The 144,179-nt window shown below is 39.1% G+C and overlaps 1 protein-coding gene and 1 long non-coding RNA gene across 3 annotated transcripts; both read right to left on the bottom strand.

The window, feature by feature from the left end:
- Positions 1 to 49,997: 49,997 nt before the first annotated feature.
- Positions 49,998 to 73,684, bottom strand: LOC135319365 (uncharacterized). Of its 2 annotated transcripts, none has more exons than XR_010377883.1 (4): positions 73,602 to 73,684; positions 67,903 to 67,985; positions 66,967 to 67,055; positions 49,998 to 50,056 (listed from the first exon to the last, which is right to left on the bottom strand). It is a non-coding gene; the product is annotated as an uncharacterized LOC135319365 (long non-coding RNA). The 2 variants fall into 2 exon arrangements; XR_010377882.1 differs by lacking the exon at positions 73,602 to 73,684 and adding an exon at positions 72,853 to 73,037.
- A 4,651-nt stretch (positions 73,685 to 78,335) lies between these two features.
- LOC135319386 (solute carrier organic anion transporter family member 4C1-like) lies at positions 78,336 to 135,599 on the bottom strand. Its single transcript, XM_064479344.1, is given in 11 exon segments — positions 78,336 to 78,496; positions 80,564 to 80,701; positions 82,193 to 82,257; positions 83,995 to 84,191; positions 87,697 to 87,850; positions 92,212 to 92,407; positions 92,818 to 92,962; positions 95,049 to 95,161; positions 96,360 to 96,481; positions 134,338 to 134,426; positions 135,369 to 135,599. Coding segments are annotated over 11 exon segments (1,611 nt in total).
- Positions 135,600 to 144,179: the final 8,580 nt, after the last annotated feature.

The following is a 144,179-nucleotide window of genomic DNA, read 5'->3' as shown; positions in this document are numbered from 1 at the left end:
TCCTGTGTCTTTGTATGCCTTTTGTTGTTGCTGCTGCTACTAAAAATGACATTTGAGTATTATAAAGGTGATTACCCTGAAAGTCAGGCTCCCTGATTTTCCGAGGGCTTGCTAGGTTTTTGGTTGTCAGATGTTGTCTATTTGTTTTAATCCTTTCCCAAACTGTTATTTCAAAGACTGTATTCCCTGCTAATGTGTATGCTGAAGTCTTTGATCTTCAGCTTTGTTCAGCTAGTGTTTTTACAGAGATTTCCTGGAATTCCAGGAACTAAGAACACGAACAAAAACAGAGGTGGAGGGGGGAGATACAGAAAGAGTGACAGAGACAGAGACAGAGAAACAGAGAGTGAAAGAGATGCAGAGACAGACAGACAGACCTCTAACAATCTTTGAAAATTGGTTCTGTGCCAGGACCCTCGTTCAACTATTAGCCAAGCTTGTAATGAACAAGCCCAAGGTGAAAATTTAGGGTCTTCTCAGGTCTTTTCTGAGCATGCATCTTGCCTGGGCGTTTGCATTGTGTTCTAAATTCCTCAGTATGCATAGCTGCACTTGAATGAGGACATTGAATGAGGAATTGCCCCGAATGTCTGCATGTTGGTAGTCTGACTTGTAGTGTTTTCAAGCAGTATCTGCTGGTTTTTCAGTGTTTCTTTGGGAGGATGCAAACTTGGTTCTGCCTACTCCACCATTTTACTGATGTCACTTTCCTGCTTTATTTTGATTGGCATTTTCATACCATATGTTTTCCATTCTTCTACCCTTAAACTGACGATATCAATATATTGGAAGTTAATTTCTTGTAGGCAGCATATGATTAGGTCATTTTTTCCTATATTCTAAAAATTTCTGTCTTTTAATTGGTGTACTTAGGTGATTTATGTTTAATGTCATTATTGATATGCTTGGATTTAGGTCAAGATTTTATTAGTTGTTTTCTGCTTGTTCCTTCTGGTTTCTGTTCCTGTTTTCCCCTTCCCTGCTTTCTTGTTTGTTATTTGAACATTTTAATATTTATTTTATCCAGTGTGGTTTTATCTCTTTGTATAGTTTTCTCTCCTTAAGGAATGCTCTAGGGACTAGAATACACATATTTAACTTTCACAGTCAAGCTATAACCACCATTTTACCACTTCAAATGGAATGTGGAACCCTCATCACCACGTAGGTTTCTTTACCCCTTCCACACTTTATGTTGCAATTGTTTTATATATTACATTTACACACTGAGAAACCAATCAGAGAATGTTTTAATTTTTGCTTTCAATTACCATACTAACTGCCAAGGACTCAAGAGGAGAACAGTCTGTAATATTTGCCCAGATGTTCCAAGGTTCTTTATGGTTTCATTTTCCTTCTGTCTAAAGAAACTCCCTTTAGAATTTATTTTGTAACAGACCTATTGGCAATGAATTCTCTTAATTTTGCTTCATCTGAGAATATGGTTATTTCATCTTGGTTCTTGAAGGATATTTTTCACTGGATATAGAATTCTGAGTTGACTGTTCTTTTCTTCCAGGATTAAAAAAAAAAAAAAAAAAAAAAAAAGCTTCACTTTCTTCTGGCCTCCATGGTTTCTGATGAGAAATCTGCACTCATTTGAATCTGTGTTCCCCTGTGAGTAATGTGTCATTTTACTTTGGTTGCTTTCAAAGTTTTTTTGTCTTTAGTTTTCAGCTGTGTAATTATGCTGTGGTTGAGTGTGTGTTTCTTTAGACTTCTCTTATTTGGTGTTCACTGAGTCTCTTAAAACTCAAAAGACATGGAAGTTTTTGTCTTTTGTCAAATGTCAGAATTTTGCAGCCACTGTTCTTCAAATGCCTTTTCTGCACCACACTCTTTCATCTCTCCTGGGACTCTGGTGGCATAAATGTTAGACATTTTGATGTTGCCACGTAAGTCCCTGAAAATGTCATTTTCTTTTCAATCTCTTCACTCCATTGTTCAGATTGAATAGTTTCTATTGATCCTTCAGCTGCACTGTCTTCTTCCTCCCATCATTTCCACTCTGCTATTGAGACTATCTTAAATTTTCCATGACTGTACTTTTCAGTTATAAATTTTCCATTTAGTTTTTAACTATGTCTTCTACTTCTTTGCTCTCACTTTCTGTATTTTCTTTCAAGAGCATTAACCCTTACTTCCTGGAGCATTTTTATTGCTTTAAAGTCTTGTCAAGTAATACCAACACCTGTGTCATCTCAGCATCATTGTCTGTTGATTGTCACCCCCTCCATCCAACTTGAGATTTTACTGGTTCTTATGTCCAGTAATTTTGGATTGTATCCTGGATAATTTGAGCATCATGTTATGGGACTCTAGGTCCTATTTAAATCCTATGGAAGTTTTATATATGTTTAAGGTCAGATCTATGCATTCACACTTCAAGGGTGATCCCAGACATTCATAAGCAAATTTATGGATTCACTTTCCTGAGATCCTACTTCTCCACAAGTTCCCTGGTACTTTTCAAGCTCCCTGAAGTGCCCCACTTCAATTCCTCAGCCAGAAACTGGGGCTTCACCTACCTTCCTCTGCTTACACTTCATGCAGCTGATCATGTTTCCAGGCCCAACCGATCAGAGGAGAGAGAAAGTAAGCAGTGATTCATGCTTCCCTCTTTCCACCACAGCTCCTCCAAGTGGAAAGGATGGTTCTGCTCCCTCCAGTTTCAAGCTCCTGTGGGCAGACCTTGATCATTGCTGTTGTACATTCTGCTACTTCAATGTAGCTTAGAGACTTGGATGTGCATGAATGGATGGAAGGAAAAATGGGAGATTTCTGAGTATTAGGAGATCCTTTCCCATTACTCAGCTCAGAATTGGGCAGCCTCTTCTGAAGCCTCTGTCCTGTACTCTGTGCTCAGGATTTTACACTACACTGTGCCCAGGGTAGATCACACTGAAGGAAAAATATGGTAAACTCACTGCTAGTTTGGTGATATTTCAAACTCTGCTCTTCTTCTCCAGTCTGCCTGCTACTGTTTATCTTCAGGGACCTCAGTTATTTGCCCCATGCATTGTATTCAGGTTTTATTTTTTATACGTAAGGCTGCATTTAGTGGAGAGACAAGGAGCAATGTGCTTACTCTATTAAAAGAGAAACCTGTATTTTACATTTGTAACTTTTCACATTCTAATTACAGTTGCTATTTTAATAATTCACATAAAATGTAGAAATCTTGCAATTATAGGTCCATACTTCTCCCACCCCACATTCTTTATGCTATAAATGTAAAATATATTTTATCTATACATATTATGAACTCCACAAGGTATGTTATATTGTTTGCTTTAAATAGTCATATGTAGTATAAATAAATTAAAGGCAAATAAAACATACTTGTATTTGGCCAGATATGTACCATTTCTTATGCTCTTCATTCACTTCTGACAGTCCAAGTTTCCATCTGACATCAACTCCTTTCATTCTGAAGAACTTACTTTCATATTCCTTGTGGTATTAATTTGCTGGTAACAAAGTATTTTCTGTTATATGAGAAGGTATTTTGTTTTGATTCTTTTTTTACACTTTATATTTTAGAGTAGTTTAAGGTTTACATTAAAATTGAGAGGAAGGTACAGAAATTTCCACATACCCCCTGATGCCACACCTGCATGGTCCCTCCCATTACAAACACCACTCACCAGAGTGGGACTTTTAATGTATGTGTGTGTTTACCAAGGATGCACCTCCACAGACACATCACAATCACCCAGAGGTCATAGTTTACGTTGGGGTTCACTCTGGTGTCGTATGTTCTACGTGTTTGGACAGATGTATTGTGACGTGTGTCCACAATTATAGTATCTTACAGAGTAGTGTCACTGCCCTAAAAGTCCCCCGTGTTCCACCTACTCATCCCTATCCAGGCCCAGTCCTTGGAAACCACTGATATTTTTACTTTCTCCATAGTTATACCTTTTCCAGAATGTCATAAATTTGAAACCATACAGTCCGTAATTTTCCAGACTGGCTTCTTTCACTTAGTAATATACATTTACAGTTTCATGAGGTCTTTTCATGGCTGGATAGCACATTTCTTTTTAGCACTCAATAGTATTCAATGTCTGTATGTGCCACAGTTTACTTATCCATTCACCTACTATAGGACATCTTGGTGGTTTCCAAGTTTTGGCTATTATAAATAAAGCTGCTATGAGTCCATGTGCAGGTTTTTGTGTGGACATACATTTTCAACTCCTTGGGGTAAATACCATGGAGTGTAATTGCTGGATCACATGACAAGAGTGTGTTCAGTTTTGTAAGAAACTGCCAAATTGTCTTCCAAAGTGGCTGTACGAGTTTTGGCAATTATGAATAAAGCTGCTATAGATCCATATGCAGGTTTTTGTGAGGACATAAGTTTTCAGCTGATTTGGGTAAACATCAGGGAGCACAATTGCTGGATCGTATGGTAAGAAAGAGTATGTTTAGTTTTGTAAGAAACTGCCAAATTGTCTTCCAAAGTGGCTGCACCATTTTGCATTCCCACCAGCAACGAGTGAGGGTTTGTGTGGCTCCCCATATTTGTCAGCATTTGGTGTTGTCAGTGTTCTGGATTTTGGGACGTTCTAATAGGTACATAGTGTTATGTCATTTTAATTTGCATTTCTCTGATGACATAATGTGGAGCATATTTCCATATGCTTATTTGCTGTTTGAATATCTTCTTTGATGAGATGTCTCCTCAGGTCTTTGACCCATATCTGTTTGTTTTCTTATTGTTGAGTTTTAAGGGTTCTTGTATATTTTGGGCAACAGTCCTTTATTAGATACGTCTTTCACAAATATTTTCTCCCAGTCTGTGGCTTGTCTTCTAATTCTCTTGTTATTGTCTTTCACAGAGCAGAAGTTTTAAATTTCAATGAAGTCCAGCTTATCAATTCTTCCTTTGATATATCGTGTCATTGGTGTTGTATCAAAAAAGGCATCATCATCCCCAAGGCCATCTAGGTTCTCTCCCTTGTTACCTTCTGGGAATTTTAGTTTTGCCTTTACATGTAGGTCTATGATGTCTTTGAGTTATTTTTTAATGAAAGGTGTAAGACTGATGTCTAGATTAAAATTTTTGAGTGTGTACATCCACAGTATTTCAGCACCACTTGTTGAAGACACTGTCTTCACTGCTTGTGTCGCCTTGCTCCTTCATCAAAGGTGGGCTGACTGTATTCATGTGGGTCTACTCCTGGCTCTCCGTTCTGCTCCATCGACATGTCTGTCTACTCTTTCACCAACATTACACTGTTTTGATTATTGTAGCTTTATAATAAATCTTGAAGTCTGGTGATGTCAGTCCTACAACTTTGTTCTTCTCCTTCAGCAATGTGCTGTCCTTTCTGGGTCTCTATAAAATTTAGAATTAGTTTGTTGATATTCACAAAATAACCTGCTGGTATTTTGATGGGATGGATTGAATCTGTAGATCAATCTGGGAAAACTGACCTCCTGACAATATTGCATCTTCCTATCCATGAACATGGAATATTTTCTGCTTAGTTCTTTGATTTGTTCATCAGAGTGTTATAGTTATAAATTTCATTGTATTTGTACCTAAGTATTTCAGTTTTGGTGTTTCTAATATAAATGGTATTATTTTTTAAATTTCAGTTTTCACTTTTCATTGTTGGCATACAGGAAAACAATTGATCTTTTAAAAAATATTTATTTATCATTTAATTATTTTATTTTGGTAGGGGGAGGTAATTAGGTTTGTTTACTTTTAGTGGAGGTACTGGGGATTGAACCCAGGACCTTGTGCATGCTAAGCACGTGCTCTACCACTTGAGCTACACCCTTCCCCCTACAACTGACTTTTGCATATTAGCCTTGTATCTTACAATGTTGCTACAATCACTTATTACTTCCAGGAGATTCTTCATTATTGTTGATTCTTTTGGACTGTCCTTCTGTGTAGACAGTCATGCCATCTGCAAACAAATACAGTTTTATTTTTTCCTTCCCAAACTGTATACCTTTCCCTTCCTTTTCTCGACTTACTACATTTGCAAGGACTTTCAGTATCATGTAGAAGAGTAGTGGGAGGGGACATCCTTGCCTTGTACCTGAGCTTAGTGGGAAAGCTTCAAGTTTCTCACCATTAACTATGACATTAGCCACAGGTTTTTTTGTAGAGAGCCTTTATCAAGTTAAGAAAGTTTCCCTCTATTCTTAATTTACTGAGAGTTTTTATCATGAATGGGTGTTGGATTTTGTCAAATTCTTTTTCTGTATCCATTGATCTGACCAATGATTTTTCTTTTTTAGACTATTCATGTGCTAGATTACATTAATTGATTTATGAGTAGTGGACCAGTCTTGCATACCTGAGATAAATCCCACTGAGTTGTGGTATATAATTTTTTAAGTCATGTTTTTATTCAATTTGCTAACATTTTGTTGAGGACTTTGCATCTATCTCTCACACACACACACACACACACACACACACACACACAAACACACACTAATAAGAACATCAAAGGCATTCTTCAGTCCAGTGTTTGTGATCTCTAGCATTTCTTTTTGGCTCTTTCTTAGGATTTCCATCTCTCTGCTTATGTTGCCCATCAGTTCTTGCATGCTGTCTACTTTATCCAATTTGAACCCCATGGCATGTTAATCATAGTTGTTTTAAATTCCCAGTCTGATAATTCTAACATCCTGCCATGTCTGGTTCTGATGTTTGCTCTGTTTCTTCAAATTGTGTGTTTTTGCCTTTGTCTCATAGTTTTTTCTTGGTGTCTGAACAAATTGTACTGATTAACAGGAGCTGCTGCTGATAGGCCGCTGGTGATGTGGTGGTGAGGTGTGGGGGGAGAGGAAGCGTTCTGTAGTCCTATGCTTGGGTCTAGATCCTTTAGTGAAGCCTGTGCCTCTGGACTGTGAACTTCACAAGTGTTTCTCACTCTTTTTCCTCCCATAGGTAGGACAGGATGGGTAGAGTAGACTGGAGTGCATTTCCCCTTCCCTAGGTCAGTTAGGCTCTGATGATACTCCAGCAGGTTAGTCTCAGGTTAACTAGTTTTCCCTGAGGGCAGGCCTTGTTAAGGGAACATGGTGCTCTGGAGTATTTTAAAGTGGTTCTTCCCCCCTTTCTCTGCTGGAGACCTGAGGGGAGCTCCCTCAGATACTCACCATGGGAGGCTGGTAGAGATCCTGGGGATAAAGCTCACAAAGTGTGGAGTCCCTATGGTTGGGTCCCCACAGAGCCTCCAGGAATTCATCAGTTACATTTAGGTTTTCCTACCCTCATTGTTCCCCATGGTGTTGTCTGCCCCGGGTTCCTGCTCAGTAACTGTGATTCTCTGTGCCGGTACGTTTCTCCAGTCTTGGGGGCAGCGGCTTGCCAGGTGTTATTTCCTCTCTTTCAGATTCAAGAACAGTTGCTGACTTTTTAATTCTGTTTGGTTTTTTACTTTTTGTTAAGACAGAGTGGCGAATTTGAAGAGGAGCTTGAAATCGGAAGTTCCCAGCTGCCTATTTGCAAAAATAAACTTAACTTTGCCTTGATTCTTGAAGGATATTTTCACTAGAGAATTCTGGGTCAACAGCTTCCTTTTTCCTGGCCTCATTCACATTTGAGGAAACAACAGCCAATAACTGAATTATCATCCCCATATTTAATGTGTTATGTTTTTCTGTCCTTTCACAAGTTAGTCTCCAGTTCAGCTTCAGTAGTTTGACTGTGATGAGCCTCAGGATGACCTTCTTAAATTTGTCCAGCTTGGCTGTACTGAACATCTTAAATCTGTAAAGTTATGTCTTTTATAAGATGAAAAAAATTCAGCCATTGTTTCCTCAAATACTTTCCCCGTGCCATTCTTTCTCCTCTCCCTCTTGGTCTTCAGTTGTACATGTGCAAGATTGTTTGATCTCACCTAATAGGTCCCTCAGGATTCCATCTTTTTTAAATCAATCCTAATGCTCTTGGTTCTTCTCACTGTATCATTTCTGTTTATTGATCAGGTTTTGCTTATTCTTTCTCCTGTCAACTCCATTTGGCTATTAAGTCTGTCCAGTGAATTTTTTATTTAAGTTTTTTCAGTTCTAGAAATTTTCTTTTGGTTCCTTTTTTGTCATTTCCATTTCTTAGTGAACATGTTTTTTTCCACTGGTGATAGTTATAACATCTACTTTAAAATCTTTGCCTGTTAGTTACAAATCTGAGTCATCTCAGGCTTGATATCAATTTATTTTCTTTTCTCTGGAGGATGAGTTCCACTTACCTGGGTTTTCTGTTTGTTTGTAAGATAATTTTGGAAATTGTGGACATTCAAAACATTAAGCTGTGAAGACTCAGGCTTCTGCTCCTTTCCTCTGTTGGTTCTCAGTTTTAGAAACAGCTGTCCTGTGGGGCTGCAGAACCTGCCTCGCTCAGATCTTTGTTCCTGAGTGGTTGTTCTCAGAGTCTGCCCCGCATGTGTGTAGCTCAGAGACAGACAGGATTTGGGGATCCCCTCTCTAGATTTCCCTTATAGGATTCTCTCCCTCTCTCCCTCTGGAGGTCATGGTCTCTGGATTCTGCTGTCTGGTTCCCCACGCCTTCACCACCAGCCCCTGTGGGGCCCTGTGCATGAGGCCCATCATGTCTGGTCCTAAGAGCTACAGAGACAGGCACTGACCTGTACAAGGGCCCTTCTCTGGGGTGGACAGCCCTGGAATCCATGAGCTTCTCTGGACCTGCAGGCAGCTGCCTTTGTGTGATGTCTGGATGTTGTAGTTGTTCCTTGCAAGTGTGTGGTCCAGCAGTCATGAATATTAGTATTATTAGTCATTATTAGAAATGGAAGTCCTTCCTTATCGCATAAAAACATTGTGTAGTTGTCACATATGCCATTTACCCTTTTCTTTAAACTTTTCAAAGACTTTTATTTTTTTAGATTCTGTCAAAAATGGTAGCACACACATCTCTCTCTTTCCATGTTTTCTAATTTGTCATTGTTGCTAGTGTATATAGGCCTGTTACTGAAATCTAAAACTTGAATTTACATGCAGCCACTTTTCCAAAAATTTAAATTTAATTTTATTTCTTTTTAATTTCTAGAGGGCTAATTGTAGCTTCTGTAAATAATGATTGTACCTTTATCATTTTTATTTCTCTTCTAATTGGAATAGCCTGTCTTCTTGGTTGAACCCTTGGCTGGCATCCCACTGCCCCCTCCTGGGGTCCTCCCAACCTTCCTGAGGATGGGGCGATGTTTGGAGGAGGCTGAACAGAGCTGACCTGAGAACCCTCTTTTCTTCCACAACTGGACTCATCAGTTCAACCAAAATGACCAAAAAGAGTGTGTGCCCAATAGAAAGCTTTGGAAGATTTTAGGCAAAAAACAGTAAGAAAGGCTTTGACACCTGCTGAGTCTAGAAAGGTGGGGTTGATTTCTAGTATTAGATTTTTTGTTTTGTTAAGGACAAAGTGGAACAGTGTTTCATTTTTTAATTCTTCAAAGTACAATGGAAATAATCTAATTTTTCTTGGCTGAAACTGGGTAAAGCAGAGAATTAAAGAAATTATGAAGATTATTCATAATTTGCCCTAGGAATATCCAGATAATTGAGTGCAAAGTAAAGATTTTACTTGCTTGAATTACCTGTTTTATCTTCCATTTCACCTTTATGAATAAAATAGTGGTCTAGGAAAGGAAAATTGAGACCTTGCTTTTTTGAAGAAAATATTTAAACATTTTCTTAAAATGAAACCAGTGGAGAAATGGAAGAAGTATGTGCAGAGGTGATTCACAGAAGAAATGCAAATAGCCAGTGTACGTATGGAAATGGACACGCCCCACTGCTGGCGTAGGAAGTAAAATGAAAGCCATGATTAATGTAGTATTTTGTCTCCCAGGTTAGCATAGAGTTTTAAAATTGATAACATCCAATGTTAGTAAGCCTGTGGTGAAATAAAGGTTCTCATCTGATGTTGGAAGGACGGTCAGTGAGCTCCCACTCTTTGGAGGGTGTGGCTGGTGGGTAGCTCAGACGTTCTCAGTTCTGCACCCCTCCCTAAATCAGCCCCTTGCCTCACGACCTGGTGGTTCCCTCCCATCCTGAGTCCAGGCTCAGCCCTGTGACTTGCAGCAGCCCCTGGGGTGTTCGCAGAGTGCAAGCAGGGACATGAGAGGCATGGGCCTCTCTCTCTGCCCCCTCCCCAGGAGAACGTACCAGAAGAATGTGCCGGGCTGCTCTGCTGGAGGACAGGACATGTCTGAGCAGAGCAGAGGACCCTACCTCCCAGCCAGGGCCACCCCGCATCCCCTACTCAGCCTGAATGCAGACACACAGGTGGGCCAGCCAAGACCAGCAGCGCAAGGAGGGGTCACGTGATCAAGAGGCACCGTTATTAGATTATTAAATGTAAGGCTTGTGGGGTTTGGTTATGCAGCACTATTGGAGAAGGAGATAACTGAATCAGAAGGCAATAGGCCTAACACATCAAGATTTTTAAAATGCATAACCCTCAACCCAGCAATTATATTTCTGGGAAAAAACAGAAGAACTGATGGCTTTGCAAGACATCCATAAAGGCATTATTTGTTACAGGAAAATTGTTTAAATATTCTAAATTTTTATCAGTAGGAAATGATTAAATAAATTATGTCTTATTAAAAGAATATCATGTAGCTATTCAAAAGAATAAAGTGGATTTATATAAGTTGGTATGGAAAAATGTTTAATATCTTAAGTAAAAAAATGTTGCCAAGCAGTAAGCATAATATAATAACATATAAAAAATACAATTGTAAAATTATAGAGAAATAGACAGAAGAAAACATTTGTAAATTCTGAGAAGTTGTGTTTAGGGGAGTGACTTTTAATAATGCCCATGAATTACTATTACACTTCAAAACAAGTAAGATAAATAACTATTGTTTTTTTCAGTTGATTTGTAAGTTTCTTTCCAATCTTATTGAATATAGTTGACCTCCAGCACTGTGTAAGTTTACGATGTACAACATGACTTGACACAAATATGTTACAAAATGGTTATCACAGTTAATTTAGTCAACATCCATTTCCTCATATAGTTACAAACACCCTTGTGATGAGAACTTTTAGGATCTTCTCTTTTAACATCTTTCATATATAACACACCACACTGTGCACTACATTCCTTGTATTTATTTACCTTTTTACTGGATATTTGTGCATTTTGACCAACTTCCTCCAAACTCCCCTCACCCCCAGCCTCCACCTCTGATAACCACAAATCCGATTTCTGCTTCCGTAAGCTTTTTTACTTCCACATAGAAGTGAGATCATGCAGTATTTGTCTTTCTCTGTCTGACTAACTTCACTGAGCATAATACCCTCAAGGTCCGTCTGTGTTGTCGCAAACAGCAAGATTTGGTTCCTTTCACAACCAAATAATATTCCATTGCATGTGTCTACCACATCTTCTCTGTCCAGTCATCTGTCCGCTCCAGTCCCCATGGACATTGCAGTTTGTGACAATGTCCCAGAAAATTACAGTGAAGGGTCCTGGTCTAGTCAAAACAGCACACTGAGTCCTTCTCTGCACTGCAGGGACGGGATCTTCAGGAAAAGGCCCATCTCAGTGAGCCACTCCCACCTGCACCCCTGTCCTGTGGGACCCCTCCTGCCCACGTCGGGACAAGCCAGTGGGACCCCTGACCTGGGGCAGGGCTCATGCTCCATCTTGGACTTCTGGTGACCAGACACATGGGGAGAAGCCAAGGCTGGTCTTCCAGAAACATGTGGGCCCACGACAGCCAGAGCCAACCTCAGGCCAGGAACAGACTGAAGCTCAGATTACCCGTCATGGAGTCAGGGCCAGTGAGGAGGTGGCCCTGCCAAGTGGCAGACGGGGCTCAGTCCTTCTGTGATTTGCACACGGGTGCCCACTGGGCTACACTTGAGGGCTCTTTGTATTTCCACCTCTTTATTTATTTCCACAAAATGCCACTCTTACTTCTGTGGTACTGAGGATGAGATACTTAAAAGAAGTTTATTTCTGATCACAATAGAAAAGCTTCCCCTGCTTTTTAACATAAAAATGATTGTGACCCTTGAGTGGGAGTTCAGAGAATGAATTCAAGCCTCTGTAAACTTATGGGTGAAGATAATCTCTTTCAGCGACTGCTGATGCTGGTGCCGTGGACGGAAAGGGTCCAGCCCACGTCTTCTCGACCCACCGGCAAGCGTCCTCCATCCATGCTAGCTGATAATTTCTCCACTTAGACCTGCACGTCTGTGAGCCAGTGACAAAAAGGCAGTCCTGAATTTCACTCCTACACCCTGGTCCTTTTGCTGTCTGCTTCCCAGGTACCTAAGGGGAACACCACTGTGACAGGATGTAGGCCAGATCTCTGCAGCCGCTTCCAGACATGTAATTAATGGTGATGGTGATGGTCAAAGCTGTCAAGACGCTCTGGAGTCTCACCTGTCCGCTTCCTGGGAAGTCTGGAGACTGGAATGAGTCATTTTGGCGTCACGGCTGGCTAACGCTTAGGTGTTGGTGCAGTTGGTGGACGGCGTGTCGTCTGGGGTGTAAGCTGCTCACGTAGAGGTTCTCCGCAGATGGGGTTTTGAGTGATACAATCCACTGCATGTACTTTAGAGAATCTCTTTCCTGTCTCTCTATCTCTTTGTTAAAGTAATAATGACTTTGGGCCCAGACTGAAGAAGATCCGTCTTCCCCTGTAGTGGAAAGAATGGTGCTTTACTGCAGCTGATATTTGCAGCGTGCCCTCCACAAAATGCAACAGAGGTGCAGATCATCTTGTCTCACAGAGGTTCAGATCATCTTGTCTCTCTTTATTCAAAGAACATTGAAAATTGCAAATGTTATAGACACTAAACCCTGAAATTGAAAAGAACTAAAATTTGGCAGGCACGTTGATGAAAACCAGGCACAGCCGGCAGTTCTCTCTCCCCTTGCAGCACGTGAGCGTGTGTGCGGTCACAGGCTTTGCTGGTGCTTCTGATTTGTTCAGCAGGGCTCCTCATTCTTGTTCTGTTCCTCTTAGATGTGCATCTCGAAGACATCTGTTGTAAGACTTTCCTTGGGTCAGACAGATGGAAAACTAAGTTTCCATTTCATTCATTTAAAAAGGACACTGAGTCATGTGCTCATTCGAAAAGTGTTTAAATGTGAGTTTGAGTTTGAGTTTGTTTTGTGGCTGGGGCCCATCTGGGTGGAATGTGTGACCGACTGTGAAGCCGCCCCTTCCTCTAGGGTACAGCTGATTTGTTTGGTAGAGAAGGAACCCCACCCATGCCACCCTGCGAGGATTATCCGACATGACGGACAAGGGTAGCTGAGGTTCTGCTGTATGAGGGTGTCCTTGGGCTGAACATCCCTGCTGAAGTGAAATGGAATGAAAAAGACTGCGTTTGGGGGAAGAAAGTGCCACAAAAGCACCAAGGATCTGTAGCAGCAGGACCTCTGGGGTCAGTTACTGGTGGAAAACAGGACGGTTCAGGGGAGGCAGAGCAACACAGCCGACTGTCCCAGAGCTGTGAGGTCAGCCTTGTGGGGGACATGCCTGCGTCAAGACGAGCCCCTCGCGCACAGTCTGCTAGCCAACAGCCACTGGGAGCAGCACAGATGAGGGCACCAACAGAGGGCTTCTGGAAACGGCAAGCTGAATTTGTGAAACAGGACGAAGACACAAAGACCTCTCAATAAAATCATTAAGAGCACAGCATCTCCAGGAGAACTAGATATATTCAAAGTCCTGAATGATGTAGAGATGCAAGGCAACCAAAGAGTCAGAGACCGCAGGACAGGCTGAGAGCCTCCAGGCACCAGGAAGAGGCAGGGGGCAGGGGGGGATTCTTCCCCAGCACACACCCTGGGCTCTGACTCCAGCCTCCAGATGGCGAGACAGCACGCTTCTCCCACTCAAGCCCGTGAGTTTATGCCACATCATGGCAGCAGCCCTGGTGGTCTGACACACATCCGCCTTCCAAGGCAGCATCCCAGCATAGCATTTTGCTTCCCTATTTTAAAAACTTTTATCTGGTTTATTATATCTGGAAAATCATGAGTTTTTTGTCTGCCTGTGTTTGTGTTTTGTTCCACGAACCCTCTTTTCTGTTTTAACACTGTTCTTTTTCCTTGGATGCATGTTCCTTGAAAAATTAACTCGTCTGTATGTTCTCCTTCGTCCCTTCCTGGCCACATCCTCCACCCCTTTTTCTTATCCTCCGTCTTTCATTATCTTCCTTTTCCAGCTCACTTGGTTTTGTGGGCATCGGGGTCAGAGAGGAAGGATGGCAGTACATCTGAGGGAGGGAGCAGTGTCCCCGGGACACACAGCTTCCATGAGGTAGGGATCAAAGCCACACTCGAAGATTTAGTGAAACTTCCTAAATTGTCTTCTTCAGAAACCCATTGCCCACGTGGCACTTATTAAATTCTTCTTTGTTCTGCAGTGATTTGCATGTGTATCCTCTTCTTCCTGAGGTCTGAAACCGCTGAGGGACTTTGTGAATCCTTCAGTGGGGATGCCTGCTTGGGATGGAGAGGGTGCTGGGAGGAACCAGAGGTCTGGGGCAGTCAGGTGGGGACAGAGCCCCCTGGTTCCGCCCAGGAAGTGTGGGTGTTTGGAGGTGACCACTGCCAATGGTGAGTCTAGAACTTTGTGAACTCTGCACACAGTCATGGTTTTCCCACCTCAGGCCAGACCCCCAGGAGGCCCTGGCCTGGACGGGGCTGCTGTGTGAGTGGGCAGTGGTGAGGTTTTCCTATTCTTGCATCTAAAACTGGGGGCTCCGGGTCAGGGTGGGGGCTGAAAGCACAGGAGCGGATCCATCTCCTGGGAGCCTGCGGAGAGAGCAGGATGCTCCAGTCCCGCCCTGGCCCGGGGTCTCCCCACGCCAACACCTGAGGTCTAACGAGGAGGGAAATGCCAGCTGCACAGCCTCTGGGAAGGGAAGACAGGGCACCAGGTCTGCAGCTGCCCCAGAGGGCCAGAGAGAGGCCAGAGAAGGGCCGGAGAGGGGCCTGCTTTGTGCTCTGGAGGCCGAGACACTCGCGGTACAGACGGGCAAGTCTCCCATGAGTCTGTCTTTGGACAACATGGGATACCTTCTAGGCTTCGCAGAGACGGTCTCCATCGGTGCCTCTGACTTGGGCCGCGTGCCACAGGACTCGCCCCTGGAAGGATGAGTCAAATCTACGTGGCCCAGCACCGAGCTTCACACCAACCACATTGTAAAGCTACGTGAATCACTGGCATCATCTGAAACTCTGAGCCCGTGCAAAATCAACGAAGTCATTTTGAATAATTCTTCAGCTTATTAAAAATAAAAATAGAAAACCCCAAGGAATATTAACATACAAAATTATCCAAATATTAACACAAAATAAATCCAAAACACTCAATCACTTAAGCCCAATTTTCCCACCTGAGACTTTGCAGGTTCCTGACTTTCCATGATCTGTCTGCACAGACCAGCTTCATGGTGGGTGACTCAAGTGTCTACCCTATGGACCTGCAGGCAGGGACATGGTGCTGCCCGAGCCCTGTACAGTCTGGGTGTGCCATTCCTTGGCTGCTGGGAGTATTGGTGCTAATGGATCACTGCCTCTCACTTCCCTGGAGGGACAAACTGATGGTGGAGGCGCAGTGGTACCAAGGCGGCCATCGGTGCTGTGCGCCCCTGCCAGAGCGCCAAGCAGCCACCGACCTACAGACCAGGCTGCTGAGGCCCGCCCTTTCCCTCCTGCCTCAATGTGCTCACCCCTGACAGGTTCTACCTTTTATGAGCACATCCTCAGTAAGGCACATGCCGCTGGACCCTCGTCTCAGCTCTGCTACCTGGGAACCCGCCTGATCACCTCATCCATTTACATGCCTGGGATCACGGCCAGGACCTGAAGCACCAGCCCCGACTATGTCAGCCTGGCTCTGGCTGCTCTGTGGTCACCCAGGCTCTCCTGGCCCGCCCAGTCTCACCCTCAAAGCAGCGAGCTTCTCCTCTGATTTGGGGAAAGGTGCTGGCTGGGAATCCAAGGCCTGGGGTCGTCGGGACGCTCAGACCAGCGTGTGGTCTGTGGGGGACAGTGTCAGCCTCTCCATCTTTATTTTTATGTACGTACATTCAGTGTCTGTGAGCTCGCGTGGACTGACAGCACTGCTTCTAATTACCTTCCCAGGAACAAGGTTCTGCGTTTCACACAAATGAATTTTATGGACTTTGCGGTGGGGCGCCTCCTGGCAGCAGAGGCCCTTTAGGAATGTGCCTGACTCTCTCTCTGTGTTTCCATTTTGAAGGCATGAGGTCAATTTTATGACTTTCTTTTATGATGCTGTTCCACTGTGTGGATTTTTGATGGCAAAACTTCAGTCCTCAACCACTCACTCCCTTTTCTTCTACTTCAAATGCTTATGCTTTAAACATCCATTAAAGTCTTATATCTTAGAACTCTTTGAACAATCTTTGGGAAAAAAAATCTATGTGTCATTTGTCTCAGCCATTAATTGATACAAGTTCTGGGAGTGACAATTAACTTTAACATTAGCTTCATTAAGCTAGACAGTAGTCAATCATAATTGCAAAGGAAATGTGCTATAAAAATATGATGCAACTTAAGACGAAACAGTATTAATTTTTGGATAATGCGTTTTGTGCTATCCATATCACTGTTAGCACACATGATTAAAAATTCGCTAGAATGATCAAAAGTAATTACATTATTGACAATTGCAAATTGATCTGTAATAATACGGACAAAGAGACACTCAGGCTATTATTTGTCCAGGATAAATTTCATACACTTACTTTTCCATCAAGATGTCTCTGACTCACTGTTAAGTTCTCAGCACTTCTGTAGGGTTGCTTCCTGCTTCTTCTGTTTTGTGGGTACACTTGCTCTTGGGTGAATAGGTTGGACAGCTCTTATTTCCAGAGGAAGGTAATGACCATGCACATGAATGCGAATGCACATGTGTGGTTCACCAAATTCAGCCACATTTGCAATATTTAATTAACTCTATAATGATGTGGGGGAAAAGTCACGAAAGTGTTAATGACCTCTTGCATGCATAGGCTGGCTTCATTCAAGGGTTTAAGCTGCTTTCTTAATACTAATTAATTAAACCCAAACTTCTCATGTCGGATTGTTCACGTCTGTTGTTTCTCTATTGCTCTGCCCAAGCTGGATTTCCAGTAATGTAGTAAGACCAACATGCAGCATAACCAGAAACATAAGTTGTCAGCCATGGTGCTGCAGGGAAGTGTCAGCTTACAAAGGTCCTGTCATAGCACGGCCGTGGGGTCACGATGTCAGCATGCGGAGGACCCGACAGCTGTATTTTACAACCAGCTCTTCCTAGCCACTTTGGAAAAGGTAGGAATCTCACAGAGTCGGGGTTCATCGGAGAGAGCACAACATGAACAAATTCTACAGAATCTGGTAAGGAGGGAAATGATCAACTCGTATCAGCAAGGAGACTCGGGGCGTGCAGGTGCGACCTGAGAGGGCTTCTGCAGGGCGCGGTCCCCCCCCGCGGCCCCTGCTTCCTTCCCGGGAGCTTCCTCATTAATGAGCCAGCCTGCCTGCTGCGCCGACACCATCAGCACAGCTGATTTGAAACCTTTCTTTACCGCTTTCTTCTACCCCAACCAGGTTTTCTGACGTCTGGAGCCCAGTCACATGTGTGTCATCAGGTTTTCGTTCAGAATTGACTTGGGATTTAGTGAAACAGAGAAAAAATAGAGGTGCGGTGTTGCAGGTAGGCAAATAGTGCTGACAAATTACCCACAGCAGACGGTCAAGCACGAGAGAGACAGAGGTGCTCAGGTGCTGGCTGGTGCAATGATTAATTAATTCATTATTGTCAGGCAGCTGCCCCTCCATGGAACTCAAGACACTGTCCTCAGGACTCATCTGGGTGAAACTGTGGAGGAGGAGAGCCAGCTCTGTGTCCTGTGTGGGCGTCCCTCCAGGCCACCGGCCTCTGGCTGGCCACCTCCGTGCAGGCCGGGGCTGGCTGGGAGCCTTTCTCTCTGGGAGCCAGGACGGGAGCTGGGCTGCACTTTGAGAGACAATACACTGTTTCTGTGTCAGTCAGCACAGCGGGAGAGCCACAGGTAAAGGAGCTGCCCATTGAGAGGCACATGTGAACTACGGCCCCAGGAAGAACAGGAGGGAAAAGAAGGGTATCATTCCAGAGGTTGAGGGGGATCTCTCTAACCAGGAGATTCAGAAGGAAGGCTTCATGGAAGAAGAGGCATTTGAACCCGGACTTGAACAGTTGATCCAACTTGTGACCGCGAGTCGGGAGGGGGACATGTCACCAAAGAGACATAGGAAGGGGGAGGCTCCCCACAGACAAGTGAGCATTCCTCCCCCTTATGACCCGGAGCTGTGGGATAGCAAGTAGGGAAGGAAGCTTTGTGCCTGTGAAGCCTTTGATGTCAAGTCAAGGAGTTCATTGGTTTGTAGGCAGGGAATCACTGCAGGTTGCAGACCAAGGGGGCTGCAACCCAGCCCGAGTGGCTGGCAGCCACGGTGGGAAAGACTAGAAGGAAAGGAACAGGGTGGGGGGGCTCAGAGGCCTGAGTCAGTGGGACTTCAGGGAAGGAGGGAGGTGTGAGGGAGATGCTGGAGGTGGACGTTGCTGAAGCTGGACCACAGGCATGACTCAAAGCAGGGAAGCCAGGAGAAAGGGCGTCTACTCCAGAGCAACAACCACAGTGGGGACCGGCAGGCAAGTGGAGTTTGATTTTGGACATGATGTGTTTCGAGGACTTGGCAGGATTTTCAGATAAAGCTGTCTCTCAGGCCACTGGTAACGCCAGGAGCCCTCTCCCTGTGTGCTTAGTCCTTATACAGGACTGAAATGAAGACACCCCAGCTCAGAATGTGAGTAACGATCGAGGTATCTAATGCAAAATGATGGTCTTCTTTGGAACCAGCCTCAGTTACAGCATCAGACACCACGGTTAATCCCACCTATGAGCTAAAAGGGAATTTGTGCTTTTACTCTTGCACCATCTGGCCCTAGACTGACTTGATACACTTGTTGTGTGGGAAGGGCAGTAATAAAATGAGCCTGGAGCTTTGCTCTGGGGATTGGAATGTGAACCCTGGTTATGCGGCATTTTATTTCTCCAAGGCCTTCACCTGTGGCATGAAGGGGCTGGACCAGATGCCCTCAAGGGCGCTCTACCTCAGTGGTCTGTGTATGGTGGGAAGGGGTCCATGGTGGGGCCACGCAGGTGTGACCCCAGAGTCTACGAGACTTACATCTGAGAACACAAAGCACAGGAGTTTGAGGTTCGCCATTTCAGGTTTGTCATTGAGCCACATGAGATCACGAGGTCTGTATGAGAAATGCCTACAGCTCTGGGGTCACCCGCAAGTACAAAGACAAAGACAGTGTGGTCTTTGACCCCAGGCTAATGAGAAAGATAGCAGCCCAAGTAGGTTAGTGCAGCCAGTAGTGCGAGCACAGACAGGGAGGAGGAGAGGTTTTTCTGGAGTTGATATTAGCGATGATTGTCGGCAGAGAAGCGGGGCGGGCACTGTGGGATGAAGGCACATCAGGTCTTCAGGAACAGGAGCCTGTGGGGCATGGGGTGGGACTGTGGGTTACAGCCAGGTGGTGGAGGGTCTGGAGTATCTGGCTAAGAAGTTGGACTTGTATTCAGTGGACCATGCAGTAAGTATTATATTGCCTATTTTTGAAAAGGGAATAAATGCCACTGTGTTCTGGGGAGCCAACCTTGGCCACTCCCGCCACAGGGTCGAGTAGATGGTGGCAGGGAACCAACCAGGAGGTCATCAGAATGCCCCAGGTCTACAGCAGTCGCTGAACTGGGAAGAGTGGTTCCTGAATGAAAGTAAGTGAGATGACCAAGACTGTGCAGGGCCTTGAGGAGTTAGGGAAGCAGAGGTTGTGTGAGACCCAGGGAGACAGAGAAGTGGCCCAGGGCTCTTTCCAGCCTGGACTATTAAGAAAATGGTGCAAGTCGTTGGAAGCCAGGAGAAGGAGCTGACTTAATTCGGGGTTTGTGGAATTCGGGGCATGGGGTGAGGGCATCTGGGTGAGGTTATTCAGTTGGACAGGTGCAGGTGTGAGATAGCCCCCTCCAAACTGTCAGGACTAGAGGCCCAGGTCTGGCGACCCCTGCAGAGGTGACACTGTTGCAGAAGAGAAGAGGGTGCAGGCGGAGCCACAGGGCCATGCCCGCGAGGGCGAAGGAAGACCTGCAGAGCACACAGGAGCCTGAGGCTGGGTGACTGAGCACGCGTGCTTGGGCTGCCTGGGAATGAGCAGATAGGCGACCCGTGTCTCCTCCACCCTCCTTCAAGGGTGGGGAAAGTGAGCCGAGGCAGAGGCACTGATTACAGCCTCAGGGCACCAGCTAGCAGGCTACAGATTCAGAATTAGGAACTTCCAAACCTAGTCCTCTTCCCATGGCCCATGCTGTCTTTTACACTCCCCACTCCCACATGTATATATTCAAAAAGGACAAAAATCAGCCCTCGAAGACCCAGAACACTTAGACCCAGGCTCCAGGAGGTATTTTTCTGCCTTAGGCCCGGGGAAGGCGAGGGCTGGGCTGGGCTGGGCGAGGAGGGCAACACATCAACTTTCAAACTGAAAAGTTAAAACAATTTTTAATTCCAAATTATTTAAGTGTGTTGCTTTCATATTTTACCTTCAGTCAAGGTTCAGGTGGAGATAATTCTTTAAATTAATCTTCATCATTTTATTAAAATGTCAGAAGGTATTGTGGAAACATGGGTGGACTTTCCAGTGCTCAGTTCCCACAGAGGAGGATGGAAAAACAATTCCATCTTAAGCACATAATGTAGGTTGAAAAAACAGAGTAGTCTTTTCTCTCCACGTTCCTCTGTGGCCTGCCAGTGCTTAATGGTGGTGTATTATCTAGATTTGCAGGCGCTGGAGCAGTTTCGGTTGCACCGTCTGCCGGGGCTGTTGCAGACACTAATGTTTCTCCATTTTATGGGTCTCTCTTTGGTCAGGGTTGCAGATTGACTTCTTGGCTGCAGAGCTCAGGTTTCCACTGTGCTGCCTGGCAGGTGGCTGCCTCTTCTCTCCACTGTCTGTTTATACCTAGTGCTTCCCTGTCCCTGCAGAACCACAATGCCAGCAAAGAGTGGGAGGTGGGGCACTGACAGCCTCCAGGCCGTGTGTCCGGATGACGCCGTTGGTGTGGGGCCAGGGGTTGTCGCTCTGGCGACTCCTTGGGATGGAACGTGAGACGGAGGGGCCTCCACACCAGGGAGCGGGGCTGCTGTGTGCCAGGGGGGAGCGGCTTCTCCACACACTTTCCCCCGTGTCAGTTTCTTCTTCCTTTCCCTACATTCTTGCCGTTTGGAATCCTGCAGTTTTCTATTTGACTTTAGGAGGGCCCCAAAGTAGTTTCATGAATATGTGAATAAACATTACTTGGCTGGAGGAAAAACTTTAAATGGAAATGCCAGCAAAGCAATGAGGAAACAGAAAAGTTCTCAATAGAGACAGACTCATGTCTTACTAAAAAAAACCAGTTGTTAAAAAAAAAGAAGAAAAAAAATGAGTTGTTGATGAAATTCAGCAATAATTTCTCTGTTAACCAATGGTTTGCGTCCCAGGCAGTGCGCACACTGGACTTGCACTCCAGAAGATCGCACCCTGCTCTCTCTGAAGTGGTTACATTCCTATTTTGGTAGAATGTAGAGAAATCACCTTGTGATCTGGCCTGGGAAAACTGGTGTTTGCAGAAGTCCGTTAGCTTTACACTTTGTGGCTTTTTAATTGTCAGTGTGCCTACTGAGTACCGGCGTTTTGCTCACGGCAGTTAGTCTGCAACGCACCGAATGACTGCAGGTATTAGCTCTGTTCCGTAATCGTGTCCAAATTAACATTTTCTAGTGAGTGTGAAGCTGCCCAAGGAAGGAGGTAGATACTAACTTAAATATCAGTTCTTAGTGCTGCTTAAGGAACCGATAATTTCTTAAACTGTGGCTGAGCAATTCACATGCAGCGGGCATAACCATCACCAGAGTAAAACCTGAGAGATGACCAGTTGGAAGGTGTGTAGATTTGGGAGGGGGTGGAATTTTCAGGTAGCAGGTGCACATAGCTCCAGGACTTGAGTTCTGTCCCCACCGCCCCTGTGCTTTTCTTGGAGGTCCCTGCGGCCACAGAACCTAGGACCACCTTCCAGGGTTGGCAAGAGGAGACGTAACCCACATGCTCTTCTCACTGCAGGGAGGAAGTGGACTCTGGAAAACAAATATATGGAAAAGCGTTTTCTTCCAGAGTCGCACTGATAATTTGTTGTAATTGGAAGGGGAAGCAGATTCAGGGAATAATATCTGAGCCTCTCCACCTGGAATCGGACCTCACTGTTGTCAGCAAACCCTCTTTACCCTGTGGCGTCCGCCCCAGCGCTGTCCCACGTCACTGTAGGCATTGTGGTGAGCGGAGTGGAGTACTTGGCTTGATAAATCTGGAAGATTGTTACCTGTATTAAAAAATTTGCAAATGGCAGCATGGATGCATGCAGGATTTGGATGTGTGGACTTGAGTTTTAAGAGTTATTCAGTTATGAAAATAGTAAGACTTGAATGATCTTTTCTCGATGAATAAATATAGATGTCAAATTGAGTCAGGAAACTACGGAGGGAAACACACACACATTAAAGGCTCTGACGTGTAAGACTGTTCCCGGTGCACACGAGGTGTGTGCGGTGCTGAAGTCTCGCTTGGCTCCAGTGTTGCGAGGTCACAGCTGTAACGGCGACTGTTCAGCTTCATGCTGGGCCCACGGGCTTTATACTCTTGTGCTGTTGGATGTTATGAGTCACATCTTGCCTTCCTCCTCCCAGCCTTTTTCAGATGGGTTGTCTCTTTTTTTAGAACTGATTTTTTTTTTAAAGCAGTGATTTATGGGATGAGTTGTAGCATTCTTCTGACTTGCAAAGAGAATATATTGTATAATCTTAGTTTTGATGTCGTGTATATGGACTGACTCACCAGTTCAAAGCCTGGCCATATTAAGATAATTTCCAGTTCTCGTCGTTACTCAAGCACCTTCACAGATGTGGATGCTTGGTTGCAGTTATTGGCTTTATTTCGCACTTTGGTGTTTGCCCTGGGAGCAGGGGGCCGTGTCACCTTGGGTTTCACCATTGTCGTCCTCCAGTCTCTCCTCCTGTACGCAGCCACTTTCAAGGTTGCCAGCATTGGTTTTCCTTCTTTCATGACCTTTCTGTGTGCGCTGCAGAGGTCACCTGCTGTTGTTGCCAGTGCTCTGCTCTTTCTGCTGAGAGGGTCGAAAACTTGTCACTCTCGGAAGAAGCAGTTGCATCCATTTGTTTGTGATGATAACCAGTGCTCTCAAAGGGGAGGCTCTAATTGGGAATCCCAGCTGGCGTGGGGTGAGAACGCAGGAGTCGGCTTGCCAGAGGAGCGAGTGCTCTGCGTCTCGGCACTTCCTTCAGGAACCAACGGGATGTTAATGCTAGTAAGCCCTTGAGGCAGTGAAGTGGAAAAATGCTGAAATACTGAGCTGCAAACGTCAGCACCACAGCGAGCAGCCTGTTTGGTGGGGCTGGGAGGGGTTGCTGTTTGGTTCTGCTGCTGCTGAGTATCTTGGAGACTAAAACGTGCTCTCTGCGCTGTGATGACTGCACACTGAGGTACTTCTTTACTAAAGTGCTTTGGACAACAGGCATGAAAGATCAGGAAAAAAAGCTGTCCGAGATAGGGAGGGACGGAGGGGTTCTATGATTGCTGGTGGGTTAAATAGACTTCTCCTTCTGGGCTGCTGGTTTTAAATAATTTTTTTTTTGCTTATTAGGTTGGAAACTGTGTCATAATGAAAAGATTGAAGGCTGTGGGCCGGATGCAGACTAATTCCGTTGGCCCCGGAGAGTTATTCCTTGCACGCCTCTCCACAGTTATGCACAATCTATTTATTTATTTTATTGAATTATCTGGTTGGTCAAGTCACATATTTTTCTATTTTATTTCCTAGAGAAACTATAACATTTTAAAATTATGAAAAAAAAAAAACGTGTTAATATGTCCCCTCTTCAACACGGGCTGTTTCACACCCACCAGCCTCAGGTCTGAGCGCTGGTTCACTCAGTCCTGGGCAGAGAGGAACCGTCTTCCGGAGCTGCAGGCGTGAGGCTACTCCTTGTGTCAGCAGTTTACAGAACACGTAAGGCCGGGAGAGGCCCTCGCAGCCTGGTTTCCTTGGTCAGATGCCGGGTCCCCCGCACTTGTGTCCTTGTTCTGGCTGTGCCCCTGTGGGGGCAGAGCACGTGTCTGGACCTCTTTGCTCCCAGAAAAACACGCACATGCACGTGGGGTCCCGGTCTTACCTCCTCGCCTTTCTCTCCAAGCTGAAGACGGAGGTGGCATGGGTCTGTGTGACCACCTCGCCGAGGAAGTGCTTCCTGTGCACAGTGGAATTTGTTGGCCAGTTTACCTGGGATGGAAATGGAAATGCAGGCAGTGTTACTAGTTAACCGTATCAGCAGATTCTGGGTCTTTGTGAGTGAAGTAATGCGGGTGGAGAGCGTGTGTTAGATTGCAGACACCACAGGTCCAGGATGTCATGTTACAGCTCCTCGTGTCCGACAACATGAGCTTATAAACCCTTGGGGAAGAGTGGCCGCCAGGCCAGGAGTCGGAGGAGGACAGGAGCAGGTGACATCTGGAGTTGGCCCAACGCTTTAGAAAGGGCTGCCTCACTTAGGAGCCGTCAATCTGAGGGGCTGGATTTTGGTGCTGCAGGAACTTAAAACAATAATCCATTTGTAACTTGTGGGTGACCTTCTTCTGTGCTTCCTGAATCTCCTTGGGTCTTTCTCTAAACCCTGTTTGCAGAGATTTGTGTGAGGATCTTGAGGTTTCTCATGAATGTCCACTGAGACACCTTCCTCCAGGTTGATTTTCGTCCACTGCCGTCCCAGCATCACCCTGGCTGAGCTGGCTGGTCCCTCCCAGCCTCAGCTTCCTCGGTTGTCAGAGGGTTAATAACCCACCTCAGGGTTGTAGCGAGGATCAAGATGGCGGTGTCACAGTGTCTGCTTGGTCAGCATCCAGCTCCGCTGGGACAAGGCTCCTGTCCTCCCTGTCCCTCCCCTCTCCAGTTCATCCGGGTGATCTGAGGTCACAGTGATCCTGGGAGTGGCCTTGGGAGAAGAGCAGTGGAAGGGGGGAGCTTTCACTTCTGCTTGGAGGGCGCACTTCTCAGCAGATGCCACCCGGGCACTGGATTAGCTGCAGCATTGCGATGCCCTTTTTTTTTTTTTTTTAAAGGCAAAACTTCCTTTCTGACAGCATCTTTCAGTCTATATTCTTGGAAGCCCCATTTTCAGCCCCTTTCATTTTTAATAGGAAAGTGGGGGAAGGATGTCCTAGCTCAGATTCAAGTCCAGGTGTAGCTGGGAAGGCCGTCCTATTAGGTTCTGATCCAGGTGTGGCTGGGAAGGCCATCCTATTAGGTTCTAAATGTCAAATCTTGTGATCACGTTTCTTGGGACCACGTGGGCCTTCCTGGCAGCGTCAGTCCCAAAGTTTCCTGGGATTGCTGCCTGAATGTCTCCAGCATTACCCTCTGCCTCTCTGCTGAAGATGAAGCCCAGAATCTGCCAGCTGTGACTCTGGGAATCTTCCTCCTGGAAGCTGGCACCCCTCTTGTGATCCTGTGTCCGATGACATGCACGTGGATGCCGCTGGACCGGCTGCATGGGTGGGGTGGCTCTGCAAGGCCAGGTCAGAGCCAGGCTTGCTGTGGCAGTGGACCCGAGGCTCCGTGCCCACCTGCCCAGCACTCGTGAAAGATCCTGGAATTTTGTCCTCTCTGATCACCCTGGTAGTTACGTGGGCTGAGTTCCAACTGGATTTTGTGTGAGTAGGATCTTTTTCTTACTGACTTTCATAAGCTGCTTCTTTTAAAATGAAAACTAGAGACAGTTTGACCACCCTGGGCCTGGGTCACTGGCGCTGATGGCAACCGTGTGCCTGGATGTGTGGCCTGAAGGTACACCCTGGGCTTGGGTCAATGGCCTTGAAACATGCACTGGGCCTGGGTGACTGGCCCTGAAGACACATAGTATGGGGTCCTGCAGTGAGCTCCTCTCTGGTCACCAGAGCTATATTATTTAGGGGTTTCATCATTCTGTTGTAGTGAGCTGACTACTGTGGGTGCACTGCTAGGCGCGGCTGGACCCCAGGGTGGTTGGTTGCCAAGCCTACCTGGTGTGGAAGCTCTCAGACGGGCCCAAGTTTCTAGTTGTGACCTTATTATTTTCCTCTTAGAGAAGCCCCTTTAACATTTCCTGTGAAGCCGGTTTTATGAAGCTCGACTCCTTTCGTTTATATTTGTTGGTAAAACTTTTGATCTCTTTCACATCTGAATGAAAGTCCTCCTGGGTAGAGTATTCTTGATTGGGGTTTTTCTCCTTTTATTACTTTCAGTGGATTGTGCCACTCCTTTTTGGCCTGCAGAGCTTCTGCTGAAAAGTTAACTGATGGCCTTATGGGAGATCTGTTCTATGTAACTTGTTTTTTCCCTGCTGCTTTTAATAGGATTTCCTTATCTTTAATTTTTGTCATTTTAGTTACAGTGTATCTTGATGTAGTCTTCTTCGGGTTGATCCTGTTTGAGACATTTCCTTGTCCTGGATGTGTTTCCTGGACCTGGATGTCTTTTTCCTTTCCAAGGTTAAGAAAGTTTTCAGCTATTATTTGTTCAAATAAATTCTCTACCACTTTCTCTCTCTCTTCTCTTTCTGGAACCCATGTAATGTGAATATTATGATGCTTTATGTTGTCCCAGAGATCTCTTAAACTGTCGTCATTTTTTTCTTTTTCTTGTTTTCTGTTTAGCTTGAATGATCTTCACTACTCTGTCTTCTAGTTCACTCATTCATTCCTCTGTATCATCTGATCTACAGTCAATTACTTCTAATGTATTTTTTTCCTCGATTGTATTTTTTAGCTTTGTGGTTCTTTATATTTCCTATTTGTTAAAAACCTCTGATTTCTCACTCTGTTCAACCGTTCTTATCCCATGTTCTTTGAGCATATTTATGTCCATTAAAGTCTATATTGAATATGATGCTTATCTCCACGTTTGTTCCTTCATTTGGAACATATTTCTTTGTCACCACATTTTGAGTCATTATCTGTTTTAATTTCTATATATTTATTTGATTGGTTTTGTTTCCTGATCTAGGAAAAGTGACTTTATATAGCAATGTCCTATGGAGTCCTGCAGTGAGCTCCTCTCTGGTCACCAGAGCTATATTATTTAGGGGTTTCATCATTCTGTTGTAGTGAGCTGACTACTGTGGGTGCACTGCTAGGTGCGGCTGGACCCCAGGGTGGTTGGTTGCCAAGTCTACCTGGTGTGGAAGCTCTCAGACGGGCCCAAGTTCAACATGGCTGGCTGAATTGCCTGGGGAGTCTCAGTCCTGGTGCTGGCCTACAGATGAACAAGCTTGTGTTGTGACCTTGTGAGGTGACTGGATATGTATTCTCTGGGAGTCCTGGAGCTAGTGCTAATCCACTAGTGGGCAGAATCAGGCCTCAGGATGACAACAGCCCAGACAGTCCTGGGGCTGGTACAAGCTTGCTTGTAAGTGCATCAGGTCCTGATGCAGCCGTCTTTAGGACCTCTGTGGTCATGGGGATGGTGTTCGCCAATGCTGAGTGGGACTGAGGACCAAGGGGTTCCGGGCTGCTGTCTACTCAGTGGTGGGTGAGACCAAGTCCCAAGGCTAGTGCTGGCTCACTGGTGGGATGAGCCAGGTCCTGGGGTCTCTCACAATAGGGGTCTCAGTTTCTGGAGATGGTGCACCCTCACTATTGGGCAGTGCTGCTCCACTGATGGGTGAACCTGTGTAGAGAGGTCTCTGGCTATATGAACCTGGAGGTCTGATAGTTGGTGCTGACTCATAGTTGGGTGAGACGGGATCAGGAAATTCTGGTGCCCTCTCTTGATGGGTGAGACCAGGTCCTAGGACTTGCACTGTCCCACTGTTGGAAAGGGACTGGTCCTGGGCCCTCTGGGATGTGGGGATAGGTCCTGGGATGGCTGGGGGATCAGGTGATCCAAAGTCAATGGGGTTGTGTGCCTCTCCCACCTGGCCTGGGGCATCCCTGGACTAGTGCTGATTAGCTGGTGGGTAGGGTTGGGTCCTGACACTATGACACTATAAGCAAAAGATAGAATTCCCAAATGGCAGTTTCTAGGACCAGTGTCCCTGTGGTGGGATGAGCTTCCTGAAATGGCTTCCACCAGCATATATGTGCCTAGATGAGGTTCAATTTCCTCCTGCCTCTTCCAGAAGCTCTCCGTGACTAGCAAGTGAGTCTTACCTAGGCTCCTTTTAAATTATTGCATTTTACCTTGGATCTCAGAGCATGCAAGATTTTGTGTGAACCCTTTGACAGTAGGGTTTTATTTCCCGTAGCTCTCTGGCTCCTGTAAATAAGCCCAATTGCTTTTAAAACCAAACACTCAGGACCAGGGTGTGTCTTCTATGTGTGTTTCTTTAGGGTCAGTGACCCAGGACAAAGATGTGACTTCAGGGCCAGTGAACCAGGCCCAGGATGTGTGTTCAGCACCAGAGACCCAGGCATAGTATGTGTCTTAAGGGCCAGTGACAAAGGCCAAGTATGTGCCTTCAGCACCAATGACAGAGGCCCAAGGTGTGTCTTTAATGAAAATGACCGAAGCCCAGGTTGTGCTTTCATGTCCAGTGACACAGGCCTAGGGTGTGGTGTCATGGCCAGTGACCCAGGTCCAGGTTGAGCCTTCAGGGCCAGTGACCAAGGCCCAGGTTGTGCTTTCACGTTCAGTGACACAGGCCCAGGGTGTGTATCAGGGCCAGTGACCCAGACCAACTGTGTGCCTTCAGTGCCAGTGACCCAAGGCCCATGTGTATCAAGGCCAGTGAACCAGAACAATTATGTCTTCAGGGCGAGTGACCAAGGCTAAAAGAGTGTCTTCAGGGCCAGTGTCACAGGCCCAGTGTTGCCCTCAGCCCCAGTGACTGAGACCCAGGGTGTACCTTCAGCGCCAGTCACCCAGGCCCAGGGTGTGCCTTCGGCACCTGTGGTCGAAGACCACATGTGACTTCAGCCCAGACACCCGAGCCCAGGTTGTGTATTCAGAGCCAGAAACCCAGGCTAAGTGTGTTTCTTTAGGGTCAGTAACACAAGTCACGCATGTGATTAAATGCCAGTCACCCAGGCCCAGGGTGTGTCTTCATGGTCATTGACCCAGGCAGAGGGTGTGTCTTCAGGGCCATTGACAAAGGCCAAGTGTGTAACTTTTGGCCAGAGACCAAGGCCAAGAGTTTGTCTTCACGACCAGTGACCCAGGCCCAGGGTGTGTATCAGGGCCAGTGACCCAGGCCGGAGTGCGTCTCCACGGCCAGTGACCGAGGCCCAGACTTGCAATCAGTGCCAGTGACCCAGGCCTGGGTTATGCCCTCAGCCCCAGTGACCCAAGCACAGCGTGTTACTTCTGTGCCAGTGATCCAGGCCAAGAGTGCGTATCAACAACCAGTGACCCAGGTCCAGGGTGCTAATGCAGAGCCAGTGACACAGGTCAAGTGTGTGTTCAGGGCCAGTGACCCAGACTCATGATGTGCCTTCAGGGCCATTGACCCAAGCCCAGGAAGTGCCTTGAGTGCCAGTCACTGAGGCCCAGGGTGTGTATCAGGGCCAGTGAACCAAAACAAGTGTGTGTCTTCAGGGCCAGTGACCAAGGCCATGAGTGCACCTTCAGGGCCAGTGACCCAGACCCAGGGTTACCATCAGCGCCTTGACCCAGGCCCAGGGTGTGCTTCAGCTCCAGGAACCCAGGCCCAGGGTGTGCCTTCTGCACCAGTGACCCTAGCCCAGGGTGTGTCTTGAAGGCCAATGACCAATGCCAAGTGTGTGACTTTATGGCCAGGGACCCAGGCTACGCGTGTGCCTTCAGCACCAGTCATCCAGGCCCAGTATGTGTTTCAAGGCCATTGACCCAAGCCCAGGGTGTACCTTTAGGTGACACACTCAGGTCCAGGGTGTAGCTTCATGACCATTGACCAAGGCCAAGTGTGTGTCTTCAGCATCACTGAACCAAGTCAAGGGTGTACCTTTATAACCAGGAACCTAGGACCAGGGTGTGCCTTCGGTGCCAGAGACTGAGCCCAGATGTACCTTCAGGCCAGACACACAGGTCCAGGGTTTGCCTTCAGGGCCAGTTACCCAGGCTAAGTGTGTTTCTCCAGGGTCAGTGACCCAGGCCAAGTGTGCGTTGAGCACCAGTGACACAGGCTGAAGTTGTGTCTTCTACGAAATGACCGAGGCCCAAGGTGTGCTTGTTTGTAGTGACCACACCAATGGTGTGTCTACAGGGTTACTTCAGACCAATGGTGTGATTTCTGGGCTAGTGACCCAGGTCAATATTGTGACTTCTAGGCAGTGACCCAGGGGAAGGGTGTGCCTTCAGGGCCAGTCACCCAGGCCCAGTGTGTGTTTCAAGGCCACTGACCAAAGCCCAGGGTGTACCTTCGGGCCACACACCATGCCAAGGGTGTGTCTTCAGGACCGGTGACCCAAGTGAAGAGTGTGCGTTCAGCACCAGTGACACAGGCCCAGAGTGTGTCTTCAAGGCCAGACAATGAGGCCAATGGTGTGACTTGAGGGCCAGTGATCTAGGCCAAGAGTGTGTCTTCAGGGCCAAGCACCCAGGCCCAGGGTGCTAATTCAGGGCCAGTGACACAGGCCAAGTGAGTGTTCAGGGCCAGTGACCCAAGCCCAGGGTGTGCCTTCAAGGCCATTAACTTTGGTCCATGGTGTGCCTTAAGTACCAGTGGTCCAACGTCTATGGTGTGTATCAGGGCCGGTGAACCAGAACAAGTGTGTCTTCAGGCCAGTGACCCAAGCCAAGAGTGTGTCTCTTGGGCCAGTGAACAAGGCCAAGCGTATGTCTTCAGGGCCAGTGACACAGGCCCAGGGTGTGCCTTCTACAAAAGTGACCGAGGCCCAGGATGTGTTTTCATCTCCAATGACACAGGCCAAGGGTGTGCCTTCAGGGCCAGTGACCCACGTCCAGGGTGTGCCTTCAGCACGAGTCACCCAGGCCGATGGTGTGTCTTCAAGGGCAGTGAACCAGACCAATGTTGTGACTCGAGAGTTAGTGACCTAAGCCAAGTGTGTGTGTTCAGGGCCAGTGACCCAGACTCATGGTGTGCCTTCAGGACTACTGACCCAGGCCCAGGGAGTGCCTTGAGTGCCAGTCACCGAGGCCCAGGGTGTGTATCAGGGCCAGTGAACCAGAACAAGTGTGTGTCTTCAGGGCCAGTGACCAAGGCCACGAGTGCACCTTCAGGGCCAGTGAAACAGAACCAGGGTTCCCATCAGCGCCAGTGACCCAGGCCCAGGGTGTGTCCTCAGCCCCTGTGACCCAAGCCTAGTGAATTACTTCTGCACCAGTGACACAGGCTCAGGGTGTGCCTTCAGCGCCAGTGACTCAAGCCCAGGGTGTGCTTTCATGGCCAGTCACACAGGGCCAGCGTGTGTTTCAAGCCCATTGACACAAGCCCAGGGTGTACCTTCAGGCCACACACACAGGACAAGGGTGTATCTTCAGGACCAGTGACCGAGGCCCAGGCAGTGCGTTCAACAACAGTGACACGGGCCCAGGGTGTGTCTTCAAGGCCAGACAACCAGGCCTATGGTGTGGCTTGAGGGCCTGTGACCTAGTCCAAGAGTGTGTCTTCAGGGTCAAGCACCCAGGCCCAGGATGCTGTTTCAGAGCCAGTGACACAGGTTGAGTGAGTGTTCAGGGCCAGTGACCAAGACTCATGGTGTGCCTGCAGGACAACTGACTGAGGCCCAGAGTGTTCCTTGAGTGAAAGTCACCAAAGCTCAGGGTGTGTATTAGGCCAGTGAACCAGAACAAGTATGTGTATTTATGGCCACTGACCCAGGCCAAGAGTGCATCTTCACGGCCAGTGACCCAGGCCCAGGGTTGCAATCAGTGCCAGTGACTGAAGCCCGGGGTATGCCCTCAGCCCCAGTGACCCAAGCACAGCGTGTTAGCGTGTTACTTCTGGGCCACTGACCCAAGCCAAGTGTGTGTCTTCAGGGCCAGTGACCCAGTCTAAGTGTCTTTTTAGGTTCACTGACCCAAGCCAAGGGTATGCATGTAGCACCAGTGACAGTCCCTCAGTATTCCTTCTAGGAATGTGACACAGGCCTTGGGACTGCTTTCATTTCAAGTTACACAGTCCCAGCGGGTACCCTCAGGGGCAGTGACCCAAGGCCTTGGGGTCTTCTCAAGGCCAGTGACCCTGGCCAGTGGATGGCTTCTGCTCCAGTGACCCAGGCCCAGGCTGTCTTAGGGGTCCGTGACCCAAGCCAAGAGTGTGTCTTGAGGTCCACTGTCAAAAGCCAAGTGTGTGTTTTGGCCAAAGACCAAGGCAAAGTGTTTGTCTTCATGGCCAGTGACCCAGGCCCAGGGTGTGTATCAGGGCCAGCACCCAGGATGAGAGTGTGTCTCCACGGCCAGTGACCCAGGCCCAGGGTTGCAATCAGCGCCAGTGACCCAGGCCTGGGGTATGCCCTCAGCCCCAGTGACACAAGCACAGTGTGTTACTTCTGTGCCAGTGACCCAGGCCAAGTGTGTCTTCAGGGCCACTGACCCAAGCCAAGTGTGTGTCTTCAGGGCCAGTGACCCAGTCTAAGTGTCTTTCTTCAGGGTCACTGACACAGGCCAAGGGTATGCGTGCAGCACCAGTGACACAGTCCCTTGGTGTTCCTTCTAGGAAAGGGACCCAGGCCCTGGGACTGCTTTCATGTCAAGTTACACAGTCTCAGGGGGTGCCTTCAGGGGTAGTGGCCCAGGCCCCCGGGGTCTTCTCAAGGCCAGTGACCCAGGCCCAGGGGATGGCTTCTGGGCCAGTGACCCAAGCTCAGGGTGTGCCTCGAGGGCAACTGACCAAAGCCAAGTGTGTGTCTTTAGGGCCAGTGATCAAGGCCAAGAGTGTGTCTTCACGGCCAATGACCCAGGACCAGGCTGTGTATCAGGGGCAGTGACTCAGGCCCCAAGGGTCTTCTCAAGGCCAGTGACCCAGGCCCAGGAGATGGCTTCTGCGCCAGTGAAGGCCGTGTCTTCGAGGCCCGTGACCCAAGCCAAGAGTGTGTCCTGAGGGCCACTGACCAAAGCCAAGTGTTTGTCTTTAGGGTCAGTGACCAAGGCCAAGAGTGCGTCTTCACGGCCAGTGACCCAGGCCCAGGGTGTGTATTAGGGCCAGTGACACAGGACAAGAGTGCGTATCCATGGCTAGTGACCCAGGACCAGGGTTGCAATCAGTGCTAGTGACCCAGGCCCAGGATATGCCCTCAGCCCCAGTGACCCAAGCACAGTGTGTCACTTCTGTGCCAGTGACCCAGGCCAAGTGTGTGTCTTCATGGGCTCTTACCCTGACCCATGGTTGCCATCATCGCCAGTGAACCTCGTCGCTCCCTCATCGGCTGGTCCGTTGAACTAAAAGTTGCGGGTGGGGATGTCCCAGCCCAGGAGGACCTTAGGTGGCACCTCGGCGGTACCTGGAAGGACTGCACGGGCGGAGAACGACGCTGGGGTCAGCTGGTAGCGCCAGAAATTAGACACGCCTGTCGTGCAAGCCTGGCCCCCGCGAGCCAGGCCTGGAGAGTGGAGCAGTTTCTCCCCAACTTCCTGACTCTGAGCCGGCGGCGGGAGGTAGGCTAGGTGGGGGAGGCGCGGCCGAGCATCGGGGCCTAGCGCTGCGGGGCCGGCCGCCTCCGCCTGTGGGTTGCGTGGAGGGGGCCTCGAACGGAGGCTAGGCGCGGTCCCTCTCCCTTCTCTACCTCGTAGCCCCGGGCACTCGGCCCCAGAGAGGACTGCACAGCCAGCCGAGCACTAGCTTCTTCACAGGGAGTGAACTTCCGGGCTCTGCTCCTTCCTGGGGCGGGGCGGGGCGCGACTTCCGGTTTGAAGGCACGGGGTAGGGGGGTGTGGGTGGGAGGGTTGGGGGTAGGGGGGTGTGGGTGGGAGGGTTGGGGGTTGGGGGGTGGGATGAGGTGGTGGGGGTTGGGGGTTGGGGGGTGGGGATGGGGGGATGGGGGGATGGGGGGATGGGGGGTGCGCACGCGAGACTTCTGGTTTGCTGGCGGGGCGCGCGCGAGGGTGCTGAAACTGCTGTGTATTGTAATTATGGTGATGGTTACACGACTGTATGCGTTTGTAAAAGAATTGACAATAAGAATGATTTACTGATTGTAAATCCACTGTACTTGAATTTTCTAAAAATCCCTGCATTTTGATTTCTTTAATTAAAAAAAAAGAATGAATTACTGTACAGAAAATAGACCTTAATATTTTAGCAACAGGAAAAATTACATTTCCTTGTCTGTCTCTTTTCCCACTCATGTTTAAACTTAACATAACATAACAAATATGAATATTAACAAATTTCACTCAGTGGATGTTTCTGAAACACCTCTCTTGTGTCAGTTCTTCTGCTCTGCTTGGAGAAGGGCATGGGACCCCTGTCCCTTCTCAGCCTCCCCCAACACCTCCTAACAAGCATGCTCAGGCCAAGTGCACCCCTACTTCCCTTTGAGGTGACTCTGGATCACCTCTGCCTAATGCTGACTGATGTGGGTAGATTGGTAACTATATGCTGAAACACTGGAATTTCTGAGACGTTTCCATGGTTTATGGGACCATAATATTTGAAATGGGAACCTGGGAACCGTCCCCGACACCTCCCTCCTCCTTGTCACCCACCCCTCTCCTCTCCTGCAGTCAGGGAAGGCAGGGGCCAGGTGGCACAAATTACCAGGCAGGGGCTCAGGCCTAACTGTGTGTCTTATCCTGTGTCACAACTTTTGGGGTGGGTGGCTGGCAACTTTTTTTCCACTGACCTGAATGTGCCCTGAACTATTACACAAAAAAATCAATCCATTGGCTCATCCTGTTGCCATTCTTTCCCAAATGTCTTCACAGAGCTCTTCCCCAAGTCCCCTGCTTGCTCCAGGCCATGCACCTCTCACACGGACCCCTGCACAGGCCTCCTAGCGGCCCAGCCCCTATGCCCCTCACACCCCAGCCAGAGGGATGTTTCGGAGACAAATCCTAACAGTCCGCTCTCTCTCAAAACCATTAGTACACAAGGAACCCATGCCAATCCATGAGGAAAGGACAAGAGACTCATTTGAAAAACGGGTAAAATTATATGTATGAAGAAGCAGCTCCCCTATGAAAAAAAAAATACAAATGGCAAAAACACATGAAAAGATTCCTATAAATTTAAACTGTGCTTTCATTTATAGTTAAATAAATGAAAAGTGAAACAACCACGTGATACCATCTCCATCCCCCCAAACAGAAAATGGAACCATTTGATGATATGCATGGTGACGTGTGATGGGGTGGTCTCCTGGTCTCTCCCATGCAGTCTGGGTGTGGTGACAGGTGTGGCAAGCTGGTGCAACTTTTGGAAGATGCTTGTAAAAAATGTCTCCTTCCATCCAGAACTCACTGCTATAAAAGTGCCCGTGGTGCCTCCTCCCAACAGTTCCCTGTGACTGTACCATGTGATACTGTGATGGCTGTCTGTGGGGGTTTCTCCCAGCAACGTTTACAACAGCAGAAGCCTGGAAGAGAGGTGCCCACCCAGTGGGAAGAGTCAGTAACACTCACCTGCTCCATCTGTACAACTAAATTCCCTGCAGACATTAAGAAGAAGAATGGGGTAGGACCAACTACACGTGCTGAAATAAAACCAGGTCAGGAAAGGGAGCTGCAGACCTTGGCACATAGAACCACCTCTTTGGTATCACTCTGCAAGCGTAGACGTATCCTCTCAAGGATATGCATGGAAAAAACTTCTGGAAGCACACACCAAAAACCCGTTACATGAAATTGCCTTTGGCAAGAGAGACAGGTGGGAAGAAAGAGGATTTCACTTTTCATTGTGTGCTTTCCTGTTCTGCTTGGATTTCGAATTATGTGCACAGATTATTTTCGTTTTTAAAATCTCATCAGGAAATATCTGGAGGGGGTGGGATTTGAGGCCAATTTCATTTTCTTCTTTATACTTTTTCTATATCAAAAAGAATCAAAATCAATGTGTTTAAATGTTGCAAACAAACCTTCATTGTGCTGGGGATAAAGTCCGTGATCCTGGACTCGCACAGGGAGGTCCTGCGGCACCAGCGGTTGCCCCATCTCCAGTCTCCTGACTCCTGGGTCTCAACTACAGCTGACCCGATCCACCTTCCTTACCCCAAAACCCCTTGCTCTCTCTCATCTCTGGGCTTCTGGCCATGCTGCTCCGTCTCCCTGGAACACTCTGCCCTCTCTGATCGCCCTGAAACTTTGCTTCCTCATCTGGGGGCCTGACGCCAGGTGCCTGCCCGTCCACCCCACCCACCCCTGGGCAGTCTGGCCCGCTGCCTCCCAGAGCCCTGGCTTGACTTCCATCATGCCGAAGCTCGTACTGTGCCCTAGTGGCCTTCCCACTGGTCCCTCCCTCACTACCTCACAACAGCCTTGACAGTAAGGACAGGGCCTGGCTCACCGATGGTGCCCAGGGCCCAGCGCCATGTGGGGCACATAGTAGGTTTCATAAATGTCTGCCGACTGGACTGACACATGACTGCCTGACCAGAATGAGGAAGGCACGAGCCGCTGGCACCCCAGGTTCATCGCCAAAGCAGGCCTGCTTATGGAGCAGGACTCCCGGGCCTGGCCCCAGATGGCAGGCCTGCCGAGGTGATCTGGAGGGGCAGACACAGCAACCTGGAGCAGGGCCACCCGCTCAACCCCAAGGTGGCTTTCATTTCCTCTTCTGCGGGCACCAAGTCCCTGAACAAATATTTTCCTGGAGTGGAGGAGCAGCTTAGCTCCCAGCCATAAGAGCTGGAAGCACCACTGGGTTGGGTAGGTTCCAGGAGCCGGAGGAAGAGCAGGGTCTGGCTGCAGCTGGTGGAGAAGGGGTCATCAGAGCTGCCCTCTGGGTGGTGCCCACCCTCCCGTCTCCTCCGTTCAGCAGCAGCCCTGGAAGCCTTTTGCTCCAGGTCTCTCTGTTCATAAATTAGAATCCGCTGGGATCCTGAAGAAAACGTGGGCCATATGGGCCTCCCTCCTTTTTACTGAAAAAGCTACAGTAGGTTTTAAAGAAACTAATTAGAATCTCAGAAGCACTTTTATAAGCTTCCCCCCCACCCTTTAACTTTCTTTTTGCAGAATAAAATACATGGAGTACACTCATCTTAAGTGCATAACTTGATGATTTATTTACAGGTACATACGCCCTTGTAATCATCACCTGCATCAAACTGGAGAATATTCCAAAGAACTTTTCAGAGAAGGGTCCTTCATGTCCCCCCACCCCCATCAATTCCACACCCTCAGCAGAGGTACCACCAGCTTCTATCACCCATTAGTTTTGCCTGTTCCTGAACTTTTTATAAATGGAATCATGCAGTCTAAGCTCTCGAGTCTGGCTTAATAGATTGCTTGTAATATCATCTACATTGTATGTATAGCAGCAGTTTGTTCTTTTTTATGGCTGAGTAGTATTCCATTGTAGGAACATAGCACAGTATCTTTATCCAGTCTCCTGTTGATGGACATTTGGATTGTTCCCACGTTTGGGATGTGACAGACATTCTCACATGTGCCTTTCAGCTGCCATGTGCTCGCCTTCCACTTGGATCATAGGGTAGGTGTATGTTTGGCTTTAGTTTCCCAAGTGCTCATATGATTGGCACATTTTATAACAGCTCAGGAGCATTCCAGTAGCTCCATACGCCATGCAACAATTGTCCACGTCTGAAGTCAGCCTTTCTGGCAGGTGTGCTGTGGTGTCTTGCACCATTAATAGGCTTCTAAACACTGCTTGACTTTCAGAGCAGGACAGCAGCGCCAGGCGACCACAATGAGCATCCCAAAGACAGAGACTCCCATATATGCTGTGGGCCCCCACCCCATGCCATGCCTCATGTTGGGCTTATAATAAAGCGTCCACCCTCAGGAAGCACCCAGGGTAGCAGGAAGCCAGTGTGGAAACAGACACCCGCAGTGATGGGGTGAGAGGTCCCAGGAGGAATGACTCAGAAGGTATGGGGGCACAGAGGATGCCGTGCCTTTCCTTAGAGGAGCTTTGACCTGGGCCTTAAATTTGAGCAGGCACTGAGGTAGCACTGCCGAGGGCCTGATGTGGGGGCGCCCTCACACTCATACCCACACACCCCAAGTGGGTGCAAATCTCATGTGGCTCAAGGATCGGTTGGTATTGGGGTTGTAGGGGGTTGCAGCTGTGTTAGGGAGGGGGAGGATGGGAGAAAGCCAGGCGAGGGCTGTGCCCATGGCCAGGAAGAGTTGGCAGGACCCCAAGCCCCTCTAGGCTCCCTGTCTGGGGACCTCCTCCAGCTCCTGCAGCTCCAGGAACCAGGAGCTCCCCTCCTCCTGAGGCAGCCCAGCCCACCTTTCCCCAGAGAAGGGGATGGGGTGGGGCTGATGGGGAGAGAGGTGGGAGCACGGCCTCAGGAGCCCCTCTGTGCAGTAGTTCCCTGCAGCCCTGCTGAGAAGATGCTGTCTCTCCCAGATGCTGCTTTGGGGTCCACCGACCATCAGCGCCTAACCTGGGTGGGTGGGTGAGACCGCCCTCCTCGAGGCTCAGCCCTGGGACTATCCCTTCTGCTCCTGTTAGATCCCGCCCTTGACCGCCAGCTCTGAGAACCTCATCACAGGTGTCTATTCCCGTAGGTTCCACGTGAAAGGGAACCAGAGGGAGAAAAGGGGATGCCCAGTGAGGTGGGGACACACCCCACAGGTCCTGCCAGTTTTACTCCTTAATGAGGTCTCAAATGCAGCCTCTCCTCCCCACCCCAGCCTCCGCTGTCCCTGGGCCTCCGTCCCCTCTCCCTCTGCAATTCCTAATCCTTCCTGCATCTGCTCTGAGGCTCTCCTCCAGCCCTCAGAGAGGTCACGAGGCGGTTTCCGCCGCTTTCTTACCGCATTGCAGCCTCCTCCCTTCTCACACCTGCTCTCACTACACATCCGGCATGAGGCCTCTTGAGTCCTTATTTTTGCTGGAGCTGTGCCTTCGGCCTGGAATGCCCTCTACCCTTGTTGGAGAGGCTGATTTGAATCTGCCCTTCAAGACTCAATTCAAGTACCACCTCTGGGCACCTCCCTCCTGATGCCAAGCGGGGTTAGCTGCCCTGACCCCCCCACCAGCCCCCATCGAGCTCTCTATCATTGAAACCTCTCTCTCAGTGTCCATCTCCCGCTGGACCCCAAACTCCCTGAGAACAGGGCTGTGCATCTTTGTTCTGGAAGTGAAAACACAGTGCTCTCCAGAGAAAACTCAGGAGGCAAGCAAGGCAGAAAATGCAATTTCAAGCAGAAATCAGCTGCAAATTAAGGTGACACAATCAATGTGAGAGAAGATGGCTCATTAGTTTAGAAAATAACTTGAAAGAACTCAGTGGAAACTTCAGTGAGTCCCCATCCCCATATAATGTACAAATGTGCACACACACACCCACCCCCAGGTCACATGGGTGTGACCTAAAGGTGAGGGGAATATGAAATAGTGCTCAGTTGCTCCGTTCTCAGACATGGGGAGGCGGGAGTCTTGGGAAAGCAGAAAAGAGGGGAGGTGAAGGGGGTCAAGGTCGTGGGAAGCAGGGCAGCAAGCTGACATCTGAGGATAGATGGGCAGAGAAATTGCTTGAGGCCAGGATGCCAGAGGAACATGAAGACGATGTTTAAACCCCTTCACCTTAGCTTCTCCACCGCTCTTCCCTGGTTTTCTTCTTTCTTCTTCTCAGTGTCTTGCTCTAGCCATTTCTTACACATCACAGTCTTCAAAATTTCTGTTTGTAGTAGGCTTTTTTTTTTCTTGGACAAATTTATCTTTTTTCCATAGACCTAATAATCGTTTTTACATTGATGATCCCCAATTATGGCTTTAGCTGAGATCTCTCTCTTCAGCTTTGGATCTGTGTTTTCAACTGCCAAAGGCAGTTAGCTGCCTCGTTAGTACTTTGAGCTTAATATATCTAAAACCGAACTCATCTTTTCTTCTAAATCCTCTACTCCACCTATGTTCCACATATTAATAAATGGTAACACTCTGTATCAAAATATATAAGCCAGCACATGAAAAAATGCTCAATATCATTAATTATCAGAGAAATGCAAATCAAAACCACAATGAGGTATCACCTCACACCAATCAAAATGGCTATCATTCAAAAGTCCACAAACGATAAATGCTGGGGAAGGTGTGGAGAAAAGGGAACCTTCCCACACTATTGGTAGGAATGTATTTTGGTGTAGCCAATACCAAAAACAGTATGGAGATTTCTAAAAAAAAAAAAAAAACTAAAAAACTAAAAAACTAAAAATAGAACTTACACATAATCCAGTAAATCCACTTTTTGGTATATATCCAAAGAAAACAAAAATACTACTTTGAAAAGATAACTGCACCCCCATGCTCACAGAAGTATTATTTACAATAGCCAAGGTATGGAAGCAACCTAGGTTTGCAACCATAAATGAGTAAAGAAGATGTATGTGTACACACACACACACACACACACACACACACACACACACACACACCATGAAATATTACTCAGTCCTAAAAAAGAATGAAATTCTGCCATTTGCAACAACATGAAAAGACCTAGAGGGTATTATGCTTAGTGAAATAAGTCAGACACGGAAAGACAAACACTGAATGTTATCACTTATATGTGGGATTTAAAACAAATGAAACAAAAGGAACTCATAGAAAAAAGATCAGATTCGTGTTGATCAGGGGCAGGGGTTGAGGGTGGGGGAATTCAATGAAGGTGGTCAAATATACAAACTTCCAGTTATAAGATAAGTAAGTACTGGGGATGAGATGTACAGTATGACGACTACAGTTAACACTGCTGTAGGGTATATTTGAAAGTTAAGAGAGAAGATCCTAAGGGTTCTCGTCACAAGGAAAAAACACTGATTTTCTTTCTTTTCTTTCTTCCTACCTTCCTTTTTTTGTTCTCTTTCTTTATTTCTCTTTCCTCCTTTCTCATCTATATTAGATGACAAGTATCAACTAAACTTTGTGGTAATCACTTCACAATATACGTAAGTCAAGGCATTATGCTACAAACCTTATACAGTGCTGCATGCCAATTATATCTTAAAAAGGAAAAGGACAGTAACCTCTTAGTGCTGAAAAGGGAAATATGCTATTAATAAATCAAAATGATACTTTTCTAGGTTATATATGTAAGATTAAATGCTCAATGTTAAAGCAGGAAAACTTCAATCCAATATAAGTGAGACTCCAGAAAAGAAAAAGATTGAGGAACTAGGATATTTGTAGTTATTATTTTAAGTCTTTGGAGAAGACGCAATTTGAAGAGCACAAATAAACTCTCACCAATTCTATAGCATAAGCATTTCTGCTTGTAATACTAAGTATGCTTTCTTTTAAAATGTCCCTTTAGGCAAAGTCAAGCACCAGAAATAACTAGGCTTATGGAAAAAATATTGTAGAAGTAAACCATTCAAAAACCTATGCAACTTTGTAACCATTGTCCTAACAAAAACAATCACAATCTTAATAAATCCTAGCACAGCTAAATCTCCACAGCATTTTTACCTAGCATCACATTCAGCCAATCTTCTGCAGGTTTAAATGCTGGGACTCACCTCTCTCCTTCGAGATGTAGCTCCTTGAGAGCATGAATTCTCAAAAGAACATTTCCATCAAAAATTTAAAATCTAATATTTAACAATGTTTTTGCAGCTCCTCCATCTGTACTTGCAGCTTACTGGATACATTAACCCAGTAGAAAGTATAAAGATTCTAGATAGTGTTAAATCACTCAAAGCTAACTCCAAAGGAAGGTACTTTGACAGGAGTTTTAGCTGTTTTTTCCTTCAGATTTCATTTATTGCTAAGTTCTTCTCTTTAATAGTGAGAAAGCTTCCACTGACTGTTTTAAAAGCTACTAACTTGGTGTTAAGCAATGTGACTTCTGGGTTATAATTGTATTGTTTCTCTATTAACCTTCTATGAACTAGTTAGTGACACAGAAACACATGCTCTGTCATAGCAGAACGTTATATTCAAATTTAAGTCTTAAGACTACTCTCCAAATTATTATAAATTTTATTATACCTTTGCTGGTTTGTTTTCTGAAAAATACTTAGATATTGATGCATATACACAGACACATATTATAAGCACCTTCAAACTGGATTTAAATGTTTTTTCTTACCTTACTTTCCAGTTGTATAAATTTTCAAATAATAATTTTAGACAGTGGAATATTAATAAAATATAAATAACCTAAAATTATTAATCTTCAATTCAAAAAAACCTATATTGTACATTGATGTTTAAAGTCCTATGAACATTAAAAACATATGAGAAATTCTTTACAAGAATGCACTTTATTTTGAAAATACAGATCACCACAGATACACTTGGCTACTTCGGTAAATATCATGTGTGGTTTTCCTTTTCTGAATGTAGGGCACACCAACAGATCTTGTGAATCTTTAAAGGAAAAACTCTTGGTTTTACACTCTGATCCTCAGATATTCCGCCATCCTGCTGGTTCAAATGGAGAAAAATCAAGCAGTCAAGTAGAGTTTCACATACAGACAAGTTTATAAATTTTCATAAATATATGTTGAAGTTAAGGACTAAAAACATATAGTAAGACATGAAAACTCCTTGCTTCACAATTCCTTCTGCCAGCCAAGACCATGAACAGGGCAATGCCTGCCCTTACACACAGGGCCATTGACTAATGTGAGTTAACAAAGGGGAAATTTCGTCAATTGTTCCTTCTCCCAAGAGAACAAAAGAAACATTGTAGAGAAGTTTTTGCTTCATAAGAATCTGATTTTTATCTCGATGTTTGGAAAATTGGTATATGATTTGGATAGATATACAATCATGTATGAAACAATTATATCAACCATTTTCTATAGACATACATTTCAACTTAAGAAAAATTCCACAAATGGTTCACACTTTCTGCATTCAAATTTGAATATTTCTTCAAGTGAAAAATTATGATTAATCATAAAATTAAACATAAAGCACAAAATGGATATCAATTTAGGTACCAGGTAGTTAGTCTCTTCAATAAAATTCGAGTCAAGGTAACAAGAGATGTATATGATCATATAGAATTTCTGTTCACTAAAATTAAAGGAGCATGAAAATATGTATTGCAAACTGGCCAACTGACCAAAGAAATTTTCTGAGGAAACCTCTCCATCATCAAATAAAAGATAAATGTTAATTTTAAATGGTTTTAAAATAGTCTTCTTTTGGAGAATAAATATGGCCTTAAATACAAATTTTTATTACATGAACTGGATTGGCACACCTAATTTTATTTTGAAAATATATTGAGAAATAAACCTCCACAGACCAAATGAAAAGACACAAGAATAAACTATGGGAAACCTAAGTAATACTACATAACCAAGACCAATAACTAATATATATCATTGCAATCAGAGTTAACCTATGTGCATTTTCCCAATTCCACTTCATCTTTTTCCTTCAAAGTATTAAATGTGTATCTTTATAATATCTTTTAAAAATACAAAATAGAGACGATATTATTATATTTGTACTCAAAATATAATAAAGTTTATAGGATCATATGAATTATATTTAATTACTAAACATGTGGTTATAATTATTTTAGATTTTATTAATGTTTATTATTTAATAATATCCCATTGATAGATTGACAATGTGTAATTCTTACCCAGTGATGATCCAGTTATAAATCAGTTCTTTCCTTATTTTTTACTTTTCGATTCTTCACAACTGAACGCAGGACGTCACGATTTTTCTTTTGTAAGTATTTATATAGGCGAAGTGCAATGGCTGTGAAGAAGATAGTAATTGCTTTGCAAGTAAACCCTGGATTAGAAGAAAATACAACCCTCAGATGTATCCATTTATTTACAGTAAAAATGTTTGTGGAAAGTCATTTATCAAAGAAAAGGTAAATATATATCATCTCTAAAGATATCAATTTTCCAGCTGTAGAATGTAATTAATGTCATGAACTTTTATCAAGTTAAAGGAAATTTAAAAAAATATTTACAAAACCTTTTAGATTTCTTAAACATATAGCCCAAGAAAAATGCAAAGTGTGTTATCACTTCACAGGATGTATTAATTCTAAAACATAAAAATACGTTTCTACTTTCAAAACTTAATAATCAGTGGGAACTGGAAGCTTTTTAAGTTACTCAAGCAGCATTACCTTTTCTGAAATATTCATCATTTTCCACATACCAACAGAACTATTTTTGAAAATTAATCGATTGTGTTACTTTTTGGATTCATTTTCATTTTTCAAGTTTCATAAACTTAATTTATTACGGGCAATACATAAAAGTACTCGAACTTTGGATGCAAACGACCCTGTTAATTAAAGTAAAAATATTTTACTGCAACAATATGTCAATTATCTGACATTATCATTTGTAGTGATTTCAAAGGTTAAAACAGGAAACATTAATGAGTCTATGCCATTTGTAACAACACAATAGTATTTCAAATATTTATTTATAACAGCCAAACACTGCAGACAACTCAAATGTCCATTAATAAGAACATGAGTCAACTATAGAATATTCACAAAATGAAATAATACTCAGAAATTTTTTAAAAGGACAAACTACTGTTATAGACAGAATTTTAGGATTTCAAAAACATACTGAAGTTCAGTGTGGGCTCCTACAGCTCATAGATCCCTGTTGACTATGCTTCGCTCTGGAGGAGCAGCGGGCACAGGATTTCCTGTGACAAAGGCAGTGTTCTACAGCTACACTGCCCGTCCATTAGAACAGTCAAATGTAACCATTAAGCAAGTGAAATTAGGTTATTGGTTACTGAGGAACTGAATTTTTAATTGCATTTAATTTAATGAAATTTAAATAGCTCTATGTGGTTATTGTCTACAATGTAGAAAGGTACAGCTGTCGGATCTCCCACATAGCTGTCTTCAAAGTTCACTGTGATAAACACAACTCAAGGTGCTTCATTAAAACAATGCATTCCTACCACTAATTCTTTTTTTTTTTTTAGTCTTTTCCCATTTTATTTATTTATTTATTTATTTACATTTTTTATTGAATTATAGTCATTTTACAATGTTGTGTCAAATTCCAGTGTAGAGCACAATTTTTCAGTTTTACATGAACATACATATATTCCTTGTCACATTTTTTTTTTTTGCTGTGAGCTATCACAAGATCTTGTATATATTTCCCTGTGCAATACAGTATAATCTTGTTTCTCTATTCTGCATATGCCTGTCAGTATGTACAAATTTTGAAATCCCATCTGTCCCTTCCCACCCCCTGCACCCTTGGCAACCACAAGTTTGTATTCTATGTCTGTGAGTCTGTTTCTGTTTCATATATATATATATATATATATATATATATTTTTTTTTTTTTTTTTAGATTCCACATATGAGCAATCTCATATGGTATTTTTCTTTCTCTTTCTGGCTTACTTCACTTAGAATGACATTCTCCAGGGACATCTATGTTGCTGCTAATGGCGTTATGTTGTCATTTTTATGGCTGAATAGTATTCCAATGTATAAATATACTACATCTTCCTTATCCAGTCATCTGTTGATGGACATTTAGGCTGTTTCCATGTCTTGGCTATTGTAAATAGTACTGCTATGAACATTGGGGTGCAGGTGTCTTTTTGAAGTAGGGTTCCTTCTGGATATATGCCCAAAGCAGGATTCCTGGGTCATATGGTAAGTCTATTCCTAGTCTTTTGAGGAATCTCCATACTGTTTTCCACAGTGGCTGCACCAACCTGCATTCCCACCAGCAGTGTAGGAGGGTCCCCTATTCTCCACAGCCTCTCCAGCATTTGTCATTTGTGGACTTTTGAATGATCGCCATTCTGACTGGTGTGAGGTGATACCTCATTGTAGTTTTGATCTGCATTTCTCTGATAATTAGTGATATTGAGCATTTTTTCATGTGCCTATTGATCATTTGTATTTCTTCCTTGGAGAACTGCTTGTTTAGGTCTTCTGCCCATTTTTGGATTGGGTTGTTTGTTTTTTTCTTATTAAATCATATGAGCTGCTTATATATTCTGGAGATCAAGCTTTTGTCAGTTTCATCATTTGTAAAAATGTTCTCCCATTCTGTAGGTTTGTCATTTTGTTTTACTTGTGGTTTCCTTTGCTGTGCAGAAGCTTGTAAGTTTAACTAGGTTCCATTTGTTTATTCTTGCTTTTATTTCTATTGTGTGGGTAGAGTGCCCGAGGAGAACATTTTTGAGATGTATGTGAGATAATGTTTTGCCTATATTTTCTTCTAGGAGGTTTATTGTATCTTGTCTTATGTTTAAGTCTTTGATCCATTTTGAGTTTATTTTTGTGTATGGCGTGAGGGAGTGTTCTAGCTTCACTGATTTACATGCTGCTGTCTAGTTTTCCCAACACCATTTGCTGAAGAGATCCTACCACTAATTCTCAGTGTTCTAAACCAGGACCTTAGAACTTATACTTTATGAAGCACTTCAAATGATTCTGATTCAAATGACTCATGGGATAAAATTTAAAATATACTGGTTTACACTAAATTGCCCCAAATGCATATCCTATTGCAGTTTCCTGCATTTGCCCTGTCTGACTGTAATTCCTGATGTTCTTTATTATCATTATCTCCTTTTAGTAGCTCCCTAGCATCCTAGGATCTTCTATCTAGCAATTCATTAATTTTCTCAATTATACGCTGTGTTTGAAAATAGTTAAGCATATTAGTTATATCTAAAACAAAAATTTAAAGGCTCAACAGTGTTTAAGAGGACTTCTTTAAGAATATTGTCTAGTTTTGTTGAATTATCTCTGAGAAATTAATTTTGACTTCTTAACTGCCATTTTTGACTTTCTAATTTTTTTAAAAATTTTACTTTACTCAGTGTTCAGTGTAGACCAAGCTCGTTGGACAACTGACTTCTGGATTAAAAGGCATTTCTGTATACTGTTTATCAAACAGATATTTGTTACTGTTTAATATTGGAGTCTATCATTATGTGACTCTTTGAATTACTGAACTCAGTAAAATCACAAAACATGTAAACATTTAAAAATATTTAACCCACCAATAGTATCTGTATGATAAAACCACTGAATGTTAATGCTGATTAACACTTCAGAAATTATGTAGTCCAACATCTTCATTTCACAGGTGAATAAACTAAGATCCAAGATCTAGTGAACTCTCCAAAGTAATACAAGCATACCTAGACTTTCCCAGTACTTTCACCTTATCACCATAGCGTCCCATTTCCGTGTCTCTTAATTATTTAACACATACTGAATGTTTGCAATGTGCCCAGCACTGTTAAATCATTGAGCATAAAAGTAATGTGAAATTTACATTTAAGTGGGATAGCAGTATTTTGATACTTTTTAGTGGTGTAAAATTTTTTTTTTAACTATCCAATCTTACTTCAGAAATGGAAAGGGCACAAGGTCCAGCAACTTGGTTGTTTATGGATATAGGCAAAATTGCTTCCCAAACTGAAATTCTGCTAGTTATCACCCTTTATTCAGGAATAACATAAAACAACCGTGTCTCAAATATTTACATACATTCTATAGTAATTTAGTTTCTAAAATATTTTCTGTATAATAAGTCTTCTTTAGTCATAAATGTATCCATTTGTTCTTAGTTTATTATATCTATACCTTAGTATAAACAACCAGAAGCTTTTAAAAACAATTTTATTTCTCTACATTCCTTAACAGTTATCACTTACATGCTCCTACCAATAAGTACATCATTTTTGTCTTGTTATAGATCCAACAATTTCTACTGCCTCCATGGTGCTCAGCGTCCCCAAAGATACAAGAATTGTTTCTTAATATTTTAAAAACTACTGGTCCAGGTATACTCCCTATGAAAAATGCAGTGATTGTAAATTGTCCATGAAAACACTATAGGTTGGGGTCAGAATAATTTTTATCCTAAAATTAAACTTATATATTTAGTCATCATCACCATAAACATATCATTTAAAATTATCTAAGAGTTTACTTATCGATAGGATTGTTAATAACTGGAAACATAACTGTGTTTTTGAAAAATCCTTATCCCTGTAGGTATTAAAAGAACACTAGTAGATTTCATCCTTTTAGAATGGTATGCATGTTGTTATTCAGCTGACACACATCAAAGTATTTGTTAATTTCCGAATGAAAAATGTAAGAGAAAGTATTTAAAACAGAGATACTAAATACTGATTTTGTGAACTCAGTGTATCTCCAAAGATTTCAAATTGTGAAATTTTCAGTGACTGAAAAAATAGTTTCAAAATGTAATATATATATTATTGATCAAGATATTGAGAGAAGTAACTGAAAATATAATTGTTTTGGTAGCAGCCTTAGCTTCAGAAGACCTCAAATCCAGGGGAACAGTTGTGTGCTGCGTGAGGGAAAAGTCATTTACTCACAGAGATGGCATCTCCTTAGCAACATGGTTGCTTTCAGCTAAAAGTGAGTGAATAGTCTTAAAATTAAAAATAAATAAATAAAAAATAAAAAGCCACTCTAAAGACATTAGACCTGGGTTCTCAGAACTAACAGATTTAATGAAATTATCAGAGCCATCATGCTCATGACTTTCTGATTCCAGTCAAACACTACCCATCACCAGATTTCTAATCTCAGTGAGTGCGGGCACTCTGTTTATAATTGCTCAAGGTGAAAAACCTAGACATACTACTCATTTTTCTTTCTATTTCCCACCATATTTTTCCAATCCATGATAAATTTTTTGTAACACTAACTCCAAATATATCTTGGATAAGTTGATTTCTTTCTTTCTTCATTACAATTCCCAGAATCCAACTTAATGTAAGCCTAACTTAGACTTCAGCAAAAGCCTCCTTTTTCTTTTCCTCCACATTTATCTTCTATAAATATTTCTCCCTCCAGCAGCAGAGTTATCTTTTAAATGTAAATCAGAAAATATCTACCCTCTGCTTAAAATTCTCTGATGGCAAAACTCTGCAAGATCTAAAGACAGTCATATCTAAAGTATCATCACCTTATTCTACTCTCTCCCATTCAAGAACGCATTGGCCTCACTGGCATCCTTTCTGAGGTAGGAAACCGAGCATTTGCTGTTTCTTATGCTCCCTCCTCCATTAAGAATCTGTCCTTATCTATTGGGTCAGGATCCACCATAAAAAATTATGCTCTAATTTTTCTCAGTTAAAAAAGCTAACTTAAACCCTGCACACTGAGCTAGCTAGAGAATGATTAGAGCTGCACATAGAATTTTCTACATTCTTGACTCCATTTATCATATGTCTTTCAGTCTTCAAGTCAGTCTAATCTTGTTTCCTTACCCCAGCAATATTTTTAATCAACTTCTTGAATCAGGGATCCTAATAGAGTCATGATGCAGACTTGAAAGCAGGTTTCTGCTATTTTAAGAAAGCCTGAAGTACAGAGTACATTACCCTCAGCAAAATCAATCTGTTCTTTGGATATAAATACTTTAAAACATCAGATTCAGTGTCCCTGGCAATGAAAATGTTTAGAAGTACTAGTCTAAGTTAGTGACTTCTCAAACATGCAAGCAATGTAAAATATAGTTCCTGTGCTCATATGCATTTTGTTTCCGCTTATCAAACCACTTGTATGAGCTTGAAGATAAAAAGACTGTCTCTCCTAACTGAATATAATATTAATGCATATTTTATATGACAGAATGGGCTTTACATTAAGTATTGTCTTTTTGCATTAAGTAATGTCTCCTAAATTCTTTAAAGCAGCTCCTTCATTCGATTGTTTTTGTCAGTTAACCATTATTATTCATTTGAAATTCTGAATATACATGTTGACACATACATAAATCAAAAAAGGAACAATTCAATGGAATAAAAGATTGTAAAAAGTCCATACCAAATAGTCTCAGAATCACACAGGTCACATCCAAGGCTAGAGAACGTTGTTTGTCAGGTACAGTCCTGCAAGCAAATAGCAATGATATCATCAAAACATTATTATTAGCTATAGAGAATGTTTGTTAGTTTCAGGGTTAACTTTTTTTCTTGTGCATCAATTAGACTAAGAATCTTTAGCTAGTTGACAGAGTTCAATCTGGTTGAATGAAAGAACTACAACTTTTCCCATTTCTCTATATCCTGCCCCTTGCCAACCAAATCCAGTTTCTTGCTGTTCACAGGGAGTAGTCATTTATTGGCCTCAACCCTCTCCCCCAGCCTTTGCTGAAAAAAAAAAAAAACAACTTAGCACTACGTTTCACACTTGTCATTCTTCATTCTGTGGTGCACATCTATTGTTTCAGATTTCTTCCTTTTGCCTCTTGAGATTAACTCTCTACACCTTTTCTACCTGGTTCTCTGCTCTGGGAGGCTGACCTAAATGGACTATAGCAATAGCTCTTGTCTCTGGCTTCTGATTGAGTTCTGCCAACGGGGTGCTTCGGAGTGAGGAAAGAAAGTCAAGTCAATGTCTTCATTCTCAGGCTCCCTTCCTGCAGAGTTACGTCAGGCTAACTGGGTCCCTAGGCAAAGTAGACCCCTCTGCACGTCTCTCTCCTTCCTATCCCCATTTCCCTTTGGGTGTGGGATAGTAACAGACCCGAAGTATTGCAGTATGCCTTGAGATTCCTTACACCCTGCCCACAAGTTAAATAGCCACTTTTTTCAACCTTACTTGAACTGTCCTAATTTGAGGGTACCATTTCTTTCCTGTTGGACCTCTGACTCTTACCTTCAGTATTCAAGAGCTAAAATAAATAAAAAATAACTTCCTCAAATATAAAGAATGAAGATCTCTGTATTTCATATTAGTCAAACCAAATATTTGTTTTAAAAGGAAAAATAATGAATAACATCACATATTAATGGTTTGGAAAATAAACTAAAATACTATAAAAAATAATCTTTGAACATTTTAGAAAGTAAAAAAAAAGCTACATTTTAAATGGATATTTTAAATAAACTCTATGCTTAGCCTTTGCTTTCTTTCTCTGGAACTTGAATAATAAACAAATATGACCAATATTTTCATCAAAAATGACTCAATTTATTAAAATGTAGCATATGTACAGTATTTTATGACTATTTTGTGAAAAGTGAGATAATTCCATCTCTATCAACCTGCTAAAAATATATATTCTTTCCTCAAATGTTTACTACTAGGAAAGTGAAAACAAATTTACTAATTCTTAGCTGATAATGTTCTTAAATAAAAAATAATTTAACTTTTATTATAAGCAGATTCACTAAAGACACATAAAAGCAGGAAAGTATCACATTTTAGAACCACACTTCAGTATAAAGTTTTTGGTATAAAGTGGAAATGCGGGTCATATGCTTAACTGTAATTGAATGTTCTGTTTCATTGAGCATAAGCAATTTTCTTACATGTAATATGATGTCAGTGCTCTCTGAAGCATAACAAAGAGCTAACAATAATTCGTAAGTATAATCATTAAGACATATTTATATATCATCAGTTTGATTATAACCTTCTTTCTAGCTGATATACAAATGAAAAGATTAATTGATTTTCCAAAATCAGTTAAATGAACAGCAAAACAATAAATAATAGGTATAAAAAACAAAATTTTAAAGAAAAATATTACTACTTTTTAACAATGAAGTGAATTTTTTTTTGTGTTTTGTGTAAGGAGTAAGGTTATGATTTGATGGTTTAAGAATTTCATAGAATAAACAAAAAATTTGTTACTGCTCTTCCAAAATGTAAAAGGCAGCTTCTAATATCTCTTATGACTTCTAAATTTATGTTTTCAGTGCATATCTTTCTTAAGTTCTAGACTTAAGTTTCTATCCTGCATAAAAGTCGCTCTTCCCCTAGTGCTCCCAGTCACAGTAAACAGAATCATCATCCATGCAGTTTTCAAGCCTAAAACCTGGGAAGAGTCATCCTTGAAAGAGTATCATTTTCCTCATTCACCACATTCAATCATAAAATGTTGTGACTTAAAAAATTTTTTTTCACATCCTTTTCTCTGGTTTTCTTCATCCCTAATGCTACTGGCCTATTCTAAGCTTGTGTGTTTTGCCTGAAGAAAATGTAACAATTTCCTAACTTGTCTCCCAAAAAACATTCTTATCCCTTCAGTCCACTTTCCAACTAGAGCCAAAGTGATTTTTTTTAAGGTCAAATTCTGATTATTTCACTGCCCCATTGGATCCTTCAATGGCTTCCCACTGTTCTTAGGATAAAATCTAGAACTGCAAAAAAAAAAGACAAAAAATTACAAGATCAACCTGATCTCATCAGCTTCATCACATGCCATCTCACAACTTTTGCCTATGACACTGTTTAGCACAGCTCTTATAAAGCTGTTTCTTCAGCTCAGAGTGTCTGCATATGTTGTTCTCGCTGTGTGAAATTCTCATCCCCCAACCTTTACAGCTCAGCTTAAATACGATTTCTTCACGGTTACCCTCTCTGAATCCCCAGACTAATTTAGATTGACCCATAACTTTCTCATTGCATTTTTCTACAATTTCCTTATAGTATGTTTTAATATTATAATTGTATACTTATTAGTGAAACTACTTTTTTATTTGCTCTCTATCTTGGCACCCTCCAAGGTCCATCAGGGCAGCAGGGACCTGGTAACTTCTGTTCCTTTTTTATTTCACCTTTTTCTCCTTAAAGTGCTCACCCACCTTCTTGTTTAAATCCATGGTAACTATCACAGGAGAGAATACATAAACACGTTAAAATAATGAAGGACGGAAGGGAAAGAATTTAAGAACTAGCTTTTCTTAACGAGCATCTTGATGGAGAGATACAGACAAATCATAATACCTTCCTTCTTAGACTTAAGCCTCACACAGCTTCAGAACTCATCAAATTTCTCCAGAGGATAAAGAATGTTGTCACTCTTAGCCCCATGTGATCACCAGAAATTCTGCCAGTTTGCTTGCCCCCTAGTAGTGACCCTCCATGTAGACATAGTCCATGTTGTCAGCATCTGCCCCTCACCAAGGATTGGCAGGGATGTTAGGGTCAGCTTTAGATCCCCAATTCATCTTTAAAAGCTTCTGCTCTGTTTTGAATTTTAATCCCTTTAGTCCTCTGCCACTTTGTGACTTTAAATACATGATTTTTATCATTTAACCCAGCTTTTCTAATTATCCTCTGTAGGAGTATTGGCCTACTGCAGACTACTCCACCCTACCCCACTTCCATGACATTAATTATCACTTGATAATGATTTCACAATTTATGTCTTTGGCTTTGACTTTCATTATGGTTTTTAAAAATTAAGCTTTATTTTTTGAATATGTAATATAATCATATGCTTTGGAAAGATATACAAAGACCACATGCTGGAGAGACTTGCTTGCTTATACCCGTGATCTCATCTACCCCCATTCTACCCTACCCTTTAGGTTATCATTTTAATTACTTTCTTGTTTATACCTCCAGTGTTTCTTTAGGCAAATACAAATGACTATGAATGCATACTTCTATATTCTCTTCTTCCTTCAAAGGAAGTAGCAAACTACATTCACTGTTCTCTACCTGATTTTTTTTAAGATCGCCTCCTATGTGAACACAGAGCTACACTCTATTCATTTTTCTCACTTGAATTATATTACAGTGTGCAGAAATGCAATCATCTATCTAACCTGTCTGTTGCTCCTTCATACTTAGTCTTTTCCCAGTGTTTTTTGTTTCATACGTGTAATATATACAATATATATATTACATATGTTACCTATACGATATGTGGTTGTATATATAGATAGCCTTACGAATGTAAATATATCAGTAGGCAGGATATCTGCAATAAGGTCTGCAAGAAGTAGAAGTGCTGGCATAAAAGGCAAACATACCTGCAATTTTTTAGATATTAAAGATACCCTTTTCATCAGAGTTGCACCATTTTGTCATCTTACAAGCAATATATGAAAGTATTCTGTTTCTACACAGCCACATAAGCAATTTTGTTATCAAGATTTTATTCCTGTCAACTAGGTACATAAATATTATCACACTAAAATTTTAATTTCTATGACCCTTACTATAGATGTGGCTGAACATTCTTTCATATTTGTATTTGTTTTTTGTTTTCTTTGATGCTTTCACACTTTTCTATTGGGTTATTAATCTTAGAAGAGATTTACTTAGTAGAGGAGTAAATCTTTGTATAGGATATGAGTTGTATATATTCATCATTGCTTGAATTTGACTTTATTATTTTTAATTTTATGGAGTAAAATGTATCAGTCTTTCCATCATGACTTGTAGATTTTGAGTCATAGTTACAAATACCTTCCTTTCTAAGGTGACTACTATAAGAAGAAAAAAATACATACTAGCATAATAATAGAGAGAAATTATTAAAAATTAGAAATAACTCAATCAATTCAAAAGAAGTAAAGAAAGGAACAAAAGGAATAAGTAAAAAAATAATAAAGTGATAGTTGAAAACCCAAACATATTAGCAATTATTTTTAATTTAATAGTCTATATACTCCAACTTAAAAACTAAGTTGTCAGACTGGCTTTTTTTCTTAATTCAACTATTTATGTCTTACTAGGTATACCTTAAATATGTATAGTCAGAGAAGGATTGAAAGTAAAAGGAAAGAAAACTATACTTTATGCAAATGCTAATAAAATACAGCTGATGAAGAACTGTTAAATCAGAATAAAAGTACCTCTAAGACAAAAAAGTCATTAGAGATAAAGAAGAGTATTTCACAAGGATAAAGGGGTCAATAAAGCAGGAAGTTAAGGCAATTCTAAATTTGTTTTTATATGAATACTATAAATAATTATATGCTAACAAATTGGACAACCTAGAAAAAAATGGACAAGTTTCTAGAAACATACAGTCCACCAAAACTGAATCAAGAAGAAATAGATAATTTGAACAGACTGATCACTAAAAGTGAAGTACAATCTAAACAAAAACAAAAACAAAAACAAAAACAAAAACAAAAAACCTTCCTGCAAACAAAAGCCCAGGACCAGATGGATTCACTGGGGAATTCTACCAAACATACAAAGAACTTATACCAATCCTTCTCAAATTCTTCCAAAAGACTGAAGAGGAGAGAACACTCCCAAAGTCATTCTATGAAGCCATCATCACCCTGATACCAAAAGCAGAGAAAAGTACTACCAAAAAAGAAAATTATAGCCCCATATCTTTTATGAATATAGATGCAAAAATTCTCAATGAATATTCGCAGATTGAATACAACAACATTTTGAACAGATCATACACTATGATCAAGTTGAATTCATCCCAGGGTCAGCAGGATGGATCAACATGTGTAAATCAATCAATGTGATACACCACACCAACAAAAGAAAGGACAAAACCCACATAATTATCTCAACAGATGCAGAAAAAGCATTTGATAAAATTCAACATCAATTCATGATAAAAACTCTTATCAAAGTAGGTATAGAGGGAACATATCTCAACATAATAAAAGCTGTTTATGACAAACCCACACCTAACATCATACTTACTGGAGAAAAGCTAAAAGCCTTCCCACTGAAATCTGGAACAAAACAAGGATGCCCACTCTCACCACTTCTATTCAACATAATATTGGAAGTCCTAGCCATGGGATTCAGACAAGAAAAAGAAATCAAAGGGATCCAAATTGGAAAGGAAGAGGTAAAACTGTCACTATATGAGGATGGCATGATACTATATATAGAAAACCCTAAAGACTTCACACAAAAACTCCTAGAGCTAATAAAAGAATTCAGCTAGGTAGCAAGATTAACATACAAAACTCTGTTGCATTTCTTTACACTAACAATGAAATATCAGAAAATAGAAGTTAAAAAAATCTCTGAAAATGATATCCAAAAAACTGAAAAACTTAGGAATAACCCTTACCAAGGAGGTTAAAGATTTATATGCTGAGAGCTACAAAACATCGATAAAGGCAATTAAAGATGATTTAAAGAAATGGAAAGATAGCCCATGCTCTTGGACTGGAAGAATTAATATTGTTAAGATGGCCATAGTACTCAAAGCAAGCTATACATTTAATGGGCTCTCTATCAAATTACCTACAACATTTTTCACAGAACTAGAACAAATAATCTAAAATTTATATGGAATCACAAAAGACCCATAAATGCCAAAGCAGTACTGCAGAAAAAGAATGAAACTGGAGGCATAACCCTCCCAGACTTCAGACAATACTAAAGCTACAGTAATCAAAACAGTGTGTTATTGGCACAAAACAGACATATGGATCAATGGAACAGAACAGAGACCCTAGAAATAAACCCACACTCCTATGATCAATTCATCTTCAACAAAGGAGGCAAAATACAGTGGAGAGAAGATGGTCTCTTTGCCGGTGCTGTTGGGAAAGCTGGACAGCTGCATGTATATCAATGAAGTTATGACACTCCCTCACACCATATTCAAAAATAAACTTAAAATGGCTTAAAGACTTCAACATAAGACAAGACACCATAAATCTCATAAGAGAATACAGGCAAAACATTCTCTGACAAAAATCTTAGCAATGTTCTCCGAGGTCAGTCTGCCAAAGCAATAGAAATAAAAGCAAAAAACAACAACAACAACAACAAAAAAACCAACAAAAAAACAAAAAACCAAACCAAAAAAAAAAAGATAGTTAAACTTATGAGTTTTTGCACAGTGAGAGAACGAAACTATAAACAAAATGAAAAGATAACCTACTGAATAGAAGAAAATATATGCAAATGATGCACTTGACAAGTGCTTAATTTCTACAACATACAAGTAGCTCATATAACTCAATAACAACAATAACAAAAAACAACCCAATCAAAAATGGGCAGAAGACCTAAACATATATTTCTCCAAAGAAGACACAGAGATGGCCAATAGGCACGTGAAAAGATGCTCAATATTGCTAATTATCAGAGAAATGCAAATCAAAATACAATGAGGTATCACCCCACACCAGTCAGAATGACCATCATTAAAAAATCTACAAATGATAAATGCTGGAGAGGGTATGGAGAAAAAGGAACTCTCCTACACTGTTGGTAGAAATGTAGTTTTGTGCAGCCACTATGGAAAATAATATGAAGATTTCTTTAAAAACTAAAAATAGAGTTACCATATGATCCAGCAATCCCAATGCTGGGCATATATCCAGAGAAAACTCTAATCCAAAAAGATACATGCACCTGAATGTTCACAGCAATACTATTTTACAATAGCCAAGACATGGAAACAAGCTTCCACTGACAGATGAATGGATAAGAAGAAATGGTATATTTATGCAATGGAATACTACTTAGTCATAAAAAAGAATGAAATAAGCCATTTGCAGCAAGATGGATGGATCTAGAGATTTTCATACAAGAGAAGTCACACAGAGAAAGGTAAATATCATATGATACTACTTTTATGTGGAATCTAAAAAAAAAAAAATGAGACAAATGAACTCATTTACAAAACAGAATCTGAATCACAGACACAGAAAATCAACTCACGGTTACCAAAGGGGAAAGGGAGAGAGGGATAAATTAGGAGTTTGAGATTATCAGATACATACTACTATATATAAAATAGATAAACAACAAAGTCCTACTGTATAGCATAGGGAACTATATTCAATATCTTGTAATAGCCTAAAATGAAAATGAATATGAAAAAGAATATACATACGTATAACTGAATCACTATGCTCCACACCAGAAACTAACACAACATTGTAAATCAACTATACTTCAATTAAAAAATAAATAAATAAAACTAAATTTGTGTTCAGTTAATATAGCCTCAAAATACACACAGCAAAAAATGATAGAAATAAAAGAATAGGCAAACACAATAACAAAGATTTCAGATCTTTTTTAAGTCTAAAGAAATATTCAAGGAAGGAATCCTTATACATTCTCTGAACACAGTGGACTCAATACAAAGGTAACTAACAAAATATATCAAGAACACTTCCAAATATTTAGAAATTAAACTATATACTTCTAAATAACACATGGTTCAAATTAAAAAATACATTGAAAGGCATATTTAAATTGAAAGGATGAGAAAATTATATATCAAGACTTACAGGATGCAGCTAAATTTATACCTGGATGGAAATGGCATATACACGAATGGGCAGAATATATATGTGAATAAAATAAAAATATTATAAACATAAAAGTTAAATGATAGAAATTATAAAGAGAAAGGCAGAAAGATTAGTCATACACACACACACACATTCACACACACACACACACAAAGGCATTCAATTTTTGAATTTAAAACATTCTCACAAAGAAATTTCAGGCCCAGGGGACATAAGTGATTTCTTCCAAAGATTCAATTTAAAAAAAAAAATACCATACATCATAAAATAGTCCAGATATTAGGAGAAGACGAAATACTTCTTAATTCATTTTACGAGGCCAGAATAACACTGTTGCCAAAACCTAACAAGCATATTACTAAGAAGAGAAAATTATAAGGCAACCTTATTCATTAACACAGATGCAAAAATTCTAAACAAAATATCAGCAAAATAAATCCACCAACTGACCAAATCCAATTTATTCCCAGAATAAAGAAATATCGTACTGTGATCATCTCAATAGATGTATCAAATGCGTTTGAAAAATTTCAAAATTTACTAATTAAAAAAAGTTTTAGTGAACTAGAAATGGAAGTAAACTGGCTTATTCTGATAGATGGTACCAATACCACACTTAAGGGTGAAATTTACAGTAAATATATCTAACGATGAAATACCAAAAACCTTCATCCCAATGAGCATAAAAAACAAGGATACTCCCAATACTTCTATTAGCATTGTACAGGACAGTTTAATCAGTGGGGGAAAATGATACAATGGTTGGTGAAGAAGAAATAAAAATCATTATTTGCAGATAACAATTACGTACTGTGGAAAGAGGAACTTCAAAATGTAGCCATTATCGCTAAGAGAGCTATTTAAAATGGAGCCTGGAGGCCATTAAGGAAGCAGGGCTTATGTATGCCCTCACTAGCTGGACCCATGAACTTTCGAGTTGGGCCAAAACACAAATAATCCAAGGACCCTACAAGGAAACCTGCAATCTGTCACAGTAATGAACTTTTACCTCCCTCTAGTGTAGCCTCTAGCAACCAATCATGTAAAAAATAAAAACAGCTTCAGTTTGCCAGCAATGATCATAATTCTTTTGAAACAATTTTTGCAAGCTTGTGTTTTTTGTTTTGTTTTGTTTTGTTTCTTTTATAAATCCCTGACTTTTCTCTTCTCCTTGCAACACATTTTAAATGCTTGCTGAAATCAGTATCTCCTGAATTGGAATTCTGAGATCCCAAATAAAACCATTATTTCTTTGCAGCTCTGCTGTGGTGAAATTTGTTCCACATTACATAGAGTCTGCTGGTGCAATACTGTGAGGAAAAGATAGCCTTTAAATAAATGGTGGTGAGTCAATTAGTATTCATATAAAAAAAGGATTAATCTGGGTCCCTACTTTATACAAAAAAATCATTTCCAGCTGAACTGCTGACTTATAATCTTTTATTAAAATCACATAGGAAATGTACTCATAATTTTGATTAGGCAAAAATCTCTCAGAAAGGACATTAAAATTAAAATTTTATTTCACTCAAAAGATGCCATTATCAAAGTGAAAAGGCAAGTCACAGAGTTGAAGATATTTTTCATGAATATATATATGACAAATGACCTCCCACATTTGGAGTGTATAAAGAATATGTATTAAATAAATAATTATGAAATACTTCATGCTTTTTGAAGCTATAACAAATAGACTATTAAAAATCATACTTGTCAAATTTTTATTGCTGGAAAATATAAATATAACTGATCTTTGTCATTGAAAAAAATATATAAAGAACTCCTGCAAATCAGTGATAAAAAAGACAGGCAACCTAATGTAAAAATAGACAAGAGAACTGAGCAGACATTTGACAAAACTGCACATTCATATGGCTAACAAACAAAGGAAAGTATGTTCATTACCATTAGTCTTCTGAATAAGGAAATTAAAACTACAATGAAACATCAACACACACCTATTAAAATTGTTCGAGTTTAAAAACAATAAGACTAGTAGAAGAATGAACTTGTGCAAATACTTCTAAAAGATATTGAAAAGCTTAATATACATTTACGCTATGACCCAGAAATTCTGCTGTTTATATATGTACTCAGTAGAAATGCATTCATATGTTCTCCAAAAGACAAGTACTAGAATGCTCATAGAAACAGTAATCGTAACAGCCCTAAACTGGAAACATTAAGTGTACAACAAATGAACAAATTTTAGTGTATTCATACAATGGACTACTGTAAAACTATGCTCTATAATATGGTAACTATTATCCATATGCGCCTACTCAAATTGAAGTCCATTAAAACTAAATAAAATTAAAACTGCAGTGCCTCATTCACACTAACTGAATTTCAAATACACAAAATGCACATGTGGCTGGAGGCTACACTGTACTCAGAGTTATAGAATATTTTCATCATTTTAGAAAATCTGGCTGGATAGCACTGTACTGAGCAATTAAAATGAATCTCTGTTATATGCGACCATATGGATGCTCAAAAGCACGTTGCTGAGTAACACAGTGCAGATACAAATGACTATGTGCTGTGTCTTCCTCGGTACTCATAAAGTTTAAATACAGAACAAATTAACCTACTCATTGTAGATGTCAGGAGGGTGGTAACCTGAAGGGAGTAAAGTATTTTGGAGTATTTATAATTATCCATTTCTTGAGCTGGACTGTGGTTAAAGGGTGTCTTTAGTTCCCCAGACTGGATAGCTAGACATGATTTTAAATTTTTCCATATTTTGTACCAGCAATATCAAACTAATAAACTTTCCCTTTTATCCAAATTAAATTTTTCTCAAATATATTCTATTCTATCTCTAAACAGAGATAAATTCTAAATGGTCTCCTAAGTGCTTACTTTTTTTTCTCAAATTCTCCCCCTCAGCTTCATCTTCTACAGTACCTTCAAAGTACTCTATCTAAAATACATATTTGATCATTTTTACTCCCAAGGTTTACTCTTTTCAGTGGCTTCCAGACGTATACAGGATAACATCGTTCATGTTACGCATGGCAAAGAAAGCCTCCTATGATCAGGCCCTTACCAAGCTCAACTCTCTCTGTCCAACTAACAATCATGCTACTCATGTGGTTAAGAAACTTTTTTAAAATTCAGGATTTGGGTACTTCTATGAGAAAAAAAAAGAATATGTGTGTGTGTGTATGTGTATGCAAAAGCTTACAGTTCTGTTTAAATATTTCATAGCAAATGTATTAAAAATACTTTTATATAAATGCTATCAAGCACTGAATTTGTATCTATACGAGATGGAGAAAACCTGGCAGTAAGTTAAAAGACTTTTTGCATTCCGTTGACTGACTAAATTCTTCCCATTTTAGTTTATTAATCTGGCATCTCGTGCAGACACAGTGTATCTATTCCAAATTTCCAGACAAATTGCAAATTTCAGAACATTTTCAAACTGTATGTTTCACCTTGAGATCCATTGATCTCTGCGTACCTCTTTTCCTAAAGTCACGGAAAAAGTAGAGGCAAAGAGGAGATGCCATGAAAATTTTAGCAAAGTTTAGGAAAGTGTAACTGAAGGAAAATTTTAGATGTTCCATTGAAAAGCCCACAAAACTCTTTGTAAGTGGATGCTTTTAAAAAAATCAGTTTTCCTGTACAAATCAAGGGGTTTTTAACTTTAATTTTTACATGAGTAATATATCCACAGAGTTTGAAATGTCAAATAGTGCTGAAAGCTTAAGAAAAACAAGAGTTCCTAGGAAACATGTCTGGCAGAGGAAGACAAACACTGTATGATTTTACTTATATGTGGAATCTAAAAAAAAAAAAAACAAAACAAATGAACAAACACAACAAAACAGAAACAAAGTCATAGATACAGAGAACAAACAAGTGGTGGCCAGAGGAGAGATAGGTGGTGGGAGGAGAGTAATGGGTCAGGGATATTAAGAGGTGCAAACTTCTAATTGCAAAATAAATGAGTCACAGGTAAGAAATGTACAGTGTGAGAAATATAGTCAATAATAATGTAGTATCTTTTGATGGTGACAGATGGTAACTAGACTTATCGTGGTGGTTATTTTGAAATGTACAGAAATACCAAATCATTGTGTGTGTAACAGGAACTAACACAGTGTTGTAGGTCAATTATACTCCCAAAACAAACAAACAAAGATGCAAACAAACAAACAAACTCACAGAAAGAGATCAGTTTGTGGCTACCAGAGGCATGGGGTGGAAGAGGGAGAAGTGTGAAAGGTGGTCAAAAGGTACAAACTCCCAGTTACAAGGCAATAAGTACTAGGGATGTAACATACAGCATGATAAATGGGATTAACATGGCTGTGTATTATATTTGAACATTATTAGAAGAGTAAACCTGAGTTCTCATCATAAAAAATGTTTTTCTGTCCTTAATTCTGTATTTATATGAGGTGATGGATGTTCACGAAACTTGTCATTTTATAGAAGTCAAATCATTCTGCTGCACACCTTAAACTTATCCAGTGTTGTCTGTCAGTTATATCTCAATAAAACTGGAAATAAATATATATAAGTAATTCAAGCACATTTCCATGGGAAATTATTTTCTGCACTATGAAAGTTAACCTTTTTTTTTTAATTGCACTGGAGAATAGCAAAATAATGACAAGAGTGTGGCTAACATTTGTGAAATGTGTCAACCTGAGGATTAATAAATCAATGTTGTCCCTAAATGCATCATTTGAATGTCAATATTAAGTCATCAAGGAATTTCTGTAGAACTTCCAGACTTTCTGTGAAGCACACTGTTTCTTAAAAGTACAATAGAAATGAAAAGATAATATGATAAAAAATAACTGAAAATTGTGGAGCTAGATGGAATCTTGGAGTAACTGAAATCATTTAGGCAAACTTCATTTTTTTCTGACAAATAATTTCAGGCTCAAAGAATTTATATCCCTTACGAATGATTCTGATAATTTCTACTGTTTCACAGTTAAGAACTAGACTGAAGAAATTCTTCTTTTGAATATAAATAGTAAGAGTGAAGAGGAAAGTGTTAGCAGAAACTTTTTGTTTTGCTTTTCTTTTGTGTTTTTTTTCCTGTAAGAAAGCTTCATTAATTCATTATTATGATTTGGGACATAAGACACCTGAGACAAACAAATTATTTTTGAGTAGCCTAATTCAAGAGGGACTCTATACAAAACTTAGCTTCGGTGTTCTTCTGGAATCTACACAATATCTGCTCATAACTGAAGTTTCATATTATACTTCAATAAAAACAAAATATAGAAAGGAATTGGTTGTTCTTTCTGATATAAGGATCTGTTACAATATTTACTAAGTAAAGAAAATTTAATAAAATAAAATTGCCTGATTCCAGAATCTAACGGGCAAATGAATTCCTATATATTACAAACTTTAAACACTCAAAGAGTTTCTTTTTTTCCGATATAATGTTTTTATTGAAGTATAGTTGATTTACAATGTTGTATTAGTTTCTGGTGTATAGCAAAGTGATTTAGTTATATATATATATTTCTTTTTCAGATTCTTTTCTATTATTATAGGTTATTACAAGCTATTGCATATAGTTCCCTGTGCTATACAGTAGAACCTTGTTGTTTTTAACTATTTTATATATAGTAGTTTGTATCTGCTAATCTCAAACTTTTAATTTATTCCTCCCCTCTTCCCCCTGAGGTAACAAACCACAAATTTGTTTTCTATGTCTGTAAGTCTGTCTCTATTTTGTAAATAAGTTCATTTTATCATTTTTTTTGATTTCACATATAAGTGAAATCATATGATATTTGTTTTTCTCTGTCTGGTTTAATTCACTTTGTATGAAAATCTCTAGGTCCATCCATGTTGCTGCAAATGGCATTATTTCATTCTTTTTTATGGCCAAATAATATTCCATTATAAATAATACCCACATTTTCTTTACCCATCCATCTGTTGATGAACATTTAGGTTACTTCTATGTCTTGGCTATTGCAAAATAGTGCTGCTATGAATTTTGGGGTACATGTATCTTCTTAAATTAGATTTATATGCTGAGAATTAAAAAATACTGATAAAGGAAAATGAAAATGATTTAAAGAAATGCAAAGATAGCCCATGATCTTGGATTGGAAGAATATTGTTAAGATGGCCATACTACTCAAAGAAATCTACATATTAATATGATCCCTATCAGATTACCTATGACATTTTTCAAAAAGCTAGAACAAATAATCCTAAAATGTATATAACATCATAAAAGACCCATAATTGCCAAGCAATCCTGAGGAAAAAGAACAAAGCTGGAGGCATAGACCTCCTAAACATCAGACAATACTACAAAGTTACAGTAATCAAAACAGTGTGGTATTGGCACAAAAACAGACATATGGATATCACTGGAACAGAATAGAGAGCCCAGAAATAAACCCACAAACCTACAGTCAGTTAATCTTCAACAAAGGAGGCAAGAATATAAACGGAGAAAAGACAGTCTCTTCAGCAAGTGGTGTTGGGAAAGCTGGACAGCTGCACATTAATCAATGAAGTTAGAGTACTCCCTCATACCACACACAAAAATAAACTCAAAATAGATTAAACACTTAAACATAAGACACTGTTGGTGGGAATGTAAATTGGTGCAGCCACTATGGAAAACAGTATGGAGATTCCTCAAAAAAACTAAGAAAAGGTTTATCATATGAGCCAGTAATCTCACTCCTGGGCATGTATCTGGAGAAAACTCTCATATAATTTTAAAAGACTTGAAAATCTTGTTTTTTTTTTTTTTTAAAGAAATTAGCACTTTGTATGTCATATTTTGGGATAACGATATTTCAAACCATTTTATTTTCAATTTTATAAAGACATATGACTCAAAGTTATATAATTTCTTTTAAAATTTTATTTACTGACAGTAAATTTTATTTACTAAATGCCTTAATCTCATGTGTCTTTACTAGTGTTCCATCTATGGTATGTTTTTTTAAAATGCTCTGTGGTCAATGTTTGTAAATGCTTCTGTGAGAGAGCATCTTCCATGCTTTTTAAAATTTATTATGTTCTTCTGTAATTACTACTGAATGATTTTAAATGCCACTATTTAGTCTTTATTCTAGTATAATCTTGAATCCTTAACACTCTGTTCAAAATTTATTTCTTAGAAATTTTTCCGAGATATCAATCAATCTCAGATCTATGAAGTTGGAAGACATGGTTTCAAAAATTTTGACAAAGAGAACTTTTTAATCTTAATCTAATTTCCTTCAGTGTTATGTTCTAAAATGACTTTGTATCCTAAAGTATCAAATCTACCAGATAGACCACATTATATACTACCATGTAAGCCTGTTTGGTCTCTTAGTAACTGATAGAGTCATCAATTTCATCTCCTGTGTCTGGCAAGAAATGCATTCAAACCTATTTAAAGATACTGGCCTGGCATGATATTTTTAAATTACAGAAAGAAAGACTAAATTAATCATGATAGTCATACATTAGAAACCTATGAGGTTGTTTAAAAACTACATTAGATCTATCTAGAGAGACACTGATGATGTCCATGACATAGTAAATGGAAGAGCAGAAAAAGTCGTGTAAAATTCTGTGTAACACAATTGGATTTTTCCAGTTTTGTAAAATTAAAGAAACAAATGAATAACCAAATAAATAAGAAAACTCTCTGTGTGACTGTGTGTGTCTGCCTGCAGGAAAAAAATTAGAAAGCCTATGCACTACAACACTAGCTAATTAGGGGAATAAGATTGTGACGTGTGGAAAGATTGAGAAAAGAATGGTGAGGGGATGGGAAGATGACGCAATGTATTTTAACAGCCATACAGAAATGCTGTAAGTTAAATTACCAATAATCTCCTGAAAAGGATAAAAACAAAAATTCCAGAAACTTACTTAAACATGATTTCTGATGTCTTACAAATTTTCACACAAAGGAAGTTTTTTCTCATTATTTAATCATATTTCTTTTTTGTTAGTCATTAAAAAAAAAAAACCTTCTTTCATAAAGCTATGGAAAGTGTGACAAGGTACTGAAATTTAGGTGCTGAATTTGACCTTTGGGCAAATCTCATACTCTGAGTTTGTTAAAATAATGTTAAAAATATAGTTATCATACCTACCCAAGGTACTAACCGTGTCATCTTTCTGGCAACCCATGTAAATAATCCTTGTTAGATTGTTCTTTGTCTCCAAAATCAATTTTTAAAAAGGAGTGTGATGCCTGCCTTCTAACTTTGAGAAGGCTGTGGTAATGTCATGGGATACAAACCATTTCTTTGACATATAAAAAAGTGAAAATGTCTATAGGGTATAGATCTATGATAATCATAATACATTTGTAATATTTGAGTCAGGTCAAAACATGGAAGATTACAAACTTTGTGTCTAGGATCATATTCTGATACTCAGCCCAAAAGCTTAGATAAATACAGTTGAAAACAAAACCTCGTCCCTACAGGAGGAGACGGAAAGATTCTCAATTACAAGTTTTCTAAAGTTAATGCTCTTAGAAAATGGAGGGAGAAGTTTCTTTCCTTATTTTCCACAGGGAGAATTAAACATCTAATTTTTAATTTATATTTGCTCTTACACATCCCAGTATGCCATAGCAAACTCAACAGGCCCCATAGGATATTTAAAGTTTTTAAGGAAACACAGCAATAGTCAATATCTGTCGTACTCTGTACAAACTGCAAGCTTGAGAAATTCAAAGTCTTAATATTTGATTGCACTATCTTCCTTGAGATGATATCATATCTTTGCAAAGGTGGGTTTTCAGCAATCATTGTGATAATAAAAGCAAGTACCTGTGAAACTCAGTGTAAGAAAGGAAACAAGGATGACAGTGTCCAATCCAATTCCAAGGTTTGAGAAGCTGCACAGTGTCCAACAGGTTCTTGAAGAAGGAAATAAAAATATAACTCTCCCATCAACTTACATGTGTTTTTTTTCCAAATAACTATTAAACTTTTAGGAAATAAATATTTATTAAATTTTGGACCTATGTCATTAAGACACACAATTGTTAGCCATTTTGGGTCTAGATGAGCCATGAAAAAAATGACTGAGACTCTGTTTTTTAAGAACTAAGAAAGTTTGGGAACCCCTGGATCAGTGCTTAATCTCTGCAAAACTACTTTGCAATGTAGGAATACAGTAAAGTCACCTCAGTCTGTGCCTCTTTTCCTCATAAGTTAAATGATAGAAAGGAAGGTAACTATGCCCTCCCACTCTCTGAGAGTTAAGTGCATAGTCACTAGAATGGAAATCATTCTAAGACAATCATTTTATCTTGGACAGACCAGAAATGGCACCAAATTTAGGTTTTGTTTCCCCTCCCTAATCACAGGATCCACTGCTATCTTGTCACAGGAATAATAATAAAGTATATTATTCACATTCATATGTGCATGAGAATGAATTAATGAAAAAGCTACTTTTGACCAAAAGGGAGAATCCAGAGGGCCAGACTTCCTGGGCCTAGAAATTCACTGAAAAGTGGGACAGTGCTCCTTCTGTCATCAATTAAACAGTTATTAATGCATAAAGCCAGCAGTTTTGTGACTAATGAAGAGGATATGACGTGGGAAGTCCTATCTTCAGCAAGATAAGCATAGCTTATTGCATACCCGTTCTCTAAGGTTTCATGTGTGCAGACTGTATATCTGCAAAGTACTTAATTTTCTAAGCATTACAGAAAAAAGGATAAGGAAAGAAATAGACAAAGGCAAAAAGGAGCCAACCTGTGTGCCACTGTATGTGTCTGTATTCTCTTATAAATACTGGATTCACGGACTTCGTTGCCAGCGAAGATCATTCACTTTAACTGGAATGAAACACAATAGCAATGTAATTTTCTTAATCTTCTGTATGACTTTTCTTCCATGCATTACATTTCCATCCCTCATTTCTTTTGTCTCATTTCATGTCTCCATTTATAGTGGCTTTAATATGCTTATTCTCCTATCTCTTATTGGCCCATATTCAGACCATTTACTGCAGGTAGTTAGCTTTAGTGGGTCCGAGCCTGTATTATCTCAGCCTACACTGTTCACAGCAGTCTTTTATAAGTATTCTTCTTACATCAGAATTTCAAAGATTCAAAATAGGATCAATGCCTGTCTGTTGAGGACACTGCAGCTTATTTTTTCAGTTTCTAGCAACCAATTGCTCTGTTATACTCTTCAAGTAAAAACACAAATCCATTGACAGCGGTACTATTTAACCAAAAATAACAGGTTAAGTCCGACCAAAATTTGTGAAGGGCTACTATTTTAGAGTCCCTAAATCCAAAGTCAAATAACAAGCAACTACAAAAATGTTATGTAAAATGTCCTTAGAGAAGATTTAAGGAAGATTGAAATGAAGTGAATGAATTTTCAACCCTTTAACCAAAACAGCTTCAACATTACCCTCGGCTTTGTTGATCTGAAAAAAGTTTCTTCCTGACTCTAGGCCAGCCTTGATCTCCCTTTTCTTAGAACATTTATCTTTAGAAAACTGGTCACTGTAAATTCTTTCTCTGCCCTTTTGAGAGGTAAACATTTTTTTTTTAAAATGTCTTGCCTATTTTACAACCTAGGAATGTCTTTCTCAAGGACTTGGGAGCCTTCTCTTTGAAACGCATTATTGAGGAAGATAACATCCCCATTCATCACCCCCTTCACCCATTTCTGTGGAAGGATAGGAGCCTAACTTCAGTAGAATTCTTGCTCTGAGCTGTAAAGCTACCTGACGTCAGGAAGGTAAGAGGAAGTTTACTTTTCCTTTGGTTAAAAACAATGGGCAAACATCGATGGCCTCAGATCTCCTCCTACCCCCACCTCTTAAAACCGACCCCATAACCTCTGTTTCTGTAGACCTGAGTTCAGACTGAGTTTGGTCTCTCTCCTTTATTGCAACAGCCTTGAATAGTCTTCCTTTCCTGTTTAATTTTGCTAGCGCAATTTTTGCTTTGACACCCTAATGTCTGATAAAATTGTTTTTTAAAATATTCAAAACCATAGATTTTGTTTCATAACTTTTCCCCAGGACTGACTGTAGCCAATCAGTTGGGTATTGTGAAGCCGAAAAATGAGAATTCAAGAGAATAAGTATTTCAATTTCCAGTTTATACCAGCAAGTAATTCATATGTCAGATTATTAAATTATCATACATTTACAAAATAAATGCTTGAAAATAGAAATTAAGCCAAGAAATTAAGTTTAGTGTTTTGTCATTTTTGACTTTTTAAAATTCAATTGTTTCTTGACAATGCATATAAATAATGAAGAAATAAAAATTTAGTCTAGATGTAGACATGGCATATTGTTTATTCTACTTTCACAATACATATTTACCAAAGAAATTTAAAACCGTATTTATATATTATTCTTTCCTTAAAAATATAGTCATTATATGCAATGTTTGTGGCTAGTTTATAATCAATTGTTGAGATAGGAATTGTTTACGGGTTTAGAACAGGACCACTGATGGGTTTAGACTGCAAAGGCAGGAGTCTGGGAGTCAGCTGGATCCAACCATTAAATAGAGAAAACAATAGTTAAGAAAGGTTGGAGGGGCAAGGTGGATGGTGAGCTCAGCAGCTGACAAATTGAGTTTATGATGCCTGCGATTTAGCCCAAGGGGTGTCCACTATAACCCTGAATATTTGAAGGCTGATCAGAGCTGAATTTTGGCATTTGGAAGGCATGAGGGGAGAAAGATAATTTTCTACAGCAGAAGGACATTAAACTCTTTAGCTGTGAAAGAGATGGGACAGAAAGAGATTAATATATTCCACAGAACAGAGGGAAATTGAGCAAGGTCCTGAGAAAGAAGATCACGGGGATTCAGAATGAAATGAAAGGACTAGATTGATGGATTACAGTTAAAAGGACCTCTTTTCCACTGAGGCAGAATGAAAGATAGATAAATGTTAATTTGTAAACGGGGGTAAAGAGATGTAAATGAAAGCTGCGAACAGTCCTATTTGATAGTCTCTGCCTTCTCTGAAAATTAAAAAGCACTATCACTTGTGGAAAATGAAATCAGGATGCATAATCAGGGTTTCTAAATGTCTGCTCCACTAAGGTGATAGCTCTAAACTAAACTAGTTTGGGTATAGAGCTGTGCAGATCATTTGTGATCAGACATTGCTTTGTAACATTACGTGAATCCATCACTTTCTAAATCACTAACACAGCTGTCACTCCCCTGCATAAGCTGTTGAATCACTACCACTGTGTATTCTGGTAACAATTTGAACACTATTATTCTTCCATAGATTTACTGTAAGCGCTGGCTTGGGAGGGGGGTGAGAGGGGAAGGGCTATATTTCTGTGTTATCAGTGCTGTGCTTGACATCAAACTCCTTTACAAAAAATGCCTGGTAATAAAATTGAATTGTATTTTAATATAATTGATTGAATATAGTTCAGGTACAGAAGTCCATAAGCCCTTAAGGAATAAATATAGACAGAGAACTTCCCTCCCTCTCGGCCTCTCTCTCTTTCCCATCCTCCCACCCCGCACCCCTTCCCAATTTTTGGAGCTCAGAACAGTTCCTGGTATTAAGTAAAGGATCAATAAATGTTTCTGGAAGCTGGATGTTCTGACTTTTTGTTTAAATCTTTCATTGTTTTACTTGTTAATGCTTCACATACTTGTGATTTATTTTGCCAATTAGATTCCAAGTTTTTGAGGAGAGTAACTTGAGGCACAAATTGCACATTAAAGCCTCAATTGGCTTAAAAAGAATCTTGAGGGAGGGAGTTTTGTAAGAAAACTATATATAACATAATGCATTTCTTGGCTAGCCAAAAGGATTTGAGAACTATAAACACAATTGAAATCTTTTAATAGCAAGTATAAAGTAAGTATGAGAGCATATTATTTATGTTCTCATCTCAGATCAGTTCGTTTTAATCTGATTCTGAGATGGTCTCATAGAAACTGATGGGATGAAATGCCAGCATTATAGTAAAAAATAAATGTTAGTATGTTCAGAATTCATGCTTACCAATGGAAAGACAACCTAAACAAAATTTTGAAATTTATTATTTTTTAATATTTTTTTCTATGCTTTTTAAGGATCAAATTCTTTTTATGGAAGATAATCTAAATAGCTATTTGGTATTTTAAAAATATAGAATAATATGAAAAATTCACTCCTGGACAGTATCTAGAGAGAAAACTCATGAAGTCAGACATATGTACCATTCTATTTCTAAACAAGTGAAAAATCAAAATAGTGAAAACTGCTTTGCTGCAGTCACCAAATAATGCTCATTAGTTTCTGTATAGTTTCTCTTCTAACTGAAAATCTTTCCAATGATCTTCAATGAGAAAAGAGTTCTGGCAAATTTATTAAAAGGACAGGAAGTGAAAAAAAATGCAAATGCAACTTTCACCAAAATCAGAAATACTCCATCAAGAAAAAGATTGAAAAAGCAAAGCGTCTTTACTGTGGTAGCAAAAGCTACACCACCACCAGCTGGTAAAATCATAAAGTGCAAACCTGGACAGAATATAAAGGGATTTAAATTTAACACTTTTTCTTGAGACCAGCACATTTTTATGTCTAACTGCCTCAAATTTGCTTACTGACTATAACTTCATAAAATATAATTTTTAGTATTGAAAGACAATGGATAATCCCCGTAACTAATATATGTTTGTTTGTTTGTTTTTTTCCAAACCTGTGTAAGTAAACCTCAGCATGTTCCAAGGAAAAAGAAAAAGCCTGAGCTTTGGAGCCAAAGACACCTGAATTCAAGTTCTAGCTCTGACACTTATTAGCTTTTGGACCTTGATTAATTTCCCTGGGCTTTCGCTGTCTCATATGTCCAACAGTTGACATGGCTGCAGTGAGTATAGAAATACAGTAGTAAGCTAGCACAATTCCTCTTACCCAACAGATAAGCAATAACTGATATTTTCAATAAGCAATAGCAGCCTCATCTTCACTAGAATTACCTCATCTTTGCTATGTTTTTAAAAGTGTTTTCATGAGTAGTGTTTGTTACTTAACAGGTTTTACTGCTTATAATTTTCAGACCTTCAAATTCCCTGTCAAAGACCTACAGTGATTATCATTACACCACTTACTTACAGAAAAGTAAAGCCAACAATAGACTGACAATCTAGCCAGGGCAAAAGCAGGATGTATATAAGACAAGGGAAAGAGAGAGGAGGAGGAAAATTTTCAGATACATTTGATACAGTGATTTATTTTTTCTTTTCCTTGGGCAAGTTTCTGCTTTGCAGACAAGCAGTAGAGACCAGCCAGAGTATCTCATCATTGGGAAGCCAGATGGGACAGTTGTTTTCATATTATTTGAAAGATCTCAGAAATACAGTTGAGGAGCACATGCCTGGATATCTTCGTTTTATGTCTGTCATTGAATTTGAATCTGTACTTAGTTATGTCAGATCTGCTCCATTTTATTTATTAGAATTTCTCACATGCACATCACTGCACCATGCCATGCACTCAACCCCACCACCCTGGGATCTCTCCATGAAATAGCCCGCAGTATGTTTCACGTCCACATTATTACTTAAGTACCTCACTAATGTAAGATAAGAAGAAATTTATCAATTGCTGTTCTCTAATTTTTTACTTCTGAAAGGAAGAGCCTTGGGAAAAATTTAAAACTGGTAATTTCTCTCTAGTCCTTTCCAACTTAGCACTCTTTTTATCCCAACTCACCTTGCTGCATCCCAGAGAGCACTGTTTCCCGTATTTTCAAAAGAAGCCCCAGCAGTACCTCTACCTTCAACATTATCCCATTATTCCTTCTCTCTCCTTTACTTTCAAGCCAAATTTTATTCTCTTAGAGATCAAAATTAGAAATAGGAAATCACTGACAACAAAATGTAATTCTTGCCCTTCCCCTACCTTTTAAATTAAGTAGTTTATATGCAGAAATTTCCAGCCCTGATTTCACTTTAACAATCACCTAGGAAAATTTTTAACAAATTTAATTGGTCCTGGATGGGGCCTGAACATTGTTAAGTGTTAACGCTCTACAGGTGACTTCAATTTTAGTCATCTTTGCCAACAATTCTACCCAGACACTAGTTAATGAATTTCAGAGTTAAGAAATAGATGTTTTCATTGGCTAGAGAGGAAGAAATACAGTAAAACCATAATGTTTATTTCCTCTGAATAAGTAAAAGGAGGCTCAAAAATGGTAAATTAATTCAAAAAGATGAAACCCATGAAAAACAACATTTTTTATCTTACTGTTACTTTCAAATTCATTCTGCAGGAACTGCTAGCTCCACCCCCTTGAAAAGATTTTGGATAGATTCCTACGTGGCCATTTTTAGGTATCAGAAAGGTTCCATTTCTCTCAGCCCTCAAATTAGAACTGACTTGTGGAAAAGATCCTACAAAGGGGAGCTGGATAAATTCCTCCCTACAGACAGTCCCTAAGTGAGGACGGTTCACCTTACCGTTTTTCTGACTTTAGAACGGTGCAAAAGCCATACCCATTCAGTAGAAATTGCACTCGGAAGCTTGAATTCTGACCTTTTCCCAGGGCCGTGATCCGCTGCGGTTACTCTCCCGCGCTACGCGGGTAGCGGCGGCAGCGGCCTGGCAGTGCTGGCAGCCCCGGGTTAGCCACGTGACCCCAAGGTAAACAACGTAAACAATGGGTACTTCTAGCTGTTTTGTATTCGTACAGCCATGCTGTTTTTCACTTGACATATTCATAATTCAGAAGGGTACTTCAATTAAAAAATTTAAAATAAATAAATTACATGAAATGTTTAACACTTTATTATAAAATAGGCTTTGTGTAGATGATTTTGCCCAATTGTAGGCTAATGTAGGTGTTCTGAGTGCCCTGAAGGTAGGCTAGGCTAGGCTAGGCTATGATGTTCGGTAGGTTAGGTGCATTAAATGCATTTTTGCCTAACAATATTTTCAACTTAAAATGGGTTTATCTGTATGTAACCCATTGTAAGTCAGGGAAGATCTGTAGTCCTTTTCATCTTCTGTATTCTTGTGAACGGAGCAGGGGGGTAGAAAGAAGAGGGGAAGAGAGGCAAAAATCTTACACTGTCAGGACCTACATATAACTGTCTCTTGACCAGCGCTGGCTGACCTCTGTGCCCTCCATTATGGAAGGTCTCCAAAACCTGGCTTAACTATGCGGTGCAATTGTTGGTTCAGACTGATGTTTGAACTGATAGATTCCCAGACAGGTTGATGCTCCCTGAGCTGATTTCTTACAGACCTACCCACCTTAGTTTCTGCCTCTAGTAGGACCTCACAGCAGGCAGCTCTTCTGGGCAGAGTCCCATGAGGACCTCATGAGAATGTCACAATTTGTGACATCTCATGATCTCATGGCATGGGAAATCCTCGTCTTCTGATGTTACAAGTACAACTATTCCTCTCTGTGTATTGTGGTCCGTCAGCTTAAGCCAGGAACCCAATTTTGTGTGCCAGTCGCTCCCTCAACATGCTGGGGTACATACTCCATTCTGATGGGAGGGACTGAACTCAGCAAACATCCAACTACGGAGGAGATACCAGCCTCCTTTCTTCAAACATCCTCATCAACAGCCTGATTCTTTTAGGGCCTTCTCATTCGACTTTGAAACACCCAGCAATGGTTGGTTTTTTAGCATTGTTTCTAATACCATTTCTTCTTTGCAAATGAACTCTTTTGGGGCATAATTTATGTACAGTAAAATGCACCATTTTAATGTGTACAATTCAACATTTCAAAGACAGGACCAGCACTACCATCATAGGAAATAGTTCTGCCACGCTATTTTACAGATGTAGTATTAACTATTTTTCCTATGCTAATTTCCCAGTTTAGATCACTGTTCTATGGATACGTGAAATGTCAACATTAGGGGAAACTGAATAAACCTGATGGGGAATTGTATGTATTATTTTTACAACTTTTTAAAAGCCTAAAATTATTACAAAATTAAAATTTAAAAAATAAACTCAGACACGTTAAATCTATAAAGAAAAATTTTAGAATGTCAATTCTTGTGGGTAATTTTTAGAGGCTACATTTATTTTAGCTAAAATACTAAAATGTTTTGATCTAATTCACTGACTCGGTTTTTAAAAAAGGATCGGTTATTTATTTTTGATTGTCATTTGTATGTAACATGTGTCAATGTTTATTGTTTTGAGTACAAAAAGGCTGAAGGAACCTGATTGTGCTGCAGTGAGGGGCAAAGAACATCGTATCTCAAATTAATGTCCAATCTGACTTTAAAAATATCGTACTGAGTATTTTAATAACCCAAGATGAATCCAGTATAACCTCCCCAAACACATTACTCCTGCAGTGTCAGATATTTTACAGCAAACCATCTGCAAAACATGTATCCTACTCATACAAATCCTATATATCCATCTGTCACAACTGTTGTGTGAAAGAATTTTAGTATACATTTCATAATGACTGCTCTTTATATGGAATTTAATACATCTGTTGAGATACCAGAAGTCATTGGATTAATTTATATTCTCCAAATTCAAAAGTGCAGTGATTTTCCCTCTCCCAACCATCTAATATGCATGTATTCATAAACAGAGATAAGTCATATTTCAAAATATGTGTCATTTAATAAGATTAAACACTTAATCTAGTATAAACATTTTGATTTTTTAAAAAATATATACATCTAACATAATTATTTACAATAAAGAAAATCTTGAAAGCAAATAGAGCTAAAATTTTATCTGTACTTTCCTCCAATTTACATAGCTAAACAATTGTATAGCGTTCTTTCCATGTATAAATTTTACATTTATATTTCCTACATATAAGAAAATACAAATGTTAAATTTTAAGACATATATCCAATTATGTACAAAAATCACCACAGGTCAACTTACAGATTCAAGCTTACTTAAAAATCATTATAAATTGTGAAAAATACATACTATGAAAAAAATACATTCTGAAAGTGGCATAATACCAACTCATTTAGGTGAATCCAAAAATATAAACCATGTGTATAAATTACAGTAGTGTCTATACTGCCTTATTATGAAAGGAGGTGTTCTTTGTAAATATATATGTTATAAATAAGAGTCTCAATTCTTTCACCTGCCAAAATTATTTTCGCTTTAACCATTTTCATCATAAACTTTGTAAAAATGTATCAGCTTATAAAAACTGAGTAAGCTGAATACAATGAAACCCTTGATAACTAAAAATCATTATGAATGCCAATTATTTAGTGACTTAATTATCAAACTTTCTATGAGTTGGGTAATTTTTTTTCTTTTCTCTAAATTATGCGGCCTTAGCCTAATATGTTTTGTAGTTATTGTTTCCTCTCTTACTGTTGTTTCACATCTGTATCAGTGAGTTCCTGAGGATTTGCCATTGTTGTACAGCTAGAAAATGTTTCCATTCAGTTCCCTGCTTCCTCGTATAGAACACAGAAAGTCTGAGCTCCTTTTAGCCTTGGCTCTAACAGGAAGAAGCATTTAAAATATGTCTGGCTGGTTGTGAGGGAGATTGCTTCTGAATCGAGGTATCATGTATGTGTTTGTTCTCCTGTTCACCACGAACTGTCTCTTTGGTTGCCATGACTTTCCCGCTTCTCAGATACCTGGGTGTTTGAATGCCCACCTGGCTTTGTTCTCTGGAGTTTCTATGCTCCTGGTCTAAGTTGGTTGGTCTGATAACTACTGATCCACTGTTCCTCTACTTCTCTAATCATCAAGCATGCTAGCTTGCCCAACTCTAATTCATTCCTTCTCGCATTTCACTTTATAAATGCTACTCATTTCTTGAATCACCCTTGGCCACCGATTAACCCAAAACATAATCTCTCAAACTCTGGGAAATACTGGTGCTTCTGAGTGAGGTTTCCTCCCAGGCCTTTACTCTGTTATTCTGATCACAGTGTATGTAACACACTGCTTGTAAAAAGGTAACCCAGGGGAAAGCTGATAATAAAACTTAGTAAGTAAGTAACCTTATTTTTATGAAATTTCAAATGGGTATGAACTTCAACATTTTTTAATCAGTAAAATTCTTACTTTTGTTGATGTTCACTGATCTATTTCTTCCACGTTCTAAGTAGACAAAGTTGGCCCAAGTCTGATCTGAAAAAATAGAATTATAATGTTATCATATATGTGAAATACTTAACCTTTAAATAAATGGATCAGTTAAACAGTAGAGTTTAATGTTTTAATCAAACAACAATAATACATGCCTTCTAAGAGCAAAGCACTACTTAAGTGCTGTAAGTAATGTTCTAGGTGATCAGGTTTTAAAATGAGAAAAGTTCATGTACTGAGTATATAAAAATTAATCAATGGTTCATTAAGAAATTTTTTCAAAGAAAACTGATAAAATGTATGTGAGCCATTGGGAAAAAAAGAAATCTTTTCAAATCTGTGTAATTGGCACTTTACTGAAGCTGGTACCTTCCTCTGGAAGACATGCAGTTGAATAATACTACCACAGAATAATAAAAGGTAAGTGTTAAAAATCAGCAGTATCAACAAATCACCTCCTGGAATTCTTGACTTAGAGTGAAAATATCTGTATACAACTCTAATATCTCAGATTTCAATATGTTCTGGGATACAAGAAGGTAATTAACCTATATTCTAATAGTTTAGTAACTTTCTGTAAAAATCAAGGACAGACTAGTATATGTAAATTTAAAAACAAATAACATTATTTAGGCAGTTTTAAATTCATGGTCTTTTAGTAAGCGTTCTTGAAACTCAGCACATAAACTTGATGAAATTAAATTTTTACACCATAAATTTTCTAAACAAGCCCAAATACTGGCAATAATAATGAAAATAAAACAAGTTGTAAGAGGGATAGAAACATCACTTTGCTTTTAAAATGTAAACTTTTAATTAATCTTCGGCTTTTTCTTTCTAGTACAGTTTTTTACTTGAAGATTTCATACCTCGATGTGTGTGTGTGTGTGTATGTGTGTGTTTGTGTGTCTGTTGAGGTTTTTGATGGGTTTTGAAACCATAGGTATGTTTCTTAGATTAAAACAAAAACAAAGCCCATAAATATACAGAAAACATATTTAATTATAAAATATCAATTTTAAAAATATGATTATCCCTATTGGGTATCAAACCTACAGTGACAACGTACATTCTTACAAATGGAGGCCAATTTTTGATCAAGCTGTAGAATAGTCTCCTCTTTTTCTGTTTCAGTCTTCATTTCCTAATTTGTTGAGGTCACATTCTAATGGAACTGTAGTCACAACCGTATTCTGATCTAGAAAGGGCACATCTGTGCCTGACGGTGGTGGTTTATACAAGAAGACTGCAAACCCAATGAAGAAAATGGTGATAACTTTACAGGTAACACCTAAATAAAAAAAAAAATCATGCATTTGGACCTCTAATAATTATTACAAAAATTAATTCTCATTTAGAAATTCTTCGTGACTAGAAACTCATTACTTAAAGAGAAGTATATAGGCAATTATAGTTGTTTTGAATTTTTTAAATTTTAGTGATAAAGGTGATATTCTGCAATAGAACATTGTATACAATTCAATGAAGCAGTCTTTCTTTTCTAAACAATAAAAATGTAAATAATTCTTCTATTCTTGGTTATGATTGTACCTTCTTAACCAAGGAAAACAGCTTATAACATCCTTGAACCTGAATAATGAGTTGCAACATTTTCATGCCTTACGATGAAAAGCATTTCTAAAAATAAAAATGGCTTTGGAGTTCTTAGGAGAAAGCCTCTATGAGAATGTATCACATTCAGTACTCAATAAAATTTACTTTTAAGCATCAGTTGAAAATTTGAAACATTAAGATCCACTTTACATGATGTGATTTGTTTTCAAAGAACTATGATTTTCAAGTTAGCTCAGTTATTTGAAGAGAAAACTAGTCCTGGCCACAGTGCAAGAATCTATGCCAGTCAAGTAAATTAAATGACCTCACAATGTAGTGTTTACAGTAGCTAAATTGTGTGTTAATCATTAATATTTTACTCAAAATGTTTATGTGAAAACCAAGAATGCTCATTGAGCTAAGCATTTATAAGACCAATTACATAGGTACCATAGTTTATAAGACCAATTTATAAGACCAATTACATAGGTACCATAGTTACAATATTTTTGGAGTGTTTAAAGGTATACATGTTTTGGGGGGAAAATTCTCATATTCATCACAGAGTAGGTAAAGGAACAACTCATTATTTATATATATTTGGCCCCAAAAGTACAAACATAACCAATTAAGTAAATTTTTAATCATAAAAACACTAAATAAAAAATGTCTTTTAACAGGCAAAAGTGGTGGGAAGATTAATTTTTCCTATTCTAATCAATATTTACTCTCTTGTTTTTCTGGATTTATGTATTTATTTCTTCAGTGAATAATTTATTAGGCTGTCATTATAAATTCAGACACATATTCTGGGTTTAAACACATGTAGGAGGAAAAAAGCTATCTTGATACATGTGCCAAAATAATCGCAACCACAATCACAATGAAAATCACACATTATGTTAAACACACACACACACACACACACACACACACACACACACACACACACACATCGTTGACCCCTGAACAACGCAAGGCTTTGGGGTGCCAGCACTCCATGCAGTCAAAAATCCTCATACGACTTTACAGTCTTCCCTCTGTACCTGCAGTTTCAGATTCACAGAGTCAACCAACCGAAGAATGGGTAGTACTTCTGTAGTATGTATTTATTGAAAAAAATCTGCATATAAGTCGACCTGTACAGTTCAAACCCAGGTTGTTCAAGGGTCAGCTCGGTGTGTGTGTGTTTTTGTCTAGAATTCTCTAGTTTTAAATATTCTAATTTCTTAGGTTTTTTTTTTAAATTTTAAATTTTATCACACTCCTACAAAAACTAGATGCATTGCTCTACTTCCTTAATCTTAAGTTTCAGGGATTGCTTAACCAAGACTACACAAAACAGACTACCAAAGGCAAAAAGGGTTAAACATCATGGCCAGGCTTTGTGAACCATAAAAAGGTTTTTCACGACGTGCCATAGAGCCAAAGAATACTTCCCTACCTCAGCTTTACGTGCTTTCCAAAGCCCAGGTGCCTAGATGACAATCAGTCCAGAGTTTCTCAGAATTGTCTTTTAGCTTTTGCTACACTTTCCAAAAAATGTTTGAGAGAAGTTGTTAAAAGAAAATCATATGATATGTGATGTGACGAAAGCTGAAATGTTACTCCCTTCTATTTTAGACTGAGCCTTTCAGACTCCAGGTAAGGTCTTTTATAACATGCTACGATCACTGATCTCTGCTTCACTATAGGACAGTCCAAATGCATGGACTGAACATTTCAAAACCTAAGTAACAATAAGATTTTTTTGTCGGTTGACATCATCAATTTATTCTAGAGTTATCAGGAAATCACCACTTACTTATGGCCACTAGCATATGGGCCATCTTGCTGTTATTATAAATCCAGCAATCTCCTTTAATTCCACATTCGTTAACATCCCAGAGAATACACGTGCTGTCTATTGTGATGCCAAATATAATGGGTCCAAGTATTGTGCCTATAAGAATTATATGTGAAATGTACATGGGTAAAAATTAGTTCATAGTTACAGATTTTTTATACATGGTTATGTATATATTTTATATAAATAAGAATAGGCATTAATCTATCCAAATGCAAATTAATCAGCTCATGCAAATAATAAGAATATTAAAAAACAGACAAAACAACCTAAAGTAATTGTACATTATATTCCTAATCAATTCAAAAATTATTTTAATAAAAATCTCTGGCATATAGTACATTAACATTTAGTTAAGTAAATATTTTAATTCACTGCTTTTCTAATTTAATGAATTTGTCTTTGAAATTAGCTATTGTACTTAAAAAAATCAAAATAAATTACTGATGCAGACTAAATCTGCTCAACTATAGTATATGCATAATGTGCATGTGCATGTAAACTAATGTGGGCGTGTGGATATACGTATACATGTACACACACACACTGACATGTCTGTGCATGGGAGTGCACATGTGTACACGCACACACACCCATCCATACAAACATGCCTGGAAGTGCTACTGTCTCAAACACACACACACCCTCCCCCAGATGAGGTCTTAAGGCAATCAAATTCCACACAGTTAAGGAGCTTCCAGTCGTTACAAAGCAAATACATGGTCTGAAGTGGTTTGTCTTAGATTTCAGCTACGTCCAGCCTGTTCTGCCATGACTGCAGCATGAAATAATCAAAAGGGTCCTGGACTGAGAGTAAGGAGAGTTTTCCTACTCTCATTTTCACCATTAATTGTGCAACTATGGGCAAATCTCTGAATCTCTCCTGTCCTTAATTTACTGAAAAATGGGAAAGTTGTTCTCTGGTACCACTAATGTTCCTGCTTTTGGTTTTTGTTTTTATAAATAATCTTAATATGTGTATAACTAAGTTTCTGTCTTATTATTTTTCCTACATCTGAAATCTTATAAAATTTTCTGCCCTAAATTATTTCTTCCATCAGCTCTTAACTAGAAACACTATCTAAAGCACAGTTTTTATTGAAATATTTAAACTCATTATTTTTCATTGCTAATGTAACATAATAATGTCCCAAATGTAGTTAAATGCAGAGAGGAAAAGGAATTACACTAGTTATAAATAAGATTTTAGCATAATTTATGTTGGTAATAGGTTTTATATGGATAGAAAAAAATCTGTCTTTTGCTATGTTCTATTAGAATTGTTTTGATGATTGTAAGTTATATTTCAGATAAATATGATATACTTTTTAAGGGTACATTTGCAACAGAATTAGAAACAACAGCTAGCCAATCAGGTAGGTGAATACGTAAAGTTATTATTTCCCTATGTGATATATAAATAATACCATATCTTGAATATTAAAAAACAGCTTTCTGCAATGGCAATTATGTAGTTTTCTTCTGTAGTTAATTGTTTTCTTGGCACATACTGTATGTAAATAAGTCAACAACAGTAATGAACAAAACTAACCAATAGTTATCAAAAAATTAAGAAAAATGGCATACCTAATATTTGAAGAAACATACACTGTATTCCCAATGCTAGAGACTGTTGCTTATGATTAACACACCTGGGGATATTAAACACATATGAGACCAAAAAATGATTGTATAGTATATTTACTTTTTGAGCAAATTCACTTTTATACCAGCTTAGCACTTCCGGATTACAGTAAATATTATACACATGAAATAAATTATTTGTAACAGCTTACATACAGTTCAACTTTTCTGGAATTATAAGAGAATAAAAATTTTACCTGAACTAAACTACTACAAATAACACCAAAAGGAATCAAATGAATTTTAACAAATGTAATGGAGAAAGGAAAGTTATTAATAAGACTTCTTTTTGACTAGCCCTTAAGTTAAGTTACAAGTCACATGACTTAAGTTGCAAGCAAATAATTCTTACTCTCTTGCTAACTTTGAGCAGAAATCATACCTGTGAGTTAAGAGAACAAATTTGAGGCAGTGTGGAATAGTTGCTGATGCTCAATTTGGTTGAACACAAATTTTTTACATAATAACTGTCAAAGATGAATGAGATGTGATGTTGGCACATGAGAGTTAGATGGGAGAGAAAAGAGAACAAGTAGTGTTTAAAAAAAAAAGATGTAAGATCTTGTATATATTTTCCCGTGCTATACAGTATAATCTTGTTTATCTATTCTACAATTTTGAAATCCCCGTCTATCTCTTCCCACCCCCCGCCCCCTTGGCAACCACAAGTTTATATTCTATGTCTGTGAGTCTATTTCTGTTCTGTATTTATGCTTTGTTTGTTGTTTTTTTAGATTCCACATATGAGCGATCTCATATGGTATTTTTCTTTTTCTTTCTGGCTTACTTCACTTAGAATGACATTCTCCAGGAGCATCCATGTTGCTGCAAATGGCGTTATGTTGTCAGTTTTTATGTCTGAGTAATATTCCATTGTATAAATATACCACATCTTCTTTATCCAGTCATCTGTTGATGGATATTTAGGCTGTTTCCATGTCTTGGCTATTGTAAATAATGCTGCTATGAACATTGGGGTGCAGGTGTCATCTTGAAGTGGAATTTGACACAACATTGTAAAATGATTATAAATCAATAAAAAAATGTTTAAAAAAAACCCCCAAAGATGTAAGTAAAAGGTGACATGGATGTAATAGGTGTAATGTTAACAGACTGCTTAATGTTTTTATACAAAATCTCTAAAGTTTCCATTTCTCAAAAAGTTACGTGAAAAAGTAGTGAGAGAGTATCAAAAAACAATTGAAGAGGGAAAAGGCTAGTTTGTTAGGAAATCTATAGAAAGGCTGATATTTTGAGAAGCAATGGAGAAGGAAGAACAAATGAAAGCACAAAACACCGTGAAGAGCCAGGTGACAGGCAGCATGTTTTACTGTTTACAGGAAAGTTTAATATCACAGTAATTACTGTATAAGGCAGAATAGAATGCAGGTCATTCTGATTCTGACATGTGTGGAATGCACCGTCACTCCCATCATACTCAAATACAATTGAGCACATCTCCAGCTTACAGCTGAAGACTCGCGAAAGAAGCAGAGAAACTAACATCGAGTTAAACTAACACCAAATAGGCAATGGTAAGACACTTTCACATACATGATCTTGTGTAAGCCTCACACATTTCAGGTTCAATAAGGCAGCTGTTCCAGTCCCATAGAACTAACGATCCTATATGGGCTGAACTGGTCTTGGAGCCAACAGTCAGTATAAACCCCAAATGAATCCCTAAGTCCATTTTCTTTTCACTCAACATGTTGCCTTAGGGATGGCAAATTTCATAATATAACACATAACTTAGGATGGACACAGTTATAGGAGTACTAGCCATAAAGGTAAACACAACTGTAGCAAAGAAAATGACAAGAAATACGGGCAAATTTGCACATCAAGTTGGACATTTTCCTGCTTTAGCTTCAAAAGCAAAACTTGATGGAGTAGGTGTTATTTCTATTTTCCTTTCAATACACGAACAGTTATAATATACCTAGAAATATTAGACATAAAAATACTGAAAGTGCTTATCTTCAAAATGTACTATCATTATAAGTTAGATGATTTCTAGACATGGCAAATACTCTTACACAGTCTTAAATCATACACGAGAAATAATTATGAGAAATAGTAATTACCCTTAAGAAATTAAGTAAGCAAAAACAAGGGGCTATATTTATGAAGTAGAATAATCTATATTTGACTTTTGTGTTCACTATTTTAACTTGTAACCTAGTACTGACTCATGGCTTATAAAACAAATTGACAAGAATATAACAATCAGATGATCTCACACATTCTAGACTGCTTTCAATAGACCATAACTGTTCAAAGATTTTTTCATGCTAATTTTATTCTTTTCAATTATTAGGACACAAAAAGAAGCATGCATAATAACAATTTCACTATGCTAGTTTGAACACACTCTATAATTTTAATAAGTGCCACAGTAAAATTAACTAATATGTCACACAACTTTTGGGGAAAAAATGCTACTTTAATTTAAACCTTTTTACTGTAATTTTCTGAATTTTCTTTTTGCTTTACCAAAAGCAAACTGTATGTCTCTTAAGATGACATATTTATGATAATCAAAAACTAGAAGTTATTAGATTTTCCTGAAGGCTATTTTATACATAATATATTAACTATTTAATACATATATATATGCATGTATATGTATACATATAAATTAATAATATGAAATGTTGGAAAGTAACATGTTTAAAAATTACAGTATTACTTTTTAAATTGAAGTGTAGTTGATTTACAATGTTGTGTTAGTTTCAGGTATACAGCAAATTGATTCAGTTATATATATTTTCAGATTCTTTTCCATTATAGGTTGTTATAAGATATTGAATATAGTTCCCTGTGCTGTACAGTAGGTCCTTGTTGTTTATCTGTTTTATATACAGCAGTGCGTATATGTTAATCCCAAACTCCTAATTTATCACCCCTCCTCAAAACAAGCATTACTTTTGTAGGAAAAGAATTCAGGTATTTGAAAGTTAGGCATAATCATTTTTTAAAGGCTTTTTATATCTCAATTCCATCCTTACTGCAAATCTTTTTATATGTTTAAGGCCTCAATAAAGTCATAGCAGAGCTAGAAAAGTCAAAGCAAAGCAGTGCTTTTATTGTTCCAAAGGCCAGAGACTGCTGGCACTGACTCAGGAAACCCAAACAGGCAGGTGACACCCTATACTGAACTATTACATACTCAGCAATCAGATATATCAACTAATGAAGTAAGGTAGCCTTTAAAAATTTTAAGAAAAACTGAAAACAGTCATTTCTATCCTGATGAAATTATACTACTCTCTTACATTAAAAAAGTATACATTTGCCTACAGTATAGCTAGCTGTTAGTCAGCATCTGTTTTTGTAGTTTGGGTCACTGGTATGAACTACATTCTATTTCTGTGAATAAGTGTACGTAGGTGTTATTACATTTTATCAATGCATTTTGCCTGTCTGAAATATTCCATGAGAAAAAAAATCCTGTGAAAAAAATGAGTTGTTACATGGACTAGTTAGACATAAAAAAGCCAGGACAAATAGAAAATTTGGAAATCAAAATAACTTGCTTTGCCTAAACAATCCTTAGAAGACAATTTATTCTTTAAAATGGCAATGATAGTATTTTGGTGACAAACGTAAGTAGCAGATTAACCATATCAAAACAGCCAACACCATTTCAAGTGTGTCTGGGAATTAGATTTTCATTTATTCATTTATTTATTTTGGTTTCCTTGCACATGATGGTATTTGCGTCTGTACATTTTGTATGTGGGTAAAACCCTTCTAATAATTTAATTCCTTGTCATAATCTTCTAATTAGTTAGTCAATAACACTTATTGATTATATTTTATACACACAAAAAGTGCTACCTACTTATCTGCCTCTCAAAAGAGCAGTTTACCTTCTAGGTAGTTCAGATTCTATAATGTGTATCATGCTCGCTTTTGGAATTTGATTCTTTATAACTGATGCAAAAAGCTACTTATCTTAACGTGTTTTGAAACTAAAGCAACCCCAGATGTCCACTAGTTTGAAGGTATGACAACCCTCAGTTTGGGGATCTTAAAAATCTTCTGATCCCTTTCAGTAAACTTTCATAGAAATTTTCAGTTTTATTTCAAGGATTAAAACTGCACATGTCAATCAGGTCTATTAAGTCTGCTATGATTCATCACAGACATTTTCTTCTGGCATATTTTTCAATGTTCTTAGATGACTATTTTAAAATCTATAAGCTAGGTAATATGAAAAGAAGTCTAGTGTTTCTCACATTCTGGTTTACCCCTAGCAGAAAGATCAAATCCTACATCTCTGTTGAGATAAATGTTTAATGTATTTATCACACATCATTAAAGATATGTATACATATGCAAAGACACATTTATGTGTGTACATATGAACATAGAAATGTGTATAATCACACACATACAGATATCCATGTTAGTTCTAAAAGAAACCTGAACTAATTTTACAGATTATTTCAATTAATTATTTCTATTTATTTATGTAAAAATCTTTTCTTTGCAATATTAAACTTTACATACGAAAAGGAATGCGGTTTCACTAGTCCATATTTCATATATCCAAGACCATGCTGTTCTGTTGTATAATTCTTAGTATCTTTATTCATTATAGTCTCTTATATCATACTATATATTTCCTGCAGGTCTTTTTAAAGTTATCACATTATCTATTAATGCATAGCATAACCTAGTATCACAAACTACTAGTAATGTGAATATTATTTCTTCCCAAGGCTCTTAAACTTAGCTAAGATAGAATCTTTAGATTGTAGGTGTAGTACAATAAAATGTTACTGAATTCTCTTAACTATTTAATTGTATTAAAAAGAAATCATATTTAGGGAGACTAATAAACATTCTAATCCAGAACTAAAAGTAAATTTGTATTTGAGAATGAATTAGTGATTTGTATATTTTTTAATGTATCTATGGCTTATCAAATAAAAGCCACAAATATTTATTATATTTTTATTATATACACTGTACTTAATAAGAGTAAGAGAAGTCCCCTAACTTCAAAGGGCATAAAGTCTAGTTGAGAAAAAAAAAATGTAAAAACGTAAATAATATTTCACCACTATAACAGGAGTGATGTTATAAAGATGTATGTGAGGAACCGCCAAATTGATTTTTCAACAACAACTGATTCTGAGGTATAAAGAAAGAAGAATCTTTTTCAGTTGGGGTGGTCAGGGGCCTTTTTTTAAAAAATTAAGGTAAGACCACAACAAATCTTAAGCATCACTGTTGACCACAGGTGCAGTGTGTGCAGCAGATCTCTAGAGCTTACTCATTTTACTTGACTGAAACTTTACCCCTGGCTTCTGAACAGAGGAGGTGGGCCAGAACAGGGTGAACAGGTGCGGCATTACCCCATTAGAGGGATAAAGCAGCATCCATAAACACACACACATGCTGCCTCATTAGGGTAAAGGAGCCATACAAGTCACCTTCGGATGTGTTTTGGAAATGGAACTCGCACAACCTGCATAGCAGGGAGAGAAATACTGGACTCCATCTCCTCCACAGAGAGGGTAATAATAGGACCGCAGGCAGTGACAATTGGCTTTACAAGGGGCGGTCAGGTTCCCCAGTTCTCCTGTCCTGTCAACGAGAAATGAAAGACGGGTAAGTTACCTATGTTATCACTTCTAATGAACAGTGCAGAAGCATTGCCGTGTCTTGCCATTCAGTCATTTACTCACTCACTCAACACATATTTAATCACTGAACAAATAAAACAAACAGAATGTCTGCCTTTTCACACACAGCTTCACTTCTTGTGGGAGAGACAGGCAGAGGAAAAAATAGTTACATAGCATAAATTCTGTCAGTCATTAAAAACAAATAGGCAGAGTAAACACATAAAGCAGTTTCTCATTTGGTACCAAATAATTCTTTTTAAAAAAATTTAATCAATTTATTTATTTATTTAGGGTAGGGCACGGGGGAGGGCTGGTTCTGTGGCCTGTAGGATTTTAGCAGCGTCCCTGGCCTCTACCCACTAGATGCTAGTAGCATCCCCGTAGGTGTGACAACCAAAATGGCTCCAGATATGGCCACATATCCCTGGGGTGTGGGCAAAATTTTAAACCTAGAATGATGAATAAAATTATGATGTTGAATTTACTCACTTTATCAACGGGGAAAACTGAGGCCCAGAGAGATTAATTTACTTTTCCTTCTTTGCCAAATATAATACTCCTGGTTCACAGGCTCAGTGTTGTTCCATGTTGCCTCTTAATGGAAGGCAACATCTTTTAAAATATAAAGGGATACCCTAGCCAAAGACACTTCTTCAATCCCTTGCTTATTTATTCATTCAACCAATACACCTTGAGCGAGTGCTAGGCCCTGTGCTAGGTATCAGGAATACAAAGCTGAGTAAGACAGTTGCTGTCCTCAAAGACTTGACTGTCTAGGAGTGGAGATGGACACAGAAAATTATACACGAATACGGTGAGTGTGGTTAGAGATGTTGATGAGGTGTATTTTATGACACGTAAAATAAGCCAAAGTTTGAATATGAGGGTCTGAAGGAGCTACTGCCTGAGATGAGTCTTAAAGGATGAGTACGAGTCAGCTGGATAAATGGGGGAGGTGACGGCTCCTTCAGAGAAGTAGGGAAAAGGCATAAAGGTGAGAAACAGCATTCTAAGTGGAGAAATGTGAATGATGTCTGAGGCAGAGACGGACAGGAAATGTAATCGGAAAAGAGTCAGGGACCAGATTATTGAGGGCCTCATGGGCCTTCTTTAAAACCATGGGCTTTAACTTATTTTGAAAAGGTAATCAAGTATTTTTAGACTGAAAAGTGACATTGTAAAAGCACATTTTAAAGAAATAATCCTAGGGGTTATACAGAGTTTGAATTTGAAGTAAGGGGACCAGTTATAATACACCAGGCAATATGTTATGGTAATGTCTAGGAGAACTAAAAGAGAGCATCTGAGAAAAGAAAACAGATTTGAGAAATATTTTGGATGTAGAATCAGTTAGATCTGGTGTTTGGTTGACTAGTGTTTAACTTGGCATTTTGGTAGAGAAGAACTAGTTTTGGGGAAGAGAGAACGGGTATGGTTTTATACATATTGAGATTAAGAATCTCAAATGTGGTGAAGGAACCTGGCCTGGAGCCTGATATCTTAATGCGCATTTGCACACAGATGTAGCTGAAACCATGAGAATGATAAGCTCAACCATATAAGGAGCGTAGAGTGAGAAGAGGACAGAGAGGTCCTGGGAGTTCATTTATTTCATGAATACGTAATGAGCTCCAGTTACGTGCTGAACTCAAAGTGGTGGAAATATATCTAAAATAAATAAAGCGATAGAGGTAAATACAGAGGAAGGGAAGAAGGGAGGAAGAGCAAGCAAGGGAGAAGGAAGGGGGAAGGGAAGGTGCAGGGGGAGGGGAAGAGGGAGGAAGGAATAACATTCCTAATAGCCATGAAGCTAACCTGCTTGCCCTGGGGATCAAAAACAGTAAATGAGTGATTTATCTAAATATTAGAGATAGCAATTGCTATGCTGCAAAATGATGATACTTAAGGAGTAGATGGAGAACAAGAAGCTCATGAAAGAAATAGATTAAAGAGAAGGACAGAAAACAAACTGGAAATAAATCAGTGGGGAGTTTGAAGGGAAAGGGTAGCAAAGAGTAAATTTTAAGTAATTTGTCACTCTGCCTGGAGTTTTTCCTTCTTTGAACATATTCCACAGGCTGCTGCTAGATTTCTTAATCAAGCACAATTCCATTCACAAAAGCAAGCATTATACTCTCCGCCCACAACCAGTTTACAATATGGATACCGAAATAAGATGGCAGAAGAACCATCCCAACAACTCCAGAAATAGCCTCTATACAGTAATTTTTAAATTAAATTTTCCAACATATAATTCTGTTACTGATAAATGATTACTGAGAACATGAAACTTTAGGACAGTATGATGGAAACTACAGTAGAAACAAAGAAATAGAGCATAGATTTCTTATTGTCAAGGGCCCATCCCTTTAGTCTATATATTTTATAAAGATTTATTTCATGAGGTAAAGGGGAAACGATTATTTAGAAAATAGCCAAAACTTGTGAAGTTTACTAAATTTTCTTAATTTACTCATGTTATTCTAAAAATTTTTTAAAAATATATATTTAAATATATATTACTTGAATATAGACAAAATGTATTTTAAATATTAAAAAATACAAATATATGTATGTGCTTATACATACATATACGTACACATAAGAAACAAGTTTATCACAGATAGTAGAATTTTAACATTAATTAATTAGTTGTTATTCTATAATTATGCCTCTATAATAGGCGAAGAGTTCCCTAAATCTTCTGCAACTCTTTGATAGATATGCCTCTTTAAGGTGCTGTTTCAGATAAGCAATGAAATTCTAACTACAGGCCAGACAGAGAGAAAAAAAATATATGTGTACTTACTAAGTATAAAGTAAAACACAAATCACCATTGCCAATACTGATTACCAAAACAGACCAAAGATCCTATAGACTATTAAGGCAATATAAGGACAAATGCAAATTTTAATAACTAACAGAGCTCTAGAAATATACTTTGACAATCTCCTTTCAACCAAATTTAGTGTTGTGCTCATACTAAACATTTCATGACAAATTCATTTTAAATATTATAGTAAAAATATCTTCTGAAATAATCAGTATTATTGATCTTAAACTTTTAGTATATACTGTTAAACAGGGCTTTAAATGAACTTATTAATAAGCATAACTCATTAATTCAGAGTCACAAAAACTCTTTTTAACCACCCACTGTTACACAGCAAAGGGCAAAGATTCTGCACCGCTCTGCTAGAAACCCTGTATTCTCACACGCTCTCCTTTCTCCCACTCACTAAAGAGGCTTTTCTTAAGCTCCTTAGTCTGTTCTTTCCACGTACTTTTTCTCCTACATGGGTTTTTTGCATAAGGCTGTTATGTCTAAGCTGCCCATGATATGGACATTTAAATATGCAGAATACAGAGCTAAAATTAAGATTTTGGGGCCACAGCCTTCCATTGTGACTTTAAGCTTTACCTCTGTACTTATATCTGCACACATATACTCACACACATGCCGTGTATGTGAATGTGGCTATGTGTGTGTGTATATTCACTTTCAGTTCTTTTCCATTGCTAAGAATGTGTATGTAATTAAGCACTATTTCCATGTCACAGAGCTTGATATTTCTTGATGACCAACCACCACAAGCACCTCAAACTGACACTGTCCCACTTTCCTTCCCTTCTGATTATGGAGTCCCTGACCTGGAGCACCATCTCCCTCAGGAGCCTCAAACACCTCTATGGAAACAAAGCAGTACTGTGGGCTACACAACCCACTGCTGGGCAACACCCTCCTGCCTCATCCCCAGCTTGGAGTTAGGGTTTCAAAGCAAAACAGACAAGGCAAAGAAAGGTAATATGGTCAAACCAGTTATAGGTAGAAACATGTCTACAGGTCAGAACAACAAGTTGTTTATTTCTCTACAATATACATGCACTTCTAATGTAACTGCAGTGATTAGTATCACCTAGTACTAGCTTCATTTTCATTTCTCTCCTAGTCTAACTCACCATAGGGAGTTTTAAAATTTAAATCAATAGAAACATATAATGTGAAAATTATTCTTAGGATGTTGAAACCATTATGGACAAAGATTCTGTAATATTAATCTTTGTATCCTTGAGCATAGTACTCAATACAGAATAGCTGTCTCTTACATGCTCTCTAAAAAAATACTCAACTTTTAATAGGATTTCAATTATTGAAACTAAAAATAAAAACTACATAGTCTTATATAGGAAAAAGCAGCCTTCCAGTTAATAAAAGAAGCCAAGGTCTCATCATTTTATTTAAGAAAGTACACACTTGGAAATATACACATAGTTTATTACTCTGATACTAATATCAAAAAGCAGTAAAATATATTTACCTGTTATATGATTCAGACACACCTGCAAATGGCTCATTTTCACATTTGGCATAAAGAAATACAAAACTCAGCGTAAGTGCAACTACGGATGTGAGCAAAGCAAACTTCATTATGTTTTTACACGTCATTTTGAGTTTTGAAACAAGGACACCACCTAAAATCTGACCAAGAGCAGCTCCAGGAACTAAAACAGCCCCTAATGAGAAAGAAGACACAGTGGGAAAACACACAAGTGTACTCAGAAACTTATATCAACAACTGGAAAGCATCAAAAACAAGTACCACTATGGTTTTAACACATGAAAGCATTCATGTGATTTAGAAACATATGAGTAAATAACTTATATCAAGTAAGAGATTAATACAATTAATGCTTTGAATATTAAGATTAAGATATATTCTCTTCAACTCTACGTATAGCCTCTGTACCTCTCAAGTCCATACAACAGATTGTCTAATGTCAGAAAATTGGGAGCTTTTATCAAACACAGTATAAAATTTAAACTTCTAGGAGTGGGCTATCAAAAATTATATGCTATTTTGATAAATATCCAATGTGGTCAAGTAAAATTATTAGGTTAAGTTAGAAAAAAGAAAATGTTTTACCTCCAAGGGTAGCTGCAGAGCTAGAAGACAATCCAAATTGATTTTCTATAAATTTAGGTAAAAATGTAGCAAATCCAGTAGTAACTAAGGCTTCTGAACAAGCTGATAGAACTAAGCACATAAAGACAGTATTCCTCCTCTAATTCTAAAGAAAAAATACAGTTCGCCAAATGAATAACTATGATTATACTGCAAAATTCAGCATTAGAAGGTAGGTAGCATGATGAAATAGCAAATCTTAAATGAATACAATATAATTATCTGTAAAATTTCAGCATTTCCTCTAGCACAAAGGTATAAATATTGATTATTAATAGCTTTATATACATACAATGTTGAGAACATTCATACACTGAGCACCTAGAGAATTGACAGATGACTGATCTACTGAATGTGCCTTGATCATATTCAAGGGACTAGGGAAAGGAGGTAAAAGCTCGATTGGAAAGTTCTCTTCCCCAGTCTTACTGTAAATCTCCATTCAATAAATCTACCCCTTATTTGATTTTTTTTATTGTGTTCTGAATTCCTATGTCCAACAAATGAAGAACAGACTGTGAGTAAAGATAAGAATGGTCTCTAAGTATTAAACTTGCAGTATTGTTCCATGAGTGAAGGACTCAGTAGTTAAGAACTTTGGATAGGTATACAGTTAAGCAATTTTAACTAAGAGTCTGTATTGCTGGAGTTCTCAGAATCTTATTAATCTATCAGAGGGGGAGTATAAAGATTCAGTTATTTTACTATATTTAACCATAAAGCGAAAACCATTAAGTGTAGTTCTGAAATATTCAGTGCAAAAAAATTTCATAAAACCGAATAAAGCACACACACACACACACACACACACACACAGTAGAGTCACAAAAAGGCAAGATAAGAGATTTAGAAGTCAGAGCCAGATGATCTAACATAAGAATAACAATACTGAGAAAAGGAAAAGGTAATTAACGAAAACATGCAGTAATTTTAAAAAATAATGTGTAGAAAATATTTAAGTTTTCAGATTAAATTAACTTTTCAGAAAAAGATACTGGACTCCTAGCAAGGATTAGTGAAAAAAGATACATATTTAGGAATATCCTAGTAAATTTCCTGAAATCAAAGATAAATTGAAAAATTTTACAAATTTGCAGATAGAAAGAATAAGAATCACATTAACATGGAGCTTCTCAACTGCAACCTATTTAACTAGGAAAGAGCAAAACAACACCTACAGACTACTGGAACTAAAGGAGTATGATCTAAAAGTATTCATCCAGTCAGAAATATCATCTTGACACCCAAGGGTACTTAGATACCATCCTATCTGAGAAAAACCAGCAATAAAATGTTATATACACAGAAATCTGAATCAGAATTGAGATCTCAAAGCATAAGAACATGAGGATAAAAAAAGCTATGGTGAGTAACGACTCTCGATGGTTTTATATGTACACACACACACACATACATACATATATATATAAGAATTTATAAGATAAATTAAATAGAAATACATGAAACAGAACTGCTCTAAAAGAAAACAACAATACTTGAAATTTAAAATTATGAACAATATTCACAAAACACAAGAATGTGCCTGTAGGGGAAAGGAGGAAGGAGAGTTACAAGGTGGGATGAATGGAGTAAAAACACTTTAAGGCTTTCATGTGAGATGCAAAAAAGTCATGAAAAGTAAATGATTTCAAATCTTGAAAGGTAAAATTATAAACTCCTTTATGTACAAAACTTTTATGATGCTAAATAGAAAGAATACTTTTCTGCTGAGTTCAATAAAATAGACCATAACACTTTTGTTTCTTTAACCTCAAATTCAAAACAAGTAACCACTAAGAAACACTTCTTCCACAAGGGAAAAAAATACTATTTTAGCATTCCCAAAAATATATTTACAATTCAGTGATAACTGGTCAATCCATTACATACGGGAAATGGCGTGGAATAATGGGCTGCAGTGCTAATGAAGAACCCCTGAATATTGATATTGCCTATAAAGTAACTCAGGTTCTTCCAACCATTCTACTGTGGAATAGTTTTCATTTACTCAAAGCATAATAAAATTAAATCTGAAGAGGTTTTTATAAGAGCTAGAACTATATTAAATAAGCAAATAAGAGTAAATTATGAGAATATTTGTGTGTATGTATATATGTGTTAATTTATTTGTAATACATACATATCTCTACATATGTATGTGTGCATGGTGTGTGTGTGCAGTGCTATTTTACCTTTAGAACAGCTGGAAAATCTTTAAAACTTTGTCCAAAATTCCCATCTGTATTTTGTAAGGAATTACTCTGATGAGTCTGGGAAGTTTTTCCATCTTGAATTTCTGCCGTACCTTAAAAAATGGTACACTTCATTTACTCACTCAATCACTTCATTCTTCATTTTGAAAAATGCTGGCTTTATTTGACACATATTTATACAAGTATATAAATTCCATGACACAAGAAACCAGTTCCTCTTTTTGTCAACAAGTTTGTATGAATATCTACGACTGTAATCTGGCTGTTTTAAGAGCTAGTATTATTACTACTAGCTAAGGAAGTTCCAACCAGTCTAAAAATTAAGACAATTTATGCTAATCACGTATGTGTTCTCTTTATTTACACTCTCTCTAAATGTTTCTTCCTTTCAAATGGTTCTTTCTCATCTTTTATGTAATAAATAAAGTATGTTTAAAGCTTTTTTCTTTTACTCTAATTCTAACATGCTTTACAGATAAAATAATGTTTACTATCATGTACTTTAATGTTTAATAATGGTACTGTGAATACATCTGAGAAAGTAGTCAATATGTGGAATTCTAAATTGGAGGGTCCAGGACAGAAAGAAATCAATGAGTCTATGTACCTCTACTCTGCCTATTTTTCTTTGCCCACCTCCAAAAGTTAATCATCTATTGTGTTGCATATAACAACACAAATAACTAAATGCCTTCAGCCTAGAAAAAAATATTTCTATAGATATGTATTTGAACCACATGACTACGTAGAAGTAAAAATCTCACAGAGATAGGAATGGATATTCTTTTCTATGAACCTTTTCTTTTTGGACAGATTGTTAATTCTGAAATTTGGTAAAAAAAAAAATAAGTATACTACAGCATGACTTTGGTGACAATTGAAGAAAAAGTACTTGTACTATCCTTAACAAATAATTAGCATTAATAAAAGCAGATTGGCTCTTGAAGTTACTGAATATACACTAATAGTTTAAAAGACACTGTATCTTTCATGAACATAAAGCAAGATTCCAGATAACACATAAAATACCAATATAGTAAGTATTTAATAAAAAAGTGAATATGTACAGTTTCACTGGGTGTTAACTGAGAAGAAAGAAAAAAACATGAACATTAAGTTTGCTACCCAGTATTTTCTAAAATAAAGACAGCTATTCAAAAGTTTGCATAGGCAGACAACTGAGATTCTATAAAATAAACAGTGAATATTCTAGGGTTCTTATTAAACATATAGAAAGCAACACTTCGCCTAGACTTGGAATAAAACTTGTTTTAAAGAAAACATTTTTACCTGGTAAATGCTTTGGAAAGCAAGAATAAGGTATTATCAAAGACCAAGTAAGGAACCAAGACATAAGAAGCCCAATTCACCACGCCCCCAACCATCGTGGGTCATCCTCAGTGACGTCAGTGCTGTGACAGAAAAACAAGAGGCAAACGTCAACTCTATCTTGTCATTAAACTAATTATATAATTTATAACTCAAATGCATATGTAGGGAAACATTATTATAATATCCAACATTTTAAGTGGAGTCGTTGTGCTAAATCACAACAGATAGCAGGCATAAATGAGAGCCCTAAGAACAAGGGTTTACAGAGTATTCCAAAGGGCAAATATGACACGTGCAGTGTAAAGGTTTGCACTCTCTCCCCAGCTGACTTGCTGCAAGACAAGATTTCACAGAGAACTAGAAAGTGGGCAAGAGTTTACATTAATGGTTTGCTTTGAAGGAACAGACTTTGTCCAGATCCAGGTTTTAAATCAGCTGCCATAGTCCAAAATAAAGTATGCCTTTGGAGTGTGCACAGAGTGGAAAAGGCTTCTCATTTCACGTTCTTCCATAAGAATTGTAGCTAATATAGTCATCATATTGTACATCTCATCCCCAGTACTTATTTATTTTATAAGTGGAAGTTTGTATATTTGATGGCCTTCATTGAATTCCCCCACCCTCAACCCCTGCCCCTGATCAACACGAGTCTGGCCAGCACTGAAACAGATCTAGGGGCACTTCTGCCTATATCTTACTGACAAAAACTCGGTCCTATGCCTAGATGCAAGGGGAGCACGGTATGTAGCTGTGCTGTGTTCCCAGGAGGAAAATAAAACAATTTGGTAAATACAGCATTGTATCTGCCACAAATATTACGAGTACTTTGTGTAACAGCATCAGGATCCACAGGTTTAAAAAAATGCTAAAAACCAACTTAAATCAAAATGACAAAATAATAAAGATCTGACTGAACATCAGCTAGTTAAAATATGAATCGAATGTGCATGAATTTGAGACATTAACTGATGTTCTCTCTGCACCATTCAGACTATCCTGAAATAATCATATTCAGTCTTATTTGTTGCACCAGGAGAACCACTGACTAATGGGAGCAGGCCTAAGGGTAATAGAACTAAGATGGAAAGAAAAACTGAATTTTTTCACATTATAATTAGTTAAAAGAACTAGGAAAGTTTATCCTGAAGGAACGAAATAGGGATAAAAAGAGAGCTGTTATCAAATATTTGAGTGAGGGCATCATTTGAAACAGAAATCATACTTATTTTTTTATGATTCTTGAGATTAGTATAAGGACCTTTAGAAGGAAAATGTGAGTTCAAAATAAAGAAAATCCTTTATAAATAATTGGAGCAATGGTTCCCAAAATGTGATTGAGGAACCTCAAGGACAATCTGAGATCTTATCAAGGAATCTGCAAGTTCACAACTTTATTTAAAATAATACTAGGATGTTACTTGCCTTTTAGATTCTCATTTTCTTACCAGTGAACAGTGAAGTTCTCCAGAGGCTACTTGTCATGTCAAATCACAAAAAAAGAAGATGTAAGAACCCCTTATAGAGCAAGACATTAAAGAGATTTGAAAAAAGATAAAAACCATTTTATTTTTCTCACTATAAGTTTTGAAAATATAATTGTTTCAACTTTATTGAGGTATGATTGACAAATAAAAATTTTATATACTTAGGGTGTACACATATTTTAATATATGTATACACTGTGAAATGATTACCACAATCAAGCTAACATACCCATCACCTCACAGTTACCTTTGTGCCTGTGTGCATGCGTGCGTGAGTGTGTGTGTGTGGTGTGAGAACACTTCAGGTCTATTCTCTTAGCAAATTTCAGGTGTACAGTGCATTATTATTAACTGTAGTCACTATGCTGTACATTAGGTCTCCAGAACTTCTTCATCTTAAAACTGAAAAAGCCAACTTCTCCTCTTTTCCTCCCACCTTCTCCAGTCCCTAGTAGCCACCATTCTACTCTCTGTCACCATGAATTGAACTTTTTAAAAAATTCCACATATAATTGAGATCATGCAGTAGTCATCTTTCAGTGTCTAGTTCATAATTACCAAAAACTTTAAATGTTTGTTAATATCTAATGGGCTTATTATCGTTATTTAAAATGAACTAATTATTTAAATACCTTATTTTAATTTCTAATATAAGTCAGTAGATTGCAGATCTGTTAATCTGTATCTATCAATAGGTATAGCTCTTTGTAATGCTCAGTAAGTTCTAACAGTATAAATGGATTGTGAGACAAAAAAGTTTAAGACCTATTGAATTAGAGCTATACGAAATGAGATAGATTGCCTCAGTAGATAATAAATTCTCTTTCAGTGGAGGAGCTAGCTGGTCAGTTTTTAGGGATATTGTGGGAAGCATTCAAACTACAGAGATTTGGGTTAGACAACCACTGAACACTTTTCCAAATCTGAAATTTAATGAGGCTAAAGCTCTGTAACCTATTAATTTCATAAAATAGATAGGAATATAAACTTGATTAAAATTTATTTTGTCTAACGTCTGTTTAGTGTCAAAAGCATAATTAGAATTCTGGTGTCTTTCTCCTAGACCACTTTTATTCATTCCCCCAATCCTATTCCCATAGCTAACAACCTTGTGTTTACTTCCAGGCCTTGGCCAGACAAATAAATGGACTGTGTTCTATTCTAACCAAAACCATTCATGAGCTCACTGGCTAAGATGTTTGTTGACTTTCTTAGCACTCCTTGACTGAATAGACAATAAATCTCTTGGACTTCTCACGTACTGTTTACCCTGACTCTTGTTTTCTATTTATGCCTAAGGCATTCAAAGTACAGGTTAGCAAAGAAAGACAGATTGAATTCTGATATGTGGGTGGGAAGAGAACAAGAAAGAAATCAGGTGATGATATTACCTAGTTTTTGGGTCATTCATGGTGTGGTATGAGCCATAAAACACTAAAGCACAAACAACTGTACACCAACAAATACTTTCCCAAATAATGGACCTGAACATAAAAGGTATCTCAGATGAATGCCATGCAACATTTTCTGAAGGAACTGTAATAAATCAGTAAGTATGGCATGCTCTGAGTATGAAGATACTGCAGGCACAAACAAGTTAGGTACTCTCACGTAGGTGTCATAATATTCAAGCATTATTGTTGGGGTCAAAATTTTGGGTCAATTACATATTCCTTTATAATGTCCATGGTTCAGAAACTTGTACCTATATTTCATTGCCAAAATGAAAAAGTCAAGAGTAAAGGCAAAAATCCTAAGGTGAAATTCAAGCAGTAAAATAAAATTGCCCAGGGGATACTTGCAGTGACACCAGACAGCAGAGGCTGATCTGAAAAATAGTTTCCCACTAATCAGTAGATATGACTTCATGGTTATCCCAAACTTAAATGGTCAAGATAATTCCAGTAGTCACCAAATAGTTATGAAATATTATCTGAATATGTAAAGAGAAAGTGGTCTGAATATTATGATCTCTGGTCCTCATATGGTAGGTATGGAAATGTCTTCTTTTGAATCCTAGAAAACTAAAGGCCAGTATACCATTTTAAATGTTTTGATAATAGATTTGACTAGAGAGAGCTGGCATTGCCATGCTTTTCACTCACATACACAGAACTTTCTTGCATCATTCTGCAAGTTTTCTGTAATTTACAATTAGACAAAAATTTATTAAAATAAGATCTTATCATTACCGTCATAAAACACGCCAATGCTTTCCATCATACTTAGGACAAAATAACATCCCTCCCATGTCCTACAAGGTTCTAGAGACTTTAGCCCCTGCCTATCTCTTCAAAATTAACTTATAACATTTTACCCCTTGCTCAGTATACTTTAGTTGTAAGTTTCTCCTATGTCCTTCACATGGCAAATCTTCTCTGCCTTGTTGTCCTTGAAGTTGCTAATCTCTTCCCAAAATATTACTTTCCAGGATCTTGTAAAGCTGATGTTTTCTCAAAATTCAATCTTAACATAAGTGTCATCTCAAGTAGGCTTTTTCTGGCTTGATTGAAATAATCTATCACACACACACACACACACACACACACACACACAGACACACACACACAAAATCACTTTGCCCTGATTGCTCTTCTTATATCATTCATCACAATTCACATATATTTTCCTTACCTATTTATTATTATCTCTCTTCTAAACCGGAATAGTTTCATATTTACAGTTTTAGCATGATAAGGGTTCAATAAACATTTGCTGAATGAATCAATCTGAAAGAGAGCCACAGAATAGTTACCATTATAATTATCATTAGGATAGCTACCATTTATTTGGATAGTAACATGCTAAGTCCTGCATGCATGATGTTATTGTAGCCTTACCTTACCTACTATACACTTACTTTCTATATCCTTACCTTACCTACCAATGTATCCTTACCTTACCTTTCATAGTATGATGGGCAACTTCCAAAATGACTCCCAGTGAACCCTACCTCCTGATATTTATGCCATTATGTCATTTGCTTCCCTTGTGTGTACTGGCTGGTCCTAGTGACTTGTCTCTAATAAACAGAATATGTCAAAAGTGGTGGTGGTGGGTTGATTAAAAAAAAATAGTAACTTTATCGAAGTGAATCCTGATGCATACAGCCTTGACCAAATTATCAAAGTTAATGACGCTGACAATGTATACTGATGTCATGTACCCATGATATGATACAATGGAAAGAACAAATCACTTCTGTGTTACCCTTTTCATAATGCAAAACCTCAACAAAATCATGATAAAATATCAACAAATCCAAATTGAGGGGTATGCAACAAAATAATTACTCATTCTCATAAAAAATGTCAAGATCATGAAACACAAGGAAAGACTGAGGAATTATTACATATCAAAGAGACTAAGAAGACATGACAACTAAATGTACTGTGACATCTTGAATAGGATCCTGGGTGGAAAAACTGTAAAATCTGGATAAAATTGTACTTTAGTTTTTAGTGGTTTTTTTTTTAAGTAATATGTCAGTTCCAAGATTTGGCTGTAGAAGACTATGACTTCCATCTGACTTGTGCTTACTCCTGGACTCTTCCTGCTCGCTGCTCTGATGAAGCAAGTTCCATGATGTGAGCTACAGGGAATGGCCCACATGGCAAAGAACTGAGGGTGGATTATGGACAAATGCCAGTGGAGTCGCTAAGGCCCTTGTCCCAACATCCTTTGAGAAAGAGAATCCTACCAACAACTGCAAGATTACCTCATGATTGAACTTAGAAGAAGATTCTTCTCCATGTAAGACTTCAGATAACTATAGCTGACACATTGATTCCCAGCCCTGTGAGATCGTGAGCCACAGAAGCCAGGTAAACTGCCTCCAAATTCCTGATCCACAGAAACTGGATGATAAATGTCATGTTAAGCCATTAAATTTTAGATTAGTTTCTTATATAGTAACAGATAACTAAGACCCATTGTTCTACACAATTATTATTTCTATTTTTTTCAATAAGGAAAGTGGCTTAAAGTAGTTAGACAACTTGCCCAAATTTACATAATTAAGTGAGAAAACTATAATTCAAATCCTGGTCTATCAGAGATTTGTGACCTGTGCTCACAAAGTCCCTTAGAGTAGCAGTTATATTGCTGTTAATGAAATTAGTCTAAAACAAAATAAAATTTTACAAAGCATCTGAACCTACTGCCAAATAAATTTAAATTTAACATCTAACAATGTCAAAGTAAAACCATGAGTTTTTGTGGGTGATTACTCACTGTAATCCAAATGGATAAGTAATCCCATTTAACTAGTAAATTGCCTCAGCTACTTGGAGGTATTTTTGACAATTAACATTTAGTTGGCCCAGCAATGATAGACAAAAGTCAGACATTCTATAAGATTCTGTAGTGAATCTGAGGGGCTTCAGGGCTGATTAAGAGAAAAGGTATGACCATGAGGTGGCAGTAGTACCATGGCCCTTACGTCAGCACACTTTGACAGGTTTACCTGGGGGGAAGTCCCCCACAGCGTGACAGCATTTGGAGGCCTAAACACAGGGGAAGAGATGTGAAGAATATCTAGAAGGGGGGAGAGGGGCAAGGGAACTCCCAGGGGACAGGGGGCTCAGAGAGGGCGCTTACATGTCTAAGTGCTGTCACTCAGGAGTCCATCAGGAAGTCTGGGTCAGCGACCTCCAAAGGGCAGCAGCAGCTCTCCTCTCAGTCTTTTACAGCCATAGGGTTCATTTTATCCATGGCTAGCAGATTTGGGGCATAGCTTCCCAAGATATGCAAAGCAGGCAAGCTCAGAATGGTTAAATATCTGTTTATTTAGCCTATGTTGAAAACAATTGATGTGTAAATTTTAGTTTGGCACCAGTGATCTTTGACCTAACAGGACCCAGTCTGCTGTGAAGAAATAAACAACCTAGGGGACATCTCTGGTTAATTTATACAGCAGATTTACACTAAAGTTCTTCTAAAATTGACTAGGTCATTTGCAATAACTTGCCTTTAAAAGCCTCTAGACTAAGATAAAACCATAACTTTTAATTCTCAAGTAACCCTGAGCCACCACAGAAGTATTATTCAGGCTACGAGAGGCTCAAAGGTCTCTGAGAATGATGCTGGCTCCTTGCCAGACTTTACTGTAGCCTCTGCCCCAGGCACCTCCATGAGAAGGTGGGATTACCTCTAACCAAAAATAAAACCACCTCTTTAATTTCTGTAATTGCATCTTATTCTGCTACCGACCATTATCCGTAAAGAACATATGACCCTTTTCAATAAAGTACAGTCTTCATTTCAGACACTAGCCAGAGAGCACAATTTAGAATTGGAAATCTTGTGTGCTGAAAGTATAGACGCGACGTAACAGTCTAAGGGCAATGTTAGCCATGAAGTCTTCTAAATTTTGTAAGCTCTGTCTTTAAGCCAGAACTCTAGAAATTAGAGAAACTTAGTTCCTGACAGAAACATCTTTGCTAAGTTATATTTGGTATCTGTATTTTTTTTTTTAAGGACAAACTATGTCACATTGCAGTAACAACTTACCACTCAGACTATGGTGACTTAACATAATAAAAAACTTTATTTCTAGCTCCACTTCATGTTCAATGAGGATGGGAGAGTGTTTTCTATGCAATACATAGACACTCGGGGGCCCAGGTTGACTGAGGAGCTACCATCTTGTAGTTTTCCCATCTAAACCATACAGACACAGCAGTAGAAAAGAATCTGATCTAAAAGTGAACCATTTCATTGGCCAGAATGACTAACATCTAACTTCAGAGGGAGTGGAAAATGTAAGTGAGGGGAGGGAACAAAGTATGTGATAAATATCATCACTGTGGCAGTGTCATTCCTATCAGGTTTTGAGGACTAATATGACAGACATACTAGTTTGCTATGCTGCTTTAACAAATTACTACAAACCAGAGACTCAAAACAGCACAAATTTATTACCTTACAGTTGTGAAGATCAGAAATCCCAAATGAGTCTCACTGGATTCAAGTCTAGGTGGTGGCATTCCTTGGCTCCTGGCCCCTTCTCTTCTTCTGTCTTCGAAGCAAGAAGTGGGCACTTTTTCTCACATCTCATCATTCTGACATGGGCTCTTCTGCTTCCCTCTTCCACCTTTCAGGATTCTCATGATTCCATTTAACCGGATAATCCAGGGTAGTCTATTTTAAAGTCAGCTGATTAGAACCTTAATTCCATCTGCAACCCTAATTCTCCTTTGTCACATAGGATAACATAGTCACAGGTCCCAGAGATATGGACATGGACATTTTTGAGGGGCCGCTATTCTGCCTGTTCCAGTAGGATGTGAAAAACGTTTGTGCAGTTTTGTCGTAACTGCTATTAAACATAATTATTATGTTATGCAATGACTTTTACATAAAATTCACATTTAAAAACCTATAAATCTTCCTTTTTATCAATTCATAGGAGTGAAGTAACACAATATGTTTTCCTTTTAGTCTTAGAAACAAGGAAGAAGAGAAATTAATTCAGTAATAACATTGCCATATGCCGTTCAGTATCATTTTCTGAAACAAGTAAATCCTGTTTTCCTAGGTAGTCCTATAATTTATTTCTCCTTAAAATAAATGCTCCCTGTTGCTTCCAGTGCTTTTAGAAGCAAAAAGTATTAAGAAGTACATTAATAAAAATAGATTAAAATATCAGCATTGCTGAATGAAAGAAATATTATAGAACATTGAAAATATGAAAGTGAAAGGAAAAATATTGAACATTTTCAACATCCCCCACCGGAATTGATTGCAACTGATGAAACTGCATTGAAAAAATCATTATCACTTAACATCCATCATTTACCTTACAGTTTGCTCGTGATATTGTACATTCTAAGGGTTTGGACAAGTTTATGACACGTATCCACCATTATAGTATCATACAGAGTAGTTTCATTGCCCTAAGAATTATCTGTGCTCTGCCTATACATCCTTCTCTTTCCCTCCTTCTTAATCCCTGGCAACTATTGATCTTTTTATTGTCGCCATAGTTTTGCCTTTTCCAAAATGTTATGTAGTTGGAATCACACAATATTTAGCCTTTTCAGATTGGCTTCTTTCACTTGGTAATATGAATTTAAGTTACCCCCCTGTCTTTTCATGGCTTGATAGCTCATTTATTTTTAGTGCTGAATAATATCCGATTGGATATGCCACAGTTTATTTATCCATTCACCCACTGAAGGACATCTTGTTTGCTTCCAAAGCAAATTATGCTAAAAATTGCCAATTTTAGCAATTATGAATAAATCTGCTATAAATACGTGTGCAGGTTTTTTTGTGTGGATAGAAGTTTTCAACTCCTTTGGGTAAATACCAAGGAGTCTGATTGCTGGGTCTCATGGTAAGAGTATGGTTAGTTTTGTAAGAAACTGCCAAACTGTCTTCCAAATTGGCTATACCATTGAACAAACACTCCCATCAGCAATAAATGAGAATCCCTGTTGTTCCGCATTCTCTCCAGGACTTGGTGTTGACAGTGTTCCAGATTTTGGCCATTCTAATAGGTGTATAGTGGTATTTCATTGTTGTTTTAGTTTGCATTTTCTTGACGACATATGATGTGGAGCATTTTTTCATATACTTACTTGCCAATTATATATTTTCCTTGATGAAATATCTGTTAAGGTCTTTGGCTCATTTTAAAATCAGGTCATTTTCTTATTGTTCAGTTTTAAGAGTTCTCATATTTTGGACTGCAGTCTTTTATTAGATGTGTTGTCTCCAAATATTTTCTTCCGGTCTGTGGCTTATCTTTAGATTGTCTTTTGCAGAGCAGAAGTTTTTGATTTTAATTAATCAAGCTTATCAGTTACATCTTTCATGGATCATGCCTTTGACGATTAATCTAATGAGCCATCACCATCCTCAGGTTATCTAGGTTTTCTCCTATGTTATCATATCTGAGTTTTGTAGTTCTGCATTTTATATTTAGGTTTGTGATTCATTTTGGGTAATTGTTGTGAAGGGTATAAAATCTGTGTCTAAATTCATTTTTTTTAACATGTGGATGTCCAGTTGTTCCAACATCATTAGTTGAAGAGATTACCTTTGCTCCTTTGTGTTGCATTTGCTCCTTTATCACAGATCAGTTAACTATATACATTTAGATCTATTTCTGGGTTCTCTATTCTGTTTTTTTGATCTTTGTCTATTCTTTCACCAATACCACAATGTCTTGATTAATACAGCTTTATACTAAGTCTTGAAGTCTGGTAGCATCAGTCCTCCAACTTTCAACATTCTTCTCCTTCAATATTTTGTTGGCTATTCCAAGACTTTGGGGTCTCCATATAAATTTTAGAATCAGTTTGTCACACCCGTAAAATAACTGATGGGATTTTTATTGGGATTGTGTGGAATTTAAGGATCAAGTTGGGAAAAACTGACATCTTGAAAATATTTAGTCTTCCTAGCCAGGAGCATAAATCTCTCTATTTATTTAGTTCTTTTTTATTACTTTCATCAGAGTTTTGTAATTTTCCTTATATGGACATTGTACATATTCTTTAGCCTTATACCATAGAATTTCACTTTTGGGTGTTAATGTAAATGGTACTGTGTTTTTCATTTCAAATTCCACTTGTTCATTGTTGGCATACAGGAAAGCAGCTGATGTTTGTATATTAAACTTGTACCTTGTAACCTTACTACAATTGCTTATTAGTTCCAGTTTTTTATTCTTTTGGATTTTCTACATAGTTGATCATGTCATCTGCAAACAAAGACAGTTTTATTTCTTCTCTCCTGGTCTATATACTTTTAATTTCATTTTCCTGTATTATCGTATTAACTAGTACTTCCAGTACGATGTTGAAAAGCAGTGATGAGGATTTCCATTTTGTGAGAAAAATGCACCTCACTGGACTGTTCTTGTTATAGACCTCATTCTGTTTCATTTAATGATCATATACATCCTATGTTCTCTGTAGTGAAGTTGCACTCAGAGGAAATGGGCTCCTGGCTTTGCGCCCAGTTGGATGAGATGTTTTCTGTTAGTTCATAGATTAGCTTATATGTATTTAGTAGTTGTCCTGAGTCAAGTAGCCACTGTCCCCAAATTCTTGTGCACCTGATACTCCAAGGACATCCTTACTCCTTAAGAGGTGACAAAAGGTTTTTAGAAACCCTCTACTAGATGGCTGTCTTGTTCCTGTCACCTATTCTTTTCCAGTTCAAACTCTCGTCTAACTTTCTGGATTCAGATCTCTGGGTTAAAGTTAGTTGTTAATTGTCTTAGTCCATTGGGGCTGTTATAACAAATACCGCAGACTGGATAGCTTATAAACAATAGAAATTAACTTCTCACAGTTGTAGAATTTAAGATTAGGGTGCCAGCATGGTCAGGTGAGGGCCCTCTTCTTTGTTTCAGACTTCTCTTGTTCCCTCATAGGGTAGAAAGGGTGAGGGAGCTCTGTGGATTCTTTATAAGGGCGCTAATCCTAGTCATGAGGGCTCAACTCTCATAACCTAAGCACATTTCAAAGGCCCTACTTCCTATTACCATCACCTTAGAAATTAGGATTTCAACACACAAATTTGGGAGGGACACAAACATTTAGACCATAGCATTAATATGATAATATCTTGAATTAGCCATCAAATTCTGACTTCCATTTTACCTCTGCCTTACTCCAGCTTTTGTTCACAGTGTATAACATAGTTGATCTCACTGCTTGTGGAATTTCTGATTCTGCACTTGTGCCTCTCCTGTGAGCAAAGATGGTAATGTCTGAAACCATATTTGAGCATATGTAATTCTTAGGGTAAAGAATGGGAATCTAATCAGGTACCATGACTAGGTGACATTAATTTAAGAGAAAGACATTTCTCTCAAGAGTTAAGCTAAATTGGAGAGAGCTAACCTGCCAGGTGTCTGACTGAGTAGCTGGTTAAAACAGAAGTAAGAGTAAAGACCGTAATCAGTGATGGTATAAGTAAGAGGCCAAACATGAGAAAGCACTGGCTCCCCCGGGGCTCCATCCTGCCCATGGAACAGCACCAGGCCAGGGTCAGGCGGATCAGCACAGACGTCAGAGCTGTCTCTTTGCTGAGGCCCCTAGCAAAGGGCTCCTGCCCTTTTATGAACCCAGGTGTTTGGTGGAGAGGGAGAGATGGGTGCAAGTGGAAAAGTTCTGAATACTGAGTCAGAATGAAGAAAAATATCCTCGAGGCTTTCCATAATGTGGCCACAGCGGAGGCACCTGAGAGAGGTCTTGGCCAAGGGCCCCTGATAAAGATGTCTCCAAATTGAGGTATTTGGGCTAGGACTGAAAAAAAATGCATATTAAGAGCATGACTGGGCAAGGGAGGAGCAGAATCCTTGAATGTAACTCCCTCCAGACTGGCACCAGTTCTGGTGAGGAGAGGGCAGCCTTCTTCCATGAGACCTTCCAGATAGAGCCTTTGTAATTATAAGTGGTTGGGCTTAAAAGATCACACATAGGATTTTGGCCTGGAGCTGGACTCCTCAATTACATATTATTACCATTTCCTTTGCTTTTTTGTGTGTGTGTGTTGTGACATTTTCTTTATCCCTTAGCATATATAAGAAATAATGAATTTAACCAATATAATACTTATTAAGCATCACACGATGTATATAAAAATGTGAATGTGTTGAAGTGACTGAGTAATGAGTTTCCCTCCATTGTAGACTCCACTCTAACCTTCTTGGTTTCCTCAATAAACCTAACACATTTGCCTTGCATCTCTTTTGTAAATTATCTGAAACGCTCTGCTCAGATAGTCCTATATCTCATATCTCGTTTTGTTTAAATCTCTGATCAAATGCCACTTCAGATCAACACTAATTTAATTTCAGTAAAATATGGAAACTTTGTTTCAATATAGATCTGTTCCATATTCCCATGTTCCATATATGCTATAAACACAGCAACATAGTATTACAATTATTGCTTATAAAACCTTATAGAAATTAAGAGAACAAAGGAGAAAATATACACACATATATGAAGGTTTTCTTTTTTTTATTAACCTGCATACATACCTTTTCTGATATGCTCATTTCTTCCTATGGATTCCAGTTACTGTCTGGCATTATTTCTTTGTTTCAAACTAGCTTCATTCTCTGTCTTTTTTTGTGCTATATTATCACGTGGAATACATCACACAGAACTTATTTTATTTGTTCTACTATATGTTAGTTAAATATTTCCACAAACAAGATACTTCCAAATAAGAAAAAAACGATTATTTATAATAAATTAAAAACATATATTTTGTAAATGCAATGTAATAAGCAATATTACATAGTTCTAAATTTTTCTTAAATATTTCCTTCTTATCTATGGAACTTTTTCTCAATTACTAAACAACTACCTTACTATCTACTTGGTGCCTAGTTTTGTAAGCAAGTTGTTTAATCTATAATTATAAAAAAGTCAAAGCTTACTTATTTCTGTCATTACATAGGACATTTTTATGTTGTCATAAAGTCAACAATATTCACTTTCATAACTCTCAGTATGTCACAGGACACAAGAAGTGTCTGTTGCTAGACAAAAAATAAATGGTCTGGGAATAGTACCTATGAAAAATATATTTATATGCTATAGACGGTTGTCTACAAATTGGGATAATATTGTGTTAATTAAGTTTAAATACAGGCATGTGTTTATAGGTTCATTCCACTAAACCTGTCATTTAAAATCATTATGCACTAGAACATGAGCATGATGAGGGCAGGGATTTGAATCTATTTTGTTCACTAATATATCCCTACAATTTGGAAAGATGTTTGACACAGATGATGAAATAAACTTTATATTTTAAGGCAGGACAAGAAAATTTAAACATAAAATTCTCTGTGTCCATTTTGGGCTTCCCCTCTCCCTCCCTAATGTGCAATGTGCATCTGCATTACACATTAACCACAACTTTACAAAGATGGGAGTGCCTGCTGGACCATAACAAGCTTTTGTCCCCCTTCTTCTGAAACTAGGAATGTAACTTCTTAAAAGAATAGCGTTCTTTCCCAATTCTGTGGAGGGTTGTGGTGACTTGCTATTTGCTCTGTACGTCCTTACCTGGACTATGTATCCTGGCGAACTTTATGTAAAATATCAGTATGTCATTTTGATGTACAGTCCTTTGTCTTGAAAATGTATATAACCATGCCTTCAACTTCTAACAGGTGGAACAGTTCTTAGAACTTTCTGAAAGTGTCTCCTAGGTTATAATCCTCAGCTAGGTTCAAATAGCATTCCCTTTTTTCTTCTTGATTACTAATGGAATTTTCATCAACACATAGTAGGTGCTTCATAAATGATACTGTATGAACAATATATTTTAGATAGTAAGTTATTAAGTACTAGAAGAGATTATCATGGGTGGTAGGAGAACCCACTCCCCTGTTAGTTTCATAGGTATGTAGAGTCTCATTTAGGAATAATGGCTATTTGGGAATTAGGGAATCTATAAAAAATTCATGCTACGTCAGTTTTTCTGTGGAGTTATTTTGTTAAAGTTGCTTAAGAACTTTGATTTTGTGAAAGTCCAAGGTATCTCCATAGTCAACAACTCAAACCAGATTTCTCATAATATTAAAGAACAATGAAAATGAAATTGACTGAGAGATTAATTTGTCAGTTCTGTAATTTTCCTTTCTTCTTATTCAGAGAAAGTAACCATGCTCTTTATGCCCACTTCCCTGAGAGAAAGGTGGTATAGAAGCAAAAGTCGTAGTAACTAGCCTGCTTTCTTGGCTTTTAAGCTCAAGAAAGTGTCAGTTCCCTGAGGAAGTCTACTAAAGGCTGAACAAGCTCGAAGAGGTGGGAGAGAGGGAGGAGATGCTTTCAGAATGCATGGGAGGGCGGAGGCTGCTGGGCCACACAAAGATTGGGGCCTACACTCTATCTGCCGCCTCCCTGAGCAGCGCTGGATAAAACGTGCCCGCACCTCAGAGGGGAGTGGCTGCACAATACATCTAGAGAAGCTGAAAGCTCTGGGACCCCTAGAGCACCGGGAGGAGCTGAGCATGGAGATTCCTGGCCCAGGCAGACATCTCACTTCCAGTCTTTAGCCCTGACTGGCACTGAGCTAGTCATCTCAAGATCAACTGCGGGCTTCTGGCTTTCAATGGCAAAAAGAATAATCTGAAAATTATAGATCATTTTGGGCTCCAGGTAAGTATTTTGAAGCCCCAGTATTGTCTGAAATGGCACATTTTATAGCCTCTAGGTATAGAATCAGATTAGAGAAAATAGTAAAGCACATTATACTCACACCCCTCCAGTGTGTGATTACAACTATACCTGCTACGTCATGAGAGGTCTGCAGCAGTGGCAACAACAGGCCAGGGGTGAGGGCTGCAAAAGAGTGGCCCTAAAGTCACCAACTCATCGGCCAGGCAATTCCATGAGGGCCAGTATTAAAGTCATATTATTAAACTAAAGTCACTCACAGTGTATTTTTCCAAGTTGCCTCTGAAATACCTATTTCTAAGGAGAAATTTTTATCTATGAATATGAATGAACCTATCACTGATTGCTGAAGATTGCTAATTTAAAATTTGAATCACATTACCCTCATGGTAAAATATGTGAAAAGCAAGTCAAGAAAGAAATGTTGCCTGCCATTCCATTTCTACAAGGATCAGCCATCAGCCACTGAAGCTGCCCATGGATAGTGCACCCTGACAGGAATTCAGGATGGAGAAAAACGGGAAGCATTCTGTGTTTTGGGTACACAGGCTCCTAGATAGTTCTAAGGAATCTAAGGAAATATTTCAATGATCCCAGATTCTTTCATCTTCCCATACATAGAAAAGCACTAAAATCATAAACTTGAGATGTCTATTCTTTGTGATCAGCAGTTAATATTGTGACGTTTGTTTGACTGTGTGCTTTTTTCCTAGCAAAAGATTCATATGTATTCTGGATCCTCCTTCACCTCTTTGGAGTAGTTCCTCAGAACTATCTGAGAAGCTGCTTCCCCAGCCTCCCCAGTAATGTCCCTGAATAATGCTTAACTCACAACTTTCACATTGTGCTTTTTTCTTTCATTCAACAGATACATCATAGGATAAAGTATGTCAACAAACTTTTAGCTGGTCCTATCATTCTTCTAATTAAAAAAAAAAAGAAAACCTCAACATAATACATGGTACATGTAAGTTATGAATCTGACATTTTAGTTTATGCTTTATAAGACAGATAATAGTTCAAACTCTGAAGGGGTGACTTATTTTCACAATATAAGCCACCAATCATAATGAGAATGAGAATGAGAGGAGGGCCTCACGTACATGCCCATAATAATTGATGCAAACTCACCTCAAAGTGTTCTAACATAAATGTCCATGTTCACTGTGGTATCTGACTACAGCATCCCCAGATACTACTCTGTTGTTTTAGCTCTGTTTTTGCTTTTGATGCTGAAGGCCACAAATGAATAGGAAATTTATAAGCATTCTGAGTGATTCCACTTATGTTTGAAAACCCAGAAATATTTCAGAAGAATATCCAAGAATATTTAATTAGTGGCCAAATTCTTAGGCTGTGTAATAAAAGTGTGTTAAACCTCAGTCCATCTGAATTATAGGTGAAATAATAGGATTCCAGTTGTGCCTAATGATAGGATAAACATTTTTTTTCTGAGAGGAAGTAAACTTTATTTTCTAAAGTAGAATTACCGAAATACATTTCTCCCTCTTTACTCACTCCCATGAAAGAGCAGCATACTCACTGCTCCCATGTGGGTTCTCCATGCTTTACGCTAAGAGACCTATACTTTTCATGTATGGAAGAAAAAGCACATTCAGATATTTACAGGGTGGGGGGGGGAGCAATTATTTAGGTCAGCAGTGCCTCATTTTGGTCTTTCATAGGCAATAATGGAGAAACCAAGATATTTACAGTATTTCAGAAAAATCTTGAGACATCATACTTCCTGATTTCAAACTGTATTACAAATCTATAGCAATCAGGACAGTATGGTACTGGCATAAAAACAGATACACAGCCCAATGGAACAGAACCAAAAGCCCCAAAATAAACCCATGCACGTATCATCAACTAATATTTGACAGGGAAGCCAAGAATACTCAATGAAAAAAAAGTGTCTCTTCAGTCAATGGTGCTGGTAAAACTAGGCAGCTGCATAGGACAGAATGAAACTGATTCCCTATCTTACATCATTCACAAAAATGAACTCAAAATGGATTAAAGACAAATATAAAACCTGAAACCACAAAACTCTCAGAAGAAAACATGGGGAAAACGCCTTTGACATTGATCTTGGCAACAATTTTATTGGTATGACACCAAAAGCACAAGCAGCAAAAGCAAAATAAGCAAGACATCAAACAAAACACTTCTGCACAGCAAAAGCAGCAGTCAACAAACTGGAAAGACATCTTACAAAACGGGAGAAAATATGTGCAAACATTACATCTATTGAGAGATTAGTATGCAAAATACATAAGGAACTCACACAACTCAAGGACAAAAAAATCAAACAATCCAATTAAAAAATGGGCAAGAGATCTAAACAGACATTTTTCCCAAAGCTCCTCAAATGGGTAACAGGTACATCAAAAGGTGCTCAACGTTCTCTATTAGGGAAATGCAAATTAAAACCACAATGAGCTATTACATGATGCCTGTTAAAATGGTTATCATCAAAAAGATGAGGGATAGCAAATGTTGGTGACACTGTCAAGAAAAGGAAGCCCTTGTACACTGTTGGTTGGAATATAAATCAGTCCAGCTACTACAAAAAACAGTACAATAAACAAAAGGAACCTAATTAAACTTACAAGCTTCTGCACAGCAAAGGAAACCACAAGTAAAACAAAACAACAACCTACAGAATGGGAGAACATTTTTGAAAATGATGAAACCGACAAAAGCTTTATCTCCAGAATATATAAGCAGCTCATATGACTTAATAAGAAAAAAACAAACAACCCAATCCAAAAATGGGCAGAAGACCTAAACAAGCAGTTCTCCAAGGAAGAAATACAAATGATCAATAGGCACATGAAAAAATGGTCAATATCACTAATTATCAGAGAAATGAAAATCAAAACTACAATGAGGTATCACCTCACACCAGTCAGAGTGGCCATCATTCAAAAGTCCACAAATGACAAATGCTGGAGAGGCTGTGGAGAAAAGGGAACCCTCCTACACTGCTGGTGGGAATGCAGGTTGGTGCAGCCACTGTGGAAAACAGTGCGGAGATTCCTCAAAAGACTAGGAATAGACTCACCATATGACCCAGGAATCCCGCTTCTGGGCATATATCCAGAAGGAATCCTACTTCAAAAAGACACCTGCACCCCAATGTTCATAGCAGCACTATTTACAATAGCCAAAACATGGAAAGAGCCTAAATATTCATCGACAGATGACTGGATAAAGAAGCTGTGGTATATTTATACAATGGAATACTATTCAGTATAACACCATTTGCAGCAACATAGATGTCCCTGGAGAATGTCATTCTAAGTGAAGTAATCCAGAAGGAGAAAGCGAAGTATCTTATGATATCATTCATATGTGAAATTAAAAAAAACGAACTTAAATATAAAACAGAAACAGACTCATAGACATAGAATATAAACTTGTGGTTGCCAAGGGGGCAGGGGGTAGGAAGGGACAGACTGGGAGTTCGAAATTTGTAGATACTTATAGGCATATGTAGAATAGATAAACAAGATTATACTGTACAACACACAGAAACATATACAAGATCTTGTGGTAGCTCACAGTGAAAAAGAATGTGACAATGAATATATGAATGTTCACGTATAACTGAAAAACTGTGCTCTACTCTGGAAATTGACACAAAATTGTAAACTGGCTATAACTTAAAAAAAAATCTAACGCACAAAGTTACACTTACCTGCCATAATCTTCACTGATCCCAGCAAGTGGTAGTGGAGCACAGCGTACAAAGATTATTAACGCAAGTAGAACAAGTGATACAGCAGATGTAACCACCACAGACCTCATAAGGCTTTTTCAAGACATTTGTAACTTGGAAACAATGATACCTCCCAGAAACTGGCCAATTGCACCTCCTGGAATTAAAACAAATCCTAAAAGAAAGGAGGAAGAGGAAACATAGTTAAAAATAATCAGCTAAATATAGTACAGAAAATTCATACATCGATGCAATTATCTCTGCTCTAAACATACAGCAAACATAGATTTAAATCAAGAGACAGAGAAAAAACTTAAAGGCATGATAAATACCACAACAAACCTGAACCTTATAAGAAATACAAATTTGTGAGTGGGGCTGAATCTATGGGCCTAAAGGACTCTAGAGGAGTGATGGTGAAGTTTTGCTCCTAAGCAGTAATGGCTCAATGAAAAAAACCAGAACTTAATCCATGTAAAACATTAAAATGAGAGGTGTCTTACTGAGAGCTATTATTGGATAACTGCCTGCATTTATGGTTTATAGCAAGAAGTATGCCCACAGTGACAAGCATTCACATAGTTTTGCTACCAAAAATGAAACCAAGCCACTCATAGGTTCTGTGAATGGATGTGAAATATTAACAATCTCACATCAAGAGAACAGCAATTATGAGACATAGTTTTCTTTTCAACCAAGCATAAGGGATTAGAAAGAGGTAAACACAAGCAGGAAAATGAGGAAGAGGAGGAAGAGGAGAAGAAATATAGTTAGAAAATAGTAAATTAGATGAAGATAGCACAGTAAACTCATACAATGTACAAAATAAGTCATGTAAACATTGCCTAGATTTCAAGAAAACTAAAGATCTATTAGTAGTGTTTTAACTCAGCTTTTTCAGAAACAGAGGCATAGCTTACAACACTATTAAAAATATGGAAAAGTATTAACTGATCTGAACAATCAGTTATTTAAAAAGAGAAATGAGAATAACTAGAAACTATAAATCTCTTCCCAATAATGCATGGCTTAAATGAAAATATAATGATGAGAATTTAAAATGCTCAGAACTGAAGAATAATAAAAATTGTATCTAAATGTATGAGATGTTACTAAAGAAAATCTATAAATAATGATATGTCCATTATAAGGTTGTTAAGAGAATTAAATGAGTTAATATTTAAGTGCTTAGGACAGTGTCCAGCCACACAGTAAATATATGAGTGCTTGTTAGAAGGTAGACATTTATAGACAAATTCATTCATTAGAAAGCAAAAAAGTACAAATAGATTAAGGGCAATATTTATTAAGGAAATAGTGGGAACTGGAAGTGAATCGGGAGATTTCAGGGGGTGAACAATAAGGCTGCAGGCAGGAAGTCAAGAAGAAGTAAACCACATTTTGCTTCACAATCTTAGAAACTAAGGGCAGCAAGTATGACTGAAAGCAAGAGTGAATAGACTTAAAAAAACAAGAGGATTGGATGGCAGTCTAAATACAGTGTCCCCCACCCACAACACAGGATCACTGACCCAGAAGAGGACTCTAGGTTTATCCAGTTGAACTCAACAACTAGTTGGGAAAATCAAGCACATCTGTAAAGCAGAAAACTGAGATCCCAATGCAGCTAAGAAAGTATTGGCTGTCAGTTTCATTATGCTAGGCAATAAGAAAATACTGGATACGGGGAGTTCAACTATTAAATAGCTGTGTCCTTGAAAGATCACTCTAAAAGGAAAAAAAAAAAAACAGCTGAAAATCAACTGCGAAGTACAGAACTTCCAAACAACTTTCTATGTAAATATTTTACTGGTGTACAGAAAAATGCACAAATCACAATTATACATATTGATAAATTTTCAAAGTGAACATAACTATGTAACCACCACCTGGGTGAAAAATCAAACATTATCAGGAGGCCAGAGTCTCCTTTGTGCCCTTATGGGATTTCATAAAATGTCTTTGGCAGGCAACTTCATTTTGACTATTGTTTTGCTCTTGGCTGCTTTGTGGCAATGTGTTAGGAATATCACAATGTGATTTATGGTTTTCATTACCTTCCTTCTTCCTGGGACAGGTAGTTGCAAGACAGTGAATCTACAAACCAATAACATACGCAGAACCTGCTCTGTAACAGTGCTTTCAGAATTAGGGTAAGTAGGAAGAACTCTAATAGAGTAGATCAGTAATTTTCAAAGTGTAGTCCTAATTTCCAGAGTTTTGAAATGACTGTTGACAATTTTGTCAGCTTCAACTACTGCTTTTTGGGGCTAAAGATATTCTAAGCTCCTCACTCTGACATTCTGGAAGTCTCTTCTAATAAACTTTTAAAAGGATTAAAATATCTTTGAGTTACCCATCCAGACAAATGTCAGTCAGAAATCCAAGATTATTAACCAAACATTATATTATTCTGTAGACTAACAATAGTAATCAAAGAACTCTATTTCCAAGAAAGAAATATTAGAATTGACTTGTTTTTGTTTTTTGCCTGGCAATAATCTTTTAAAAAATCATGTTTAAATTTTCTGAAGTTATGCCTAATTTATTTATGTAATTAAAATATATACATGTAATAATTTTGTAAAAGTTAAAATTAAAAAAGCTGAATGAAATATAATTTATTACTAGGAAGAGTTCATAATCTGATAAAAAACTAAACCCTCATGTGAAGGAAAACAAGTAAACAAAATTTCTGATTTTATACAATAAATCTATTCATTTTAAGATGAATTAAACTAGTATAATAAAAGTACTACATATATATTTATATACACATCCAGTATATACATTTATATTATATCATATTTTCAACAAACATCTATGAAAGCATTAAGGAAGGAGAAACTCATTTTGCCTGGGAATGTAAAATAAGATTTGACAAGGAGGTTCTTTCAAATGGAGAAGAGAGAGAAGAACATTTGAAGTAGAGAGATTCGCATCTACAAAGGTACAGAATTATAAAAATATCCAGTATGTCCAGGAAAGAGCAAGCGGCTAGAATGTGGGGGAGATGGGGATAAAATTCTGAGATGAGGTAGGAAAATTCAGTTGATGCTACTGGGAAGAGTTTTCAAAGTCCCACACACTGAAATAGTGTGAGATTTATCTGTGAAGTACTCTGGAAAATGACTTGATAAAATCTACACATGAGAAATACAGTTCTTCAGGCAACAGAAAGAATGAAGTTATGAGCAGTAGAAGAGAAAACAAATTGAATACAGAATCACTATTTAGAAGTGTTTTTTTAACCCCACCAAGTCTGTATTATAAGCCTTGTTTCTCACCCAAATAAACAAATAGTTCTCCATTTGATACTGAGATGAGATAATTTCCTTAAAATAAAATGTTTGTTAGAGTTATTTGTTTACTTCTAGAGTTCTTGTCTAAGTCATTTAAGTGTAACAAAAAGACAATGTTAATTTTTGTTTGTCATTTCATTAAATGTCTTATTTATTTATACAGGGAAAAAATACAACATAATATGAAGGTAAAATTAAAAGCAATAGAAGAAAAAATACTAAGTACCAGTCTTTGACACTAACCAAGCTCTTAGCAATACCACTTAGGCACAATGCATCTTATTTTCCATTATCTATAAGATGAGTATGTTAATCAAGACTTCATAAGTCCCACTTAGATTTAAGTTGAACATTTTATAGTTATTTTATTAAATCGGTAAATCCACTATTAGAAAATTGTACATGTCAATTTAATTGGCTTGTTTATGTAAAACATTTTACTTTATCCAAATAGTAGCAAAGAAGTCCTTGAGACTAGGTACAAATTCCTGATCTTTTGTTTGATTTTCATCCAGCAAATGAGGCTTTTGTTTCTCGGGTTTTATCCTGGCTGTACCTATATGTTAACAAGTAAAAGAATCTTATGAAATGTTCAAATAACTAAAACATATAATAAACATATGTACATATCACAATACAGACGGTTTGTCTTGGAAAGGCAAGTGAGCTATTTTTGAACAAGCCAAAGTCAATCTAAGTAAAATGCACATTCTTCTAAAACAGTGATGTCCTAAAGAATATTGTATGATAAAGAAAAATGTCCATATCTGCCCTGTAACTATCAGCCATATGTGGCTATTAAATACTTGAAATATAGCTCCTATGAATAAGTAAATGGATTTTTCAATTTAAAACTTAAATAGCTACATATGGCAAGTGACTACAGTACTTGACAGCATAGCCCAAAAATATAAAAGCATTTGATATTACTAAATCAAATCTTTGATATTACTAAAAATATTTTGTGTTAGGAGAGTATTTGATTTCTCTGATGTTAACATGTATAATTTAGTGTTTCCAAAAGAATCCTAATAGTTATTATTTTATCATAAAATTCTATGGGGTAATACATGTATTAAATAATATTAGATAAAAAAATTTGAATATGCCTTTTTCTTTAAAAAGTTTCTGAATTCTAGATATAAAGCATTTTTAAAGAGGAATGACAAGAAGCAAAATATGTACTAATAAAAGTCTGGTACATATAAAAGAATGCTTGGCTGCATGCAGCTTTATTTGTTCAAATAATACTAGCACATGTCACTGTATGTTCACAACAGAAAGAAATGTAGACAGAAAGAATATAGTAGCCATACTCTGAAAACTGGGGACCAGGATGGAAGTAAGCAATCTACTGTTCTCTAATTTAATTAATTTTATTTCTACAGTCACCTCGTATACTTTGTGGAAAGTGTGACAACGGTATTAATGTAGACCATGCAATAACTGAGATAATAACAAACTGACTCCACCAAGTCCGCAGCCAGTGTTCATTGGCATCACAGTCTTCAATGTTTTAATAAAGGAAATAAAAACTTTCAACTATGTATATTTTATTACAAACAAAGCCATAATTAGAGAGAGACGGAGAGAGAGAGAATAAACATTTTCTGTTAATTTGTCCCTGTTATTATTTGTTTTGCTGGGATTGAGTAGTTGTAAGTCCTCCAATTATGTGGTTCTCATCCTGCAGGATCCTAAAATTTTTCCTTCCAACTCCTTTTCACCTGTCCACTCAAGTGAAGAGTAATTCTTTTTCCCTCTTTAACTTTTTTTCTCCAACAGAAGCTATGCATTTGTAAGAGTATCCCACTAAATCTCATCCTTTTTTGAAATCATCCCTGCCCCTTTAAATCCTACACCCAGTTCTTTAGGGCAAGCCTGGCCCTTTAAGTTACACAACTAACATTTTATCTGGGCATCTGACCCTTTAAATCACATATACTTTGAAATCTTTTTCCTATAGTCCCTTCTCTGAACTCTCAGAGTGAACGTTTATTACCCTTCTAGTGCTCATACCAAATCACCCTTTGATAGCCTTGGCCTTCTATCTTCTGTGTGGTCTTCCTTGGTCTACCTTTGCAAACCGCAAAGCTTTGCATCGAGCCAGGTGGGATGGGAATGTAAAGGATCCTCTGCTGCAATTTGTTGGTTTTTCCCTTTTTACTCACAGTTATTTTGCAATTTCAACATTCCTTGTCTTCAATAATGCTCAGGCCATGATTTTACAGGGGATTTTCACAGTTGTGAAGTTATTTTGTTTCATTTAGGGAGGAGATTTAGGAAAGCTGATTACTACACAGCTGCCATTATCTTCAGATCCACACACATTTAAGACCTTGTCCAACCAGCCATTGTGGGAAAATCTCCACATCCACAGGAACCACAGTTTTGGAGGTGCTCTACTGCCAAAAGAGAACTACTGCCAACAGAATCTGATAAGCAGCTTGCATATAGGTCTCATTTTTCATAGAATATGGAGAATATTCTCAGCTTTATTCATTGATGGGACAACTTTTTATCCATTGCTACATTATTCAGGGATCCACATTCCAACTTGCAATGACACAGGGTTACAATCTTGATTTTAATTATCCATTAGGCACATATATGTGAATATTCTATGCCCAGGGAGATTCAACTCCAGACAATCAATCACTAAGGCTATATGTTCCCTTATTGATTATAATATTCAGAAAATGTCCTTTTCCCCCCTCTCTTTTAAAGCATTTATAAAATTACAGTTTTTTTCATCTTTTAGAAATTTTTTTCTTTTGAACTCAGCTATGTATTCCAACTATAAGCATGCCTTATTTCTGATTATTAGTATGTAATTATTCCCAATTTGACACATAAACTCAAGATTTACAAATCAAAATGTTTTAATTATAACTGAAACTATCAAATGTATCTAGAAGAATAATTTTGCAAAAATAGCAGCTGGTTTTTGATGAATAAGTGGAGACTTTTCCAAACACACAGAAAATAATACAATAAAGCTTTAATTATTGAAACCTTACATTTTTGGCATAGGAGTAGAAAAATATATCAAGGAACAGATTAGAGATACAGAGACAAGAAGAAAGCCTATGTAAAAAGGAAATTTTAATTTATGATAAAGACAATGTTGAGTATCTGTACAAATGAAATTAATTTAAAAAAATCATGGAATGATCCATAAAGATCATCAGTACAATTAAATATCTCTTTCAGGAGAAAACAGAAATGTGTCCCATGCCTCATATTATATACAAAAGTAAACTAAAATTGGATGTTAAATTTAAATGTACAACCAAATTCAGAAAAAGACAATACAAGTAAAGAAAATTACAGGCCAATAGCCCTGATTAACATAGATGCAAAAATTCTCAACAAAATATTAGCAAACTAAATTCAACAATACATTAAAATGATCATATACCATGATCAAGTGGGATTTATTCCAGGGATGGAAGGATGGTTCAACATCTGCAAATCAATCATTGTGAGATACCACATTAACAAAATTAATAAAAAGCATATGATCATGTCAATTGATGCAGGAAAAGCATTTAACAAAATTCAACAACCACTCATGATTGAAACTTTCAACAGATTGGGTATAGAGGGAACATAAAAAGGCTATATATGACAACCCCACCTCTAACATCAGACTCAACAGTGAAAAGCTGAAAATTTTTCTTCTAAAATCAGGAATAAGACAAGTACGCCTAACATCCTTACCTTTATTCAATATAGCACTGGAAGTACTAGCCAGAGCAATTTGGCAAAAAAAAAAAAAGGAATAAAAGGCATCCAAATAAGAAAAGAATAAGTAAAACTGTCTCTGTTTGAAGACGACATGATAGTATATACAGAAAACCCTAACTACTCCACCAAAAATCTATATAGGCACCAAGCCATGATACCATTCTATCAAGCCAGTCATTTCTGGATAATGCGTCACAGAGTACCACCAGTGAGTTCTGTAATTATCATGCTGACACACTTCCTTTGTCTTATCATATGGTCTCCAGTCAAAGACAATTCTGTATGTGATACTACAGGGATGAATATGGCATCTAAGTCTTTGAATAGTGACGCTAGCATAAACACAGTAGGCAGATGTTATGAACTGAATATTTTTGCCTCCTGCAAATTCATATGTTAAGATCCTACCCTCTAATGTGATGGTATTAGCAAGTGGGGCCTTTGGGAGATGATTAGGTCATGAGGATAGTCTGCATGAATGTGATTAATGACCCAGAGAAACTTCTTGACCTTTTAGCGATGTGGGAATACAGGGAGAAGATGGCTATGTCTATGAACCAGGAAACAGAATCTCCCAAGACACTGAATTTGCCAGCACCTTGATCTTGAACTTCTCAGCATATAAAACTACAAGAAATAAATTTCTGTTTTTGTATAGCTGTCCAAATGGACTAAGATAGTATAGAAGAAAAATTCTTGCCTAGGATATGAATCTTTTCATATAAAGGCAAATTAAAAGAGGGGCAACCTAACGACAAAGTAGTAAACCTGATGACAGCTTGTCTCCCAATGAATGTGCTATACCAAGGACTCAGGGTTGACCTCTACTGTTGACGAATTAGATACTCATATCCTAGTAAATCCTCTTGTTGACGGACTGTCCTAGTGTGAAGAAGTCCAAGTTACCACACTCATGCAAAGTCACCATTACTGTCACCAAGGCCACTTTTTCCGTGAGCCTACTGAGGAAGAGCTGGGATGGTTAGAAAGAAGAGAGGCTGACCTGACATTAACAGGATGGGTCATCTTGTCCAGCTGACTAAAGAGCTTCTTCCAAAGTACACACCTTTTACATGTGCCCATTCTAAGGGGTTCACTCACATTTTCTTTTGATTTCCCATGTTCTAATCTTATTATAAGCTCCTGGCTACCCAACCATAAATTAGTATAAATTTATACCTCAGGCCATCTCTCCTATGATAAGTGGTCAACCAGCCTGAAGTTCTACTCACTAGAATGATTTCCTGTATGCTAAGGCCACTGGTGAGTGGAGCTATAATATAGTGGCCATCTCCTTTCTCATCTCAATAAGAAAACTTAATATTCATACAATTAAATGTGTTCCTTTTCCCTGAGAATATTCTCCAATATTGTTTAAAGAAGCCAAATGACCCAGAAGTCTTACAATAACTTCTATCCCTCAGATTGATTAAATGCTGTGAATACTTAATTTCCCAGTCTGGCCCTCCCCTGGACTTAATCCCATCTACAACTTGTGATCATTTTAATAACTTACTCTCAGTAAGGAGGTTATCTGGGCATACAAATACACAACCTAGTTCTGGAATCCTAAAGCTACTTCTGATACTATTTTTGGTATCAGTCAGGATACTGATAGGAAACATAATACATTCATATTAGATAATTTAAAGAGATAGTGACAAGAAAACTATTTCCAGAGATGTGGGCAGGGTTTAGGGAAATAACAAGGCACAGCACAAAATTCTGGGGCTAGCTACAATAACAAGCTGTTACCACAGGCCTGAATGTCAACTAAAACAATGCTTAATAAATGGTAATGGAAGCCTGAAAGGAGCCATGACCTTCAGAATAGGGATACAGCCAATTTGGGTACACCTCTTGCAGAAAAGGAACTAGGAGGAAAAATACCCTAGCCTTAATATGCTCCTGTCCTCTCATCTGCCAGTGCTTCTCACTGGCCAAATCCAACTGAAATCCAGAGTTAAAGAGATTATGTTGAGGCTCTCAATATAGCCTCCTGGGGAAGAGAAGAGAATAGAAGATTTTAGAAAGAAGTGAATTTAGAGAGTCAAACTAAATATATCCAACATACAGCTTATTCCCTGACACCTTCTGACACCTTATCTGCCCCCCTTTATTATATTCATCTGATAGCTACCAACACTTCATTCTGGCCAGGTAAGAGCCCAGATGAGCTGGCAGGGAAGCTAGCAGCAGAGTGTCCATACAGTATCCGTAGCAATAAATAATTAAGGAATTCGTTGGCAGCTTGACAATAAATTAAGAGGAGCTAGCTAGTTTCTACATCCCAGTTTCAATTAGTTCTCCATTTATATAAAACCAGAGTTTCAGAAATGGAGAATGGATCTCCCTATTTTCTTGTAGTGGTAGATTATACCTCCTTCATTAACTCCAACATCTTAATGAGACAACTAAAAAAGGCAAGAAGTCACTTATAGTACCACTTCAGTACATAATTAAACATAACTTTAAAATACATATTTATATAGGATAAAGAATGAAATAAAGATTAGAAAAGAATAAAATATAGAATAGAAAAAGCACAGGGAAAATCAATAAAACTAAGAGCTTTTTTTTGAGAGTTTTTTTTTAAATCAACAAAATTGACAAACCCTTAGCTAGAATAAGAAAAAAAAAAGAGAAGACTCAAATAACAAAAATTAGAAATGAAAGAGGAGATATTACAACTGATGCCACAGAAATAAAAAGAATCACAAGAGACTACTATGAACAATTTTATATCAACAAATAACATAAGAAGAAGTGGATAAATTTCTAGAAACATATAAGCCATGAAGACTGAATCATGAAAGAATAAAATATTTGAGCAAACATATAACCAGTAAGGAAATTAAATCAGCAATTAAAAAACCTTTCAACAAAGTAGTTTGGTGCAATCATCATGGAAGACAGTATGGAGATTCCATGAAAAAACTGAAAATAGACTTAATCTATGATCCAGCAATCCCACTCCTGGGCATACATTCAGAGGAAGCTCTAATTTGAAAAGATACATGCACCCCAATGCTTACAGTAGCACTATTTACAAGAGCCAAGACATGGAAACAACCTAACAGTCCATCAACACAACAGATGATTGGATAAAGAAGTTATAATGTGTGTGTGTGTATATATACACACACATACACACACATATATAATATATAATATCAATAATGTTTATATATATATAAAATATATATATACACACAAACACACATACTATTCAGCCATAAAGAAGAATAAAATAACACCATTTGCAGCAACACGGATGGATCTGGAGATTGTCATATGAAGTGAATTAAGCCAGAAAGAGAAAGAAAAATACCATACAATATTACTTATATGTGGAATCTAAAAAAAAGTGACACAAATGAACTTTTTACAAAACAGGAACAGACTCACAGGCGTAGAAAACAAACAGGGTTATCTGTGGGAAAAGAATAAACTGGGAGCTTGGGATTTGCAGATGCTATCATACATAAAAAAGATAAACAACAAAGTCCTACTGTATAGCACAGGGAACTATATTCAATATCTTGTGATAGCCTATAAGGAAAAAGAATATGAAATGGAATATATATGTGTGTGTGTGTGTGTGTGTGTGTGTGTAACTGAATCACTATGCTGTACACCAGAAATTAACTCACTATTGTAAACAGACTTTTGTAAACAGTGTTTTGGTTCAATAAGAACAAACAAAAACCCCAAAACTCAAAAAACCTCACTACAAAGAAAATCCCAAGACCAGATGGCTTCAGTGGAGAATACCACCAAACTCTTTAAGAAGAATTAATACCAATCCTTCACAAATTTTTCCAAAAAAATTAAGAGGAGGGAATACTTCCAAACTCATTCCATGAGGTCAGCATTACCCTAAAAACAAAAAATCAGACAAAGATACTACAAGAAAAGAAAACCATACACTAAAATCATTGGGATGTAAAAATCATCAACAAAATACTAGGAAACCAAATTCAACAACATATTAAGAGAATCATATCATGACCAAGATAGATATATTCTGGAATACAACAATAATGTTTCAATATGGGAAAATCAATTATTGTGATATACCACATTAACATAATGAAGGGCAAAACCACAAAGTTATCTCAATTGATGCAGAAAAAACATTCAATGAAGTTTAACACTCTTTCATTATAAAAACACTCAACAAACTGAAAATAGAAGGAAACTATCCCAACATAATAAAAAGCCATATATGAGAAGTCCACTACTAATACTGCACTCCTCTAAGATCTGGAACAAGGCAAGGATGCCTACCTATTATTACCACTTCTATTCAACATAGTGCTGGAAATTCTAGTCAGAACAAACAGGCAAGAAAAAGAAATAAAAGGCATCCATATTGGAAAGTAAGAGGTAAACTTACTTCTGTTTGCAGATGACATGATCTTATACTTAGAAAATGCTAAAGACTCAAAAATAAAATCTGTTAGAACTAATAATTCAGCAAAGTGGCAGGATACCAAATCAACACAAAAGTCAAATGTGTTTCTATACACACTGAACAGCATCCAAGGTGGAAGACTTACACAGTGAAAACTCCAGAACATTGCTAATAGAATTAAAGAAGCTACAAATTAATGGGAAGATATCCATGCTCATGGATTTGAAGACTTTCTATTATTAAATTCCCTTAATGCCCAAAGCAATCTATAGATTCAATGCAATCCCTATCAAAGTCTCAGCAGAATTTTTTTTGCAGAAATTTTAAAAATCCTAAAATTTCATATGGAATCTGACTAGACTCCAAATAACCAAAACAATCCTGAGAAAGAAAAATAAAGCCAGAAGCTTCACACCTCCTGATTTCAAAATATAGCACAAAGCTATAGTACTCAAAACAGTATGGTGTTGGTTGGTATAAAGACAGCAACATAGACCAATAGAAGACAAGAAAGAGTCCAGAAATAAACTCTCATAAATACAGACAAATGCTCTTTCAGAAGGATGGTAAGAATACAAATTGGAGAAAAGATAGTCTCTTCAATAAATGGTGCTGAAAAATAGTCAAACTCTTAAATACAGAAAGCAGAACAGTGGTTGCCAAGGGCTGGGGAAGGGCAAAATGGGGAGTTGTTGTACAATGGATACAGAGTTTCAGTTCTGCAAGATGAAAAAATTCTAAACATCTGTTGCATAACAATATGCATATAGTTAATACTACCTGTATTACACACTTAAAAATGGTTAGGATGGTACATTTTTTACTATGTGTTTTTTTACCCCAATTTTTTAAAAAAAAGCTATATATGGAATTAGTAGTAAGGTTGTAATTAGAAGTAGTTTTTAAAGTTATATTTCAACCAGCAAAGATAAAAATGCATATTTAGATGTATTTATATGTACATATATATGCATATCCATCACATTTACATATATTTCTCTTTAAAATATATTTGTTACAATATGTGTATTCACAAGCTACAGTATCTAACCAATAAATGTTATATAGAGTGTAAACCAAAAAAGGCAAAAGCAGCTTACCTTTCCTCAAAAGAACTGTTCTCAGAGGTCTTAATTAAGCATTCTCCTATCGCATGACCCAAAGCATATCTGAGTATTCCTGAAGCTTCCACAATGCCTATAAAATGAATACTCGACATCAAACAACTACATAAGCCAGCTTTGTTGTAAAAATATAAAGACTACCTCACTGAAATGGATTACCTCTGATAGGTTCATACCATACTCTATCAGTCTCCAAAGAAACAGAACCAGTAGGATATCGAGAGAGAGAGAGAGAGAGAGAGAGAGAGATTGATTGACTGATATTTTTAGGAAGTGGCTCATGAAACTGTAGGGCTAGCAAGTCCAAATTTGTAGGGTAGGCTGGCAGGCTGGAAATCCACATAAGAGTTAATGTTGCAGTCCTGAGTCCATAGTTAAGTCTTACATCCACAGGGCAGGCTAGCAGAATGGGAAAACTCAGGTAGTTTCTAAATTGCACTTTGGAGACAGAATTGCTTCTTTGGGAAACCTCAGTCTCTGTTCTGAAAGGCTTCCATCGATTGGATGAGGCTCACCCATATTATGAAGAGTAAACTGCTTGACTCAAAGTCTACTGATAAGAAATATTAGTCACATCTAAAAAAATCATAGAAATATCTAGAATGGTGTTTGACTAAACAACTGGTTGCCGTAACCTGCCAAGCTGACACATAAAATTAATCATTATACATATTACTCAGTGCATGTATTAGAGAAATTCAGATAACTTCATAATTCAGTATACCTTATTTAATCTACATATTAATGTGATATAAATATATTTATATTCATACAAATTCAACAGATCCTATTTCACTTTAAATCGTGGTGCTAAAGCAAAACAATACTTTAACATAAATATTGCCTTTGCATCCTTCACCTCAGTTGCCAAGGAGGCAGGAGGTGGCAATGAAGTAAGCTACTCTCTGCAGCGTACAGATGTGTGTTTTAATTGCCATTCAGTAGAACCAAATTAAAACAATCAGATTTGTTGCCACCATCAGCCAACACTAACGAATCACTGCAAATTTTTTTTCTAAAAGCAAACATAAATATGAATGTCATCTATTTTATTGACATGACTTTCCTTACCTCTGGTGGAAAAATGATTATTTTGATGCAAAAATGCTATTTTCTTTTAACTCACCTTCACAACAAGTATGTAAAAACAACTTTAAAATTGTTTTTTCAAAAGTGATGGTTAGATAAACCTGCATAAATAGGAGATTTATCAGGACAAGCAGCTAGTGTAATATAAAGAGGCACTTATTATTCTGAGATATACCCTAGGGTTACTTACTGTATGATACTTTAGCATAAAACATTGTAAACAGAGGATACTGCACTGTTTTTAATTAATTAAATAGTGTATAACTCCCTTCTTTGATAGAATGAACAAGATTATGTTTTCACTAACTTCAAAAATATCAATCCTCCCCAGAATGATTAAGTAAGCTAATGTACATAAAGAGCTTAGTGCAGTAATGATTATTTCAGCACCACACAGAATCTGGCTCTAAAGAGGCATAAAACAATGTTTTTACCCCTTTTCGACATGATGGCAGCAACATCCCACTACATTCCCGAAGTTTAAACATACAATTTATTCAAGCAACTTAATCTGGTACCTTGAGTTTTTTTTTCCTAGAAAAATGAACTGCAGCCTATACAGTTTGATATGATGAAAATATATATAAATCATACGAGACGGGGAAAAAACTTGCCTAGATAAATACCAGCTGAGTATGTGGCAACGCTGTTATAAATAAAGACTACTCCAAGGACATGAAGAGGTACTCCCGCTAGTCCCTGCACACTCTGCCCAAGGGCGAAGAAAGTCATGTCTTTTGATAGGAATGATAATGAAGTTTTCTTGTGCGCCTTGACAATCTTCACTTCTTTGCAAATATCTTTTGAAAAGATAATTATATTTTGTTAAATGAGTCAAAAGTTAAACACACAACAAATATACAGTATCTTTTATGATGTGCTTTACCTTTTACAAGCTATTTCCAACACTGTTTTTATTTTAGATAACATTTCATTTATATTGAATGTAGTAGTTCTATAATCAATCATCACGTTTTAAGACGAAAAGCAATGATAAAAGAACATTTGTGGGAATACAAGGAAGGATGCACATACTATAAACCAAATATAAATGTGTATGAATGATTATATGCTTATCACACACCGTACATAGGTATACATACACATACACACATACATAACATACATACACACATATTTCTCCTAAATTTGGCATCTGGTACCCCTGAGTTTTGACCCTGGGGTAAAAGTATTTCCAATGTTTTAATATCTGAATTACTAAAGATTACCTTCTGAGTTTAGTTCTAGATCCATTTCTTCAGCAATTTTCACATTAACTTTCTGTTACCAGTTTCCCATTTTAGACCCACTGACTTCTAGAATATAGGTTCATAAGGACAAGGCATTATACAATAAAAACTTCTCTCTACTTGTCATATGGTTATACACTAGATTTTAAATTCCTTTAGATGACAGTCTATTTCATAGCTTTAAAAAAATTCATATGGCTGTAGAATAATAGTAAATAAATGTTTGTTGGAATTGTATTTGTTATTAGATTGATAGATCCAGGCAATGCTATTAGATCATTCTGACTGTGCCTATTTTGATTGGAATTTAACAAATGCTCTTAAAATATTATTATGGACAACTGGTAAATGTATAGATTGCAAAATAGGACACCAGTGGAAGTTTTCAGCTGGTTCTGTATCCATACAGAATGATACTTGATTCCATATCAAATAGGAAGAAGTCTCCAGAATTGTGATTCAAAACACTGATGATTCGGTTTTACATAGACATATTAACTTGGGGTGATAGCAACATCAATGTGACACTTCCAACACCCTATCCTCTTAGTTCCTTGAACTCCTCTCCTTCCATGTACTTGTACTCCACTTACCTAAGCTACTGACTTTAAACTTTCAGAAACAATAACTACAAACCTTCCTTAATTGAAATGTCAAGCTTCTTACACTCAAACTATCTTTATCTTTTGGGTTCACTCTACCTAATAACCCAATTCCAACCATCCTTAAAACCCACCAAGACCTATAATCCATTGATCATGCTCCTTTTCACTATACCAATGTTCCCTTCATCTCCTTTCTTCTCTCACTGTTATCTTAACACTTGTAAACCCCTGCTCTCTTTTGTATCACTTCAACCATGGATATGCTGGGTGTTCAAATATATGTAAAGATCCAGAAACTAAAGATCAGAGAGTGACAGAACTGTTTTCATAAACTAGTGGAGATATTTAGTTTTAACTTCTCAAGGATTTGGTAGAGTATGATTTCTACATGTTAGCTAAGGCACAGGAGCTGAGTACAAAAAACTGTGATGGGGTAGAGGGGGCAGAAAAAGGGAGTGGGAGGTGGTGGTAAATAGGCTGTTCCACAGAGGGTCAAACAAGTCACATGGGGAAATGAGGCTAGCAGGTAACTAGGAATATAGACAGAGAACATAATAGGAGAGATAGCAGAAAAGAGTAAGAGAAGGATCTCAAAAAAAAAAAAAAAAAGGGATACAGGAAGAAAATATAGAAATTCAAAAAAATACATACATACATAAAATGAATATGGACACAAAGTAGAAATTTAGTTATGTAAGAACTAAACTTTTAAACAAATTAAGTAAAATATATGCATAGTTAGGTGTATGAAATAAGCACTTCTACTTGCAAAGACTATTTACTTCATTTCTAATCTTCTATTGCCAAGTAGAGGGTTCCCAGGAAATACACTGAATAAATGTTGTTAAATGAATTGCAGATTTCTAATCACAAGCAGAAAATAAAACATACAGAATCTAGATAATATAAAGAAGGCACAAAGGCAGAAAGGAGCACTCCCATTACTCCTGATTACTCATCAAGCAGCATTTTTAATGACTCAAGCAGTGATTCTAACTTTTCACCCTTTCTGGCTGGAACAGGGTTAAAGGGAGTAAAGTATTCTCCACTCCTATCCTTACATAAGCCATCTTCTAATTCAATTAGCTGTCCATTCTACAAATATAATAAATACATCACAAATATATTTTACAAATTAATAAATATACTTATTTTACATGTTTATAAATATATTATGAATATATATAAATATTATATACTTCATAAGTCTATATGATATGTATCATATATCTATATTATTTATCATACAAAGTATAATACATACATATTTTAGTTATATTACATAAATTATTGAACTTAATATGAAATATTTTTATTTTTATTGTAAATACAAAGCATAAACACACATCACAAACACACTTTTAAACATCATAAGCATTCTTATACACATACAGACACACATAGAGACATTCTCATTCTTTTTCCATCATGCCTTGCTAAAGCCCAGTTTAAAGTTTTAAAAATAAGTAAATACATTCCCATATTTTTATAAACCTATATACAACAAGAAAGTACTCATCACGAAAGTGTCAGAAATAGTGCTATGAAACTTCAAATAGCCTTTTACCTACTGGGAATAGTAAAAAATTGTGGAATAAATTGAAAAAAAATGAAGAGAGCAAAGAAGCCACCAACCTATGTCAAAGTGCAGCACCCATTTTGAAATGACAGAAGTAGCTAGAAAAGTTGTGACATTTTTGTATATGTGTAAGTTTGTTTATGTTTGTCTTTGTAATTGTGTATATGTGTGTTCAGGTCAAATAAAGGGATCAATTAAATTATCTTGTGGAAGACATAAGGAATTACCAAAGCACTCAAAATATTTATAATATATATGAAAATTGGTAAAAGAAAAACAATTTCACAAAATAATTATCCCAAATTATTCTTTCTTCTTCCTAGGACCATCTCTTAGATGAATAGGTAGATGATCACAATAAGATGAGAGAATGGCATGTGTGCTATTAGGGAGCTACCATTAATTAGCTTAATAAATTTGATCATATAAATAGATATAGGTGAATGAGTATACAGACAGATAAGTATCACAGTCTATTTTAAGAGCCTAAGCCAATGGTTTAAATGAATAATGATTTGATGTATTAATAGTAGCTTTTAAAATCTTACCTTCAGTTACTACATTCATTTGATAATTTCCACCACTAAAGTATGGAAAAGCAAATAAAAGTGATCTGAATCCTACTAAAAAGGAAAAAAACTGTAATCCATCTTGGTAGGTTTCAGCGCCATTGAACCAAGCCCAGGGTATGCCCTCAGGGTCAGTGACCCAGGCCCATGGTGTGCCTTCAAGGCCAGTGACACAGTCCCAGGGTGTGTTTTCAGGAACAGTGACCCAGGTCCAGGGTGCTAATTCAGGACCTGTGACCAAGGCCAAGTGTGTGTTCATGGCCAGTGACCCAGGCCCAGGAGAGGGCAAAGAAACACATTATATGGAAACGTTGTAACATGTTCCAGGCACAAAGACTTAAGAAGGTATTTACATATTCAGTAGCTCAGATTGGCTTTGAGCTGAGTGCAGGGAGAAGGGACCCGGGATAAACATGAACAGGGAGACGTGGCCCTTCACTGAAGACCCCCAAATCTGCTTGGCGACTCCCAGCTGTGCCCACCTCCTCCCCCCGTGCAGATTGCTTTGATCTTTTGTGATCTCCCTTGGCTGCCCTAGAACATTTTGTAACCATTTATATCTAAAACTGATCAGTCAGAGAAGTGGTGGCCCATGTTCTTGGGGTTGGATTGGCATTGCTGATCAAGTCAATCTGCTCCGTGTCACCAGACAGCCCCTCCCTTCACACTGGGAACCCCCAGCATCAGATCAAGGGGGAGCATGCCCAGTGGTTGTTCCCAAGCTCCAGGGAAACTATTTTCCAGAAAGTGCATTTTTTTTTTTTTGTCTTCTTCTCTGTGTGCTCGGAACTACTGCTTCAAGTGAATCTGAATTTTTCTTCTCTCATGCTGCACTTTTAAGATTTATAGCAACTGACAAGAAAGAACTGAATATATAAATATATGTGTAAGGGGGTACATCTACACAACAGTTACATGAACATTGCTTTCTGGGGGATGCATTTCATATTTTCCAAATTCTTAATTCTAATGTTTAAAAGATTCTTGGTATCTTATTTAAAAAACATAAATTCACAGGGACTAGGACAAAATTGTCACAAGATCCAGCACATAAGAGATGTTTAAAAAGAATTTATTGGTTTTGGCCACTACCATTTTGGAATGCTGAGCTAATGATGCTGGGAGCCACCTTTATTACCTACCTAAATTCACCAAATATGCCTGGCTTTCTCTGTCATCTTAAGACCTAGCTAAAGTTTCATTTCCTTACTGAAGGCTTTCTCACCTCTTGCCTGCAGTGATTCAAGAAAGTCTGACACCACTAGCCCAGCTGCTGCAATTCACCCAGTCCCTCCCTGTGTGCCTTAGAGAGATTTGTGCATCTCCTCTTATTAAACTGATAAAACCTTGAGGAAAATGTATCTTTTTTTTTTAAAGAAAATACCTTTCATTTTGCTCTTGCATATTAATGTATGGTTCTAAAAACAATAATTCTCAAAGAAAATAATTACAAATCACTTACCATTTTATTACCCAGAGATAACACCATACATTTCAGTGAATAGCCTTTTCAGCTTTTTTTCTGTGCATGTGTATTTTACTTCTCCAAAAATGTGATCATACTGGACATAACACTGTATAACTCTCTTTTTACTTCAAGGTTTATCAGGGTATTTTCACCAAGAAATGGTTTTCTACCCCCCCAGACAATATTACCATCCTCATTTCACTCATCAGAAACTGAGGTTCAGGAAGGTAAATCTCTCTGCCCAAGGTCACATGGTCACTACTGAACGACAGAGCTAAGATTTGAACCCAGATCTCCCAAGGTCAAGTCCAACACTCTTTCTGCTTCTACAAAGTCACGAGGCTAGGTCTTGGTCAGAAGGCCAAGGATGCTATGGACAAGGGATTGGCAGTTCAGAGTCTTCAGGATTTACGTGACTCTGTCAGAAGACAGGAGTCCAAGAGCCAGCACAACTGCTGAGAGATCTGCTGGGATGCTGGGTACGCTCTTCAATGGCTCAAGCTGCAGAGAGACACAGGGACCAGGGCTCAGAAAGAGAAAGTGGAGACCTTTTCAAACCAAGCTGGGATTTAAGTTTATGAGCAAAGCCCCTTCTGCTGTCTTCAGTGCTCTGGTGTGAGCGGAGCATGCATCCTGCACTGCCTTTCCAAGGCAGCCAGGGCCAGCATCTTTGGTTCCCCTTCAGCCCAGCACCAGAAATAGTGAAGATGAGGTCTTCTTGGAGGGTGACTCTGAGGCAGAGAAGCCATGAGGGCCTAGAGAAGGCAGGAAGTAAGGTTGAAAGCTAGGGTTAAGCTTACCAAGCAGAAGTAGCTGCCCATATACCTGACACCCGGAGTATTAGGAAAGGCGCCTGGACCCCAGAACCTATCATCAGCCTTAAAGAAACCCTCCTTCAATCTCTCATCTCGATACTCAACAGTCATAATAAAAACTTACTATTAGTATTGTTGATAGCATGTTAAGCACTTTTATGCGCTAAGAACTCTACATACTCAATTCTCATTCAATCCTCAAAACAACCGGAGGTGAGAATTATTTTTATTCCTATTTTACAAGGGAGGAAACCGTGGCTCAGAGTGTGAAGGAAAAGCCCAGCTGGGCTAACAAGCTAAGTCACAAATCTAAGTGTGATAAGTGTAGGTTTACTGATCTAAGTTCTGCTGGGCTAACTCGTAAATCTGAAGTTTAGTGTCAGTTTACTGGGCTAACAAGCTAACTCGTAAATCCAAGCTCAACAAGTGTCAGTAACGTGATCTGTTCCAAATTGATAAGCTCCAGTGTACTGATTCCTTGCTTTTTGTTGTTTGAACCTTATTGGCTAATAGCCCCATACTTGTAATTAACCCTATAAAACCTCATGTGCACGTCTTGGAGGTGCTCAGAGCTTCGGAGCAGAAGCCCTTCTGAGCCCGCCGGCGTAATAAATCTGAGTACTCCAACCCTCCGAGTGGTGCTTGTTTCTTGGCTGGCCTGTCGTTTCCGTAACAAGTAAAGGGTCATGACCTCATTCCTCAGCTCACTCCCCAGCCCCACAGCATCCTTCTGGCCTGAGTGGTTGTGCCCAGATCGCAGAAGGAAAATCCGGAACTTGAGTCTCAGACTTAGGGGACATCCGGGGGACTTGGAATCTGACCCACAAGATCTAAAGGGTGTGGGTCCCACCCGTGCCATCTGGTCCTGAAAGAGGAGGGCCGTGCTGGCCAAGCTTTGTTCCCCTAGGTCAGCCTGGTGTCCCTCCTGCACAGGACACCGGGGCCCATTATGACTTGGGAGAGTTCAGATGTGTTTATTTCTCGGTGACCCCGGAAATTGACCCCTGCTCGTGGCCCTGGGCTGGATCTCTGAGCTGTGTTTTCTAAGGGACCAAACACCAAGTGTGAGTTTGCCCTTGCAGTTCACCAGCAGTGACCCTCTTGGAAATAACTCTCACAAAAATGTCACCTAGGAGTCTTTATGACTTCAGCTGTTCATCTGTCAGCCCGACAGGTCAGCTCCTGGCCACCTGTGTAGAGGGGTTTTCAGAAAACCTTCTGAAATAAATCCCTCATTCTCTTCCTCCCACAACTGAGAAGAACAAAACTCTATGGACCTGGAAGGGAACGTGGGGAATGCAGAGAGAAGCACCCTTTCTGTGGCTCCCTCGGCGCTGTTGCCACCTGCACGCAACCCCCTCGCTGTCGGGACCTCTCCACACCGCTAACACCCAGCAGGCGCCCCGCCAGCTGTCAACCCTCTCTCCAGGGGGCCACCAGAAGCACAATTTATGTGCCGCCTGCTCGGAGCAGGACAGAGATGAAGTCCCCGAACTCACTCTGACCCACGCGGATGTGAGATGCATTCACCGTGGACCATCTTTCACGGGGGACGAGGCACCATGGAGCCTTCTCACTGTGCACCGAGGGCCCCCGACAGCTCCCGGGAACCAGGAACCAGGAACGTGCCCTCTACCCTCCCTCTGGGCACTGGAGCCCCACTGATTGTCACTCGTGGCGGGGGGCACCGAGACTGCCCCCAACCCCTCTCCTCTGGACTCTTCCAAGGAGCGTTGCCTCAGACAGCAGCCTATTCCTCTGGGCAGAGATCATGGTGAATTCTCTGCAAGAGGGAAAAATAACAGGAGACGGCCTGCAGCCCGGCTCCTTCAGGGCTGCGTAGCTCCAGGCAGACCACGGGTCCCCCTAGGCCCTCAGGCTCCTCCTCTCCAGGCTGAGGATAATCACGGCCACCTGACACACCCTCCAATACTATTAGGAGTTTGAAATGGGAAGATGCATATGAAAGCTCTCAAAAGAATAGGTCTTCAAGAGGACAGTGAGTGCCTGACGGCTAGGGGGCTGCTGGGGGAGCAAAGGTATCTACAGGTCAGAGTCAGCTGGTTCAGCACAGGTCCTGCTAAATCTGCCTGCTCTTTTGGTTGGGGCAGTATATCCACCAAGTCTTGGGTGCCTGCTCTCCTGACTGGTCCAGCCCTGGGGCTGGTCTGTGAGCCCCTGATGGCTGGAGCCCCCACCAGTGGCTGCCCCCAGTCCTTGTGGTAACTGACACCTTTACCCTGTTGGTGGCCATTCGTGATTTTGAATAGATGCCAGAGCTTTCAGGATGCTGGGACAGTGGGACAGCCTCTCCTGGGTTACAAAAGGTAACATTTTCTGTGCTGGGAGAGCCCCAGGGGACAGAGCAAAAGGAAACATGTTGTCTGTCCCTGGAGAATTGCTAGTGGGGTTTGGGGCAGCAGGTGGAGGAGGAGGGGGGTGGTAGCTCTGATTGGGACCATGAGTACAGTCAACGCCAAATTCCTTGCAAGAATTTGTTTCCCAAACACACTCTCCTTGACTCGGCAGGGCTCTCACTTTGGAGGAAGGGGAGCCCCACCTTCTGTGGTCTGAACATGAAGGAATGAAGGAAAGGCAGGAGGTCAGGAGACCTGGGTTCCCACCAGCTTGGTCTCTGATGAAGTCCCACATAGACCACTGAGAGGACACCCGAGCTACCGTGGACCTGTGGACCCTCACGTGGGAGGGTGGGGTGCTGGCGAGGACAGACTCAGGGTGGAAGGAAGTAGGGGGCTCCCTCCCCACTCTGATGCAACACTTGAGTGGCGTCCTGCCCCCAGCCCTGGCCCTGCTGCTTCTAGCTGGCCTGCACCGTTGTGGGAGCACTGGTCACGGGGGCCCACCTTGTCAGGGAGTGAAAAGTGTGGAGCAAACAGCCAGGCACCTGCAGGATGGTCCCTTTTCAAAGGAAGGTGTGCCCTGGCCACAAAGACCTGACGCCGTCACATCCCAGCAAAGAGGAGACGAGGGTTAGTGTTTTCCAAACTTTGGAAGAGAAGAGATGGCGGCCCTGGGGGGCGACAGGACACCCTCCTTGGCCAGCTCTAGGCCCCTCCCCTGACCCATCTTCTCAACCAACCTCCATCTCCAGGCTCTGCATTGCCCAGTTTGGGGGACATCCTATCAAGCCGGTTTAGCCAGAATCTCTGACCCTCCATATCTAATCAGTTTCCTTACCTGCCCCCGGTGATGTCCAGTCACCCTCCTGCCCCCAGCAAAGGAGTGCCCTACCACCAGTGTCATTTTCCAGCCGCCCCCAGCCAGCACCTGGGCCACAAGTACCCACTTTCCCTGTTGTTGTCCCAAGTCTACACTGAGGTCTCTTTTCTCTTATTGCAATAGTTCCAGAATAAAACCTGTTTTTACTGCTTTACAGTCAGGCCCTGGTTTTCTCCAACAGGGGAAGCCAGGATGTGCCCTGCAGCAGGCGACGGCAGAAGAGGAAACCCAGGCAGGACATGGACATGGGAGGGACAGTGATGTCGCAGGCGGTCACATGGTGCTGGAAAAGCAGCATTGGGGTTATTGGGGACAAAATCAAGACTAATACCCAAAGCTAGTGGGGATGTGGCAGTGCCCTGCCACCCCAGCGGGACACACACACAGGACCCTTTGGGAACAGTTTGGCAGAAAGTGCAAAGGATTATTCGGAATGAGCCTCGGTGAGGGTGTCACGTGTCCACTGGTGCCAAAGGCAGGATCCAAACCCAATATTGAGACCTGCACCTTGATCTATGGGCCCTCCGTGCTGCTTGGACAAGGAGCAGGACTGGTCCAAGTCTGGGAGACTCGGGCCCTGGACGCAGAAAGCGTGGCTGTCACAGGGCTGGCAGGCTTGTGGGGACCTCGGGAAGGAGGAAGCAGGCTGAGCTGCTTCTCCCAGTCTGGCTTTCGGTGCCCCCCAGGGAGGCCAGCTGGACAGGAGGTGGGACGCTGGTGAGAAAGCTGACTTCAGGCAGCAGAGGAAAGAAAGGTAGAAAGCGGGAAGCAGTGGAATGTGGCTGGGCAGAGAAAGGATCCGTCGAGTCCATGGTAGGAAAAACAGCTGCGCCTGAGGTCTGGGTGGAGAAAAGGAGGAAAGACGAGGAAGACTTTGAGGAAACCAGGGGCCCCTCAGGAACACCCCCGAGATTATCTGCAGGACACGTAGAGCCAGAGGCAAGAGGCGGTGGATGCTGTCAGTGACAGAGGCCAGCACGGGTTTGTCCCGACAGAGTCTGCAGGAGAACCCATTGATTTCTCTCCATCAGTCACTTGTAGCTGCATGATCTCAGGCCAGAGCCACCACTTCTTTGAGCCTCTTTCTTCGTCTGCAGACCTTCTTCCACTTATCCATTCCTTTGACTCAAGGATGAGTGGACGCTCCAGGATTTGAATCACATGCAGGATGGAAGTCACTGGGCAGGAAAGACTCCTTTCTTCAAAATTCCCAGCGTAAGAGCCGTGGCACCTAGAAGATGCCCTCCTGCTTGCTTCCCTGGTAACTTGATCCTGAGGCTCATTTTGAGCCAAGAATATGTAGAGCGGTGACTTCATAATCTGAGATTTATGTGTCATTAAGTGCCAACAGTACATGGTAATAAATAAGGCCTAAGTGCCCAGAGCTCCAGCCCTGCTCTGTGACAGGCGATGGGAGGCAGGGAGCAGGGGAGGAGCTGTGCTCCAATGCCCCCGTGTGAGTGCTGCGTGCCCACGTGGCCTGCAGAGGGACTGCTGGGGGACGGGGCAGCGGGCTCCCGGGGAACGGCTGGAGCTGCCGCCGGCCCCGGCTCCCAGGGCTGGGGTTAGAACATCTGTAATCCACCAGGAAATAGAACCCAGCCCTGAGTCTTGCCCAGAACTCAGTTCACTGAGCACGAGAGGGCAGAGCTTGTAGCAAAAGGATGCTGTCAGTCAGGACCGGTTTGGTTGCAAGCAACAGACCTTGAAGTCACTTACGGGGAAAAACATCAACTCATTAGACATTTTCTAGAAGAAATAAACAATAACCCCCAGGACTGTGGGCACCAGCGTGATTCAAAATATGAATTGGGGGTGGGGGAGACACTCAGTCCACTGCAGTCACTGGACTCCCCGCTTTCTTGCTACCTCCACTCTTCTCCTTTAAAAAAGTTTGTATATTTTTATTGAGATCATTGTAGATCTCACGCAGTTGTAAAGACGAATGCAGAGGCCTCACGTGCCCTTTGTCCAGTCCCCCCCAGGGTGACATCTGGCAAGGCTGCAGCACAAGCCCGCAGCCCGGGTTCCACACGGATGCAGCCCACCCCCTTCTCCAGACCTGCAGCTCCACCTGTGCCCGTGTGCACGGGTGTGGGCGTGCATTTAGTTCCACACGATTCTACCACGTGTAGGTTCATGTATCCATCAGAACAGACAGGACACAGAGAATTGTTACCAGAAGGAGTCACTTCTCACGGCTAAGTGGCATTCCATGGACTGGATGTAGAACGTTTTGTGTGACCACTCACCCATCAAAGGACTTGTGGGATGTTTCCAGTTTGCGCCTGTCATGAGCAAGGCTTCTGTGACCCACATTCTTGGACTCCAAGGGCCCTCTGTGTCCTGTCCACGGTGGCATCCTCGTCTCCCACGGAGCAGGACCACGACAGGTGTGGCTGGAGAGTGAACACAGTTAGTGAGAACATTGGGTGTGCCGAGCAGGTGGTGGGAGCCCACACACAGTGTCTGCACCGAAGCGCCAGGACCCTTCCCACTGATCAGTTTCCTCTTGGGTCGATTGTGAGTCTTTCCTCCAACCTCGGAGCAAGCTCTCCAGAGGACAGAAAAAGCGAGGGAAACGGGTGAGCAGAGCGAGGTGCTGGGGTGGGAGAAGTGAAGGCTCAGAAGGAGCTGGCGTGGCTTGTGAGCCTTGTCCCAGCACCCAGATTTCTGGAGACCCCATGAAGCTGAGCCGATTTCTCCAGGTGTACTTATAAACCAGACCCAACGGGACAGAGCTCTGCTGCCACCTGCCCCAGATCTGGTGATTGCGGCTCCCAGCACATGACCTGTCTCGACTTCTCCAACACACAGACATCAGACCCCACATTTACTCTGCGGGGAGGAAGGGGAGAAGGTGGGGAGGAGCGGCCTGGGGGAGAGGTAGCGAGAAGCAGGAAGGGAGGGAGGGAGGGAGCCAGGTGGAGAAGGGAAGGGAGAAGCCAATAAGCAGGAAGAGGCAGAGGCGGAGTGGGAGACATAAAATTGAGAGATAATTCTTAAATTAGATGTTGGCTCTGGCAAGGATTTTATAGCATATTATGAGATTCTAATGCAAACCAGTGCCTCTGGTTTTTTTTGTTTTGTTTTGTTTTTTTGTTTTTTTTTTGTTGTTGTTTTATGCAGAAAACCAACGGAATGATCAGCGTGGAGATTCATGAATTTGAACTCCAGCAGACCTAGAGTTTCAGGAGGAGCAGGCTGCTTCTCTCTCACCTCTGCCTCCCTCGTTTCAGTCTATGTAGCTCAACAGGGAGATAACCTTCCCTTTGATTTCAAATGGGCTCTGAGGCTTTCAGCATCCTTGGGGCTGTGGTAGGAAGGTGGTAAGTCATTCACTCAAGAGCCTGGCCTGGTAGATATGGATTTATAGATGCAATGTCTGTAAAAAAGGAGTCTCTGGACCCAGAAGGACCATGAAGGAATTTCACTGCAAAACATGGTCTTTTTTTATGAGCCTCATCCATTCATTCATGAGCTACAGTATCGCAACTGTGCAAAGGCCCAGCCAGCCACCCCTCCCATTCATCCCAGGGGCAGGAACTGAGCATCCATTGTGTGCAGGGGACACATGGGACCCTGAGGAGGATGAAGAGGGGAGGGGGGCTTGCCCACTATTTGCAAAGACCAGAAGCAGAGTTTGTGGCAAGTGAGGCCCATTGCCTGGTTGTGTGGCTTCCAAGTGTAAAACGAGGCCGGCACATGATTTTATGGAGATTATGTGAGTCCGGAGCAGACTCGTGACGGGTTTAGGTCCTAAAACTTTCCCCGTTGACCCCAGCTCTTCAGGTCTGACTTTCCCACTGACTGGTGAGAATATTTGCTGCACAGTTGGGGGAAAACTATTTCATTTACTAACTTAATCACTTAATGCACATACGTAATTATTTGTATTTTTTAATTGGTTGTAAAATTTCAAACATATCTGGAAGCAGAGCTGTCTTATTTTTCACATTTGCTTCATCTGTTGATTTGCATATTTTCCTTTTTTCAATCTATTTTTTGCAGATGTCAGATATAGTAATATTTCACTCCCAAGTGTTTCAGTGTGTATCTCTGAAAAAATGGACATGTTCTCTTATCACCAGACCCACTGTTGCGCCTGACATTTACCCAAACATGGTCCAGAGTCAGATTCATTTCTTGCATTTACCCAAACACGGTCCAGAGTCAGATTCCCCCGACTGCTCATGAATGTCTGTTTCAAGTCAGTTTGTTTGATTCAGAATTCAAACAAGGTTGATGCACTGAATGTAGTTGTGAAATCTCCCAAGTCCCTTTACTGCGCCGAAGCCCCTCCCCCCTTTTACCAGGTGCACTGCCTTGTTTCAGGAATTAAATCAATTGCCCTGCAGAATATTAACCAAACAGGGCTTGTCTGTTTGTTCCTTCGGGTCATAAGGCTGGTCTTCTAGTCATCAGTTTTTGTAAACGGGAGGTAGAGGCTTGAGTAATCTCCGATGCAGTGTTTGGGGAAGAGCACGTTACAAGCAGAGCTGTGCGAGCCACGGAGCCTCGCGTCAGGGTCCGGGCTTCACGGTTGAGATCAGTCAGTGGGCTGAGGTGGCGGCCTCCCGATCTTCTCATTGCCAGGTTTACCGACACTCATTTCCTGGATTCATCCATTAGTAGGCATTGCCTGCATCAAGTAATTCCATAAAGGCTGCAAAACAGGGATTCTAAAAATCCTCTAACTCCTTCTACAGTTAACAACTGTGGTTCAATGAATAGGGTTGAAGGGACTTGTGCAGATACCCACTGGCACGTCAGCACATCATTTATTTATAAACTGAGGATGGAGCGACCCTTTCCACCTCTGCAGTTTTCCAGGAGGACGGATGCCCTGTTATCTCAACTCTGTCCATGTTTGCTGAGAGTAACCCCGTGCAGGGGTCTTAGGTGAGTGTCTGAAGATCTGAGACGCCTTCTGCCTTCGAGGAGCTCACCCTCAGGAAGGGAAGGAAAACATAGCTCCACTGTACTTCACAGTTAGTAACAGAGGCCCGTGTGAGGAGCAAGTGTTGGCAAGAGAGCAGATGTGCCTCCACGGAGCGGGACAGTTTAACAGAAGACAGGACGTGGGGGTCCACACTTGAAGCATGGATGCAGGATGGAGCGCAGGGCGTCCAGGAAGGGTAGAGTGGGGCAGAGGCTGTGCGCGTGAGTGGCTGGGTGATACTGGGGAACTCTCCGTGATCTGGCCGGTGGAACTTCACAGAGCAACCGTATAAGTGACCATTTGAATCAGGACCTGATTGATACTGAAAGGGGTTAAGTCCAGGACTGTCCATGAAACCAGGATGTATGGCCACTGTGAACACTGGCTCAAAGAGGAGAAAGATGGAAAAGAAAACTGCAGAATTAATCAGGAATCAATGAAGGATCCAGCTGGGTGTTGGTGTTTGGATGCTTGGGCAGATAATGCCACCCCCGAAGCTGCCTGTGCCTGACTCCCCAGAAGCTGACATGTTCAGTTGTATGTCAAAAGGGAATTAAGGTTGTAGATGGAATCAAGGTGGCCAATGAACTGGCTTTAAGATAAACAGATTATCCTAAATTATCCAGAAGGGACCAACTAGTTATCACAGAGGTTCTCAAAAATGGAAGCAGAGGAGATCAGAGAGGCTGTGGACTACGGAAGTGCAGTCAGCGTGCGGCTGTGTGCTGGGACTGACCCCTCAGTGCCGGCTCTGATGGTGGAGGAAGGGGCCACAGGCCAGCGCAGGCACACAGCCTCTGGGAGCGAGAGTGGGCCAGGACACAGCGTTTCCTTTAGAAACTCCAGAAAGAGACACCACTCTCCCAACACAGTGAGACCCACATTGAACTTCTGGCTGTGAGATGGTGAGTTTGTGTTGTCTAGCGTTTGTGATCGTTTGTTACAGCAGCCACAAGAAACTAACAAAATTGGCTGTGGGAGAGAAAGGAGCAGATGACCCTTAAACTTCCTGTTTTTGGAAAATGAGGTGTATCATGGGACCTTGCATTAATAGAGTAAAGATAATCTTTTTCAAGGACAAAGATGGTGAATTCAGATCCAGGAGATGCAGGTACCCGCTTCTTCAGTAGCCATGGTCACTGAGAGCCCTGAGGTGGACAGTATAGGCAAAGGCCAGTTGGCTGGGTGGATCTCAAGATATAAAAGGGTAAATAAAAAAGGAAAATCTATATAAAAAATAAGCTATTACAAATAATT

Source organism: Camelus dromedarius, chromosome 26, assembly GCF_036321535.1.
Source record: "Camelus dromedarius isolate mCamDro1 chromosome 26, mCamDro1.pat, whole genome shotgun sequence".
In the NCBI taxonomy this organism is placed as follows: Eukaryota; Metazoa; Chordata; class Mammalia; order Artiodactyla; family Camelidae; genus Camelus; species Camelus dromedarius.
This window is presented reverse-complemented; position numbering and strand designations above follow the sequence as displayed.